The 144179-nt window shown below is 41.0% G+C and overlaps 2 protein-coding genes across 4 annotated transcripts in view; one reads left to right on the top strand and one right to left on the bottom strand.

Moving 5' to 3' along the window:
* Positions 1-46751, top strand: part of ELOVL6 (ELOVL fatty acid elongase 6) — a 76490-nt gene extending 29739 nt beyond the window's left edge. Inside the window, exons 2-4 of the mRNA XM_015625569.2 lie at positions 21027-21158; positions 41998-42149; positions 44085-46751. Coding sequence (XP_015481055.1) covers positions 21027-21158; positions 41998-42149; positions 44085-44509 — 709 coding nt within the window. The 3' untranslated portion in view covers positions 44510-46751. The remainder of the gene's footprint in view (positions 1-21026; positions 21159-41997; positions 42150-44084) is intronic.
* A 39310-nt stretch (positions 46752-86061) lies between these two features.
* On the bottom strand, positions 86062-143850 carry EGF (epidermal growth factor). Of its 3 annotated transcripts, none has more exons than XM_015625870.1 (25): positions 143227-143850; positions 133911-134042; positions 130371-130570; positions 129207-129388; positions 127647-127877; positions 125949-126151; positions 121622-121747; positions 120474-120596; positions 118155-118277; positions 116776-116901; positions 115671-115807; positions 113645-113793; positions 111925-112029; positions 110030-110253; positions 106554-106721; positions 105680-105829; positions 105070-105219; positions 104319-104435; positions 103163-103288; positions 101107-101226; positions 98995-99145; positions 96252-96497; positions 93437-93539; positions 90372-90474; positions 86062-88904 (listed from the first exon to the last, which is right to left on the bottom strand). In XM_015625870.1, the coding sequence occupies exons 1-25, from the start codon at positions 143351-143353 to the stop codon at positions 88681-88683; spliced, it is 3846 nt and encodes a 1281-aa protein (XP_015481356.1). In that variant the 5' UTR covers positions 143354-143850; the 3' UTR covers positions 86062-88680. The 3 variants fall into 3 exon arrangements, with proteins under 3 accessions (XP_015481356.1, XP_015481358.1, XP_033369724.1); XM_015625872.1 differs by having other exon boundaries at positions 96252-96419; XM_033513833.1 differs by lacking the exon at positions 90372-90474.
* Positions 143851-144179: the final 329 nt, after the last annotated feature.

The following is a 144179-nucleotide window of genomic DNA, read 5'->3' as shown; positions in this document are numbered from 1 at the left end:
AGTAGCAGTGACCTTCCTCAGCTTTACCTTTCTGCTGAGAGGAAATGATAAGGCTGTTTCTTGCTTAAGGCATGGGCTTAATGCTTAATGCTACCAACTCATCTCGTGCAGGTTATCAAATAGTCTTCAGGTAGTAATGACCTTTGGTCATGGTGGATGTGGGCCAGATCTAAACTAGCAAACTGTAAAAGGATCTATATCCCATTACCAAGCCACTATCTGGTCTTACTCATTAACATTTTAGTGGCAAAAGTTCAAATGAGTTATTTCATTAATAGTCATGAAACTAATTACATTGAAGTGAATCTGTCAGTGGTAAAGACAGCTGACTTGTATGCATCTGAATAAATTCAGTCTGTATTAGGAAATGTTATTCTGCTTCTAAATGAAAGAAATACATTGCAAATCATGAAGATGTATTAAAAAGGAGAATGTAAATGTGTCCTACATGTGATGTGCTTGTTGCTGCAGTTCCCGAATGCAGTCAGTTAATGAAGTGAATAATCAGAAGTGCACTTGAGTAGAGGCAGGGTCTTGGGCAATATTTTGTGCCTTATTTCCTCCCACAGACACCAAAAAGTCTGCAAGATAAGAAAGGTTATGGGGCAGAAGAGTTGTCACTGACTGGGGTAAAACTAAATGCACCCCAGTACCAAGATTAGTTTGGGCATATAGAGACGTGGGTATAATGGGAGTGTGTCAGGGACGAGAGAGAAAAGGGAAGAAGTCTTATATCTGTTCCTGCTAAGTTTTGTTGTTGGACAGCATTCAGCCACTGAAGAGACTCAAAAGCACAGGTAAGACTGGGGCCAAGCCTATTTTTTTAACACAGTCTTCTGTCTGTTAAATGGCACTGGCCTGTTCTGGGCTGAAGTAAAAAAGTGTGTGAGAAGGATGTGAGCAGTAACAAGGTTATGCAGGCATTTAAAGTAGATAAACCACTTTGTGTAGTAATCATGGCCTGAAGTCATCTGCATTTACCATTAGTCCACTGTTAGGAACAGCACTGTATATGAGTAGTTATTACTGTGAATCTGTCCATATTACCATGTCTTTATGTGTCCCATGATGCTGTGGCATTTTGCACAGGTATGAGAAACTAGCAGAAAAAGATCATTTTCCCTCTTGGCTTTATTATTTCTGATTTTTGTGCTGTAAGGAGGGTCTAGCAAACAGTTGTGTTCCAGGACATTGCAGGAGGTGGGAGTCTCCAAAGTTTTAAGAAGATGATGCAGAGAAAGAAAATATAATACATATTTATTTTACCTCTGGATAACCAAAGTGAGATACTTCAAGTGACCAACAGTGAAGTTCATGAGGTGGTACTTTGATATCTAACATACATGCTTGCATCTAGTGAACTATTGTAAACCAAAGATGAAACTCAGTTACTTCTGCTCCTGGTAAATTCTGGTTTTATTCCTGTTCTTTAGACATTACTCTAGAGAAACCTGCACTAGAATAAGTGTACAATGGAGTTGTTCAATGCAGATTCACAGTGCAGACAGCCTGGCACCAGTGCAAATTACAGTCTTGTAGCACTGCCACAAATGCCAGTGAAGTGAACTGTAATGGGCACAACTGGGTTTTACAGGCCAAAAATTAATAGAAAGAGAAAAACTGTTTTTTTTTCTTTAGTAGAGAGCAACTTGCTCCTACTTTGTATGTACAATGTTCTCCAGCAGCCTGGGGACTCCTGGTTTTTCTTGGGAAGAAGCTAATCTGTAGTGGGCCAAGGGATGATGCCACCTGCATGCAGTGAGTGGGAGTCTCACAAGGAAGCAGGAAGGCATTGATGTCTATCCCCTTCTGACTCCCAGCTAATGCCTGTTGTAAGGATGCAGAGGCTCTAAGTGGCTTGAATTGACTCCTGTGGTTGACCACAGCAGGAACATGGTCAGGATGCATAGTTCCGCCTCTGAGATACCTTTGTTTAACTCACTTTTGAAAGCGGGACTGAGTGAATTTTTTAGATGAGGAATAGCTTTTTGAATTGTTTCTTTTTCACTTACCAAGCAATATAGATACAGTCAACACACCCATATAGGGAGTGGTAATCTTGCCAATCCAGCCACGAAAAGGCAGAGCACTTCAGAGGTACTGCAAGGTCCCCCAGGGAAGAGGAATAGATATTCAACACACTTCTGCCTGTGAGTAAGTCACACAGAAAGAGAAATCACCAAAAGCTGATCAGTCCCTTAAGAAAGTTTGCTTAATCAAGAAAAAACATTGGGTAGGGACTTGGGGGACTAAGAAAAAAAATAAGATTGTTAAAGCTGTTGAGTTTTGCTACCTGACTTAGGAATGTCAAATGACAAAAACAGGGTCCACCAGTTAATATGCAACTTTTTCAGAGTGTTCCAAAATTTTAAGGAATTTTCCATTAATGCCCCTAAGCTTGGACCAGACCTAAGTATTTTTCTGGCAGTCAGAGAGAGGTGAAATCTTTTCTGGCTTCTGTGTAGTTTCACCACATATTTTGGCAGTGTTTGGCATCCTCTGTCTATTACTTCCCACTGGGCCTGTGCAGATAAAAAGGACAGGATACAAATATGTTTGTTCTTTGACAGGCAGCAGAGCAGCTTTGCCTGCAGCATTTCTGTTTGGCTTGGAGTTGCTGAGCTGTGTTGCTCAACTATAGAAACAGGTGCTTTCTGCCAGCTTATGCCCTAAGCAAGAATTGTTCCCTATCCGCCCTGCCCAAAAAGTTGCACTAACTTAGGAGTGTGTCCAAAGAAGGGCAATGAAGCTGGTGATGTGTCTAGAGGGTGAGTCCCATGAGGAGTGGCTGAGGGAGCTGGGGTTGTGTAGCCTGGAGAAAAGGAGTGACCTTTACCACACTCTACAACTGTGTGAAAGGAGGTTGCAGTGAGTTATGGGGTGGTCTTTTCTCGCAGAATGATTTGTGTTGGAAGGGACCCCTGGACATCATCTAGTCCAACCTCCCTGCTCAAGCAGGGTCTCTTAGCCCATGTTATTCAGGGCTGTGTCCAGATGGCTTTTGAGTATCTCCAGAGACACTACAACCTCTCTGGGCAACCTGTTCCAGTGCTAAGTCACCCTCATAGTAAAGAAATTCTTTCTCATATGGAACTTCCTGTGTTCCAGTTTCTGCCCATTGCCTCTCATTCTGCTTTCTGGCACCACCAAGAGGAGTCTGGCTCCATCCTCTTTATATCCTTCCCAAGTAACAGGCAATGGGACAAGAGGAAATGGCCTCAAGTTGCACCAGGAGAGGTCTAGATTGGATATTAGGGAAAATTTCTTCACATGAAGGGTTGACAGGCACTGGAGCAGGCTGCCCAGAGGTTAGTTGAGTCACTGTCCTTGGTGGCTTTAAAAGTCATGTAGATGTTGCACTTAGGGACATGGTTTAGAGGTGAACTTGGCAGTTCTGGGTTAATGGTTGGACTCAGTGATTTTAAAGGTCTTTTCTGACCTCAGAGGTTCTATGATTCTATATTTTCTTGATACATGCATGGTTACACCTAGATAATTATATGGAAAAGCACATTTAGCAGTGGGAGCAGTGGGAGTGCCAGCTTGGCAGGCCTTTGTCCAACCTTACAGGCTGATCAGTGCAGGTCTCTCTACATCACCTCAGCTGTGACCTGGGCTGACCTGAACTGAAGTGAGAGAGTGACTCAGTTAATTCCCTGTCAGCCCTTTTGGCGTCAGCTGCCACAATGGCTGAACTGCCAAGTGCAGTGCTGTGCTCTCCTTAAGGAGGTCTCTTGGGAAGGGGGATGAAACTACAAAAAACTTGTCAACATCAGTTGGTAAAAACTTCCAAGATTTACCAAGTCCCGAGCTCAGATAAATATTGTTATCACTAAGAGCCAGACTCCCTTTCTCTCTCCTTTGTGCACACACAGTGTAGGGACAAACCCTGAAATCTTTATCCTATTTCTATTCTGTGGTGATGCATAACAAATGCCATTGATCCAAACCAAGCCAGACAAAAATGTGCTCTTACTACAAGTGACATATTTGCTAGGAATGGGCTAGAAAATAGTTGACTTTTTAGTTCCCAGGAGCTCACTGTTGTCAGCCCAGTCAATGCACTGCTGCAGCAAAGCAAATAAAAAGGAGGAGGAGGAATCTGTGCATGGCTACTGCTCAGTAAGCTTTTTCGAGTAAGGGGGTTAAACATTTGGCTCTGAGTTGCCTTCTAAATTGGAGCCCTCTAAAGTGTTTGGGTAGCTGCAGGGATGTGGGGTGTTGAGCAAAGCTGGGCTTGGCTTGGGGAGGTGTGGGAGCCTGTTCACTGGTAAATTGTAGTTCACTGTTCTGCTGTGAGGGTGGCGAAGGGGGAAGGGAAGGACAGGCCAGTAAAAGACTACATTTCTGTTATGAGTCAGCTCCAAAGGAATCTTAATTTTAATTTATTAGTTTTGGGTTGAGGTATGAGCTATTACCAGTGCAGCCAAAACTCCTGGGTCTACAAAGCACTGCACTGGAGGCAGACTTGATACCATGACAGGGACCACTTCAGGATCCTTGCTGATTCCACTGCCACTGCAGCCCATCTCAAGGTCCAGAGTAATGAGATTTTCTCAAGCTTCATCCCAGGTACTGGTCTCTGTGTCTGAGTGGTTTAGACAGCACTTTTCTTCAAGGGCCCTGGAGATAGAGACCATCCTTTGTCACTGGGCTACAGAAGATGACATACCAGCTGGGTTGGACTGACAATCACTATATGGCTGTGCAAGGGCAGACCTTTGTGCCTCTTAATGCTTGCAAACTTACTTTTTCTTTCCTTCTTTCCTTCTCTAGATTTCCCTTCCTTGCTGATAGCTCTGCAGCTCTCCTAGGTATGTGGTTTGTAGGAAGTTTGCTTCCCAGAGGACGGCTGTATATCATCTTTATTGCTGTTGTGCTGTGCAGGAGTCTCAGTCAGAGTTTCACTGTGTACATCTTGCTCAACAAGTCCCAGCCTTGCAGCCTGGGGGATTTGCGTTGGCATTGCAAGTGCTGAAAGGCAAGGGAGAAGTTTTTGCAAATTAAAGGTGCTAGGCTTGTATGCTTCTATCTGCAGAAAGACTCTGTTGTAGGGTAGAGGTGAGACTTGTCTGCCACCTTTGTGCATCACGCAGCCGTACCCAGCACCACCAAGCTTTTCCTCTCCTGGGTCTGTGTTCCCAGTGACAGCTTTCAGCACAGTCATACAGGAGGTGATGGGGCACAGGCAGGAGTGCCCAAGCCCAGTTTAATTTTGTGCGGAACCCGAAGGGTCATGCAACCCATCACCTAGTCTTTAATTATTTTTTTCCCCAAACTTGCCAAGCACCATCTTGGAAGCAGGCGAACTTTTTTGCACTTGGAAAGCAGAGTCTCCCAGAGTTTGGATGTCCTAATGACTGGGAATCATCTTCCTGCCTACACTTAGTGGTGGCTGGCGTCTGTGGGTTTGTTCTGCTGCCAAAAAAACCGAAGCAATTATATACCTTCCTCACCTTCCCTCTTGCATGAGAGCAAGCTCAACCTGCCAGGGCTTTTTAACAGACATGAAGCAGGGAAGAGTTGTGTGAGCCTATGTAAGGCATCAAAAGATCTTTTTTTAAAAAAAAATAAATTAAAGCATGTGTGGTTAGTGCAGGCTGAAGAGCAAGATAATCCTTCAGACCTTGTGAGATCAGCCACCCGCTGTGTCTGTTGTGATAGATTTTCCCAGCCTAGCCAGCTTGTGCTAGAAACTGTTTCTCACTGTTATTTTGTTAGTGTTTATCATTTAATATGAATGCAGAAATCCTCTATCATTTAAGATGCTTGCTTGTTCCCCCTCTCTCTCCCAAGCTAAAGAACGCTGAAAAGTAAGGCTGTACTTAAGCAGAGGCAGCAAAACCTTTTCCTAGTATTAAAAATGGAAATGGATTATAAAAGGCATCTGCATTGTTTGTTTTTTCTTTTAGTGCAGAAGAAGCATGTTTCCTTTTCATTTGTTAATTATGAAAGAAAATTCACCAAGGAGAGTCTTGTTAAACAAGTCTGGCATTGAGCAGGGAAAGAAAGCAAAGAAAAGGACCTGCCTTCAGTCTGTAGCTGCTTGATCCAATTCACAGCCATGACCTGAATTTAGTTTCCTTCAGCTTTTTCTTTCCACATTTTTCCTCCAGTTTTTTTGGTCCAGTATTGACAGCTCCAGGAAGGATGATAGAGCCCTATATTTTACCCCCAGGCACTGCACAGAAGCGATGATTTAGAAATGGAATCGTCAGGTAAGGCTTATTTCATGTGACACGCTCTTGCAGCCCAGGGAGCTACGGGAGCACTGATGCGTGCCCATTGCTGGCAGGCAGCTGCAGGGACTTTAATTTCCCAACCTTCTCACTGCCTGTCTGACTTCCTCTTCCTCAGACCCATCAGAAACAAATATTTCCCCAGCCCATTTTATCTCTCCATAAAATGTTTAATTTGGGGGAAGCAGAGATTTTTTTTTTCCAGACAGACTAAGAGGCAGTGGGTGTGTGAGCATTTGGGTTGAGCTCCCTTGCAGGATGCTGACCTGAAGTCATGGAAACATCTCATGAAGAGCTTTTGACTAGTGAAGGGAAAGAACTGCAGCTCTAGGTCTAAAACTCTGCCCCTCTAGACACCATTCAGGAAGCTCACAAAGTTTGCTGGAAAACCAATTAAATAGTGAAGGAGCCTTCCTTTTGTGAAGGAGCCCTAGTCCTGGTGTGTTCATGGAGCTTTGGATGCAGAGAGGTTTCCAAGACTACTCACTCTCTCCAAAGTGCATTAGCATACAAGAATAAACCATGTGGGGACATCAAGACATTATTCTGTCACTTTCCAGTTATATTAGCTACAGGATGATTGGGTTTTGTACCAGGATTATCACATTTTCATTTTGGCTGCAGGACGTATGCCAGAAGGGTGCTTAATGTGCCACCCCTATAGTTTAAACAGCTGTATGGTTTAAAATGCTTCAGTGTAGAATGGTGAGGAGGAGAAGCAGCTGCTTGAGAATGTTTTTGCTCTGTTGCTCTTTTGGATCAGTGCAGCCACTAAATTCACATAGACATTACCAGCTTTTTCTTGGTCTCAAGGAGCTCCCAAACCATTGCTTATTAACATGTCCTGTCACCAGTAGGTTTTAGAAGGTCTAATGGAATCAACTCATGAGTCTCCTCAGAAAGGTGTCAGCCTAGCACAGCCTGTGAGCACCAAATTCAGCCAAGTCATCTGAATGGAGTTTTACTCAAAGTTTATGGTCTTTCTGTGAATGCAAACATAGCACTGGGGTTAAGGTTCAATTGCATGGTGCCACATTCTCAACTAGTTAACTCTTTTGTAAGTAAATCCATTTTCTTTAATTATTATTTAAGAGGCTCATTTAGTATATTACCAGTAGTAGTATTATCAGTAGTATTTAATTTTTTTATCCATAGTGCTGGTGTTATTTAATCAGAGTGAGTTAGGAGTAGGAGTGGGATTTATTCTTTTCACCATCCAAGCAAACAAGCACATGTGAGACATTAATAAAGTGTGTTATAGTGCAGTAGGGAATTTGGTGTGTATCAGCACAATGTTTAAATAGAAAGATAGAAGAACAAGGAAGCACAGGCTGATTTAAGTAATAACGACTGATACAGTTGTGACTGAAGTCTAGTTATGTCCATCATCTGGTTTGTAGCCACGCTACATACCTTGTTTTATTTAGAGCAAAAGCTACCAGGGGTGGAGCAGGATGGGTGTAGCAGTAACTGTAACACAGATCCAGCATTTTCCAGAAATGTGGATGAGAAGCTCAAAGCTGTATTTATGAGAATTCTGTCCCCAAAAGAACAAACTTCTTCTGCAACTGCAGGCTTGATACATCTTTGAACAAGTCACCTGGGTCCTATGAGATTACTAAATGTCTAAGGCGGGGAGTTACTGATTCTTTTTGCTGATAGAGTAGACAGGTAGAGGGACTAAAAACATAAACGGTAGGCTGGAATAAAAAAAATTGCAATGAATCACAAACTGACTATGTTTTTGCTGAGCCCAACCTGTTCTACCAACAGGACTGAAACTGCTGAAGCAAAACTTTGAGCATGAATGTTGTTCCTTCTTGGCAAAAGACAGACGACTCGAGTATTTTTCTTCAGCGGTTTCTCTCTGTCACTTGTACTTGCTGTCTCCTCGGTGATTCAGACTAGCAGGAAGGACCAGACTGTAGGGCTGCACTGGACATGTCCACATGAGCTGGTGCACCCCTGCACTGTGCTGAGCATGTGGACATAGCAGCTTGGAGCCCCAAAGAAGCAAAGCAGAGCTTGAGCCCGAGACCATTGCTGCTGGCTCTCAGTGCAGGTACAGGCTGACTGCACCACAGCAGGGCTGTGGCCAGGGTGCAAGCAGGGGCACGTGTCTGTGTTGTGGTCACTTGGTGCTGGTGCAGGTCAAGGTCTCTAAAATGTTTTTAGTGAGTTGGAGTCCCAGTGATCGGGAGAAATTGGATAAAGTAGAAAACCCCTTGCAATGGGACAGAAGGGAATCAGTGGCATAGCTCCCTAAAACATGAGTAAACTCCTTCCCCTTGGTGCTTTCAATTCCAAGACTATCTGCCTTTTGGAAAACAGGCTGGAGTGAAGTGTCAGTCCAGATACAGAGTAATTGTGGAAGTCTCTAATACGCATTTATAGCATGCTTACACTCATAAATCTCAAAGCAAGCTATAGCAACAGACGAAACAAACCCAAAAGCAGTAAGCATTAGCAAACTGCCATTTGTTCTAGGGTGCCATGGAAGTGAAAAAGCTAGTTGAATACACAGCTGTGCAACTTTTTCTCTGGGCACTTAGGTTAGCTGGGTTGTAAATGTGCAGTTGTGTTGATCATTACCAACTTCAAAGAAATAGCATTTACCTTCCCAGAAGAGGCTCATAAAAGCAGGATAATGTTAACGTTTACTTAATGCCCAGAAACTGGAGTGCCCCACCCCTGGAGAGTGTGGTAGGTGCTTGGATTGTACAGGTTTAGCAAGAAGGCATCAGATATTTCCCAGTTGCATGTATGTGTTTTGTGATGGGGCCACCAGGTTCAGGGGCAGTGAGGGTGACCGGTGCCTGGGTGTTGCTTTTGTTCAGCTGGTGGGCTCTGGTGGGAGAGTGGCAAAGCACTGGAGCACCTCAGGGCATCCTCTGAGAAAACAACATCTTTGGGAAGATCCATTTCTTCCCTCTCTCTTGCCCACCAAATCCTGCACACAGGGGCCAAGAGATTCTGTTTGCAAAGGGAGTAGAGCATACTTGAAGGAGATACTGATGCAAATCGGTTCATGTGTCATCTGATCATAACATGAGAGAAAGAGCGGACAGATACAGGAGTCAGACTCACTGCTGACTTTACAACAGCCCTGCAAAAGAAAAGCAGTAAGCATAGGTGCTGAGAGAGGAGAGTATTCTACTACAGTAGTTGTGTGATACAGAAATTAATGTAGGACTAGCCTGGCTTTTGACCGGAACAGATTTTTTTTTTTAACCTCTTTATAGGCCACCCATAAGCTAGTAAACTTGCCATGAAGAGATATTTGAGCAAAATCCACAAGTTACAGTGGTGTACAATCCAATGAAGAAGAGAATGGCAAGTGGAATATATTAGGAGATGTAAAACAAATTTTGGTTATGTGACTTTTGAGAACAAACCAAGGTCAGGTAACTTATTTAAGTTCTCTACCTTCACAGGAGGCTGCTTCCTGTTTGAAAAGAATCTGGAGCAGGAACACTGACATGCTAACAGGTTCTGTTCATTTGCAGTGATCTGGTTCTGCTTTTTGTCCCTTAGTGACCACAGCCATTAAATTCTAACTGTTGATGTCTGTGAATTGTTTAAAAATTTATTCATATTTATGTCCTTGCTTGTTCCATTTGTTTGTCCAGGAGAAGTGGATGTCAGTCACTGCTCTCTCCTCATAATGCTCCTTTTCCTTCTCTTGGGTCATGCATGCAGCCACTTCCACCATAGTCCAGATTCACCACCTCATTTGTCTGTGATTTCTTTCCTTTTGGCATCTCCTGTCTTTTAACAGGTCCCCTCTGAGCAAGATTTAGCAGAGACTAGGACAGGCAACTCTCTTTGTGTATATAACACTTTAATGTTATACTTCCTAATCCTTTAGTAACCTGGTCTTCTTACGCTGTGATGGAAAGTGAAATACGGCTAAGCAGTTTAGTATCCCATCTAATTAGGTGAGGGGGTGGCTAAGGGCAGAATGCAGTCAGTCAAACCCTCGTGGCTGGAAGCGAAAAGAGATTCAGACTCTTTAATTTGGGGGACCCAGTAGGTCCTGCCACCTGTTGAGACAGAGGGGTGTGTGCCAAGCATGACGCTGTAGGCAGAGGTGGAAAGCCAGAGCAAGCTGTCACAGCCATATTGCTGACAGGATGAAGATAAGCTACATTAATGCCATGTACTTTGTACTGCTTTGTGCCACTCCTTCTGGTTTATGCCGATTGTTTTGGACTTGTTCAGGAGTGCAAATGGGATGTCTGCAGGAAATAGCCAGAAAACAGCTGAGCTGTGATATTTAGCTGAGGAATGGGTGTTAGTGATTGTATAGTTTTTGCTACATTCCTTTGTCCCTCTAAACCCATTGCAGGTTTAGGAATGTCATCCTGCTTCATAAATTTTCTCCATCTCAGATCCTGAAAATTCTGACAGTAATTAGAAAATTACCTCCACTGGTTTATTGCTTGCAGTATTTCTTATGGTGTTTAATATACTCCTCAGAGACTTTTAGTTGGATTCAGGCCAGTTTTCCTCTACCTTTGCATTTGAAAGGGTCTGCTTTAAAGATACTGCCTTGATGGATTTCAAGTAAAACAGTTCTGGATTTAATGGAGAAGCTATAGGTCACGGTCAATCATATGGGAATTGTGACAGGTTGAAAGTACCTGGAAATTTATTAGCAGATTATTCTGGGTATTGAAGCTTCCACTGGGAATGAAAAACAAGAAACTCTTAAATAAGTAGTAGTGATGTTTAGTTCACAAAAATGCCATTTGATAATGATAACATAATCAAATAATGCTACCTTCTCTGCAGTGGACACGTTGGACAAGTGGCAGAGCACTGTGCTGGAAGGAGGTAGCAGCACGTAAACCTGCCTCCTAGCTACTCCAAACTGCTTCCTGTTGCAAGTCTTGAGCTCTGCTGAAACACCTTTCTCTTTGTTCTGACCAGATTCCCAGCTGATTAAGAAGGAAAACAGCTGTTGGGAAGAGCTGTTTGTTTTAGAGAGGTAATTGAAAAGATTGTGAAAAGATTGCCCCATTTTTAATCTGGATTTTTACAGCTTCTTATTGGTCAAGAGTTAGATCTGGGTTCACTGCGGCGTTAGCATGTCCATTAGCATCCGTTGTCACTTGCTCTTTCACCCACAGAGAGAGGTCACTTGTCCTTGAAGATTTTATTATATACATCGAGCAGTCCTTGACATCTTGCATCAAAAAGTACCAGTCAGAGCAGGCAGTTGTTCTCAAGATGACCTGACTTTTCTTCAGTGGGGAATGTTGGAAGATATTCTTTCATTTGCTTCTCCACCAAAATGTCCTTTTTTATGAGTTACATTTGCTCCCTTCCCTTCCACAGGTTGCCTGGACATTCAGAAAGTTTGAAAGCAAGATATTTTATTCCACAATTCCATTGCTGCAATACCACTGGTACCAGTATCCCCTTTTAATCAAAGCTAGGCCACCAAATTATATTGCTGGCTTGCTCTCATCCATGTATATGGTTTTAGGTCTTTAGGCAGGGAAGAAAGGGGGAGTTAGTGTATATCTGACATGGTTCAGGAATGGTATGTTCCAATTTAGAATTCCCACTAAAACCAATGCTCCTCTCACTCCCCTCCTGGCCACACCCCTGCTGTAGAGGAGAATTGGAGGCACCACTGTTTGAAATAAGAACAATTTACTGGAAGAAGCAATGAAATGAGAAAGCAAACAGTGGCAGCAACAATACCAATGACAGAGGGTATAGGAAAGGAAGGATTCACACACAAAACCCCCAGCAGCAGACAGGACTGGACAGCTCCCCCTGCCATGCTCACTTGACCAAAAGGAACCCCTTCTCCCCAGAAGACACTCCCTAACCTCCACCCTGGGCAGTGACACAGTGCCATGTGATGGTACAGAATAATCTCTGGGCCTGAGCCGTGCCTCATTCCTGGCTACTGCAAAATTAACCCTATCCTGGCCAGAACCAGGACAGTATTCTAAATTATTATGCTCTTCAGGCACCCCCTTAGTTTGGTTTCCTCCAGGATCACTTAATGCTTTCCAGCACTGAAAAAGTTGTACAGTGATGCTTTCTGTAATGTGATCAACAAGCCCTGGCTGTAAGGTCTTATCTGAGCACTACCTTTTGCTGTCCTGTTTTTGCACTCTGCTCTATGGGAAAATCATGCATGCCTATTTTGGCTGAGAACACACTCAGGGAAATCAGAGCAGTTTTATTTATTTGTGTTTTGCAATCCACTGACAGTTGTAGCAACATCATTTTCTGAGGTCGTATTGCAGAAGGCTGGAAGGGAGCAATGCCTGCTGGAATGTCTTTTAGGGCAGATAGAAAAATAACACACTACTCACAACCCCTCCATTTTCCATGTTTCATGTTGAATGACTGCTTTTATTTTCACTTGAATATTTTTGGAGATCCGACAGACACTTTTCCAGTATATTTATAAGTTGCTTTGCAATGGTAGAGGGACCTGATCTTGCCAGTGTGGTGCTGAGGCTTCCCATGGGTGCACAGGCAAAGGCTGCTTCAGTAAGGTATTCTTATTGATCTTTTACTTGAGTTGTGTTTTGTCCTCTTTAATAAACAAATATGTATCTGCTGAGCAGTTTAAAAAAAACAGCAGTTATCTATATAAATAACATTTTGAGTTTCTTGAGGGATCTTCCTGGATCTGAAAGACTTATGTTGATGTAGTCCTTTAAGTGTAAAATTACAAAATGTCATAACCATTGATTAACTTGATCAGATAAAGCAGATCAAAGGAGAAAGGCAGTTTGGAAATCTAGTTATTTTCATGCTATATCTGTGTGACATACCTCTATTAACATCTTCATTAACTGCTTTCAGGTGAAAGGCCGGAACAAACAGAATGACTTCAGCTGGGAAGGATGTAGGTTAGTAGTCCCCAAGTTCACTTGCAGTTGTGTTTACTAGCTCCAGGTTTTTACTGTAGCGGCCAGAGGTTTACATTTACACTGATGAAATTAAAAGTGAAAGTACTGTAGCTTTTCATCAGAACTGCAGTGCCTGTGACCTACATTATCTTCTCAGCTTTCTGTCATCTCTCCACCAACTGCCTGAAAGTCTCAGCAAAGCCTGGAAAAGCCTGTGGTGGGTCCAGGGGGAGTTGGTACATTCTGATTTGTCACCTGTTATAACTCCAGATCTTTGTCTTATGAACTATATATGTTGTCAGAGTAATACCAATGGATTTAGCAGTGGCTCCCAGTCAAGGAGTTTCTCTGACTACACTGAGGTTCTGTAAAGGTTCTTAATAGGGACAGGGATGGTCATCATTTTTCCAGTAGGCTCCTGTGAGGCTAGGTTCAATTCTTAGCGCTGGCACTGTAAATCTTGAAGGGGGTTGTGCAAACATGGTTGTTACATATGCTCAGTGCCAGTAACAGTGGGCTCAGATGCCATCCCTGGGATGTGGCCCATCCTTGGGATGTGTGGTGGCACTGAGGATGGGGTGACACAGGTTTTGGGTTAGGCTGAACCATGTCACTTGGGATGCCAACTAGGTAGGAGGGTATGGTGTGGCTCACCCCAGTCACCCAACCCACTGGGCTGCAACTTCCGCTGCTCTCTGTGCCAGGTGAAAACCTCAGGGTGGCTCTTGTCACTCACCTGCCATCTCCACTGGGTGAGTCTCCCTTCAGAGCATAAGTGGAGGAAGTCTGAGGCAGAGCCAGAGATGAAGCTGATTTTCCTTCAGTGCTAATTTTGGCAACTTGGTTTCAAAACCCAAAGTTTTGTAACTTATTTTTGGGTATTTTTCTGAGGTGCTTTCTATTTGAGAGGTTCTTTTCTCTGGTGCCATGGCTTATATTTGGGATTGTAACTTATGAATTTTTTTAACAGGTTTATGGTTTGTTCCATCAAGCCTATATGAGGCTTATAAAGAACAGGGTTCTTCAGGTGCTTCAGAGCTGTGTTTTCCCCTTCTGTCTGAAAAAACCCCAAAATTGTTCCTGATTTTAACTTTTTCTCACCCTTATGCTTTTCTTATATTTTCCCACTCACAGAGAAAACAAGAAAAGTTTGCTGCTTTTTTTGTTCCTAGCTGCCCACATTTTAAGTGTGTGGCTAATACTCTGCAACACGTATGTTTTACAAACATGAGTGTTACAAATTGCTGGCAAACATTTCAACAAAACAGATGCAACCCTCAGGGAGGTGCAGGACATGAGCCACCTCCCCCCATGCCCCCGCACTTCCGTGCCCTTGTTTCTCCTCTCTGTAATTTTCGGGCTGTTGGCTGCCCTGTCGATGCAGGAGTGGTTTCCTGCCCCTGGGTCTGCCCGAATGCAGCGTGGGCAGAGGCTCAGGTGGGCACAGCCTCTTGCTCCCCTGGGACAGTGCTCATGCAAATGGGCTGGTGGTGAGCTGGGGGTATCTCCACTGGACCAGAGCAGGCTATGAGCTGGTGATATATCACAAGAAGATAGTTGCTCTGCTCTCCAGAGGTTGCTGCCACTGCAGTTCTCACCTTTGGCACTCTGACCTGGGCAGTGGGGGACCTGGGCTTCAGGCTGCCCCTCAGCTCAGGCACTGATCCTCACAGAGCAAGAGTGCAAGTCTTCCTGATCTCCATCCTTTTCAGCAACCTTGTGCTTGGGACAGTTCCCACAGCTGTCTGGGCAGCCTCCCAGCCCCATGTTTCTTTCCTTTGTGTGGGTTAAGGGGTGGGGGCAGCGACACAAATACTGTCTGGCAGTAAGGGCATGAATTGGATGATGGGAACAGCACCCCAGAGAGAAGGCACATGTGGAGGAATAACAGTTCCTGGCCCGTATGTGTTCCCAGGGCCCTGAATCCTCTTTCTTTGCTCTCAAACAGTAGAGAGGTACCTGGAGAATTGCTCCAGCTTTGGGGGAAGCACAGACTTGCACAAACAGTACCATCCAAACCAGACTACTCAAACAGTACCTGTCACAAGGAGGCTGAATGGCTTTTTGAGACGCAGGCTTCAGAAATCAAGGGATCAGATGATTGGGATAAGATACGTCTATGTTCACTCTCTGATAGCTTTTTACGTCAGACCATCATCAGTGAATCACCTACATGTGTGTGTGACTGTCATCATTGCTGTGCTAAATATAAATGTCAAAGGACATTGGGCTGTAGGAATAAATCAGACTCTGTCAGACAGGTCTTCCTCTTTTGTGTGTCCTTCTCTCTCTGTTATGAAGGCTGCTACTGTCAATGGGAAGCGGCTGCAGGAACTCAAATCTAAGCCAGGGGAGTACAGGTTATATTTTTGTATAGAGATCTGTCATACCCATACATTGGATCTCTTCTTGCTGGTTCTGTCAAAATTATATCAGTGAAGAGAGAGAAAGGTTTGCTTTGACAGTATTTCTGAGATAGAAACACTGAGAGTCTGAGAAGCATTTTCACACCCTTTTTTATACAGAATGTGTGATTTTTAAATAAGCACCAGAGAGAAAATAACTTTGCCAAGGCTAGCAGCCCTCCTGGCTGATTTTTGGACATTGGTGTGGTGTTTCTTTCACATGGGTTCAGGTAAAAGCTCTTGAGCTAGACTTTCAAGTTAGCAGTTCCAGTTATAAGCACAAGTGATTGTTGTTATTTTCTGTTGAAAGCTGGGAGAAAGCAGTAGGAAAATTCCCTTATATTTAATGTAGCCAAACATTCTTTCCTTTCTTTTTTTTTATTTTCAGTGTATCTTGTTTTTTTTGGTTTTTTGGGTTTTTTTTAACATCAATAAAATGGTGATGAAGAAGGCTAAGGAAAAAATGTCAGGAACCTGAAACTGCCTGTTTACTTTCCAGCAGCACTCTGCTCTGGCAGTTGCAGTGGTTTGGGTTTTTTTTTAACCTGTTGTGCTCCTTTGGCAACAGATGAAGAAGAAGTAGCGAATTTAAAAATGAGCTTTGAATGTGCAAAGTAAATACATCTTAATTTTAAAAAAGCTTAAAAAATCCTATGGAATAGGATTTAGAAATAGAAAGAGGGGGCTAGCACCATTTTACTACTCCCCTACTGAATGCTGTTATGCAGATAATCCTGTATTACATGATAAAAGATAGTTAAACAATCTGTGATAAGGTTGTCCTTTGGGCATTTCTATAAGGACTTTCCATAATAATTAAGGAAAATCCTGTGGAAATAGTCAATTTTATAATGCGCACACACACACATATATATGTGTGTATACATATATATATATATATATATATATATCTGTTTCAGTTTACTCATTAACATCAGAGAACGCTACAATAATGACTCAGTCTGCTGTTTTCAAGGGAAAAAATGGCAACAGTGCATCTGGGCTTGAAAGCACCTCCCTCAGCAGTACTGCAATATTCAGGGCTATTTCACTTTGCATCAGAGACGGGGGGATGTCTCATGCTGCTGCACATGAGGCTCACCCTCAGGCTTTGGCCCCTAATTTTAGAACACTGTGGTAATTCTTATATTTTCAGCATTTTATAAATAAATGCTTCTGAGGAAGTCAGGATTTCTTAGTCCTTAGCCATTTGTTTACCACTGCTTTCCACTTTGGATTATCTGCTGCCCCTTCCCAGTGTTGTTGTGTTTTCCTGCCTGAGGCTTGGGTGGCTGATCTCTTCTTGTCACTGCATGGTGCCTGAGTGGGCTTTTCTGCGTGGGACTTCCTGGCTGGGAATGAGAAGAAGCTTTGTCCCTGTCTTCCTTCATCATTCTCAGTTTCTGCCTGCCTCTTCTCAGCTATACTCTTCCTCTTTCCTACCTCTGCCATCTTTCTGCTGTTCTTCTGCCATAGGTGTGCCCATGGATGCAGGAAGCATCCTCCCAGCGTTCCAGCACAGAAAGGACTCCAAGCCTCCTTGCCTTCCATGTTGTCCCAGCTTTATGTCCATTTCATGGCTGCCAGCTCCTATCATTTGCTGCCATGCTTTCTATTCATCCTTCCTCTTCTCTTTCTCCGGTCATGTCTCCCATCTTTTTCCTCTCCCTTTGCCTCATGACGCAGCTATCTCTCTACTACTGTCCTGGAAGATGTGTCTCACATCTTCAGCCTGTAGCCCCTCTTGCCTCCCTCTCTTGTAGGAAGCCCAAATATAGCTTTTAATAGGTTCTCCAGTAACCTATAAAGGGGGAAAGAGCTGGCAACTTTTGTCACAGGAACATGGAGTTGTATTCAGTAGAGATAGTACTTAGTCCCTGAAGTCTGAAAATGTAGGAAGGTGGGAGACAACTGTGAGAAACATAAATGACAGAAAAATGTGGAGGATTTGGCAGCTCTGTCTTTATGTCTACTGTGTTACCCTGCAGAACAGAATTGAAGACAAACATATGAATGTGCTAACATTTAAGTTATTGGATGCAAGTCTGTTACTGAATTTCTTTGAGGGATTTTATTTTTTTTTTAGTTTCAGGGTTAATTTGTTTTGTCATCATTCTGCTCTGTTTAGTTTCTCTTCAGGTAATAGTATTGAAAAGTTATATTGCTCCAGAACAACTCCAAACCTCTGTCTTTCAAAATGCTTGTTCAATATTACTCTCATTTGGCTAAAATCGTATCAAGCTGTCCTGGTTTAGGGCAAATTTGGGAGAATTCTAATTGAATTCTGTCAGATTGCCATTGCTTTGTGTCACTAGCCCAGGACCAGACTGTAGTATGAACCTTTGGGAAAATCCATCACAAAAACACTAGTAGAAAACTGGTTAATACCAGTCTAATGGAGTTTATCAGATTAAGAGTACATACTTGTGCAACCCCTTTGTAACTCTATCACTTGGCCTGCCCAGTTCTTTTAACCATTGTTAGGCTGAAAAAATGATGAAAATTTGAAGTCCTTTGAGTGCAAAAAGTAGCAGGCATCAAAACAGTGGATGATTTCAAGATCAGCTTAATCATTATTTAGTATTGTGCTTACCTCTGATGGGAGATAATACTACTGTGTCCCTCCTTGTCTGAAACTGCTTACAGCTGCTCTCTGCAGCTCCCATCGTGTGTGCAGTCAAAACTTGCCGTGCCTGCCACTGCTGATGCAAATCTGCCACTGCTGAAACAAAGCTGCAGACTGTGGGAGTACCATTTACCATCATTGTAAATAATGCTATACTCATTACAAAGCTCTAAAGTGACCTAAAATATATCTGTTCTAATATCTGTAACATAACTATTGACCTCAGTAAATTGATTGAACTCACAAAAGATAGTTTCAATAATAAGAGGCAAAATGAAATGTGTCTTGATGTAAATACATAGATTATCTGGTTTAGGAAGAAGTGAAGGCAGAACATAGACCTAAACTGCTAACTCCTTCAGACTGCTTTTTTTGTCTTGAACTGGAACTGAAGTCAAACCATTACTTTGAAGTCTCAGCTGTATTTGATCTAGAACAGAACTGTTTCCAGCTTGCCTTCCTGCAAAGTGTCTCTACGTACTGGTCTTGAATCCTGACATCCTTCTGTGCCAGCCTGCATAGCCTGTGCTGTGTTAGCAGCTGCATGGCAGAGCCCTGTGTTGCAGTCTTTTCTCCTGCAGTACTTGGGATATCATCCTGCACTGCTCTCGCTTGCTTTGGAGATCCATGCATGGATAAGTGCAAGACGGACCTCACCCATGCCCAGGGTGGCAGTGGGCTGCACTTCACACTGCTGCTGAAAAAGCTGCAGGAGGAAGGAGATGGGAATGCAGTCCAGACTCACTCTAAGAGCCTGCTTCTATCTTTAAACCCATAAATCTTGTGTAAACAGTTAGGTGGTTCAGTACGAACAAGCTTGAGGTGGTTCATCATTACTCAAACTGGTTAACAAATATTTGCTGATCTCCAGCCAAGTTAAAGTGCACTCATGCTTTCAGAGTGGTGATTCTGCCCCTTCCCTGACCAGTGAAGTACAAATAAATGGGATTTTTTTTTTGTATTGTATGAATAAGGGTCGAGGCTTTGTGATGTTTCTAAACCTGGTCATGATAACCATGGCCATGGCAGTTAGACCATCTCAGTGCTCAAGGTGAGGGTGCTGGCTCTGCGATCGTCCTGGTCTTCCTGGGGTTTTTGCCAGCATGGATGCTAAAGCTCACCCTGTGGATTACAGGCACTGGGCCCTCCCTTCTCAGAGCATCAGGTGTATTTTCATGCAGTTACCTGTGTTTTACAGCACAGAGCTATAAATACATCAGTAAAAACAGATTTTCTCAGTGTGAAGAAAATGGCGTGCTGCAGAATGTGTACTGATACACATCTGTCTCTCTGGAATTAGTTTTTACTTGGCTTTCAAACTTACATAAAATTCAATTCATTTGTCTTGATTGAAGGTTACATGAGCTTTCTTTGTATTTCCGGTCAGATGTGCTGCAGCTGTTCTTCGTTTTTCTGAACCTTCCAGGAGGACCCTTGGCTATTGAGGGTCTCGTGATCCATTACCAGTGGCCTTGAGGAGACACAGGCACATGCTGTGCTGTGCCACACCACTTGGCCCTCAGGACCATGCTGTGCTGGACAGATTCCTTGCCACAGGATAACCTCAGCTGGCCAATCACAATGGAAGGGCCCAGAGGTGGCATCTACTTGGTACCAGTAGTGACACCACAGCACAAGTCTTTTATCTTGAGGTGAAACAATATACTGCCATTTAAACATCCATTTGAAAATCCCATGAAAAGTCTGAAGATGTCAATATGGGTGAGCCTCTCTCCCAGTGGGAAGCCTGGGCAGTGTGCCATGCCCTAATCATAGGCCTGTCTGCTACTGGTGCCCTCGGGATTCCAGTGTCAGGAGATAAAGGTCTTTTAGCCTGCTGCTGTCTTTTTCTGTCACGTTAATGAAGTAGTTACCTTCCTTGGGAGAGTTTGTCATTCTTTCTTGGTGTACAGTAGGAACCTTCTGGTTCAAAACCATCGTCCACCCTATATTTGTGAATGTAACGATGAATTATGTAGAGAAAATTCTGTTCTTGAATAGATGCCCTCCCAGTTAGGGTGCCATTAATGGTGTACAACATTAAGCCTTAGTCAGTGTAATATTGTGCTGTGTGGGAAGGAATCCCAGGCTGAGTCTATTTTTGACCTCTAATGTTTGATTTACAATGAGTTACAGTAGCAGAGTTCAAATATTTGGTGATTATTGCTGAGCTGGACTACTATCAGGCAGTTTTAAAAATAAAATTTGCAATTTGAAGAGTATAATTAAAGTTCCTTAAGAGAGCCATGCTTGACTTTTCAGCAAATGCACTGGATTTCCTGAACCAGCACTCATGAGCAGGGTGATGCCACAGGGCAATGCCAACCGGCATGGTCCTGCTGTTTAATGGGGCTATTGACCTCTCCTGGCTGATTTTCTGCTTCTTGTGAGGCTCATCGCAGTGCTCATGATCCTTAAGTGTCTTTTTAGGGGAAACATGGGAAACTAAATTGCTACATAGGGAGGATCCTGCAGGAAACAAAAATTTGTATGAAAAAGATAAATGAGGTGCAAAATGTGATCAGCTGGTTCAAGTACCAGCAGTGTTTCGCTTGCAGAAGTGTGTCTGGCCTCCGCAATATCTATTCTGTTCCTCACTGAAGTTCAGGCTTCTGAAACTGGCAAAGAATGGGAGCCAAATTTTGTCTTTTTCCAGAACTTCCCCAGGATCAGTTTTGCCTGCACCCAGCCCTGAGTGTGTGCAGTTTCATACAGAAACAATCAGCTCAGCTGGGATGCAGGAATGTCTCCGAAAGAGTTTCCTTTCAAGGAAGCGCACAAGCCCTTAGCCCGTAGCAGTCCATATGTGACTCTGCTGTGTATCTAATACTAATTAAGCATTTGACAGGTATTTTTTGGTTTTGTTTTGCAGGAAGAAATCATTCCTGTTTTCAGCTCTGTACGCTGCCTTTATATTTGGTGGACGGCACCTAATGAACAAACGAGCAAAATTTGAACTGAGGAAGCCGCTAGTGCTCTGGTCTTTGAGCCTCGCCGTCTTCAGGTAGGCACTTCTTCACACCACCTGCCTTTGACATCAGGCCCTGAAGAGGTTCTTCACAGACAGCAGCACTGCTAGTGCAACAACAGGCTCACACAGAAGTGACATTTCTTTGCTTCATTCTGGTATTCAGGGTTGTGTCCTGATCCACTCCTTAACATTGAAACGATCCCCTTTGACTTACGAGATCATAGAACATTTGAAGAGGAGAGAAATCAATAACCCTCTTGAAGAACAAAGGTGAAAATAAAGGAGGACATGAGAAAAAGTGCTTTGCAATACATTTAGCATGCAAGCTACAATTGGAAATAAACACATTAAGATGTCAGTCTTGTTCTCACATACTAGCAGTATTATGTTTATGTGGTGTGTATACATAGAATATTTAGTCAGGACTCTGATCTCCATTACAGTGAGGTAAAACAAAAGTCACTGCTTTGACGACAGGTAAATTAGACCACTGCAACTGGTATCAGTTATTCCATCACAAATTGCTTGTGACTGTAGCAAAAAGGTGGCTCCACAGAGAAAGGCTGGTTTTTAGTGATGCACATCTCTCAGCTGTGTGTTGCCCCTGTATTTAGTATGGGGAATGTCATGTTCAGATTATTGGTAGTTGAAGTCAGAAGTAAAATTGACCAACCTGAACTCCACTTTATATGCTTAGTATGCTACTTTTTAATGAGGCTGAAGATAAATGAATGAATAAACAAACGCTTATAAAATAGCCCTTACAAACACCTGACTTCTGGTACAAATTGCTAGTAATAGTACACAGATGACCTAAAGACTATCCTTCATATCAGGGACTATTGGGACTGTAAGTTAGAGCGCACTAAACAACATATAGACCATCCACAAACCATCAGCAAACACTGCTCCTTGTGTCTTTCTAATATTAATATAATAATTACTGATTATATTACTTCACAGCTACATAAAAGACATTTGCTTACTGAGCAGGTGTGAATGGTGCATTATTTTCTGCAGAATGGGAATAGTTTTTGCCTAGAGAGTCTAGAGAGTGAAATAAAGCAGGAATGGAGAAGTTTGGCTTTGTTCGTGGCTTTTCCATTTGTTCTCCAAAACTGCATCATTTTGAAAGTTTCCAAAACTTTGGCAGGGGAAAATAAGTTGTATTTCTAATAGCTAGGACATGGTAACAAAAGAACTTTAATTTGGCCTTAATTTGCTTTGAATAGTTCATCAACACATCAAAGAATATATCAGAACAGACAAAACTTTTAGTGGTCTGAATAACTTTGAGAGCAAGTTCTAACACTGTGGAAATCTGTAATTTGCATTTGATTGCACCTGGTGCTGTATTTCTGGCTGTGTGTCTAACATCATTTTGCTTTAAGGTCCTGTAAGCAATTGTCATTGTTTGTTCCAGAAATGGCTGAATCTCAGCAGCTGTTGAATTGGTTCCTAGATGGCATTTTGGTTTTGGATCAGTTTGTAAAATTGTTTGTAGCCAGCAGGATCGCAGTTCTGATAGCACTTTCTTAATGAATGTGGACACTAGGAAATAGCCGGCTTACACAAAGCATTTGTAGTTTAATTCTCAGTCTGAGGTGGGGAAGCATGATTTTGGAATTCTCCTTTGCATAAGATGTCTAGGGCGAATTTAAAAATCAAATTATTTTGAGATGTGGCTGACATTCACAGTGTGGGGTTTCAAAGCAATTTCACTAGCTGATTTCCTCCCAAAATCACAAGAGATCGTTGATCAATGAATAGCATGAATTTAAACTACACTGCCTAGATGGACTTTGAAATCAACGAATTCATTGCTTGCTTATTGGAGTTTCCCATCATAATCATATGAAATATACATATATATATAACTCATGGCCAGCATGAGCTGCTGAGTGATGCTGGATGATAAGAAAATGTGGACTTCATGTTTTGAAGCTGCAAGCTGCCAGGATGAGTCTGTCACAGAGACCACCTCAGGGCAGGCACACTCTGCTTGTGCAGATGAGAAGCATTGGCCAGAAAGGTTTGGAGAGGGATTCTCCAGTTAGGAGAGGGATTCAAAACTCCTCCATCTGCTTGCTCCATTAACTCAAATAGCACCATTCAGGGAAAAGGGTTCCCCCAGCGCTGCAGAACTCACCCTTTCCTCTGTATGTTAGGAAAAGAGACAGCAGAGTGGAGGGGGTGTGTGAGACATTTGGCCTGCACAGAAGCACTTTGCATTTAACCTGCTGGATTTGCCATGGGCATCAGTTGATTATGAAAATGATATGACTATGCTTTGCTCTTCTGAGGTTCCCAGTAGTGTGCAGAAGAGTGAAATAGGGAAGGGGGAAAACCAACCCCAAATGTTAGCAGTGAGACAGAGCATGAAACCTTTGTAGCTTCCATAGCAACCAACATGCAATCGCATACAAAACCCCTTGACTTCTTGCCTGGAAAACAGGAGAAGTGACAAAGTATGCATTGAAACGTGAGACAAAGACTTAGAGAAGTGTTCACAGGAACATCCATTACCTGGTGATTCAGCACCAGTGTCCCTTCTGAGGCTGTCACTCGCAGTCTTACTGACTGTCTCAGCAAACAGCACTTGAAATGCTGCAAATGTTCAAAGTAACTTGGGTTTTTTCTGGCTCCTGTCATAACTAAGTGTTGCATTTATTTATGCTTGGTCTGAAAGGCATTCTGGCTTCCGGCAAAGGTCAATTCAGGTACATTTAGAGTCCTGTAGACTTACTATGGATCCAGGAAAATGCTCCTTAAATTTCAAAATACTTCCTCTGGTTTTCTGGGATGCTAAAATGTTCTGACTTTTATAATACCTTGCAGAAATTCTAAGTTGTATATTTGTCTGCCATGAGTGGTTGTACTGAGGAAGAAAAACCTGCCTGGAGAGCCCTCAGTATTCTGCCTCAAGGTCAATGTGAGGCTTTTTTTTTGGACTCCTTGTTTATCTCCCTTTTAGCACGCCTACCATTTTACCTGCTTCAAATATCCTCAGAAATAGTAACACTTAGCAGAGGCTGAAAAGATGTGTTTGGGGCTTTAAAAGAAAAGGAAATTGCCTGCCAGGCAATCACATGGTCCTTCTTCAGAATGTATCCTGCATGCCCTCGCACTTGCCAAGATCATTTAAATGTGGTAGCTGCTACAGTAGGAAACTTGCCACGCTTATAAATAAACAAAACAATTACACCACCCTGCTGAGCTTGCTGAGCATTCAGGAGCCTGGTCAAGAGCAAGTTTTGTGTCAACACTGGCAGCCAGCAGGATTTCTGAGAAAAATAGCAGCTTTATTTCCCTTTGAAAAACATTGACTAGTTTTGAACATTTTGTCACTGAAAACATCAGTAGGAGCAATGAAAGCAAATCTTGCTTTTCACTTGGAAACCACTGTGAAAACATCATCTCCTGAAATCTTTTGCTGAGATATCAGTTTAAGACACTGGAGTTGCTAGGCTGCTTTGGTTTTTTGGTCCATAGCAGGTTTGTTGACTTGTTTCAGTCACTGAAGATTTGTTCTGTTTTGTTTTGTTTTCTACACTTTAATTAGGTATGTTTACCCAGCCTGGTTTGGTACTGAGGTCGTGGGGGAGCAGCCCCATGTTGCTGTGTGGTAACAGGAACCTGCTGTTAGGAAGCTATACAAAAGATCTTTCTTCAGTCCAATAAGACCCCAAGGAAACCACTTCTGTTTCACCTACACAATCAAAGTGACAGTCAGTCCTGTATTTCTGAATGTTTCTTGGGGTTAAAAATCTGCAAAACACATCAAACCTGAACTGTCAGTTTTATATTTGTGACACTTTGACTATAAAGTTGGGACCATTCTTTGAATATTTTACTTGGACTCTATCAAAAGTGTCATGCTGGCATTTGTAGAAATCAGCAAAGCTGAGGCCTGGACTCACAGAAGGCCAAAGTCATTAATTCATGTTTTCATTGCATCTCAGATTTTTGTAATTCCTTTTACGTGTGTATGGGTAGGTTTTCTTTCAAGGAGCTTAAATGTGTTTGATTGCCTCGTCTTCACAGAGGACAGCAGCATGGCACCATTTTCTTGTGCATCCTTAAGGGACTGACAACAGAAGTTTCAGGGTCACGGCTCTAACTAATAATAGTAAAAGGTTGTCTTTCCTAGGGAGTACTGTCACATCAATGCAGGACGGAAAGCAGCTAAAACATCTAATGTGGTGCAATCATTTGTAGGCAGAGGCTAAGCTCGACCATGGCCGGTGGGTGCAGTGAGAGGAGGAATATCTCTTCATCTAGCCAAGCCATGCCACTATAACGCTCTTATCATCTCCTGAGATCGCTTCGATTCTAATCCAAACCCAGCTACCCAGCTTTGTAGCAGTGGTGGAAATGAGCATGTCAGTGCAGGGTTTCCAAATTGCTTTCTTCCTGGTAAGCACTTTCTGTAAGCAGTGGAAATAGTAGCAAATGTAGCTAAAAGGTTGCTAGCTGCTTGCCACACAGCTAGCCAGAGCCCCAAAAGCGAAGTAATTCCCACAAGAACAGGTCATATATTTAAAAGACAAACCCAAAAAGAGTCACTAAAGGAGGGTGACTCTGCCTTTACTGACCTGGTGTTGACTGATTTGCTACTGGAAGCACAGCAGCACATGTAGAGGGGTTTGCACCCACAGAGGGCTCCTGACAAGGAAACCTGAGACATGCCTTTATGTGAAGAGCTCTATTCTGAGCTGAATTAAATAGAAAAGACAAAACAGATGTTTAAAGAAAAGATTTCAGTTGCTTGGATTTGTGACTCTGAAATATGTCCTAATTATCATGCGTGTAAGTAGGAAAATTGATGAAAGATGATTGAGATTTATGTCCCATCGTAAGAACTGCTTACAGATACTTGCCATGGAGATTTAAACACAACTTAATTTTGTGCTGAGCAACCCATCAAAATCATAAAACACTCTGAAATTTTGTAAGGTCCTGACAGTACATTCAAAGAGAAAGTTAATTACCAAAAAGAGGAATGTTTGCCAAATAACATAAAAATCAATAAGCAGCATTTAAGGTGAATTAATAATCTTCTCACTTATAAATTTTAAAAGAAATTAATTCAAAAGTAAAACATTCCCTATATTTGTAAAGCATTAATGCATATTCTCAGGACATTTCTCAGAACCCAAATCAGTAAAAGACTTAATATACACCTGCTTAACAATTTGTTTCTATAGGGCCATGTTCATCTTTACATACTTATCTGATTTTCTTACAGAACAGATAAAGAAACCACTTTTAATTACCATTTTGGAGATGAAGTTGAATGTTGGGTGAACAGTAGAAATTTAGAATGATTGGAGAGAAGACAAAAATCCATTGGATGAGATTTAACAATTTAAGAAGAAAAGTTTATTTTCCATGAGTTACTGTAATTCCAGTAGGAAAATACAAACAGTGTTGTGTAGAGCAAATTCATACTATGCAAAATAAATGTAGCAGGCTTTTTAAAAATTGTGTAGAGGTGATAAAAATATACAGACTAAGAACAATAAAGTACTGTCAAGAAGACGTATCTCCAATATCTACCTTATTTATTCTAACTATCCTTATTCCCAGATTTGTAATTGATGCCATGTGACAAAATGCTGTGCCCATCTTATAAAATCTCACCCCTTTGTTCACTCTGCTCTTACTCCTGTGGACTTCTTTGTCCATCAAAGTAATTTTGAATGTAAGCTGATTTTACTGTTTTTACTTATTCAGGCCTAATTAAAAGTAAAACAAGGAGTCACTGTGAGACCTGGCTGATTCTACTTTATGGGAGATATGGATGAGACTATCTAAAATTATTATGAAAATCTCTTTTCTCAGTGCTAAATTGGGCCTTCTTTATTTAAAACATTTTCTTTTTCTCTGACTTAGCTTGCTTGTCTTTATTGCTGGAAAATGAACATCTTAGCAAAGTGAATTCAATATATCATTTGAAAAGCTGTTGTTGTGCTCATTTTGGCCCTGTTCCTTCCCCTCTCTCAGAATCAGTGGGTCTGTTGACATTCAGTGTGTCACCTGGAATTACACCTTTCTCATCAGCCAGCCTGTCCCAGCCCACAGGAACCCTCACAGGTCACCCATGTAGCATGAATAATGCCCAAAGCAAAGCCCCTGAGAGTGAAACTTTGCCTCAGTTTTATACAGGGATCAGGCTGAAGTGCGCATTTGAGTAATAAAGAACATCTGTCTGGTGGCTTAAGCAGGGAACTGTACCAGAGAGAAAGTATATAATTAATTTAAAAGCAATCAATCAAACCTCCCTTCTCTGTGAAGTGCCCATGTGGCGGCACTTCTGTATTTTACTCAGCCTCAATACTTGCTTCATGAGCATGGTAAAAGGGCCTCCTCCATGCAGAAATCCCTGGGGAGCCAGTATCTCCATGTATTTTCTTCTGAGTAAGTCCCTGACAGCTTGTGCTTGTTGGAGGCAGCAGGAGTACAGCGCTGAGAGGTGTTAACTTGCATGACCTATCAAATCCGAGCTTCGTCTGCGGACGAGCTGTTAATAAACACTGCCAGAGCCAGCAGCGCTCGCTGGCACGCAGGGCTTGCCTGCGTACGGGTGTCCGCCCGTGCTTCAGCACAGCCACTGTTTGGTCACAAGTTTAGCTGCTTCCAAACAAATGTGCCCCTACCATTCAGAATCTTCCCCCTAGGTTGTTGAATTTAGAGAAAAAAATAATTATTTTCCAACTGTAGGCGAATCCCTGAGATGTGAACTTCCCTAGGTGCTCACCCCACTGAGGACAGAATGATAAAGAAGATCAGGGGCTCCAGACCAGCAGCTGGTATTAAATTTATGGTTCTGAGCAGCTCATTACAGTTGTATTATAACTTCTAGCTTCTTTAAGCCTCCTTTATTCTGTCAAATACTACATTTCCCCTGTAACTTGGATTTTTCTTGCTTTATTATCTGCTGGTTTTACAGCTTTACTGATGGCTGGCTTCATTGGTTGGCTTGAGTCTTTGCTAAATCTTTTACTTTTTTAGTGTTTGTCTTTATTTGCATAGGATAATTTCAAATTCCTGAATAGATACATGTCAGTGCTGTACATGACAGTTACTCTGCCAACCTGATACTTTTGATCCTGTAAGTATCTTTAATTTATCCTGCAAAACTAGATAATGCCACTTTTTTGGATTATCATTTAAATCACTGTAATTCTGTACTTACTCTACGATTGCCTTGAGATGGTGTTGGATGCTGAGAATAATTTCAGTAACAACACAGGAACAAGTGCAAATGTCCCTGATGCATTCATTAAGGATTGCTTAAGAGGCACACTGTGCATATGAATCCTCATGGGCTAATTTAGAAATCCTCAGATGGATTCCTCAATTCCAATGAGATTTTGCACCAAACACAAGGCGTACATTGAAAATTGATTTTTTTTCTCCTTTTTAGTAGTTGAGCCAGAGTCCAAACCTGTTGAAATAAATATCCAAGAACTAGAAATTACTTCTTGAAAGAAAAATATCTCATTGAGTATGCAGCCTTCACAGGGTGCTAGAGAATTTCAGCTACAACAAAGTCCAGTTATTATTCAGTGATGGTATTGCTTGAGAAGTAACAGCTTTCATCAAGAAATATTGTTCCTGCAATTAAGTGTTCCTGCCCTCCATGTGCTAGCTCACCAGGAAGCAATGTCAGGTAGCAGCACACTGAAGAGGGTAGAACCGGGTGATAGGTAATTGCTATTACTTAGCTTGTAACTGACTCTGGAAATCAGAGGAGATACAGGGATGCTTGAGTACAGCTGGAAAATAATTTCTCATTCTCTGTAAGAAAACAGTTACATGATTTTTGGCAGTGTGTGGGTACAAGAGTGTCCCTCTGGTGTTCCTCGGGTGATGATTGAGTGCAGCTGCCCTTCAGCCTGACCATTGCTCCCTGCTTATCTCTACCAAAACCCAGCGGGGCTTGCAGAGCTGCTGAGTGCTCTGGGTAAAGTTCTCTGTGCAAGCATAACTCTTTTCACTTTCACCAGTTATCTTCCCCTCTGTTGCACACACTACTGGTAGGGATCTAGACCCAGCATTTTTATTCTTTTTTTTTTTTTCCCCCCTACTGTGCTTTTTAAGCAGCGCAAGTTCTTCTACCGGCTCACAAAGCCTCAGTTATTGATTATTTTTTTTGTGCTCTGCTCTCAGGATTGTCTGAATATAGCTGTTCCCAATCATAAGGAAGGCAGATCTGGAGAATCAAACTACATTTATTCAGGCTTCATGAGGAGAAGGCGGTACCTGTGGTAGATTGATTTTTATCCTCACATACAAATAAGCCTCACGAGTAGTAGTTGCAGCAATTGGCAGAATTGTTGAGTTTGCCACTTTAGCAAGGGAGAGTCAGATGGATTTTCCTCTGCTGTGGTGTTAATGTGATTAAAATCTCCAGATGACAGTGTCCATTGATCGGGGGCCCTGCAGAGATGTCACTGTTTGGGTATGCTTAATGAGGTCCCCGGGGAGGGAAAGAAATAAGTTAGGTCTGGCTTTCCTTCTAGTTTTGTCAATAAAAAGGACAAAGAAATGCTTTGGGGAGCCAGGTGAGTTGTGCCTAAGAAATCTAACAACAAGAGGGAAGGGCTGAAGGGAGTGGCATCACACTGAGGGATTTATTGCCACTAAGAAAAAAAAGAGTGATGCAATATGCACAGTATTTGCCCTCACTTGGAAACCGCAGAGCAAACCATCACTTTAACAGACCTCATTACCTCCCCCAGAATTTATCACATGGGATCCTTACACCACCCAGGCATGCGTGCATATGCTGATGGGTCTATAAAGCTGCACAAATGATATATTATTTCGTGGAGCCATATAAAATATTTGCACAATATATAAATTAGTCTGAGCTGGCCTGACTTCAGGTTTGGTCCCAACTGAAAACTCAGATGATTCGCATTGAAAAGCTTTCTAGAAAGGCATCTGGATCAATGAAGTAGGCAGGTTTGAAAAGCTAGGCTTGGTTCAATGGTAGGTGTCTTTTTTAGAAATGGAAGAGGAATTCTCTCAAATTTGCTTTGGGATTTTGATAGGACTGAGCTCAAACCTCAAAGTATGTGTGAGTTTACACAAAAGAAGTTTTCCCACAAAAAGACTGATAATAACTGCAAAGATCAGCACAAGTTGTGCTCATACACATGGTCCTGAGAGCCAGAGAACCTCATTATAAAACACTTCCAGTACTGCTAACCAGCAGGTTTTAGGATAAGCAAGCACCATACTGAAAAAAAAAAAAAGTGTTATTCCTCATCTTCCCCTATTCCTACTTTTTTTTTAAACATTACTGAGGCTTGGACTTCACCCTGAATGAGTCTCTTTCACCTTTGAAGTCTGGTAAAGGAGGACTGTGTGGGTGAACTGCAAGATTGGTTTGTTCTCCTTCCCAGTTAGGAAATGGTCAGGGAGAGAGGCTGAGGAGCAGCTAGGCAGGAAAACATCAGAGGGAAGGTTTTGCTGTTGGAGCTTGTTAAATTCTTGGTGTTCTCATGCCCTTGCATTTGTTTATTTTTGAGGGACCCATTTCTGTTATTCAGAGCAGTGGATTATAGAGTTTGTAATAAACATAACGGTACCTAATACAGCACTGGTACAGTTCCTGCTGCATTCTCAACTCTAGCCTGTGTATTACCGAGCTTTTGAGTCAGTCCTGGGATTTTCTGTCACTCTGTAAAGGAGCATATTTGAAACAAGGTCCAGCAGAGATACCAACACTATCTCAAATTCCTTTTCAGTGGCTTCCTAGAGCAGAGTAGCTGCTCAAGAGTACGGTGCCACATTTTGAACTCTCTAATGCCAAGGCTGGCTGGAGAGGCTCCTGCCTTTCCTGGCCTTTGTTTTGCCCACTATGAATGAGAGCAACGAAACCATGTCTTTGAGAAGTGGAGGAGAGACTATTTTAGCTGCATCATTCACCAGTCCAGGTAAATGGCATGGCCATGGAGCCAGCCAGAGCAGCACAGTGGGGTGGGCAGCAAGGCACTGGAGGCAGCACCTGCTTGTGGGACAGGTGGAGGGGTGGGATAGCTCCAGCAGGAGGGGGCTGGAGCCCACTGTGGGGTGCATGGATACAGGAGCTTAGAGCAGAGAAGAGCCAAAGAGAATGCCCATTGCTAGTAATCACATTCACCTCCCCGAAGACAGCAAATATTTATAAATAGTGCACTCCCTCTCCTCTCTCAGCTGGAGAGGTAAAATTGCAAGTGAGAACAAAGGCATTAGTCATTACAGCTTTCAGGCAGTTTAGGAAGTTAAAGACATCTTCTAGCTTGAAACATTTGTGAAAACTGTGCTCTTAATTACAATGGTTTAGTCATCTTAGAGATACCTTGCAGACTTTCAGACATATGGGCTGAAGAGGATGAGTTCTGTCTTCTTTTTAAAGAATGAGATTTACATAAGTGCTCTTAAATGACTGTTACGTTAATTTTTGAAAAAGTGCTTTTAAAGGTGTTCAGTTACCATAAGAAAAAAAGTGTATCAAAGAACCAAGATGCTTATTCCTTAAGATTTTCTTTTTCCTGCCTGTTGTAAGAGAATAAATAATGGTCCCGTATAATTTATCTACAGGCTAGGCCTTGGAGGACACAGGCATGAGGGAGTTGTTCCTGTGCTTTCAATTAGCTCCTGCAACTGAATTGTAGTAACTGAGCACATGATTGTTTAAACAGTTAACAAGGGGTAAAATATGGTGGCAAAAACCTCCTTCTTTTTTTTTTTACAGTTTTACACTAAAATTGCTAGATGCAGAATGAGCACGTAAATAATTAATATAGCTCATCGGCACCAGAGAAAACTTAGTAACAATTTTTCACATCTGTGCCCAAAATGACTTTTCTTAAAGGAAAATGTGAAGAAAATTTAGCCAGTGTGATTTTTTTTTTCCCAGTGAAATGCAAGCAATATAGAGCAGAAAGGAGTTCAGTTTAGGGGCTCGGTAATGTTATGATAGTCCTAAATCCCAAACATAGAAAAAGAAGCATTACAGTCCTCTGACAGATTGACTTTGAAACAATCAGATTTTTTTCATTTTACAGTGAGAGTTTAAGGGTTCTGTTTTTGTCCATAGTTGACTCACTGGTTGTGTTTTCAGGCTTCTCCTTCACAGACTTGGCTGGATAGAAGCCTTTTAAAAATGGATTTCTCACATACTCTGTTGCTGCTGAATAGGATTAAAACTCCATTTTTCTAGTTTTGAAGGCATAAGTAAGGGAGAACAGGAGTTTTTAATATTGGCATTGAATTTTCCACCTCACTTTTGTATCTGCTCATGTCGCAAGGAGTTAAGCACCCCATCATGGATTCTGATCCATACCTGATGTTATTCTGGAGTTCACCGATGCTAAACAACTGCAATAGTAAAAACAAGTGGAAAACTTGAGGGAGAAAATGCACTCCTACAGTTAATGTCAGTTGCTGCAGTCTGGTCCTGTGCAAACTCAGGAGGTGTGACAGTGGGGACAAGGTAGAAACATGGATGCTGTTGAAACTCACTTTGGAGGTTCACATTCTCTGTCATTTCTGTACAGCTTTGTCAGGCCAGATCTACCCTGGTGTTTGCCTAAGATATTTTTCTGAGAGAAAACAGAGGGAAAGCAAGAGTCTGACTGCATCTATGGAAGGTACTTCTGGTGTTCAGGCTAGGTCAGAAGGTTTTCAGCTGTTGGTGTTTCTAGGACAGCACATCTTTGTAAATTTGCACTGTATGTCTCTGCACATCACTCTGTATTTTTAGATCTTGAAAGTGTGCTGCCAAAATATCAAAGGTAGAAGCAATGAAGTGTTAAGAGGTCTACAAATAGCTTTTATGTCTATAAACTATTTATCTTGAAAGGTACAGGTGTACCATAGGTAGTTAAGATGAAGGACTTCGGACTTGAAGGTTTAGAGAGCAGCTTCAAAAAGTGAGAAGAAAATCTGCACTAGGTCAAAGGACTCCAAAGAAAATTCCTCCTGCTGGAGTGTGTTTACTGTTATTTCAGCTATACTGTTTTCACTGATACAGAGTGAGGTCAGACCTCTTTCTGCTTACATCAAACAGACCTCATGGGTAGGGCACTGAACCACAACTCACAGATTCACAGAATAACCCGAGTTGGGAGGGAGCCACAAGGATCATCAAGTCTGACTCTTAAGTAAATGGCCCATAGGTGACTGAACCCACAACCTTGGACTCAGGAAGTTGCACATCATTTCTTATCCCAAATCAGACACAGATTTTTGACACGACAATTAAATTTCACTCTGCCTCACCTCTCTGTATTTGAAATGGGTTTTATGCCTAACCACCTTGCAAGGCTATCCACATGAGTAAAGGCCATAAAGTTCTGTGAGGAATTCATACATACAACGTTAAGGGCCTTGGAGATGCCAACACAGAAGTCTGAAGGAAGTTACCTGAATAGCCCCCAGATTATGAACAGCTTTGTACCTAGCAGTTCTTCACATAGGAACATCTGACCTAAAGCACTTGCTGGCCTGAATATTATTTAGGTTGGGACAGCCCAGGCTGGAGGTGGTAGGTCTTGGCTGTTGGAAAGCAGAGAAGACCAAGATTTTGGAATGGCATAGGAAGGTCTGCTCTGTGGAGAGAATGGAGATGTTCTTTTCATCCAAAGTCGATTCAGTGAGGAGACAAAACCTTATGGGGAGGTACCTGGATCAGTTATAGGAGGTAAAACAGAGAAGTGCTTTACAAATGTCTTAAAACAACAGCCTTTCTGCAGGAACAGGTCTCCCTCTGCATCACTAACCTTGGCATTGCTTGAAAGCACTTTGGACATGTTGAAAGACAATGAAACAATAGCCTAATTACATTAATTTTCTTTGCCATTTCTTATAAAATAACATTTGGGCTGAGTTCATCATCAGCTGTGATTTGGGCAAGTGTCTCTCTAGGATTTCAAGGCAACTCACTGTTAAGAAGTCCTTTCTTTTAAATGCTTATAAAACACCTCAAAACTATTACATTTACAGTTAAGAGTGACCAAATCCATGCTCAGTACCATTCTTTTTCAAACATTTTTGGGAGTACCATATCGCTGTGTATCCTTCACTGACCAAGAGACTGATTAATTTAATTTGGAAAGTTAAACGCTCTCCCACAAACCTAGCAAAATATTTTTAATAACTAGGAGCAAACTTACAAAGCTGGTTCTTCTAGTCAGTTATTAATGCAAATGAATACACATTGCCCTTGTGGCACATTGACCATTTAGGATGTTGGGTGCCAGATCCTTTTCCAGACTGCTTTTCTGTGAGTTTCGAGGACTCATTATTTTGTAGTGACTTAACAAGAGATTTCATTAACTCCATGAGATCAAAATAAGAGCCATTAATTCCATGTAGGTCACTACATGGAACAACAGTCAAATGATAGCTTTCAGTCAGTGGTCACGTTTCATTGGTGCTTAATGACTGGGTTTTCATTGTACAGTACAAATATCATGATTTTGCAATCAAACATAAGTCCAAAGAAACCATACAGTTTCTACATCAATTTAAATACAGGAAGATCCTGGACTTCTAATAATTCATGGAATTTATGTAACTTAAATTTTATTGAATACCATCAAGACAAACTGAGACAGGAGTCACATCTGAGATAACATTTAGGTAGTCTGACAACCTTTTTGTGACACTATATATTAAGATTTTCGTAGGCATAATTGATTCCTTCTCTCCTTTATAATATTTGTTCCGTCTGGAAAATCAAACTTGCACTATCACATATTGTACATTGCCCAGTGAAGTTGGTGCTGCTTTTCTCTTCCCCTGGCAGAGCTGTCCAGATGTGGAAGAATATGACCATCAGTGGAGAAAAAACACAAGACTTAAGAGGTGATTCATTTTAAAAAAAATAGAAGCAGAGGAACAGCTGGAATGAAATCTAATCAATCCACAAACACCCAAGAGCAGCTTGGGTATCAGAAATCAGATCGAAACAATTGCAAATTCTGGTGGGTTGTGCTGCTCTTTTGCATGCTCCTGCACACATCAGCCCCCCCTGAAAGTGGGGCCCACAGAACCCACATTCTCTCTCAGTGATACCCTATAAACATGTGCCCATGGACACAAAAGTTTAAGGGAACTTAATTAGCCAGGAAACATATTTCTCACTAGTCCTTTGCTTCAGTACACTGCAAGATTGGTGTGTGACCAGCTTTTTCACCTTCCCCTCCCCATGGACGAAGGACTGCTGTCTGTTGGACAGGCTCTTAAGGAGGCTTCTCTCATGGTCCTTATTCATTTCCCAGCCTGGGAACAGTCTGGCACATCTGCCCACAAAAGCTTTTGGAACAAAAGTCTTTGAGTAAGCTCCCAGGCACCAGGAAAAGTCAGTAGGCTGTTGATCCATAATTCTGGTCAGAACAAACCAGACTGTAGTGTATCCTTTCCTTACTTGTCATTAGCCAGGTAAACACGTTAACCTGGACATTCCCTTTTGATATTGCTCAACTTTAAAAAGAAACTACCCTTTCTATAGCCACATACTGGGAGAACTGGAAAAAATGCTGTTTCTTTTTCTTTTTCTTTTTTTTTTACAGATGATGAAGGCAGACTCCCATAAGCATTCTGATTTAACTGCTAAAACTCTGTTTGACTGTCCTCTCTTTTTGCCATTAAGGTTAGCAGTTTCACAGAGTACTCTGCTCCTAGGGGACCTGAAACCACCACAAAATATAAAGACAGATTTTAGATTAGGACCAGGCCAATGGTTCATTAAATCTTCTCTCTTCCCCACTGGGCTGATAGTATAATCACCACAGCAATAGCAATGCAGCAATCACACTGTGATCTGACTGCCTCCCTGTCTACACAGATAACAGTTTAGGTTTATCTTTCTGCAATACAGCTGTAAATATATATCTAGTATGCGGTTGCCACACAAATGCACATTCCCAGAACTCCTGCCCTGTTTGCTAGGTAGGACCGGTCATCTTGTCCTTCCTCCCTGGAACAGGCCATTTCCCAACACTGGTCTGCCAACTTTATCTGTAGTCACCTAGGAAAAAATAATACAAACTTGGAAAAAACCCTTTCCTCTGCTGGTTGGCAAGTGCCCCCTTCAATGCCTGCATCCTCTGGAGTCATTCATCCCCAGTGAATACTGAGTCAGCCAAAACTACCATTCTTTCTCACATGGCCAAAGCAGGGTCTTATGGGAGACAGAAATCTCCTACAAACAGCTTCATTTCCATCAACAAAATCTGTCAGTTTCTTAAGAAATCTGTCGGCTATCTGTTGTGTTACCTTTGTGGTGCTCATTTTTGATGGGCAGATACTCTGGAATCACAGAGGAAGGGAGTGATTGGAAAGAAGCTCGCCCTTATCAGGTGGAGAAGAAAAACTATAAGTACTTCAGAGAACTGCAAAACAAACCTACCACTCATGTTGAAAAATTGCTTTGTTACAAACTTACTTTTAGGAATGAGCTAAAAAGCACAGCAAGGGAATGACTGAATGATATGAGGTGTTCTTTGACATTTGCACCCACCTTGGTATGTGGTGCTTGGTAATACCAGGAGTTCCTGAGTTTCTTTACTCTTTTGACAACTGTCCTGATGGGGAGTTCAGCAGTGTTTGCTGAAGCTGCATTTCTTTTCAAGAAAATGAGTTCTGAGAGCTGGTTCTTACACATGTTTCCTCCCTCCATTTTCCCAGTATCAGTTCATATTTTACATGTGTTCTGTTGCTTGGCTAAGAACAGGAATACTCTGCTGCCCCTTTTTACAGCTACTGCTGTCTCTAGGTGTGCTCTCAGGACTGCTGCTTGGAACTGGCAGACTGAGGGGTACTTCCCCTGGTCCTGTGCTGACTCAGCATTAGCAGAGCAACTCCTTCCTCCTTCCTGAGGACTGTGGGATTTAAATCAGAAGGGCTGCTGCTGACCAGACCAGGAAGGTGAATATGGTTTGATTTGTCATGAAGGAAGGTGTAAGAAGCTCCACATTCTTCACCTGCTGCCCTTTAGACATTTCAGAATTCTCCCTCTCTAAATATTTAACATGCTAAAATAAATTTAAAAACAAACAAAAAAAAAAAGAGTCAACAAACAACTGAAGAACCTGCTTCTCCTCTTTTCTTGCTGTTATGGTACAAGTGGGCTTCAGTCAGTGTGGTCACCTCAGCTGTTTTCCCAGGACCACTGTCTGCTCAATGTGGCTTTGACAAAGGAGGATGTTGTGCTTTTTGCCATAGTCTTGTGCTTCCAGGGCACAGACTTATCTGCCAGAACTCCTGTGAGTCGCCATGTAAGCAGGCCAGGGCAGAATTAATGTTTTTTCTCTTTTCCAGCTGGGCCTCAAGCTGGGAGCTGGAGCTGGACCTGTGAGAGCTCTGTCTGGGTGGCCAGCAGGCTCGCTGCTGGACTAGCCCAGCACACCCACAGCACACTGTAGTCCAACACCTCAGAGACTGGTTAAACCAGCTTGGTGCTGCATTTACAGACTGCATGGTTTGTTTGGTTAAGTTCTTTTAAAACCAGAGCAGAGACTTTCCTTTAGGACATGCTGCTATATTCCGTGCTGCACTTCTAGATTTGTTCTTGTTTGGAAGTCACATTCCCTGCTCAGTTCTGCAGTGCTGATCCTGGACTGGGGTGTCCAGAGGTGTCAGGAGCCAGGTGTCAGGGGATGGGTCTCCATAGAAAGCAGCCCTAGCAAGATTGGGCAGTGACCTCCACTGTGAGGAAGAGCTGAGCCTGCTACAACGCCAGACTGAAGGCTTGAGGTACCTGCTTCTCACCTGGGCTTTTGACAAACAAATACTTCACTCCCTACTGGCGGGTAGGATGGAGACAGCACAAAGTAGCAATAGCCTTCAGAAATAACACCTGCATTGTCTTCCCATGAGCCAGTTCTCCAGCCCTTCTTAATTCTGTGCCTAACCCCTGCATGGGATGTGTTTTGAGGCCCTCTGAGTACTGGATTTCTGTGGCCAGGTTTTGGTAGTAAGAAGTCTATTCTTCATCCCCCTCCTCCCCTTGCCACTGAGGAAAAAGATGTAGAAAATTCAGGAGTAAAGTTTAACCCAGGAAGAAGAGAAGATGGGGGTGTTTTTAAGATTCAGCTTTTATTTCTCGTTATTCCACCCTAATTTGATTGGTAATAAAGTCATTTCCCCAGGTTGACTCTGTTTTGCCCTTGATGGTAGCTGGTGAATGATTTTTCTGTATCTTTATCCCAGCCCAGGAGCCTTTTGATGTATTTTCTCTCCCCTGTCCAGTTGTGGAGGGGACTGATAGAGCAGCTTTACTGGGCACCTGACATGCAGCAGGGTCAACCCACCAACCCCTGCTTGAAAACAAGTTTGAGAGAGAAAAATACTAGTTTGTATTTTCATCATACTATGGACAGTAAAATATCAATTGGGCATTTTTTAACTTACCAGAGATGTCACTGCCTGAAGGGAGGAGAATGTAGGACATTTTGAGACTGAATAGATAAGAAAGCTGCATTAGATGGTGCAGTTTGTTTCTGATCAGTCTCTCTAGCTGTGAAAGTCTGTAATTGTTCAGTAACTCACTGCTACCTTATTTTGAAAATCCCTGCAGATGATTCCCACCAGACAGACTGCTTTGGTAAGCAGTTCATTTCAATACCTCACAAAAGCTACAGCAGAGAGCAGGGCGAGGACAGAATGAAGCAGAAGTGATTTACTGAGTAAGCAATGTCATCACTCTGCTGCACATCATGTCTTTGCAAGATAGAAATTTGTTGGTTGATTTTACCTTACAGAACAAACAAGATTAAGTGGCAGAGGCACAAAAAGCACTCTTAGTTCTATGGCTCCAAGACACATTTGCAGGCATGCATTGGATATTTTTCAGTCTTGGGTGGTGCATACTTGTTGGCAAGTTAGTATTTTGGCATGCAGCACTTCTCATAAGCAGCTCACTGTTCATGGTGTCTATTTAGGTAATTAAATCAGTTACTTGGAGTTTGCTATCCTTTTGCATAAAGCCTTCCATGGTGAATTATATGAAAATGTAACTCAGTTTCTGCCAATAAAAAAAACAAGAAGAGTTTAGTCTGACTCTCACAATGTAGAGCTGTAACTGAGGTCACTTCTAGAGTCATGGAACTAGGGGAAGCCACCATCCTGTGGAATTGTAGAAAAGTGTGTGAGTGTGAATTGGTGTGTGTGTGTGCTCCAAAGACAGCTCTGTAGTAGTTGCTAAATGGAAAAACAGGCAGAATTAGATCAATATGATGTCAAAGACAGCAAAGGGACACTGTAATCCCCAGCAGGCACAGACATTGTGGCTCTGTTGTCAGTCTAGGTTAGATCCCTGGGTGTCCATACCCCATCACAGTTAGATCATTGTTTTCCTGTTGCTCGAACAAGTGTCCTTCTCGTTTGCGTTTGTGTTCATGGCACAGCATTCTCTTTGGTTTTAAAACTTAAGTAGCAAACAATTGTTAGAAAAGCAATACAGCTTCTTTATAGAGAAAGACATATTGCTTGCAACTACTTGATTTCATTAGTTAAAATTTCCTTTTCTTCCCCCATTTTAATGTCAGCACTGAGAGACTTGCTAATGGGAGAACCAGTGTTCCTTAGGTATTCTGCCTGATTTTCCTCCACCCAGTTTTGCAACCACCCAAAACATAAAAGCAGGCAGCAGCATGCCCTGGCTAGCCTGAGGAGTTCATTGCCTCAGGAAGTGATCAGATCACATCTCTTTCATGATCTCCTGTCTTCTTGGGAATGACAAATGCAGCTCCTGTGAAAAAAAAAATAATAAGGGGGCATGTTTTAAACACCAAAGAGGAAACAGAATGAGTTGCACCTCATTTCAAAACTCCTCCTGCAGGTTTTGGCACTCTCTGCTGAGTTAAAATGACCGATGCCTGAAAGATGTGAGAAAAGTGTGCTGAGAGTTTCTGGGAGGAGTCAACCCTGCATGGAGAGGATGCACTATGAACTGATGCTGAGAGCACTGCACTGTCTCCTCTGCATGCAGGGGTGGGTGAACATGAAAGGCTGCAGTGGCTCTCTTCCCTAAGCCTGGGAATATGTGCACTGCTTTGGGTGATGCTAATTGGAAACACAGACTCAGCTGAATTTCTCCAGCACACCTGAAAACCACAGGAGGTGTTTTTTCACTTGCACATAGCACAAGAGGACTCATCTGGCAGGAGAGCCAATGAACAAATACCACTGTGCGAGTAGCAGATAATAATAGTAGCTTTGTAAGTGCTCACAGTCGTCTGAATTTCCTGATGGCGCAGTGAAACGTCAGGCATCAGAAGGTAATGGTGCAGGAGCCAGGATGCAGCACTTCTCCATGGGTATGACCTGGCTGTAGAGCCCCATCTGTGATGCCACTGACAGCTCAAAGAGCAGCAGGCACTGTGGAAATCCACTGGGTAGCAGATTCCATGCAGTGGACAGGGGAGAGCAAGCTGCATTGTCCCTTAGCAGCAGGCAGATTTGACTGGGTGTATCAATGCTGCAGATTTGGAAATCTAAATACTCTTTGCATATTATATGTAAGCTATGTAGCAGTTTTCCTGTGGAGTAGGCTTACTAGAACCATCTAATCTGACCAAGTACTGTAAAAACTGCCATCAAACTCAGCTTTTTGGGCTGCCTTGATGATTTTAAAATATGTTTTTTACAGAATATTGACCTCACAAGAGAAGGACAAATAACAGAGTATCTATAACTTCAGAGGAACTGTTCCTCCTTTCACACACTTTGCATAAATGGTAGCTTGCATTACCCACATTTGTTTATACACCAGTTTTTGGTGGTTTGTTTTGCCTGTTACCATGAAATAATCGTGAAAGACAATGAGGCAGAGTGGGAACCAGGCTAGGTCAAGGTCACAAGGAAGTTAGAGGGGAGATAAGATGGAGCTGGGTAGAGGGATGAGGACGTATGATGTAGACATGAAGTAAGATATACTCAACCCCAAAATAGATTGTGACTGTCTTTGCTCGATTTCTCTTTGAAAGCTGTTTCCTTCATCCAGTATTCATCACAAGTTATGCAGGGCCAGCAAACTACAGTGGCAGACAATGGGAAGGCATGTTCTTGCCATAAAACAGTGAGACAAAACTCCTTCTGCAGAGCTCCTTGCTGGTGAGACAGAAGCCATTGTTCTTGATACGAGCTGGATGTCAACCTATCCCCTCTGTAATTGCACTAATTAATACTGTTACAAATCTCTTGAAGTTTCTCATTTACAGAATACTGTTACCTTGCATCTCACTTTGATGAGGTGAAGGTAAATCTGCTGTTTACAGCTTGATTTAACTATCTGTTTCCTCTGTTACAAATGATCTGCTAAGGGATGAAGTCAAGCATGTGCATCAAAACACTGGCTCTGACTGAGATGCCTCATGAAAATCCGTGTGCCCTACCTGGGTATGGCTGTGCTCAGAGCTCCTGTGGATGTAACAAATATACTGAAAGATGAGAGAAAACTCTGAGAAAACCAGAAGAATGAATTGGTCCTGCTTATGTTGCTAATACAGCATTTTATCAACTCATTTCTTGTTCAAAAGTTTCCCACCCATCAGCATTAAAACTCTGCATGTTGTTTTGAGATGAAATGGATGTTTCCCTGCTCCTGAAAACTGAAGGATCATTCCTGTGGTAGTGAAATGAAAAACACTGATGTTACCATTACAGACTTTCACCAGGGGATGTGGCTGCAGTCCAGCTTACAGGTCTGACTTCAGAGTAGCTACCTAGAAGCCAGCAGAGTTTCTCCAGCTCAAGCTGTCTCACACTTATTATTTCAGCACAGTTTTCCTCATAATGATTTGAAGTGATGCCATGTAGATTTCAAATGTCCACTGACCTTTCCTAATTTTCTCTTTTTGTTTTAAAGTATATTCGGTGCTGTTCGAACTGGTGCTTATATGCTGTACATTTTGATGACCAAAGGCCTGAAACAGTCAGTGTGTGACCAGAGTTTTTACATTGGACCTGTCAGCAAATTCTGGGCATATGCATTTGTGCTAAGCAAAGCACCCGAACTAGGTGAGTACCCTGTCTCTCTTTCTCTCATCTGCCTTTGTGTATTTTTGGAGAAGAAATGTCCATGCAGGAAGCACAAGAAGGGTCTCATCACTGTCAAAAAAATCCCATTTAAGTCTCAGAAAAACCGAGTAAGCATGACCAACCCCAAACTACATGTTTTAGTCTCTAGAGGTCAATTCCAGCTTGGCTGAAGTTAGATCAATGTGCAGCTGAATAAGACCTTTTCCAGCCCAGGAATAAACTGCAGTGATTATACACAGCAGGGCAGACAAGAAGCAAAAGCAATCTGGTCCGTAGCTCTTCCTGAACTCCTTGTAGGCAAATAGGAGTGGCATAATCAGCAGTCACACACCCCGTGGCTACAGAAGTGGAGGGTGGGCTGTAGCAGCTGTGTCAGCAAGAAGCTTTGAGTCAAGCTCTGCCTCTATTCTGCAGCTTTCATTCTTCAATACACATCTAAGTGTACAATTATGAACAGTAAGGTGCTTCCTCCCAGACTGTGAAAGCTGTGGCTGTGTGCTTCCTCCAAGTAGAAACTAATTTCCCATAATATCCCTAGCTTTTCCAGTCCTTATTTTTATAAACTGATACCTCTCTAGCAGTTTCTTGATAAGGATACTTAACAATATAGATGTGAAAGCCAACTTGAAAGCCAGTCTTCATGTGTTCTTATCCATGGCTGATTAGTGTAAGAAAGGATTGTTTTAATGGAAAGGAGCAGCCTTCCAGCTTTCATTTTGGAGGCTGCCCTTATTAAACCCCGAAGGACTGCAGCTCTCACTGTGTCCAGGTGTACAGCAAAAACGAGACTTTACCTTTCACACAGGTAATTTGATTCAGCAAATTAGAGGACAGCAATTCATCAGCATTAAAACTAGAATGAGACAGCTGAATGACACCAGTTGCTTTGCTGTGTCAGAATCCCTTGGTTTCCTGCTGCTTAAATTGCCGCAAACCCACAGAAATTTAGTTGTTAAAAATGGGGAACATCAGCTAGAGCTGCCCAGCAACAATAAGTTGAACATATGATTACTTATTAAAATATGAGTCAACATCTTGCAGTTAATGAAGTGAACAGCAGTGTTACAGTTTATTATAGACCTTGTGAAGACAGTGCAGTGTGACTAATATTCATGAGTTAGATTTCCTGGGACACTTACACATCAAACTATGTTCCCAGGTTCAAATCTCAGGGATCCTTTTGGAAACACTGTGTGTATAACAGTGGAAAACAAGGAGCATACATATACATGCATATATCTAATTGAGATGCTCATTGCAATCATGAGAAGCAAACAGAAGAAAAAAAGCAAGAAAGAGGAATAGTATTTATTTTTCTACAGTATTAAGATGGATTTGTAGAAAAGTGACATGTATTTCAATATAACCCAAATTTCTTTCTGGAAGCATCTCTTTCAGTATGGTGGGTTGCTTATGCAACAGCTTTTTTGTGTATTACTTCAGAAGGCTCTTCTGATTTTTATTAGGTTGAGTTTGCACATAGACATTTGAATCAGAGGACACTGTGCTGCTTCCTCTCGGTTTTCTGGTCTCTGTCAAGCTGCATTTCTCTTCCAGTCACGGTACAGAATGGGCAGTCTCACAGTGAGGGACGATGCACGTACATCCACCCACCTCACCCCAGACTTTTGTGGATAATGTTTGCAACAAAGGGCTACCAAGTAAACCTATGGAGTTTTCAGATGGAGTTATCCATACAGGAGAATGTAGATGCATTGGTTTGCTAAAGATTGCATAGGGATTAGGAGCCAAATGGGCTCTCAGATCTAGAGCTGAGGTGGATTTCATGGTCTAAAGTAGTGTATACTCCAGCAGCGGCAAAGGGAAGAGAGCACTGCGTTAATTGTGAACTTGTTTGATCTGTCTCTCATTTCCTCCCCTCTTCTTTTGTTTTGTGTTTTGTTTTTATTACAGGTGATACAATATTCATTATTCTTAGGAAGCAGAAGCTCATCTTCTTACACTGGTACCACCACATTACTGTGTTACTTTACTCTTGGTACTCCTACAAGGACATGGTGGCTGGCGGGGGCTGGTTCATGACCATGAACTACGGAGTACACGCCGTCATGTACTCGTACTATGCCTTGCGGGCTGCTGGCTTCAGGGTCTCACGCAAGTTTGCCATGTTCATCACCCTGTCGCAGATCACTCAGATGTTGGTCGGTTGCGTGATCAATTACCTGGTCTTCTCCTGGATGCAGCAGGGCCAGTGCCATTCCCACGTGCAGAACATCATCTGGTCCTCTCTCATGTACCTCAGCTACTTTGTGCTCTTCTGCCATTTTTTCTTTGAGGCCTATATCGGCAAAACCAGAAAAGAAAGAAAGGTTGACTAGTGGTTAGAAACAAGAAAGCCATAGCTCAGGGTCATCAAGAAAAACAAAATTATAAGACAAGAAAAGGCACAAGGAAACACATATATGTATGGTGCAGCTAAAACTTGGCAGCTTAGGGAACGTTAGCATGGTTTAACCCAGTAAGTTTATGATCCTATCATGGTGAGGACTCACTGAATTCTACTCTATCTCAAAGGACTGCTGATGAAAGACAACTTCCTTCTTGTACCTCTCTGCTCTAGAAAAGAAGGAGAAAAGAAGAGAAAAATCAAGAAAAGAGGAAAGAAAAAAGAGAAGAAAAGAGAAATGGAATGATGTTAAGGGGGGAGAAAAAAGTACATTAAATAAGCATTGTGTTTCTCCAAGGTGGAGGAGAGACTTTTATTTTAAAAAAGAAAAATACATGTTTCTAAATCCTTTCTAATATTTTCTCTGCATTAAACAAAACAAACAAACAAAAAAAAAAAAGCAGAGATGACAAAACAATAATCTGTCTATAATAACAACAAGATTGCAGAATTAAAAACTTTTCCATAGAAGGTTGATACCTTTAGCCAAAATGAAGCCCAAAAATGTGTTTCCTGCATGGAAACTGGCTGAACTCCACACTGTGGTTATGTATGGAAAAGAGAAGAGATTGATTTCTCTGCTATGTGCTCTGCCAGGAGAGCAGATCTGGGACACAGAGTGACCTCCCTCAGAAGGTGGAAAGGAGCAGTACTTTTACAAGAGTTTAATGTGAAAAGATGCACTGTTGCAATACATATCTCAGAGAGTGCATTTTCCAAGTGCATTTTTCAGTTAAAGGCAAGGAATTTCTGCAGCAGGATAAGTCATAGAGGGTTAAATCAATCAATATTTGCTAAATTACCAGGGGCTAATAGCGGAGGGATGTTCAGGAAGGAGGGGGAGACAACTCCCCTCACAAGATTTTTAGGAATTATCCATTACTCTTAATTTAGCCCGCAGCAACACTGAATGAAATGGGGGAAATCGGGAGAAATCGCAGTTAGCGAGAAGAGAGTGATTTATCTGCCCACTGTTTTCAGAACAGAGCCCTGTGGTACAATCTGGATTCTGTGTTTTTGCAGACACAAGGATGCCTGCCTGAGTTGGGAGAGGTGGCAGGACTGTGCGACATTGGGTATCACTGTGCTTCTGCATCTGCCTCCTGGGCAGTGCAATGATGTTCAAAGTGCCCTCCTCTGGTCATGTGGAGATACTACTACAAAACATACTTGGAATAGGTTTTTCTTGAGATTTGTGTAGAAAAAAATAGTCTAAATGAAGTAATTTTGCTGCAACAGCTTGACTCTAAAGTCCAGAGAGAGAGAGTTATCTTTCATTAAATAAATATATCTCTGCAGAATCTGTACTGTAACATCAGATTGACCGCTTAAGAAGACACTCTTTCTTCTCTGAAGTCAGCTACAGATATATGGAGAAGTGTATTTCACTCTGAACCTTAGAGAGTTAGTTGAGAACAGCCATATTCTTTCAAAGACAAGTAGATTGCATTATCTGTGATATTCCAGTCCTTACAAAGCCAAATAAAATGTGTAAAAGTTCCTAGTATTTCAAAGACGCAAGTATGTAAACTTGATGTTAAATGTGTTAATGTAGTATTCTAAATTGTAACAGCTAGGTAGTTTAACTAAACAATTAGAAGAACTAGATCAACAAAATAGGGACTGCTGTTCTGCATAGAATATACACACACCTATAACTACACCCATATACACATTCTGTGAATTGTCAACAAGAAAAAAACAGCCCAGTGGCAGAGAATCACATTTCCTGGCTAATGCAAAAGATTGTCATTATCTTTCTTGCTTTAATTTGAGATTGTACAGTACAAGGGGTTTTTTTTAATTATGATTTTTAGCTTTAATTGTGCTGTCATTCATGAAACAGAGCTGCTTTAGTATCCTGTTAAGAGATGACAAGGGCTTTCGGTGTCTCATTATATACAAAAGAAAAACAAATAAAGTTACATTCCATATTATGTGAATGGTCTTACAAATCAAAGGCCTTTTCAGGCTCAAATCGTAATTATAACAAGCAGAAAATGAGTTTACATTTGTGTTATTTAAGTTATTGATGTGCTGACATTATTTTATGGTACAAAACATAGCAAAATGTGATATGCAGTAATGAAGCTATGATATTCATTAATAGGACTACTGTATACGTGGAAATATTAGACAAAACCAATTAAATGTGTAAACCATTTTGTTATACAGCTTGGGAGTAGATAATTATAATGCTGAATAAGCCTTTTTCCTCATGTTTAATTTTGCCCTGGCTAAAAAGCAGGTTAAGAAGACCGGTAAAGAGTGGAAAAGGCAAAATTAAAGTTAACTGCAATTAGCTGATAAAGCATTAATAGAAGCCCACCATTGTGCCATTTAGAGCCTCAGTCCTGTGTGTCTCGAGTCTCTCAGACAGAGCAAGAGGGGCTGGAAGTGGCCCAGGGTCTGGAGCAGAGACCTCGGACTCTCTGAAGTCAGTGGAGGCTTTGCTGTGCTTTGAACAGTGCCGGAGTGCCTGACTGCCTTTATCTGAGCAGAGGGCAACGAGCCCTGCTATCTCCTGCAAATTTGAGGCTTATGGCTCACGATTCAAAACCTTTATCAATGGCAAGTGACATCACAGCATGGCAAGGACTTGCGGCCCAACATTAACACGGGCGTGAAACAGGTAGGGTTGTAAACAATCTACCCTGTTTCACACTCTGTTTTCCTTAATTGCATAGGATTAAACCCCCACTTTTCTCGGTCCTGGATGGCAATGCTGGCAGTGCCAACACTGATTTTGGCAGGGAAAGAAATCCACCTGCTCTTTCCCCATCTCCCAGAGCCCTCATGGGTACCTGTGCAACGTTGTTCCCAGCTCCTGCTCCTCACCATGCCTGCTGCGCTCCCAGACGAGGCTGGGTGTGGGAGAGGCAGCTTCCCTGCTGCCTGGGTGCAGCTCCAGTGCAGTCACCAGCCCGAGTGCCTCCTCAGCAGGCAGTGCAGCTGCACCCCTGGTGTGCAGGGAGCATCCTGGCAGGTGACTGGGCTGCAGACAAGAGCGCTTGTAGGGATGTGGCAGCAGGATCAGACATGTAAGGTACAGTGACAAATTAGGGAACTTTCATTGTCACTCTGGGAAGTGGCTGTGATACTGCCATTTGCTTCAGGAAATTATAGCATCACACACCCATTTACACAGGTCCTGTGGCCCTGCTTTGGGCTTTTCCCATGAGGTTTTCCACTGGAGCCAAAATGGGGTAACTGGCATTAAAGAATTAGACAAAAAACAACTGACACTGTTTTTTTTACTTTTCTTCCCCTGAAACACACATGCATCGTATTTAGACATCACATTTAATCCACTTGCATATATTTAAACACTGAGCTTGTCAACCCTAAGGTAAGGACACCTCAGCAGTACTCCTGCTGTTCCAGCCTTTGAGCCACAAGATACAAACAGAGCTAATTGGGTCCTACTTATTTACCCTGTCTTGAGTCTTGGAGTCATTTTTTCAGATATTTCTGTCCAGTACCAGAACTCTTTTTTCCTGTAATTATTTTAAAGAAATCTGTAATTCTATTGCATTAACACATGCCATGGGGAACTCAAATTTATATAAATTATGATTATAGGACCTGTGACAGCCATGAGAGATGCTAGAAATGCTGTTATGGGATCCACTGTTAAAGTCAGGAAAGTTCCACTGGTGATGAGATCACTCTACCAGTCAAAGTCTGTGTTTTATGTTTTGATGCATTAATTCAATGTACTGAAATAAAACCAGGAAGGTCGGTGTGGATTTATGCTTAGGCAGCTGCCAGCAGAATTTGGCTCTTCCTTGACACTACTTCTGTGTAGTGAACACTTGAAGGAAAATATTTTAAACTAGTTAGTGAAAGAACAAAAGCTTGGATAATTCTGCAGCCTCTTTAAACTGTGCCTGTGATGAGAAGGAAACCTCTCATTCTTACAGACCTTCTGTAACTCAGAGTCACAAATTATTTCTGCCTGGGCTCACCAATAACACCCACCTAGGAGCAGCTGGCTCCAAAGAGACCTCTCACCAGCACCTCACAGTGAAATGATACAAGTTTTATTTGCAAGATAAGAGCAAAAGTGTGCAAAAGGAATCACTCAAAACAGTCAGGCAAGGTGGCAGGAACAAAATACTGGGCACAAGTTGCAGAAGAGCCACAGAGGGAGATCTATTCTGTATCCCAGGACAAAGTATTTTGAGGCTGAGCACTCCTTTCCAAGATGAGGAAAGGCTACGTGGAAGGAGGGTGGGCTGCACAGTGCCAGGTGCTCAGGATGGGATGGCTGGTGGAAAAATGCCTCCATATAAGGGTCCCTCCTGCAGAAATTATTTAGACAGTCACTCCCTGAGTGCAAAGGTGGGTCTGTGGATTTTTTTGGAGCAACATTCATGATCTGATAACTTGTTCAAGTCCTGGGTGTATTTTATATTTTTCTCCTGAAAGTAAAAACTTGAGACATTTTTGTTGAAAACAATGGTACCTCAGGGTTCAGGGAACATTCAGGTGGGTGGTTTCAGGCAACAAAGAGCACAAGAGACCAATTATTGTGACCGTGAAACAGCAGCCTTTGTAAGCAGTGCCAGATACAATGCAGTAGTGCTGTAATATCTCTTGTAGTCTAGTATCCTGTACTTCAGAAGCAAAAGTGCAACATCTTTGTATAGAAACCATAAATACATAAAGTAATGAAGATGGCTTTGATCAAGGAAGAAATCAAAACCAATTTCAGACCATACTGCATAAGTTCTTGGTAGGACTTGTTCCAATGCCTGTTGAAAGTGAGATTGTTGGTGAGATGTCCAATGCCTTCAGGTAGCTTTGCTTCAGCCCCACTGGAGCCCAGTTGCAGAGGGTGATGTAAGACCTAAATTCCCTTTTTGCTTAGTGGTGACATAAACCATCTGGGGCATTACTCAGCTCTGACATGGGTCTTCAGTCATATTTTCCAGCCTAGTATCAATGAGCCCTCTACAAGGGAAGAATTGTAATTGTCGGTGGGTTTCCACTGTTTTATTTCAATACATTTTCCATTCCATTTATTTTATTAAAAGCAAGCTAAAGGACAAGTTCCTGATCCTGCTATCATGAACGCTCCATTGCAGCCAGTGCAGCATACACAGGCTATTGCTTACAGGGGTGAAGGCAGGACCAGGGTCTTGTTACTGACTTAATTTCTAGCAGAGCAAACACCACAGGGTAGGATTTGATTTCTTAAATTAAATCAACTGTACCAACACAAATAAGATTGGGTCTGAACATTAACTTGACAGCTAAGGGGAACCAGGGCCCTCCCCAGGACATCATAATGTAAAATGCTGCATGAATAGGGGTTAGAGTGTATTTCCCAATGGGTATAGAATAATACTTCCCTGAAACAGTGACCTTCCTGACAAATCTCCCTTCTGTCCAGTCCTGGACAGCTTCAAACAGGCCTGTCTGCTGAAAAAACGCAGCTCTGATTGACTTATCTGCTTTCTCAAAAGGGCCACTACATGCTTTAGGCTTTTTGGAGCCTTAAAGCTCAAGCTAGATTTATATTCAGAAAAAGAAAAACAACCTTAATATGTGTACAATAACTAGAAGAGAATAGTATGATAAATATCTTTATTTTACCATTTTCAAATGGCTATTTCATTACATAAAAGGAAGTTTTTATTTTTATTTTTTTGGGGTATATTGATATTCCAAATAAATTTTAACTTTTGGTTCAAAATAAAATTTGTCTCTGTGTCTTATTAATTTATAACATCTATTTTTTTTGTCTCTACTGCCACCAAATCCATCTGTTGAAAAAGTGGTTCTCCAGATATGAGACTGCAGCATGACTACTGCTTCACTTCCCAGCAGGTCTCTACCGAGTTCATATTTTTGTGCACCACACAGAAGTACCATGGTTTGTTTCTTTTTCTTTTTGTGTACCTCGCATGCATCTGTGTGATGAGAGTGCATATCATACAGGTGCTTAAATGTCCTGATTGTACATGCTTACATTTTGGAAACCCTACTCCGTTTTGCTTATATTTTGGGGACCCCCTTTGTGTCTGTGGTAAGAAACTGAATCCCTGTCTGGCTGGGTACTGTCTGTGCAGGGAGACCATGAGAGCAGAGCAGCACTTGCCAGTGAGCCCTGCCTGCACTGTGCTGCTGCTGCTGCTGCCATACCGATGGCACTGACTGCTCTGCACCAGCCATTTTCTGGATAATCCTGTGTCCATCGGTCCCTGAACACCCCAGTTACCCATCCCTCTGCTGGCAGCACAACCTGTGCAGACAAGCACCCCTGCTGAGTGATGGACACAGCCATCCCTGCTCTGCACAGCAAGAGCAGTTCATGCTTTGTTTTGCTCTTACCCTTTTGGAGTTAAGCTAAAACAGGCTAGAAAGAAACAGCTTTGTTGCACTGTATACACAGATCAACAAAGTGACTTGCATGTATCACAGGACTAACCAAAATCTGAAGCAAGATCCAAAGTGAAAAATGTTTGGGTTCTGCTGAACCCTCACCACTCCCCCTCTGGCTTCCAGCCCCACAACAGCTTTCTGAGCAAATACAGCAGAAGCTGGGGGCAGAGGGAGGAGGGTAAAGCAGAGTAGGAAGCCCACAGCAGGGACACATGGGGATGTGAGAGACCCTGGTGACCTTCCTGAGGACAGGCTTGGGAATCAGCCCAAGGAGCAGTCTGAAAATGAAACAGCAAGAAGAGGGAATTGCACATATAGACTGGGAAGTGCTGCCTACCATCTTCAGTATTATCACAGGGAGAGTGAAAGAGCAAATAATGTAGCAAAGAAGATGGGTATTTCCAAGGTAGATGCAGCTCAATAACTGGTTCAATAACCAGGCAGAAAAAAAAAATGGGATGTGGGCAGTATAGGATTTCAGGTTTCAAGCTTATGGCAGAAACTACATTTTCTTTCCTCCAGCTCTCTATGCTTCTGACAGGTACCTGTGACACTGTCTGTGCCCCAAGTACAAAAATCAGCTCTTCTTTCTAGTTTCCTCTGCCAATCTGCCAATCTGCTGTGGCTTGCACTGAGCTTGTGCTTAGAAGTCCCCAGCAGAATCAGTCATCCTGGCATCCCACTAAACATGTACTGCTGCTAACCCAGAAAGATGATACTGAGATTAAAGAAATTGTGTTGTGCTTCTCCTTCAGCACTGAGTGGACAGGCAGGCGTCCATCACCACATGGCTCTGGCAGTGCTCTGTTTATTGCCATCCCAATAAGAAGAAACATTTTGCTAAGCTGAGCACATGCAGGAGCCCAGCCACAGAGGCAGGGAGCCGTGGAGCTGCAGCTGAGGCTCTCCTGCCAGCTGGTGCAGGGGCTTGGGTACAGCCCCACCTTCAGCCATGCTCTGTCCCTCATGCTCAGCAACTGCCTCAAAGTCAAAGCTGAAACACTTCACAAAGTTCACATTAAGTCCATGCAAGCAAACAAAGATTCAACAGTGATTCTGGGCTTGGCCAAGAAGTTCCTTGAGTCTTTGGCACATTGCTTAATGTCAAAATGCTGAATAAACGTTCTTCATCCATTCTCCTCCAAGTAGCTTGGTGACCTTTGTGCTCCCTCAGAGTGATGTGCCCACAAAACCCCTGCCAGAAACTCCCACATAAACGCCTTCAGCTGTGCCTGCTCTGCCACCTTCCAGCCCTGTGGAGGCCTGAGAACTTGTCAGGCAGCAAAGCCTTGCTGCTGCTCTGTCAGAAGCTCACCAAAGAAGGCTTAAAAGGAGTTATTTATAATGATTTTCACAGCGATGGAGCAGGCTGTGATACCTAAATTACTGGTCTGGGGGAGACAGATGAAGCCAGATGAATTCTGCTGTGGCACAGTGCTCTGTCTTGCCTCTCATCTACACTGCTTTTCACATTTCCTCTCTGCTTTACACAGCCCCGGGCCCTGCTACTTCAAGGCTTTTGACAGTCTGTCTGTCAGCCCAGGCTGAAATCCATTGCTTTGTGTAACAGAGGAGACTTTTCTGCCCACCTGCTCCAGTCCCCATCCCACTGCTGCCAGCTGCAGTTTTGAAATCAATGTTCAAATCCTTTCTGCTGCTGTGGTCACTTGTAATTCTTCATATTTTTCATGCATCACCAGTGCATCTCAGCTGCTGCCCCCCGGCACTGCTGGCACCTCCACAGGGCAGGTGATGAAGAAGAACTAACCACAGAAATGCAGGAGATAAAGTTACAACAAAGGAAATATCAATAGAAAATACCAGTTTTTGAACATTAGAATAATTTACTTTTGCTGAAAGGACCTTAAAGGTCACATGTAAAATATTTTTTTGGTCAGTATTTTTTCCTTTAAAATTTTACTAGAAATACCAGGGATCTGAGGTTCATCCAATGCAATGCTGGCACTTGCATACAAATGGTGCCACTAGAACTGCTAAAAGCATTTAAAACCTTTTTCCCAAGGTTTGAAACCTTTTTCCTATTTGTTAGACAGACAGCAAAATACAGTAAACAAAGACTTTGCTGTTCAGCACTTCTTCATTCTCACTACAGCTTTTCTTTCAACGTGGCTTTATCCATATAAGATAAACAGCCCACAGAGGCTGATGAGCATTAAGGGTATCTGTCTGTAAGACAGGTAAGATTTGGGGGTGTGCTGTCTGCTTGGGAACGTTTTTTCTGTTGTGTAATGGAGTCTTTGTCTAGGTAGATGAAAGCTGTTCAGGCCTGTTATCACTTGAGATAATTATGCATTTCATGATGGCAGCTCTGTACCATTTCAGTACTTAATTCACAGCTATTGCTGTCCATAAAGTTTTAGGCTGGAAGGATGTTAAATCACTTCAAGCATATCTCATGAAACTGTTGCTTCAGGTGGAGCTTTTGCAAGCCCCAAGTAGATATGAGCTCCTTTGTCCCACCTGGCAATCGGCATGATGTAGGCGTGGGGCTTGAAGGCACACGCAGGAGCTGCAGGTGCATCTGCAGGTGTGCTGGGCCTGGCATGCTGCAGCTGTGAGGAATTCCCACCTCGGGGGGTCCCTGGCCCTGTCTGTGGTGTCAGTGCTCCCAGGGAGCTTGGAGAAGGCCTAGTCACCCTTGGACCACGGGCTTGGACCACAAGACGCTGTCTGCTGTCTACTCCTGGTGGGATGTCTGCCCCTTGGCTTGCCCCAGACAAGGCTTTAGGTTTGTTTTAGGTTGGCAGAAGAGGACCTTAGCCCAGGCATGCAGAGTGGCTGGAGTTAGTAGATGCAGTTTGTGTGTGGCTGTTAATTCTCCTAGTGAGTTGAGCATAGTGCAGAAAGTCATACAAGGATGATGCTAATATCTTCACAAGGTTAATTTAAAACAGAAAAGGACAAAACATACAGGAAACTTGTCTTCTGGAAAACATCTTCTGCTTTTAGCTGATGGAACTTTCAAGAGAAAACTGGGAAAATCTCAAAGACTTCAGCTTAAGGTCTTGGTCCTATCTGAGGTCCTCTGTGAACTTCCACCCTGCTTTTGCAGCCAGCCTTGTCAGTACAAAACCATTCAGTGCAACACACCATGTGGACCAGGAGAAAACAATTTGTGAGTTAAAGAGTTTTAAGTATGAACTACACCCAGGAAACAAAATTCCAGAATATCTGCTCCTATGCAATATAGGTCTCCTTGGGAGAACACCTTTGAGCTGCTATTTTCCCTGCTTTGTCCTAGGCTGGTTTGAATTAAATCAGGACACCTATTCCTTCAAGCAAAAGAAGAACACAAGAGATGAGATGTGGCAGCTGGCCAGGACCACTGCATGCACATATAATGTTGGTGGCTTGTACAGATTTGCATCCAGAGGCTGGGAACGCCTGGCTTGCTCAGTGTGAGGAAAACATGCAGAAGTCCCAAACAAACAAACAGCTACCATGGACTTGCAGAGCCTTGGCACTGGATTGCTCCCTTCCATGCAGCTGTAAGCACTTTTACCTTTCCTTCAATGATTTGCCCATTCCTGGTGCCACAGGAGGTGGTGGGCAATGTGCAGCAGTGCTCTGGCACTCAGGAGCTGCTCACTTCTTGCACTGCCTTGACAAAATACTTCTTACTCCCTGCTCTGCCACCCCGTGGTGTGGCCTCAGTCTGTGCATCAGTAAATGAGGAAAAGGGCTTTTCCCTCAAAGGGAAAAGTAAATGATTCCTTTCTAGCAGGGGAGGAGGTAGCTGCAGTTTTAAGGCTGTGTGCAGTCCTGGAAGGCAGCAGAGACGCCACTGGCAGGTCCTGCTGCTGCCCATGGGACTGGTTTGGGCTCCAGGCCACCACACAAAATGACATGGCTCAGAGAGAGTGAGCTTGGCAAGGCAACACTGCATGGGAGCCTCAGGAACAATGGCATCTCTGTCTTCTAAAATCATACAACACCACAGGGAGGATTGAGTGAAGGAGGCAGCAAAAATTGGACAACAGAAAGCCTCCTTGCCATTCCACCTCCCTCAGTAGGGCAGGACTAATGAGCTTGAGGGTCATATGTTGGAAAAAAAAAAGCATTTAACTTCTGAAAAATGAACTTCAGATGTAAAACAGAAAGAAGAAGTTGCTGATATTTAAAAGAGGACAAACTGGTTGTCATCATTACCCAGCCAGACTCTCCCAAGCAGACACTGCACAGCTGACCAAAAGCCTCTGCCACAGCTTGGCAATACCAGGACATGCTGTGATGTCTGTGGCACACCAGCACAGCCAGAGCCACCTTCTCACCCATGAGTCCCAGAGAAGCTGAGCAGTCCCTGAGCTCTGCCTGCCCAGGGCTGGTGGATGTGCATCACTCCTTGGCAGGGAGAGCTTTCTACTCTTGTAAAGGAGTGAACTTCAATCATGTACATCTTCATTAAGTCCAAACTGTACAAGTGTCTCTAGAAAATTCAAATTGTTCTCAACTGTGTGAAATCTTTTTAACTTCCTTTCTTGGTTTTTTTTACTTTCTCAAACTCCTTTGTGTATGATAGTGGCAGTAAGAGGAACCAGGAGGTAACTTTGCTTCTCAAATTCTGTGGAAATCTAGAAAATTCAAAAGTATGAGTGCATTCATATATATATAAAATACCAATATTTTAACTGCAAAGGTCTGCATAGGTGAATATTTGATGTATAAAACTTCCTGGAGTTTTTTTTTTTTTAAAAGGCAGCAACTGAGTTTGTTCTTAAAATCAGGAGATTTTTAAAAGAACATATAACTTCCATTATGAATAACAGCTCACTGCTTGAAAGTGTCTCATAAACTTTGAACTTGCAGTGTTACAAGCAGTGCTGTGAAATGGTAACCAACTATAAAGTAAGTTTTGAGAATACAGTTTTGTTCCTGATTCTGCCCTCAGAAGGGACTTGTATAACTCCTGTATAACTCTGTATGCAGCATGCACTTGCCAGTCCTTCATGAATTTATTCTTCAGTGGGAAAGTTCTCAGCAGTCAAAACCCCACAGTGCTGGTCAGCTGCCTGCAGAGTGAAGGATGTATATCAGACACCAATTCTGCAGCTGTCACTTTTTAATTTTGAAATTAGCAGTAATGTTTGAAGCAAACTGTTCTTCAGTCATACTGATAAGCCTAATCCTTCAGTATGGCAAACACTCTGGGTTCAAGACCTGTATTATATTTTTGTAGATTTTTTTTTTTGTAAATTCTTACCTGCTGTAATTCTACACATGGCCTCCTGCTCCTGATTCATCCCCTTCTGAGCTGGAGTGAAGCACAGATTACCTCTGGCTTTGAGTCCATTGCTTTTAGCAAATCCTTCTCCTTGTGTAGTTCCTCTCTAATACACTGGCAAGCCTAAAAGAGGAGAACAGAGGGCAAGGACATGAATTATTGTTCCAGAATGATGCCTGGTGAAATAGTGAGTCACTCTAACTCACCACGTGTCTGAAGAGTGCCACAGTCACTTTGCTGCTACCAATGCCAGGACTGCCAAAAGCTTGGGCAGGCTGGGCACTTGTGTCATCTCTGCTGCAAGAGTTAGAAAATGTGAGCCTCAGGCACGTCCCCAAACAAACCACAGAAATGGAACAAGGAAAGGCTTTGCACATACAGTAGCCTACAGAAATGTGACTGGGTATTGTGATGTACTGAACCAGTTCCTTTACCAAACTCCCCATTTAGGATTATTTACATCCCTTGCTTAATGACTGACTGCTGGGTGAGATGCCTGTTGGTGCTTGTGGCTGGTCAGTTGTGAACCTGCCACAAAATATTTGCTGATAAGTTATTTTCTTTCTATTTCTCCCCCTTCTCTCACTGGGCTTAAGCGCAGCTACTGATGAGCTCTCAACATTGATGCTCCTGTTTGTGTACTGAACCCAATCTTTACCCTCACAATCAGTGGTAATTAGGCAAAACTTCTATTTTTTTACTAAGACTGCCTAGATAAGACAGACACCATCTGGGTAAGGCAGTGGTAGTCATTCTAGGTGTCTCCAGAGCTTAAGCTACTTTTTAAACTTTTCCTCAAAATTCTGCTCAGGTCAGATCTACAGGATATCTATTTGTTTCATCATTTGTTACCCTTTTTATTGGCATGCTCCAATTAGATGCAATCACTGGTTCCAAAAATTAAGGTGATATTATCCATCACCTTTCACAATTCTTTACAAGAGCTGCAAGAGTGAAATTTCCAGTTCTGCTTCTTATTTGGTTGAGCTGTTCCATAGCAATAGTCATAAATTGTGCAAGAGGAATACAAATAGTTCTTATTGAATTCACAAAGACTAACTATACTGTTAAGCAATATATACCTTACAGGGATAACAGCTCTGTAGAGGATGAAATAGAATTTTAAAAAATCAAGTTAAACTGTAGACCTTTAACTGTAGAAAGTAGCATTCAGTAACAAATGACTCATCAGTTCTTTCTTTAAGTCCACAGTTACAGCTTGAGCTGAATACTGCTATAATTAACTGGGAAAGCTTCCAAAACAAACATAAAGAAAGATCCAGACAAACATATTTTTGTATTTTAGCTAAAGCTAATCTCTCCTTTGGTCATATCAATGGTAGAATGGGAGCCAGTGTTTTTCTTAAAAATAGATATTTCACCAGCAAGAGTGTTATGAATTCTATGCTTTTGGGTAATTATTGCATCAGGACCCTTGAACCATGAAAACATTTCTGAAGACACAAAATAAAAATCTTGATGTCATAATTAGAGGGTAGTACATAATGATGGGATTTGTGTGACCTAGTCTCTAGGCCTGAACCATCTTTCAACAAAGTACTTGTCACTTATTACTTTACTCCTGTTTCACATGGATGTGAATGCCCTCACTTAGCCTGACAGCTGTCCTGGAGAAGAGAGAGGAGGGGAGTTAGAAGATGTGCACAAGAAATGCCTCAAAGAGCCTCTCCTGGTTTATGAGAGGCCGTGCTGGTGTTACCAGTCTCTGCTCCGCAGTACAAAATTACCGCAGATGCACGGTCCCTCTGCAGACCCTCCACTGACCTGCCTTTCTCTGTTTCTTCCAGTCCTCCCAAAGATGGGATTTGAGGGCTAAGGGCACCTCAAATCTGCCTGTTCACATGGTTAGCCAACAGGACAGTGAGTGCTGCAGTGTTCTGTGATCCCACGTTTGGATTGCACCTGGCTGACCAGTGACTGCTGCTCTTCACAAGTTCCTTCTCTCCAGAGATGGTATTTTAAGGGATGAGGGGTTATTTACCTTCTTCCTACCAGCTGGACCTAAAAAACATAATTTTTTTTTTTTTTTACCTTAAAAATTTCTGGAATCTGCCATTTTGGGAAAAATGTTTCCCAGCTTTCATCACAAGCTCAGAACCTAAGCCAGTAGGTTTTCAAACTTTCTCAGCTTGAACTTTATGAGAAGCTTAGTTTTGTTCTTGTGGTAACTCTTCTTCCCCCTTCCTCTGGCACCAGAATTTAAAGGAAACTTTGAAAACATTATCTTTGTACCTAAAATGGAAGGAAAAACAGTCTCTACTTCTGCTTGGAACAAACTTTATTCCCATCAAGGATGCCAGCAAGTAGCTCCTGGGATTTCCCTGTGAAAAGAGAGCACTACTGGGCGATCAGCTAACCAGAGGGGTGACAGATCTGTAGACAAAGGACTCACTTCAGACACAAAGTATGTGGAAGAAGTTGGCCTTCAAGGTTTTTCCTTTCTGAGCTGCTTTCCAACTGATAAATACTATGCCCTTCTTCCCAGCTCCAGCTTCCTTTTTGCCACACAGCATGAAGGTGAAACCTCCGTGCCAGCCTTCCATCATCTGCTGGCAGCACGTGGATTGCATTGACCTGGATGAGCAGGTCAGCACGGATACTTGGCACTTGGAAAGCTTCGCTTTTGGTCCACTGTCTGCAGGCAGGGCCTGTGTCACCGAGTCCCTGAGCAGGGAGCAGCAGCAGCAGCTGGGCACCTCACAGCCATGAGGATCACTGTGGCCTGCAGTAGCAGCCCCTGGTTTTATCAGCCAGTGCTTTTTCTCCCTGGAAATACATTTTGCTACTAAACTCCAGGCTGACAGCAGAGAGCAGCAATCCTAAGATCACAGTGTGCCTAGGCTTCTGCTACTGCAGCTCAGGAGCAGAGGAAGTGAGTGCTCCAGCCCAGCTCTGGAGATGGCTACTGTGGAGGAGTCAGGAGGCCAGGGCTTGCAGACAGAGAGGGAAATTGGGTAGCTTGAGCAGACCAGTCTGCAAGGGGAGACCAAGCAAGCCCATGCAGAAGCCTCTGGAGTAAATATCAAATGGGCTTTAGTTTGCCTGCCCTGATGTAATTTCTTACTCTGTCACAGGATGCTCAATCACAGGACAGGGGAAAGAAGACTTCCTCAGGATCTGGAAAGGGATTGTCATATGTTTGCATTTGTACAAGCTCTCAGGTAGGTAAAGGGATATATGTTCATGTGAAAAGTCAGCCCTGATGGAAGACAATATGGATACTCCCTGGGAACGCAGCAGGGAAGAAGGGGTGTTCTCTGTCATATATTCCTTTTCTTCCTGCACATGTAAGCCTATCTGAGGTTTTCTGGATAGAATCTGAAGGAAAGGAGATGAAACAAGTCTCCATCAGGGCTGTTTTGATGAAGCTGTCCTGTGAGGGTGAGATGTAACTCTGAGTGTGTGTCCACCGTGCAGCCATGGCTCTCCACGAGCAAAGCCTACTGTAAGGTATGTGCAAAAACTGAGAGAGAAAATGACTGGCAGGGTACCTGGCTGCTTAATGCTGCATGGCTTCCAGGGGAAAAATATCTGCTTGGCAACCCTCTCAGTCAGGCTAATGAGGGGGAAAACCTCCCATTCCCAAAAATTCCTGCTTTCTGAACAAGAGAGCTGAGATCAGGTGGGAACTAGGAAGTGACTGAAAATGAGTGAATAACAAATATCTCTGCCAAGACATATACTGTGGGAAGAAAGTGAATGTCTCTGGGGCTTTCTTTAATCATCCACATAGGTGACCCTCAAGAGGAGCACTGGGGACATTTTAAGAGAGAAGGAATCTTTGTTTTACTTTGCCATGAAAATTAAAAATGCAAACCAGTGGATGATGTATGCTGCAGTTCTGGACTCCTGCCTTACCTAGCCTGGTGGGCACCTGAAGGCTCTCCCCAGGAAAGGTGGGAAGCACCTATCTGAGCTGCAGTGCAGCCCCAGCCCTGCTCAGTTGTAGCAGCTCTGTCAGTCAGGCCACGTCTGACCTGTCTGAAGTGCAAAAGAAATCACAAAAGTAATTTGGATGCTCCATGGGACACCAGTCTGAGTGTAGAGATCCTGCCAAAAGTGACGTGGGTCTGAAAAGTGACAGCCACTCTGTTCTTGTTTTCCACAAGTGCAAGACTCCTGAATTTGCTAATCAGGCTGTTTCACTACCTAATAAAACTTCAGTCCCTTGAAATAAAATTTAGCCTTCAAATTAAAAAAGCAGTCATGTTGCTCCTCCTGTCTTGCAGACTTCTCTTAATGGAGTTTTCAGATGTTCTGTAAACTGATTTCCCTCTCTAAATCCTCATGTAACAGTGCAAGGTGACAAGCACTGAACATGACGAATCTGGAGAACAGAACCAGGTAAGGGCTGGCTCAGTGCTGCTTGTCACACAGCTTCCCTAAGCACTTTTGATTTCCATTCTTTTACAGACATTAACTAGCTGCTTTCCTGCTGGATAGTTTCATTTGCTTCTGGGAAAACCAGAGAGAATTTGCAATAGGGAGGCTCACTCAATAGCCTGGTGGATCTGGTTTTCCTGTGTAAAATGGCCACAGTTCACACTCCTGCTCCCATAATTTAAATATTTTGTATATAAAAGGGAATGCAGGAGCTGTGAAGAAAACCTGCTCTGTTCACTGTCTCTTCAATTAGTAGACTTCGTCTGATTGATGAACAGATGATAAGAGATGCCTTCCCTTATCAAAGCTGATATAAATCAAGCAGAGCAGGGTGTGGAAGCAGCATTTCCCACACCTTTGGGAAAGCCCTGCCCAACAGCCACGTTCTCACCCTGCTCAGTCACAACAACAGCCCTGTGTTGCCTTTCTTTGACAGATGGACCAGACAGGTGGGAGTACTAGGAATTCCCTTCTGCTGGTGCCCCTGAGGAGCTGGATCACCTGGCGGAGCTCTGGCAGTGGGAAGCATCCCTGGTGACACCACAACCAGCATCTTTGGCCCATTAAGGAAAAGGGCAGCAGGATGTGGAAAAAAGTGTGGCCTGCATGCCCATAAGGGGTATGGATAAAACCTTTCTTCAGAGACAAACATGGCTCTTTGATTTCTTTGGCAGCATTCAGGGCACCAAAGGGACAACTGCAAGCCAAGGTAACCAAGGTAACCTGTGTCAGAGTCAGGTCCCACCATATCTCCTACTAAACCTGTGCATTTTAGACACCCATCCTCATTCCCACCTGCTGTCCCTTTCCTCCCAGCTCCCTTCTCACTCCTCCTATCCATAGGCCCAGGCAAGCAGGCCAGGGGATGATTGCACATCGATGGTAGATGGGTCAACCCAGTGGTTCTCTTCTTTCATCACAAAACAACATTTCAGCCATCACTCGTGCTTTTGAGTTAATCTCCAAAACCTACAAATTGTGAACTAGCCCCAAGGTTTTCTCTACATTAAATGTGGTGTTTATGTGATTTGGTGGCATGTTTGACTGAGTAGGAGGTGTTTACATTAATATTACAGGCCAGCCAGAAACTCAGTGGAGAACATCTTACTCAATGCAAATTGGCAAAGATGGCAGCATCCCCTTGAGAAGACTCAGAAAATTGAATTGAGTCAAAAAGCTAATCTTCTTTTCATTCACTAGGACTAAGTGCTCCAGTGTCACTTTCTCTCTTAAAAAAGTGTTAAAGACTTCTTGATATTTCATTGATCAATGTTACACACTGCTGTTAATAAGGCCTGGAGAAACCTTGTCCCTGAAGGAGCCATCCAGAAAAGTCAGCAGCCTGAAGGGACAGACTAGCCCTTAGGAAATGGTGAAAACAGAAGTGGTCTAATCCTCTAGGACTGTAATTCTGCACACCCAGTGAGAAGATAAATACACTGATACTGGAATAAATGTAGGGATGGGCAGTGTGAGGAGCAAACAGAGGCTCTGACTAGAACTTGGCCTCCAAGAGAGCATGAGTTCATCTCACAGCAGGGAAGCAACTAGCACAAATTGCCATCCCGTGTTTCCATCGCTTTCCATAGCAGAGGCGAGCAGTTATGCAGTGATGTAAGGAATTTTAGCAGGATTAAGTAATTTTTTTCTGAATTGAAAGAGTGATCTTTGATCTTTCCCTCTGCAGAGAGGATCAGTACAAGCACAGTAAGCACGTGGACTAGCATGAATGGTTTGCATTGCTGTTAGGCAATACATCAGCCAGGAGACCAACCTCCTGAGAAGTTAAACACTTAATTTCTGCAGGTCTATGCTCTGCCACAAGAAGAACTGTCAGAATCAATTTTTTTTGCTTCAACTCACAAAGCCAGGTGAGCTTTCAGCATTTTCTTTCCTTCTCATTTTCCTTCTTCTCGTTTCTGAGGAGTCTTTGTTAGTCTCACACATCTTGCAAAGTTTTTAAGGCCAGAACAAAGTAGAGCAAATCAATCATTTCTCCATCTTTAATGAGGTGATCAAAGAAAGAATGAGCATACACAACCAAAGCAAAGTGGATGCTCAGAGGTTTCAACAAGACAGACTCTTGTTTGGGAATAGAAGCCACTCTTTCTTCTGATGCAGCTACTTATTTTCCAGGAATCTGACATAAAGTATATTGAAGCAAATATATCTTTCCTAACAGCCTGACTACCACAAGGATTTTCAGCAGCTACACTAAAAAAAGAAAAAAAAAGTGCTATATTATTGATCTAAAAGATTGCTTTAAATGGCAATGCTAAAAACTGACAAAAGAATCCTTATTCTATGACAATTGCCTCAATTGCAATTTAGACTGTAAAAATCTTGCCAACAGAGAAAGATCAAAGAGCATCACTAGAATAAAATTCACAGCATTAGCTACACTATCTACATGTAGAACACAGCAAATTAGATGTGGTTTATTATTCTTTCATTTTTAATCCAGAGAGAAAGAGTGAAAGAAAGAGGAGGAGATCCCCAGCCTATCCACTCTCCTGAGTTACTTCTAGCAGATGGGCATTGCAGCACACTGCTGTGGGTGTTTGGTGGGTAATCTGGGGCAGTGGTAATGGGGGCTTCAATTTACCTCCAGCCAGGTAATACACAGACAGTAACACCACCCTGCAGGGCTGCACCAGCTCAGCCAGGCTCTGGGCATGTATTTCTCAGCTCTTCGTCTGCCAGCGTCTCTGCCCTCAGTGCCAGGCTGGGGGGTTTATTCAGAAGGGAATTTCTGCCCCAGGCACACTGCCCAGAAAACCTTGAGGTGCTGAAGGTGCCTCATGCCTGCATGGAAGTAGCATTTGCAAGCCTCATCTAAGATGTAGGGCTGGTTGGGCTTTGCTACAAGGTGGTCAGGTCTTTAGCTGCCCAAATATAGACTGTCTGGTTTTATATAAAACTTTGAGGGTAGGCCATTCTCACAGTTGCATCCTTTCAATATCTTTTTTTATTTTTTTACCTCTTGTCAGCACACCAAGACACAACACAGCCTGAGCTCCTCTCTTAATTCACTGTGGTATAATTTTTCCCTTAGAGTATCAAACCACAAAAACAGCTTATAGGAAATCTTGGCAAAGTTATTCCCATTTGTCCAAACACAGTCACTACTCAGCATGATAAAGAGCAAACAAGGATGAGTGGTTTGCTGCTCTTCCTAGGTTACAGATTAACTCTGTATTTATGTATCAACTGAGATTTGATTTCTGTTTTTTCATAGTGATCTGCTTCCTTTAATTCTTTACAAACTTTTTCTGGGTGTAGGCAGAAATTTTCAGGGACAGCAATAACTTCTAATGTTCCAGTGTCTTTCAGTCAAAATGACTGGGCACAGCAGAACATGTTGTTCTGTGCTGTCAAGGAATTTCAAAACTTTGTGAAATATCATTCACAGAGCTTTCCCTGAAGCATGCAAACCACAGAGCATCTCCTGCTCTGGAGGAAACTAATCCTGTTTTCAGACATAAGCATGCACATGTATGCAAGCTACCATTTTGCTATTCATTTCATGCCCTGTATAAAGGCTTTTTGAGGGGGGGACATTTTTCTCCACTCACACTCATAAGCTACAATGAAATCATGTTTCTTGATCCTGATTCTTCATAAATCAGAAAGCCCCACAGTTTCAGTGATGCTGGTTTGCAAACCCATCACTTTGAGGAAGGTCAGTCAGAAAGTTTTGCTCTAAAACAGATGTGTGGCTTGAACTTTTGGGGCTCATCTATAATATTTCAAAGGATCCACAGACTGAGTGAAGGATTTATAGCTCACACTGTCCCAAGGTGAGACCCAGGATAGTGGAAGAGGAGACAGGTACTGCAGTGTGTGTGCTGCAGGCAAGGCTGTGGTGTGGTGTCTCCAGCACTGGAAATACTGAATAATGTATTAGGAAGATACAATATGATAATATTTTTGTAATATTTATAATAATATTTTTATAAGGGTTGTTGTTCTTATCTTGGAACAGAAAGAATCAGGCAAGCTACTGGTTTGCCTTTCAACCCTGTTCTGCTATGATTTTTATTGCAACCCTCAATGGGTTTCCTCAATTATTTTTTCCAAGCCAGAGCTGTACAAAGTATTTGCTAAGAAATGTAAAACTCACAATTACCAAGTTGCATGGTCAGTAATAAAGCTGTAAAAGTTCACTTTTTAAATAGGAACAGATGGGTTTTATTCCAGAGGATTAGACATAACCAAGAAAGTGTACTTAACTTGCATAAAAAGGCCAAAAGAAATCTTCCAGCAGCTACTAGGCAAAATGGTACTAAAAGCATAATCAATCATTCTGCTACATACAGCAAATTACAGAAAAACTGTAACTCTCTAAAAATCAACTGGTATTTTTCTAGTGGTCCCCCTTGGCCAGTGATGGTGGCAGAATTTATATGGATTTCTAACAGCAAGTGTTAAAGTTTAAGATTAGTGTAATTTTTTTTTTTTTTTTTAACATAATGGTGTATCTTGTGTCTTCCCACTGAGATTTATCATGCAGACAAAGGAATAAACCTTATTTTATCACAATTTTGATAGCATGGGACTACACCTGAAGAATTGGTTCCAATATTAAATTACCATGCATGGTCATTGTTAATCACTGAAAACTTGCTCAGTTAAAGATACAGGCTTAATGAGTAAATCTCAATTACTTATTTACTCACACAGGAAGTTTTGGAGTTTTGCTACTGATATTGGACATGCCTGAGTAGGAGGGAAAAATTTGAGTCATTAGAAAGAAGTTGAGGGAAACACTGTCAAATTTGGATTACTTGAACAAACTATGCGGTGCTAACTTGTGATTCTTTGTGGCTGGGCTAGAATTCATACAAATGCAGATTTCACTCTGTCACAGGGAGTAAAATGCCTAAAAGTGTGCCAAAAAATTGCTCAAGTGTTTTTTTTTTTTCCCAAGGAAGGGTATTCCCTCTCAGTTTAAATATCATATCCTTTCTTCACTGTGTAAGCAGCTCACAGAGTTAACCTATTTCACCTGCATTCCCTCGTATAAATTCCTCTGCCTTGCAGAATCCTGAGTCCAAAGTCTCAGGTAGTTTTCTGGATTTTTCCATCAGTATATAAACCTTGTGAATAAAATTTTTGCCAAACTGATAATAAATCAAATTCCCAGAAATGTTCAGGAAAAAATGGTCACTCTGAAAGAGAGTTGCAGGGGGAAGTTCTCATGAGATGCAGATTTCACCTCCCAATCAACACTTAGACATTGCAGGAGCCATGGCCTTCCTACAATTCTCTTGATACAGCTTTAGGGATGTCCCACACCTTTCTTCTTCTTTTCCTCCTACTTGGTTGCCAAAATGTATTTTTCTAAACACTTGTCTCTTAAATCATGCTTTCTCCTTCTTGAATGTTATTTGACAATATTTGACAATTCTATTTGAAGAATCAGTGCAGGTTGCAAAACTGTTCAAGTCAAAATCTGCATTTATTGCAAGAAAAAAAAAACAACAAAACACTCCACAAATCTAAACTATCAAGTACAAAAAAATGAAGATGCTGAGATGAATCTACCCACAATGCTTACTTCTCTTTATGCATTAATATATAGAAATATTAGAAAATCAATCATTTACAAGCAGCAGATCAAAATACACATTGCACATGGGCAGACAAAGCCAGTGGAAGTCACATACCGATTTCAATAGCCAGGGCTGTTCCATAAGGTAAAAGCCACCTTATCAGAACTTTCATTTCTCACTCTGCACCTAAAATTAGCTATATGAAACATTCAACCATGCTGGAAATATCTGGAAAGATAATTTTTTTGGTCACTACTCAGATATGCCTCTGCATTAAAGAAAATAAACATCTTTAAAAAACAAATTGTTAATGGGTGAATGTCTAATAAAGGCAAGCCATAAGCAAGGAAGAGCTCGGTCATGGCTCTGCACAGAGACTATCTGGCTACAGAGGGAGCTAGGAGTTTTTGTAAATGTTGTTGTATGATTTCAGGATGTATAAAGGAAATCTGAGGACAGCAATGCACCCATAGTGGGACTGGCTGCAAGGAGTGGGGCTTAGTGATCAAAAATGAGGTCATTAGCTTCTCTTGTTCACTGAGGCCCTGCTTGCACAAATAGTCAATTTTCATTTCATGGGGTTTTAATTTTCCATGTGTAGGAATCTGACTTAATGATCAAACAAGATGTCAGAGCCACAAATGGAGCTTTTGCCTTGTTATAAAGGGTCAATTCTAGGTGCTGCATAAATGTAATACTAAAACATTTTGAGGTTTTATATAACTGCTTCTTCCAAGATCACATCACTGATGCTGCATTTTGTCAGTGTGAGCATTTTTTATAGCAGTTTTTGAAACACCCTACAACTGGGAAGGTGGAGTGACAACAGGGGAACATTTTGTTAACAGACATAACAATACTGCACCAGATGACTGGCCCAAGCACAAATGAAAATGGGAAATGTCTCCTGCATGGCAAATTTAATGCAATAAGCCCATGCCTGTGTTTACACAGTAGATACAGTAAGTGGATTCTGGTCAGACTGCTGTTTCCTGCAGCAGGAGCACTCGCACTGCGTGTTGGGGGCTGCGCACACAAGGCTGCCTCTCTCTCCTCGGTGTGAAAGCCCCCTCTGCTGGACCAGCCCCCCATGGAAACTGCACAACACTGAACCAGCAGATCATCCTGCTTCCTCCCCAAAAATGGACAAGTCAGCAAAGCAATTCTCCATAAGCTCTCCCTTCTATAGGGAGCCCTTTTCCCTACTGACACAACGCGAGTCACTGGAGTGGTTTTCTAAAACACTTGGATGACCATATGCCTTACCTGTCCTACATGTCATGTGGACAGAAGGCCTTTTCTCCAAAGTATGGAGGATTGCCAAATTTCAGGCTGTTTCCTGATGTCCTGCCAAGGAAGTTCTTGCCTGCTGGAGGGCAATGCTACTCCCCAAGTTCTGCACTCCAAATCCTTTCTTCTTTATGGAGAAAATCCTCTTAATGCTGAGGAACGTCTGAACTGGCAAGATGTCAGGTTGAGGAGTGAAACCAAAGTGTCCCAGTGAGTTGAGCAGGCTACACTGACACCTTGAAACCATCAGCATCAGAGAAGTCCTGGAGCAAAAGTAAAGAGTGTTATTTCCCTAAGCATGATGTGAAAGAGTTATTTACTCTGTTCAGAGAGACCTACAAAGAAATTAATGTGTTGCACCCCAGCTTCCTTGCTCTAATTTAAGGGTGTTGTGTATGTCCTCTTCAGTCATGAGCCACTGAAGACAAAGCAACTCCACATTGCTTTGTGGAATTTGATACCTTTGATATATTCTCATGACTATCTGATTCTTTAGACAAGCACCATCACTACGAGCTGCCCGCTTTCAGCTGGATCTTGACTCCAACAAAAGCTTCCCGACTGCCCCTTCTTTTTACTATTGCCACACCCAATATCTAAGCTGCACCCAGGGATGACCCTGTACAGCTGCTCAATAATGCATTAGGACATCAGTCAATACGGCTTTTTTCAATGAGTTGCTGTCTACAGCAGGAGAGCCTTTTAACATGTGGGAGGGGGAAGAGCTGTGGGTGCTTGTTGGACAAAACTGGATGCTGTTATCAGCTGACTTCATAATAAAACAAAGTTATGCTGTGCCATACAGTGGGAATGTTCCTGCCAGGACTTCTGCTTAAGCAGTTAACAATGGCACAAATCTGTGGGTTCAGCATCTAGGCTGGCCATAACAAAGTCATTTATACAACCTATGCGGGGCTCTTTCTGGTGTCTGGTGACAGGGGTTTCAAGTTTCAGAACTAACAAAACGGCTTATCTTCACCATGTGGTGTTTTATAACACATGCTGAAAATGACATTTAACACAAGCTCGTAAGTGAGAGGCAGTGATGCAGCCACTCACTCTGCCTTGATGGAGACTAAACATGACAGCAACTCAAATAAACATGGGGACTATCATTAGTTTGCAATGAATCTCTCTCACACATGGCTTTCTGGAGCTGTGTGACAGCATCTCACAAAGACAAAAGGGAAAGCATCCCCAGTGAGCAGAGGGAAGAAATGGAGGGGAAAGGTCCACAAACCATTGAGAGGTGAGAGTAAAAGGCAGCTGAAACATCACTGAGGAGAAGGGAGCCCTGTGATTTTGTGAGGACTCAAGTGAAAAGCATGTGAGCCAAGATACTCAAGGAAAGGCTCACAATTAAATTTTTGCAAGTGGAGTAATTAGTAATTAGTAATTAGTAGAGCAATAAATGTAACTAACATTTTCAGTGCGGGTAAAAATGGCAGGAAGGAACTAAAAGGTGGTAGGAGAGACATAAATGTGGAAGAGCTGGCATAGTTTCATGGAAGAGTATGACAGGGTTGGAGAAGGAGCAGTCCATAAATCTGTCTGAACTACTCACTGTGACCCAGCACACCTGGAAAGCAATGAAAATAAATAATGTTCATTTCCTTTGGAAAACACATTTTAAATCAGTATATTAACCTGAGCCCCCAAATTACTTTTTGTCTGGAACATGTGTTCCACGTGGGCAAACTGTGAGATAATGACACTCCCCTTTCTGCCTCAAACATGCTTCTGTCATAGTACATTCTCTTCCTGATTCCACCACCTGTAAAATGAGAATAATAGTACTACCCTGCTCTATCACACCTTCTCAAAGATAAATACTCTGATATTGCAAGGGGTCGGGTACAGTGGTGTCCTGAAAGAGATGAACACAGAGCAATCTTAGCCTTCTGCTCCAAATATGAACATCCTACCCCTCTGAGATGAAATAAGAGGCAGTATTTGCTGCTTTGCTGCTGTAGTCACGGTCTGTCCCTGATGGCCAATCTCTGAACTCATGTGGAAATCAAAACAGATCAGTAAAACCCACTTCAAAGTTTACTTTTAAAGTTCACTGAATCTTTGACAAGAAAAAAGGAAAAAAACCACAAATCTTGGTCAGCAGTGTTAGCTAACACAACATTTTCAGTTTCCTCTTTAAATCTCTTGAAACAGGAGACAATAGAAATATCTGGCAAAAGAAGGTATGACCAAAGCTTTCACAGTGCGTCTCCTTGACATCCAGAGGTTTTGCTGAGGTCTGAAACAGTGCAGTTAAATTTACCCTTCTGTCTTCTCCTTCTCCCTATGCACTCCACAAATTTGGCTCTTTCAATCCTCCAAGCAATTCCTTGCTTGGACCAAGGTTGTGTCAAAGGGATTTCATCCCTAGTCATTATCTCAGTTCATCCATGTGGAAATGGCTCTTTTGCATTTCTGAGCTTCCACCTACTTTTAGTTTAAACCTCACAGTTGCAGCTCTGTATCAGTTTAAATTTCCTCTTTCATCCACAACTGGAGCTGGAGAAATTTATTCTCAACAAATTACACATCCCATGATGTAAGAGTCTCTTTCCATCTGCAGAATATCTGAGACCAATTGTAATTGTCTCAAATGTATTTTTTTTCTACCACTGCCAAAAGAATTATTTTCTTCTGTAAAACTCTAGTTGCAAACACCATTTTGCAAACATCTATGCAACTGTTTAATTTACCAATTATTTCAGTAAGATTTATAATTATCTACTAAGTCAGACTGCAAGGAAATACTTAATGTTCCAGACTGAGGTTTGCTCAGCTATTATTGGCCATGACTGGGACTGCTTCCAGCCCTTGGCTGAGAGAGCAAAAATAACTGTGTAGCTTATATGTATTTCTGTTCACTGAATTCTTTTGCTTTTAGAGTTTGAATGTAACTCCTCTCAGATATTCCAGATAAAGTTTTGTACCAGAGAACAAAAAAAAACAAAAACCAGACATAAAGTAGCTGCCAAAATTCACTTAAATGTTAATTCATAGCAAACGTGTTTTTGCAATGCTGACTTTCAAGCATACTCATACACACCCTCAGTGAGCAACAAGGTGTCCCATAGATAGTGCTAAGGTCAAAAGCTCTATGATTAAATTACAGTGTTTATGGCCCCCTCCTTCAGAGAGAATAGGAAGGCTTGTTAACAGGTTCATAAATCCAGGTGTAAAGTTTAACCTAGTCATACAGGACTATATGTCATTATTTTTTGGAAGATGGTAAAAAAAAAAGTGTTTACTGTTATGTGCTGAATGCAAACTGGAGTCATCTTTTCCCTTTATATATAATATAATATACTATATAATTAATCCTGAAAAGCTATCAGCATTCTTATTCAGCATGCTTCCAAAGAGTTTTTATTCTTCTGAGTCAGGCTGAACAGTTCCTGGCTTCCTGATTATACTGAGTGGTGGGCAAAACTAACACATGAAGAAGCCAGCTCTCTGTGTTAGCTTGCTACAGAACTTGCCTTCATGCTTATCTGGAGTGACAGCCCCTCTGGGTATGCACTCCTTACTGCCCTTCCTTGAAATGCTACAGCTCCTTTTCTTTAAATGTGCTTATTTTGAACAGAAGACTAAACAACTGTTATATCCTAATTTAATCCATGTAAAACCTCACATCTGAAAGGGTTGGACAATAAAATGAAAGGAGATATTAACACTGAGTACAAACGCCCAAAACCAGGCTCCAGCACACAATTATCTTACAAATAAAAACTACATGACAGGCCTCCGACGGCATTTAGAGCCTCGTTCCTGATCTTCCTGCAAGATACTCTGAAAACCCGGGACACTGAACCCCTAGGCAATCTAAAGCTTGTTTTATCAGAGTTACAGTTAACTTCTGCCCATGGACAGATTATCCAGGTTGCAGCTGAGTGGCCTCCTGCTTTCCCGAAAAATTCTTTGGCTACCACACAGAGCCCAGCACAAATCTTCAACTATTCCTGCAGGAAAAAGAACTTCTTTCTTAACCAAACTCTCCAAATATACCCTTTATTTCCCCTCCAGTTACACATTTCTGTACAGAAATTAAATCAGGTCTTTATCTGTTTGCCTTCATCCCTGCCATATTAAAACAATAGTTCTTGTTTCTATTCCTTAAATGTGAAACTTCTTCCCAATTGATAGTTTGGGGAGAATATAAAGCAATGTACTGAAGATACTTCCTTTCCTAAAAAGGAAAATAACATGGTACAAATCCCTTAACATATTCAGTGCTGTTGCTATGCATTTTCTCTAATATATAGTCATTATTGTCAAATTCTCCCAACATGTTCCCAAAAAGTTTGACATGAGCTTTAGGAGAAACACCGAACAGGTTGTTAAGTGCATACAACTTAGTTCTTTGTTTAGTGGCACTGTCAGGCAGCAATACAGGTTGGGCTTTTGATAATATCTTATTTTACAGCTCCAAAGGAAGAGTCAGCTCCCTGTGTCAGCAACTTGTGCATTTTGACATGATTGTTGTCAATACCAGGAACTGAGAAAAGTGAAAGTAAGAGACAAAACAGTGTGTAGTGTAAAGTGGGGAACTCACCTGAGATGTCCCAACTTTTATGATGATCCATCCATCTGCTGCCTAGGCACAATATTTCTCATGCTCGAGCTGTCTACCAGGAGCTGGAAAGCAAAGAAACATCATCTCAATAATAGTGGTTTACAAATTATTTTCATTCTGATTCCCCACAGTCATAGAAAACCATCTGCTGGAAGAGAGCCTGTACCATTCCCTTGCCAAACAGTTCCCCACAGGCTGTGATCCTGTCATTACACCCCAGTCAGCTCCTCCGTACGCTTTGAGAAGTTGAAAAGAGTCAGAGACCAGCAGGACTCTGCTCAGATTCAGCCAGCTGCTGCTGAACCCTCTGACTTTGCTCCTGATCTCTGGCACACGTGCCCCTGGCACGGTCCAGGATCATGTTGTCCTGGTGATTCCTGCAGGGACCTGGTGGAGGCTGTCACAGCCCCTTTCTCTCCTGTGCACTGAGGTTTCCATCACTTGGAAACGAGGTGCCAGTAGCAATACATGCAGGTGTCATTGAGTGATGGTGACACATTTGGCCAAGGCAAGCAGGTGACCTGAGACCTTGGAATTGATGCCAGTTTAGACACAAATCCTGGAATCATGAGTTACATTCTTCTACTCTGTCAGTTTGTGAATTGCTCCTGCACAATACTGAAAGCAATGAAAAACTGCACCAGGAAATCTGCAGAAGCATCCAGACCTTTGAAAGTGTTTGGCATTTTAGGTGAAGGACACTGAGGACAAGGAGAAGACAGACAAGGGCTAGCACTGGCACCATCCACAAGGGTGCAACCCAGCCCCAAGTGTCAGAATACACCCAGCTTCAGTAAATGCAGCCACAGAGAGGAGCATGTTGCACAGGTGGGTGTGTCCTTCTGCACTCACACAAATTACTCTCCAAATGCCTCAGGTGCCCTGCTCAAAAATACAAATAATGTTTCTCTCCAGCCAGGATTCATTAAGATCATTAAAACATTTCAGGGTTTGAGTGGAAGTGTTTTCTCTATAAATATGGCCAATAATATTACACACTAAGCTATCATTCCTTTAAGAAACACAACTAAAATATATTTAGAGATGTAGAAAAGTTTCTGGATCATCTGTGTACTTCAAGGAACTTCAGAATGGCTCAGAGAGCAAAGGTTATGAGATGGCTCTGCTCCATTAATGTAAGTCCTGATCCATTAATTTTGGTCTCACTTTTGTTGAGTAAATTGTATAATTTCTTCCAAGACTGGAAAATCCAAAATTTTACTTCCTGAATTTTAACAATTTTAACAATAACAGTCCCTTTTGCCAGGAGCCCCATTATAAATGCATAGTATAGAAAACAGCAACCAGTAAATTAAAAAGGGGTCTTAGACCCCTTTTCAATTAGCATTTTACATCTCTTCATATGTCCAAAGCAACTTTTACAGGTTACCCAATTAAGCCCAGCTCCTTGGGATTCTCTTGCCCCACTGCAGCAGCCAGCTCTGTGCCTGCCTGGCTCAGCAGCTCCTGCCAGGAGGAGGATGGATGGTACCACCCTGAGTATGCTGCCCAGGACCTCGCTGTGGGATGAAGCTGCAGCAAGGCATGATCCAAAATTCAAACCCTCTGAGACCACCCACAGTCTCCCCAAAGCTTTTGCCACTCTCACCTACCACTAAACACAAAGTTTCTTTTCCTAATGCAAAAGAGCATGATAAAGAGGTTAAGCCATACAAAGCTCAAGTGTCCCCCCTGTCCTCTGTGGAGAGGGCACAAGTTTCCCCCTTCTATCATCAAGCAGACACCTTTGGACAGCTAAGTGGGTTAATGCACATGGCTGAGCCACAGGGACCATCCACGTGGGAAAAGTGAAAGCAAAAGCTTTTAGTGTAAACCTTGGCAAAGGAGTTTTTTCCTGCCAGTGAAAACTTTAAATATGTCTTGGTGTCTTTCCTCAATCCCTCATTTTACTGCCAAGTTGGCATCAGTTTGAAGCACTATATAAAATATTGGTGCAAGTCACTGATTTTTAGCTGTAACTCTGCATTAAATGCACACAAAGAGCTACAGATTTTCTTTTAATAGAAATTATTTCAACAACTGAATTGATAGCCCATCAAGGGCCAAATTACCTTTGATATTAACAGGATTGTGGCTTCATTATATGATATGTGTTAATCCGTGATAAAAGTGCATGTTTTAATGAAAGAGATCAGCTAAAGCAGTAAGAGCTTATCTCTGCTCTCTAAAGATTCCTTAAACACGGGTCCCCAGATCCCTATTTGGTGTGTTCTCACATTCGAGCACTGTGCTATTTCATTTCCCTCTGCTTTATTCTTCTGACAGTCAGTGTAGTACTGATGTACCATGTAGTACATCAGTAGTACTGTGAGGTTTTGGGCTTTTTAATTAAATCTAAATAAACTTTAAGTGTATTGTAATCTAGGACTGTCTAAAAAAGTAATTTAAATATCCTTGCTCATAAACAACTCAAGCTGCACTAAATTCAGACCCTCAGATTAAACCCTGAAAGATTCCAGGGGGAGTTTCAGATCTGACTGGCTCTGTGACCTGTTCTGCAGAGCAGATCCCCAAATCAGAGGTTCTGCACACCCCAATACACCAGCTGACAGCAGCACCCCAAATACCCTGCACACACTATTTCAGAAATCCTGGTGTAGGTTTGATGACATGGTGCCCCAATCACAGAAAGATTAAACTGTGTGCCTTGATCCATCTCCAGAAGAAATAACCTTAGGTGTGTTACATCAACTGCTCTTCAACAGATAGGCTGAAGACAAGTGTGCACACTATTTAAATATTTTAACTGGTTTTTACTCTTTTACTTACTAAAAATTTCTTTCTAAATCAGTGCTTATGCAAACAGTTTTACATTCCCTGCATTTTTTTTACCCCCAAACCAACAGGAAAGAACTTGATTTAAAATACAAGAAAGAAGTTTCATAGTCTCTTGATTATGATAGATTTACATTGTTTTATTCTTCTTCCAACTCACTCTTTATATTTTTATTTATTGAGAGTGACTTTTTCTGAAGGTACAAATGTGTCTGTTTAGAGAAACAAAATCATAGAATCATGGGGGAATCAGTCTTTGCCTTTCTCTTTTTTCCCCATTCTTTCCTCTCAATAGGCCAACCAAAACCCCTCAGCCTAAGAGCCTGCCTGCAGCACCACTGAAGAAGCTGCTGGCAGCACACAGAGCTGAACACCCACCTCTGCAAGGCTGGGGGCTGAGCCCTCTGCAGCTCCTGCTCTTCCTCAGTCCAGCCTGGCACTGGCCGTAGGAGGGACGGCGAGTGATGGATGGAGGCTGACGGGAGCATGGCCCCGTCACTCTGCTGGGGGCTGAGCTCTGGGTTCAGCAGGATGCTCAGCCACTGCTGGCCACGAGGCCCTTGGAGAGCTGTTTCTGCCAGCCAGGAGTCTCCCAGCTGAACCATGCTCTGTTCTTAACAGGGCCTCACATGTAACCCTAGAAAGTGCTTGTCAGCCCCCTCCTTGCTCGCAGCATTTCGTGCCTCACACTTTCCTTCAGGATGTTTCTTGCTCCTTGTCACTGGTGGGAGGCGCAGCCGCATCACTTCAAGGGACAGTTTACCAGACACCGTGGGGCAGTCTAGAGGAAAATCATGAAAAATTGATTTTTGTAGCTCGAGAGCAGGTCTGTGCAACCAAAGCCTGATGGTAGATTTGCCCTGCTAGAGAGGGCAAGGGCCCTTCATTGCAAATGTATATGCAATGTGATGGGGGGGGTTCACCTATGGTTTTCCTCCAATACTCCTTTTAGTTGCCACAGATCTTTGCAAAGCAGAAAGGAGATGGATCAGACCTGTCAGTACCATGCTGGTATAACAGGTCCAAATCTGGTTAACAGGAATTACCCACTTACAGCAGGTCTACACCAGCACAAGGGTATTCAGCCTGCCTCTGGCTGTATTTCATATGATCTACACATACACATTATACACAGTTAATCGTGCTTACAAGAGCTTCATATCCATTACTCAGTGATATACAAAATATATTTCTTTATCTATTAAATCTTCGCCATCTGTAATTATTCCCCTGGGTACAATAGATAGTGAGTCAGCAGGCACAGGTTTAATTATCAGTTTTTACTGTAAGATGATGATGTTTATTGATATCACTATCAGACAGACACTGAAATGAAGCAGATGTTAATCTGAGGTTAAGCTCCAGGAGGCGCCTAGCAGTCTGACCAAAGGGACTGATGTTCATCAGATAATAAAAGAGGAGACCTCCCTCCCTCTCCCTCCAAAGGCCTGCACAGAGCTCACAGATGAACAGTCCTGTTCTGCAAATTCCTCCTTGCACCATTTCCAGCCCCCTCTAACAAGCAGCTTGCCTTGTTAGCTTTCAGTCAGCTCTAGCAGGCAGTTTAACCCAGCATCTCATTTTGCTTACACAAGAACTTTATGGTTGGATTTGGTTTGTTTTCCCCCAGTATATCCTGAAGGGTGATGCCAGAGAAGTTGAAATAAGAAGTGAAGTGGTGACAAAGTTGCTGTGACATCACACTTGTGAGCAGAGTCTGTCACTAATCCCCATCACACCGATGTCTGCCTTAAGTAAATCCATAGCAAGGTAAAACGCAGCCCCCAAGTTCAAATGGTACAATGTAATGGAAAAGGACCTTCCATGGGGAAGGGCAGGATGACAAAGTAGCAGCAGCTTTCCATGTGTCTCAGAATGCCATCACTTTCTAGTGTTGAGTACAATAATGTGACAGCCTATAAACTAATGAAAAATACACTAGCAGCTGACACTCACCAAAATATATTAATGTTTAACATTAGAACTTACAAAATGACTAGTGAACTGGTGCAAATGATCATTTTATAGGTATTTCAGTGGTATACTACTTTCCTAGCAAGAACATATCTGTCAGTTTCAGTGAGAGATAAGGGGATAACAAACCCCACGTTATTGCTTTTCTGCATAGACACTTGTGCTGCATCTACAGCAACCCCACAGTTTTTATTATTACCATTTGTGGATCAGCAAGGGAATTGTTAGGCCACATCCTGTTGCATTCAGATCCTTCTGTTCTCCTTTCAGCCCAGAAAAGGCATGGTCCAGCCTCATGTCCTGCCTGCCACAGCAGCTGGGTGATCTCCCTCTGGCCCTGGCTTGGGTTGGCATGGACAAGTCTCTGGGCACAGGGCATGGCATAGGCAGGCTTTTCACCAGAGCTGATTATCCTGGGAGGTACAAACAAGAGACACAGAGGTAAAACGCCTCATTGACCAATATCAAAGAGCAGTTAAGTGGTGAACCTGGAAGCAGAACAGAGAGTTGCCAGATCTCACTGATTCATGCTGACCCTCAGGTCATTCTTGCTCTGTTCAGGTCAAAGTCAGAAAGAGTTTGACAGAACATGAGGATCCTCTCCTTGAGGTCCTTCTCTTAACACCACCCCAGCTTGATACCTGGATGCAGGACCCTCAAAAAGTTGACAGTGATATATATTTAAGTTAATGTTAAAAGGTTGCTTTAAATTACTAGGAAGAGAGACTTAATACCCTTAGAGACTAGCAGAGTTAATGAGATGGGAGAGCAATGATAATTTTTTTTGATTAAAAAGAGAAAAAGAAGGAGAGAGACCAACCTCTGGAATCTGAACACATGAGAAAAGATCATTTGCAAAAGAGTCATTTCTCAATCTCTGTGCCCAGCTGAAAGGAATTTTTGGTTTCATTTCAAGCCCTTTTGGACTGTTTTTCATGTCAAAATTACATGTTTGCTATACTTTGTCGCTCTTCCAAGATTTACTGAAACAAAGAAAACATTTGAATGAGATTTGAGACAACTTCTTTCTCACCTGTCAGGAAGGTAATCCCCAACCTTCAGATAAATGTGGACATGTGGTTTCCCATATTCTCACTCCATATGTCTTCACAAACACCAAATAGATTTAAAGTAAAAGGACAGGTTTTTCCCTCCACAGATCAAAAGGTTAAAGCGATGGACCTCGCCCAGGATGATCTAGACTTTCTTCCAAATAATGCCTTCATTTTCACTCCCTATAGAAATACAGACTCCCTGGCACAGAAATTAGAGAAAGATTGAAGACACCAACCCATGCCAGCACTACTGATCTCAGCCATGTCAGCAAAAACTGAAAAAAAAGCATTATGCCACATTTAGGAATTGATCCTTGTAGGTGAACCACTGCACCATTTTGACCACTGTAACTGAAAGGAGGTTAACACTTAATTGTTGTTTTGTCTTGACTCTCATTCCTAAACAGAAAATGGTGCTCAGTGTTTCGTGTCAGCTCTCTTCCTCCAATATCTGGAGTAAGCACTACAGAGTAAAGACTATAGCTCTAACATCTCCTGCTCACATGAAGCCTTGTGGGTTTGGAATCTGCCTTCATGTGTTCACACTGGGCTTGGGGAAATATCCATGAAAGAGGAGGGAGTGGATCCTGAAAAACAGCAAAAAGAAAAGGTGGGCATAGAAAGCCATGCTGGCACCACAGCACACCTCCATCCCCAATTAATGGAAAGTTCAGTCTGTGTATATACATTCACATGAGGAATTCTTGCAGGTAGAGCTGTTTCAGTCACAAATCACACCTCTTGGCACTCTGGCCACTGTTTATACAGTAGGTACAGCCCTTGCCTTTACCCCGGAGGCAACAGTTTCCTGTGCTATAAAATAAAACAGGGTGAAAACTTGAAGCACTAAGCTCAGGCAGCCCAGATGCAACCAAAAGCTCCTTGTTTCCAGTATGACCTGTCTGGCACTGGCATGAATAGGTCATGGAGGGAAAACAGCAGCTGGATTGACAGCTGCCCAGTTGGCTCCAGCAGGCACTGGCTGGGAGTGCATCTCTCAGTACCTTTGCTTTAATTGCTACATGGGTGGACAGGTTTCCAGAACAAGGAAATAGCGGGGGAGGGGAAAAAAAGCTTTACATATTTTTTTTTCCATTGGAGAAGGATGGGAATGGGCAATTAATTCTTTCCAAGAGGGGAAAGTCTGAGCTAGACAAGACTTTGTTCGAAACCCCATTAAAACACCAATACAACATTCAGCATGCAACATAGGAAAGTTTGTATGACACATTGTGGTGTTTCTTTCTGACATGAATGGACAGAAGTTATACATAATGCAAATCCCTAAATGCTGACAGACATTTGCAAGGATGTTTACATTTATTTTTCATAGCCTCAAGAAAGTGATCTCTAAAGGACATCCCATGAGAGACCGCATTTGGCCCTGAAATATTGTCCTGGGACAGTGTGTTTCTGTCTTCCATCTGACACATTTTACAGAGGGTATCAGCCTAGGGATTTGCACCTCAGCTGTGTCATGAGCAAAGAACTGCAATTGTTTCAATATGCTACGCGGGGACGTTTAAACATTGATATTGTGAGGTACTACTTTACAATTCCCATTAGGTTTGTTGTAAAGCACACATTTATGAAACAAAATATTTCTGTACTCACCCATAAAACTCTATGTTATAACAGTATTGAGCATCTGGTTTTAATCAGAAGTCAGGAAATTCACTGTTCTAGCTGGAACTCCAACCTTTCTTAAACTCACTGTGTTTAACTTCTGCAACTCAGATGTGAACAGGTTCTTTGAAAGTCTCGCTGCCCCTACTGAAAGATAAGCACAACAGGCATAAGGGTTTGGAATTAAATGACATTATCAGGGACATTTCTGCTTTCTAGGTTTTTCTGATAGAGCAGCTTGAACAGTGGTAGTAAAGCAGGACAAAAAAGACCACACAGAGTATCACTGCTAATAGTCTACACAATGTGTTAATGTTGCGAGGCAAGCACATTTGAAGCCAACTTTCAAATCTAAGTTCTATCTGAAAATGGTTTATTACTTTTTAAGATTCTGTTTAAATTAATTTAATGCTTCCTTCCTCTAAAACCTCATTAGGGATTTTGCCAATAAAATACTATCAGGATTGAGAACCAAAATAATCTTTTTGAAATGCAAATATATTCTAAATAATTTTGTTCATGAGTGAATCAAAAATCCATAAACAGAAAGAAAATAAAGGCAGTGGTGGAACTAATGTTGGACAAAGTGTTTTGACTGCACCATTTAATAATTTTCAATTGACCAGCTTTTCTAGTGAATAAATTAATTTTCATTTATGGGGGTTTTGTAAGTGTTCCACAATATATCTGGTATACTCTCATTCATTTCAGTCCTTGTTCTTGAGGTTTTCTATGCTCTAGAGCTAAGCTGTGCTGTCAGCTACAAGTTTGATTAAAAATTGGGCCCCAAAACCCTTCCCAATAAAATAGAGTATCTAAGTATAGCTGAACCTTCAAAGGTTCCTTTCAGCTGTGATGCTACACATTCGCATAACTCTTCTCTGAAGCTCAGCCAAACTCTTGTGATCTGTAAAGTTCTGTGAGAAAAAACTTTTCAGAAAAGCCTGAAGGGGCCAAAAAAACCCCTGCAACATCTCATAGGCTGCAGGACTGGAGCTGTGACTGGAAATCTCGCAGAGAATTAACCAGCCTCTCCGTTTTTACATCATTGATTATAGGTGTTTATCAAGGGGGAGATGCTACCTCAAGCTCGCTATCACTTCTCAATCCAGCAGCCAAGAAGGTAAATCGTGCCCTCACAATTATATTTACCTCTTAGAGTTTTAAACAAATATGCATCATACTGCTCAGGGCAGCAGAATTTGGATGCTGTTTTCATCTAACATCTGAGACACTGAAGCAATTCACTGCTGTACCCCTTTCATCTGTTAGGACAGAACATATTAAGTTACATATATAAACTAACTCACAGTGTGGTAATGTAAAGATAGAAACACACAAACATGCAAAAGAGCCTTAAAGCATTGTACTAGAAATGGTTGTTTCACAAATGGAGATAACAGGAGAGACCTGTGAAGAAGAGTTTACATTAATTTGTATCACATGAGGTACGATCTAGCTCTGTCTCAGGAAAGGCTGTTCTGATTAACCACTGCCTTTAACTACTGTTTCTTCATCCCCTCTGTCTCTTCAGAAGCATTTACAGAATAAAGAAATTCCTATTTAATTTTTTTGATGAGGAGATTCAAAACCTGTCAGCCATTGCCAGTTGTTTCCAGGCCTTGTGGGCATTTGTTTGGCTTTAATGTTTCTGAGGAAGCAGACTACAAACGCCTGTTACCTATGCACAGCATGCAGGAGAAATGCAAATACTTCGTGGTGTACCAAGTATGACCCTTTGATTTTGCAGATGGGAAGCAGAGGAATACTACCCGAGTTACTAAGCCATGTAAATGTAAGTCTGAATGACCTGTAACAGAACAATAGGCAGTGAAAAAAAGGTAACAAAAACCAAACCAGAAGAAAAAATACACATTAAACTGGAAAAAGGTGAAATGTGAAATCTATCCTTTTTCTATAAACACATGTGGAAAGAATAACACCTAGCCTTTTTAATTCTTGGCTTCCCCCCACCACCTCCTTTACATTCCAAGAGAAGATCTGCCAACTTTTGGCCATATCCGTTTCTCTCCTGTTGTTTGCCAGTATTAGTGCACTCTAGCACACATTCTTTCCTAAGACTTCAAAACGAGTCAGTTGTCATTTGTCCAACTCTTTAAAGGACCAGCCGCCCTTCCCTCCTTTGCTTGGAGCAAGCTGGGTGGTTCACAGGCCTGCTCACACCCCAGCTGACACACTTGGCTTTGGCTGGGACCTCTGACTGAAAATTCTCCTGAACCAGACTTCACAGCACGTGCCTTGTGTCACTGGTGCGAGGTCTTCTGATCTCCAGCACATCCAAATGCTTCTGATGCTCCCCTTGTCCTAAAGCACACGCTGAGGCAAACATACCTGTGCTTTGCTGTTCGTGCAGGGCTTCAGGACTTCTGCTCTGTAAAGCATTTCTGAAATCTTAGATCTGGATCTGCTTATCATTACATACACGAGCAGAGGGTGAGTTCACCTCTACACTGCAGTTTAGCACAGTTTTAAGATTTCAGTTGGACTCTGAGGTTCTAAACAAAGGGCTGAGTTTTTAAAAAGAGAGATTAATTAAGATAATTTAAAAATAAAATATTGAGTAGGTTAGGGTGTACAGTACTCGCTCTTTGCACAAAATAGTGTGAGAATGGGTAAGACTCAAACCTGATGTAAAATGTGTCAACACAACATTGCCAAAGCTGCATCCCTTTTAAACAGGTCTTAGTCTGTCCCTGGAGAAGAAAGAAATATATATCTCAATCAGCTTGATTCCAAGTCCACTGATTTGAATGTTAGCTTTGTTTATAAGATTAGCTCTTCTGTTGGAATTTCTTCTGAAGATTAAAAAAACCCGTATCATACCAAAAGCGATTACAATATAGGCAACAATTCTTTCCTGCTTTCTCTCCCTCCCTCCCTCCCTCCTCCTATCTCTCCCCTCTCTTTCTCTCTCTCTCCTCCCATGAATTTTTTCCTTCTCATGGAGAGGAAGCTTGCAAGGACCTGCTGAGTTGCTTGCCTGATGTCATCCTGTGAGCAGTGGAGCGAGGAACAGAACCAAGAGCTCCTGAGTGCTCACAACCACTCTCTAAGGTAGCAGTGTCCTCAGCCACACAGCCCTGGATTTGCATTTTGAGGGAACATTATATGGGATGCAGAAGAAGAGCAGTGAATCACTGTCTGGACAAAGACTTTAGGTTTGGTTTATTTTTAATGTTCAGCCCCAAGGTAAGATCCAGATCCAGCTGCCTCAGCGTTTGGTAGTGTTCAGCTCTGGGGTCAAGGTTGCCTCTCTATTACAAAAGTGGGATCAGAGTGTGTTTTGATGTACTTCCTGCAATTCATACAGATTATTTGGTATGAGAAAAAAGAAAAGAACTATTAGGATTACAACATACAACAAGCAATAGGGGGTGCTTTGTTATATATCTCTGTCTGCTGAAGGTAGTGTTCAGCACATTTCTGTGTTCAGGCCAAAAAAACTCTCTAAGAGGTAAAAAACCATTGTATAGTGATTAAAGATACTGACAACTCCCAAAAAAAGGACAGTTAATTCCACGTTTAGGTGTCCATTTAAGAGATTTTGCAGAGAAGAGTGTTACTTAAAACTAACTGCTGTTGACCATTGGAGAAATGAGGAAAGATACTATAATCTTATGCAATCCCAGTTTTGGTCTGTTCCCTTGACCTGGATTAACCTTTTTCCTTTTATCTGTATTTTAATTCCAAACACCTCACTTAAATGCAACTGTATCCAGGTCTCTGCTAAAAGCCTTAATGAGCAACACTAAGGTCAGCGGAAATGTTTGAACTTTATTATTATTATTTCATACAAATGCTGTAGGGATCCTTGAATCTCCCATAGTTATTAGCTATTTTAGTCTCCAGTGAGATGTTCAGCATCTGGCTGTATTAGTTTATTGATTTTTTTTTTAAATGGTTGTCTTTCAAGAGCCATTTAAAATACATGTTTCTTCATCTAAAATTACTTACAGGTACACACACTGAACAAAGGCTGCACAGAACTGGGTCCAACTTTCTTTTGTGAAGAAGAAGTAAACAGTAGAATGGTCTTTATAATCTTGGTGTAAATATTTCTATTTCTTTCTTCAGTGAAGAAATTATGAATTTATACATAGCACACTTCCACTTCTTTTACTGCGTTATGATTAACTACTGTTAGTAGACCCATGAAATATCAGCTGTGCATTCTTTCAATTAATTACATCACAATCAAATGTATTATTTTGTGCAATCAGCATTAACAAAGATCCTGTCCATTTAGGTGTGCATACTATTTTGTAGACTGAATGTAGCTCATAAAACTTGTTGTCTCTAATCAATAAAGTTCCCAGAGCAGCAAATTAGTTTTAAAATTATTAAGTATTCTTTTCTTTTTTTTTGCATCCTACTAATACCTAGGGAACTTATTACTGGACCAGGGTTCCAGCTGTTCTGTTTCCAGTATCTGCTCACATAAAAGTAATTCCCTTACGTGTCATCTTTTAACTTTCTTTTATAGCCAGTCCAAATGGGTTGGGATAAAGACCACATGGGTGAAGTCAATATTGCAACATGGACTGCAAACTGGCTGTCAGACAGGGTCCCAAAACCACAGTGAGTATACAGTGAGGGTCAGGCTGATGGGGACAGATTAGGGGTAACACAGACAAGACTATTTGTGAAATGAAGCTCCAGCAATGTATGTGGTATAAAACTGGATACTTGGAAAGCTAACAGTGTCACACAGCAGTGAGCGCTAGCAAAAACAGTTCTAGGACTCAGATGTTCTTAAAATTCTTCTTGGAGATGATACCCTAACTTCTTACCTGGAAAACAGACAGCTGCCAGACTACAGGGTCTTGATCTATGGAGCATAGATATTCCTTCTAGGCCTTGGGCTAGCTCCAGCTTACACCTAATAGAATGGAAGAGCCACAACCATCCTCTCCAAAGAGAAAGTAGGAGAAGATGTTTTGGTTGTAACACCTTAAAGTGTCAACCTTGAGGAGGAAGAGGTGACAGTGGTCACAGAGCCTCTACAAAGGGACTTCAGCATCTTTATACATGATTATTGCAGCAGTTGCCTCAAAAGCCAAGTTCCAAAATCTTGGAGTTGCAGGATATTAAGGATCTGGTTAGAAGGGACTAAGGTTTTTCACGGGTCTGAACCTAGTCCACCTCGGTACTGAGGAGTGAGTGCCTGAAAGTTAATCCCATGATGAATGGTCTTCACAAAGTCAGCTGGTTCTGGTCCACATCAAAACTGGCACTAAACAGAAGTCTCAATAAAAGATCAGAGAAACATAAGCCAAATTAGGCTATCACCCTCACAGATTGTGTTTGGGGTGCATTCCTGGGCTCTGGGGGAGGCTTCTAATGCCACTAACATCTTTCCTTTTCACATGCACAGAGATAAAGATGACCAGTTATCAGGGAGTGAAGCAATAACACCAAGTGTGTCCTGAAGACTAACGGGACTCTGTAGGCATCACCCTGAAATAACATGAGATAAAATTACTCTCAATATGACAAAAACATGATATATATTGAGAAGGCATAGGCTTCCCCTAATTATTCCCATTCTGAATAACTTTTCACTTTTTCCATAGAATTTTTTTATATTTTTTTTGGTAGGGGGAAGGATTTCATTCTGAAAGACATCAGCAAGATGAAATTTTTTTTTGCCTGAACAGACAAATCTCCTTAAAGCTGAAAGTGACGGAAAAGGGATGTAAAAGTAGATGTGTCATGCAGTTCTATGACTAGGAGCCATTGCATCTTCTGTGTCCCTTATGAATGAGCATGAATCATTCCTCACTTACTTACAATGAAAATATAGCTTTAGAGGATTGAAATGGTAATTTCAATAAAGATTTCCTGAACTAAACAAAGTCTCTTTGTTCTTTAAAATGGCTCGAGGTTTTTTCACTTTGAACTTGTCAAGCTTTTCTCCCAATATGTTTCTAAATTTCACTTTTACAGCTTAATATAGCACAGGGTAATTTCATTTTTAAAAGTCAGAGTATACCAGTAGGATTTAAGATCAATACTAAGTTCGTTACATACACAGAAATTCTAATAATTTAAAGAAGCACTTTTGATGAAGAAAGTTTAGCAAAAGAAGCTGAGCAACCTCCAGGATTCAACTATTTTACTTTAACTGACCTGCATGTAAAGCCTGAAAAGAACATATTGGCAACCAATTTGAAAACATATTCTCAAGCCATGGATAATATTTCCTGATTAATAAGTATCAGCATTCCTAAGAGTCCCTTAAAATGTGAGAAAAAAAAATATTATATGGATTTTATTGGTTTATGGGATGATATAAATAAAATAAAAATGAAAACTTACTGTATTCAAGGTGGGATCAACGTGAGAGCTGCAGCAGATAATCCTCATTAGTATAGATTCTCTGGGCAGAGAATGAGAAACCTGTGATACCTGCACATGCTGCACCAACACATTATAGACTGTAGGGCCATATGAAACCAGTGGAGTTTTCAACTTACCTGACATGGGGCAACTGAAACCAGAATTGTGCACTCTCTTCTCTTAAAACAAGAGAGACACCAAGGATTTTTTGTCTTTTTTTAAATTTTATTTTATAAATCAATAACTTTATAAACATACAAATAAAGCAAATATATTATATTTGTATTGAAATATCATTTCAAGTTTTTACACTAAAGATTATTTTGAGTTTAGAGCTAAGTTTAGGAAATATTTAAAACTCCAAACACTTTAATTACAAAAACATGTCAGCTTGGTTTCCCTATCTTATTCTGTAAAGAACACTATCAAATTTAAAATTAGATCCTTGGAAGGAAAGCAAGGAAAACAAAAAAAACCCAGGACAGAATAGCAAACTAATTTTTAAGGAGTCTGAAACATCTTTATTCAGTCAAGATTCAAGGTTACAAATCTTTATTTCTTTTGACTGGGGAAACTTCCAATGAAATGTTGACTGTCATTTGACACAACACTTGCATTTTAAGCACACAAACCTACTTCACCAGAGAAACTCAAAGTGCAGGGATCAAAGTCTTTTTACTGTGTAGCTCTCATGGGAACAAAATACTTTTTTGATCCGGGGCCTTTTGACCTGGACCCTCTTCACATTAAAATACAGAAGATCAGTAACTGAAGGACCAGGCAGTCCCAACTAGATGCTTTGAACAATGTCAGTGAAATTAAACAATATCAAACTTAAAATCAAATCTACCAAATCCTAATGATTCAACACAGTTGTTGCCTGCTCTTGAACAGTTTAGGATGCCAACACATCTCAGCCGTTTCTCTTTCTGCGGAAGCACCCTTGTTACCATTCACACAAGAGAATGTGTCTTCACTGATAATAGCTCCAACTAAGCTCTGGAAATGTGTAGTTTACAAGTTTGTTCTGAATCCAGAATTGATGTGGTAAGAAAACAGACTCAACAATTCAAAACCACCAGCAAAAATCACTTTAGAAGTTAAATAAGTCACAACCCTCTACAAAACCAGCATTACGTTTTTTGTAACTCCTACAACTTGGACTCAGTGCTCTTACAGTTTCACTGACATAAAACAAAACTGATTTCCCAAAGTTACTCCAGTGTGGAACTATTTTGGATAAGAGGTAAGAGCCTTTCAATACGCTTTCCCATATTGGCCTGCAGAGCTGGTAAAAAAGAAAAAAAAAAAAAAAAAAAAAAAAAAAAAGTGAAAAAAAAAAAAAAAGTGACAACATTCTATACCTTTCTGGCAGGATTCAAAAAGAACTCAGAAAAGCAGACTAGTAAACACAGAAATTAGTAACATTTGCCACTATTATCCATCTTATGAATTGCAAGGAACATTAGTGGTGGGCACTGTAGCAGAGTTTAAAGGTTACAACAGCAGGCTTCAAAATCAGAGGACTGAGAGATCCCCTACAAATAATAAAATCATTATTAGTAATTTAGTTGCTGTCCAGGTATCTTCCAAAACGTTCTGAAAATGGCCTTAGGAAGTCAAGACGAGTTGGTGAAAATCACTTGATATCACAGAATGTTCTGAGTTGGAAGGGACCTACGAGGAGCATCAAGTTCAACTCTGAAGTGGAAGGCCCATACAGGGATTGAACCCATACCCTTGGTGTTATCAGCACCATGCTCTCACCACCAGAGTTAATCTCATGATAAACAGCTGACCTCATCTCTGCATACAACAGAGCTTTACAAGAGAGTAAACAATCTGAGAGGTGTTAGAAATCCAGTTACAAGAAAAATTGGTTCAGTTTTCCAGTTGTTCCCTCAGATTTAACAGGCAGCACAAATCAGTTGAGTGGAAATCAGTCCAAACCGAGGTGGCTTTTTTTGTGGTTTTGTACCACTCATCCTGTTCTTTTGGAACAGCAATTGGGTGGACTTCTGTCATCACACTCAGTCCTATATAATGGACCAGGTTTGGTACAGGCACACCTCTGTAAGACAAGGACAGCTCCAGCACATGCCTCTCCACAGGGCTGAAAGCAGACACTTCCTCAGCCCACAAGTAGTCCTGTTATGCTCTGGAGGACCAGTGCAGGACTGGGGGAAAAAATGAATTAATCACTTTCGCCCTCAAATGCTGCCCATCATTAATAACACGTGCCTGCAAACTATCCTCCAGTACATAAAAACCTGAGAAATGCCAAGATTTGGTGCTTGCTAGACACAAGAATATCTCAGGTGAAATCCAAGTTACACTGCAGTCAGCAGCACTGGGAAGAGGCATATAGGGTCCATTAAAAAAATTTTAATAGTAAGATCCATTTTGAACTAATTTTTCTCCTCGATTCCTGTTTCTCTGCAGCTGTCCTTGTGTCCCACTTTCTAGGCAGTTTCTAGACTCTGTGTGTGGAAAGATCACTACTTGCAACAAGCTTCCCTTAGCAAATTCTTATCACTAATAAATGACCCACTTGGCTATCTTCTTCCCAGTGACCTTTTAGGAGGCAGTTAATGAAGTTAATGAAGCAGTGATACTCATAGAGCACTCATTGCCAACACGTTCCTCACAGTAATTCTTCCAAGCAGAGATGACAGGAAAGGAGTGCCAAGGATTTCTCTGTTTTGTTCTGAATAATGGCAGGTTTTTTCTAAAGCAGATTTTAATGAAAAAAATGAGTGTCGCTTCAGTGTTTGTGAGCTCCCATCCTTTGCTGACTTCCTCCTTTTCCCATTCAAACACAGACTGCTTCTAGTCTGGCTGCATCAGCAGGCTGGCTGGGGCAAGATTGCAAGGCTCCCTTTCAGGCAGAGGATTGGGATGGATGCTCCAGGGAGCCTGGGAAGAGCCCTTCGCTGCTCCCGTGGATTGATGCAATTTCTCACCAACAGGACCCTCCTTTCGGTGGCCTTGTTCTTTCTCCTCTTCTGCACAAGTCTCTGCTGCTTTGTCATATGTTACAGGCTGTTCTTCCTCTGGAGAAAATGGATATGTATTACTGAAAGCCATGTGAAAAGATTCACAGCAGCTAAGGTAAAAGAAATGTAGTGGCAGCTTTGAGAGAAGAAAGCTATGAAAGAATGCACAGAATCAGGTTCAATACCAAAGCACAACAAAAGATAAAAAAAACAGGCAAAGTCAAGAACTTGCTTCAGATTTTAAGAAATTACTTGTCCTAGTCTAGATTCATGGTTTTCTCTTTTAATACATAACAGAGAAAGGCATGCCAAAACTACCTGCCTGTCAAAATTAAAGTCTCTGCTTCAAAGTCAAAAGATATTAGAATTATTCACTGGAATGGCATAAGAACTCTCTTTAACATGTTAAAAAAATTAACAGATTATTTACTGATCTTGTCTAAGAGAGTGGAATATCTTCTGCTAAAATTTTCAGGAAAAAATCAGACACCTGTCATGGGAAATTTCTGTTCCAATACTTGCACCCGATAAAGCTGTAAATAAAAACAGAGTCTCCTAATGGGAAACATCAGTCTTCCTTTGCTGGATAGCAAGGCTCTACACATGTTCCAAATATCATTGCATCTTAGTAAATGTGAGGCACATTTTCTACTGATGAATAAAGTGACTGCTCAATATATGTCTAAGGACAGGACTGGCAATTCTGAGAATCTTGCAAGCTGCCTGGATGTTTGTATCCTCAAACATTTGTATTTGCATATTTCTAAGTGGCTGAGGCAAACTGGTTTCTCTAATAACTTCTGCAATTAGGAAGCATACATGGTAAATAAAACAAATGTCTAAGGGTGCTAGTCTTTCTCCATCAGTTCTCACCATCTGAGCAATTGAGATCCAGTTGCCACCTAGAAGGCAACTATTTCCTAACTATTCCAACTGTTTCCTAAAATTCAGAGTGGTTCAGCTGGTAATTTGAGGGCCATGGAAGCCTGTTCTATGCCTCTGTGCCACCTGCTGCCTTTGGACCAGTGACAAGAGGCACATCTCCTCTATTCATCTCATCTTTGTTTGAGCACCAAACACTCCCAAAGCAGTCAAACACTTTGTTTAACACAGAAAGCAGAACTGCAGTTGCTGGCATGGGGTGAAACCTGGACTCCTCACACCTTTCCAGTTCTCTTGCCTGAACGAATAAGGACTATCAAAGTGTTCTGTTCCATGGATATCCATTCCCCAACAATATGATGGGCATAACTTCACTTGCAAAGCTCTGAAGGTCTATTTTAATGCAAACATCTGATATTATTCTATCACAATGAACCTTGGCTTTTTCTGTGTGAAAGCACTGTTGTAGTGTGGTTTCTCATAACCAGTCTGCAAAATGAAGGGCTGAATGGTCTCTTCATATCAATACAAACATGGGTTCTGCCAGAAATAAAATCTGGATTTCTCTGTCTCCTCTAGCAGCCACTGCTCCTGCTGGTACAAGGTGAAGGTAGATCTAATAAGGAAGGACATCCTACTCACCAGATTCTGAAGGACAGGCAGGATGAGGGTCTGCTGTCTCACACTCAATTAGATCAACTGCTTTACTCTCCAGAGAACTGTTACCCTCCTTAAAAACAGCAAACTGCAAATACATACAATATGCACAAAATATGGAGAGCCCAAATTAATAAAAAATGAATCGGTTTTCTGAAACCCAAGAGGCAAACTAAAAGGGCCACACACACCAACCACAGAACAGGGAAAAAGGTCATCCTGGCTTCTGGGATGACCCTTTCCCTGCAGGTAATTAAACATTTGAGTTGATGATTGTCCCAGTCCTTCTTTGGAAAGCGCACAGTCTCAGTCTAGCTAAGAACTACCAACTCTCGCGTCTTGCAAATCAACATTTCCAATGGCAAGGACAAAAGTTCATGAAAATCATCCCTCTCCATTTTACTGAGGGCCATTTTTAAAGCACTAAAGATATCTGCAGGAATCCAGATAGCAGAAACCTGTGTCAAACACAGGGAAGGAAGAAAGCCTCCCTTCCTGGCTCTCAGCATCTCCTGCAGGATGCAATTCCATCACACCACAGTGACAGTGCAAGTCAGAAGATGACCCTCTGGGGGAACATGCTGAAAGGACCAGGGGGAAAACAGAAAAAACAGGGGCAGAAGAATGCAATGTGAAGCACTATGATGAAATTGTACAGAGGGAAAGATGAAAAAACAGTAAAGGGGGGAGGTTTACAGAGCAGAGATGCTGAAGAAGAGAAAACATCTGTAAATAAGATGTTCCAGCAAAAGGACTGACAGATTCAGGGGTCCAGCTGGATAACTGGTGGATTTATGTGGATAGAATACACATGTAGCAGGTGCACTTATTTAGGCATCAGTTAATTTATGTAAAATCTATGCTCTTACAGCTGCTAACCCACATGTGACAGACTCCTGGTGGAGATTCAGCTACACACAGTTCTGCAAAATATATTTGACTGTGCAAAGCGAAACACTTGGTGGGTGAAAAGTCTCAGAATAGCATCAAAATCCAGGCACATGCAGGAGTTTACCAAGCCATACATATCAGTAGGACTAACTGGGGCCTGGCTTATGGAACTCTAATATGAATGTCAAAAAATAATGCAGCCATACCCTCAGCTAATTGCACCCTCAGCTAATTGCACCGTCGCCTGGCAGAAAAGAAGTAAAGGGAAAAGTGAGTGATGCTTGGATAATTTGTAGGTGTAGTTTCAGTATCATGATACCTAACTTCTGATGTGTGTGATAGCACAAAGCCTTGTTATCCTCTACATCAACCTAGACAGGCAAGAACAAGCAAGCCTTTGCACTCTCTCTCATCAGCCTCACAAATGAGCAGTGGCAGTGAGGACTACCAAATGAGTGCAATTCATGAGCTCCTTACCGTTACTGTAAAGTAACTGTATCTTGTGTATACACAAGATACAGCCCCAATATAAAGTCCTTTTTTAAGATCATTAATGTTGTGTAGATCAATAATAGTACCCAAAAGTCTTAGAAGTTGAGCAGCTATAGTTTTCTCTCCCTGATGTAGTATAACTTTTTTTTTTTTTTTTTTTTTTTACATAAAGCTCTCCAATAACATACTTGAAGTGAATAGTACAAATGGACAACTTCCCACAGCTTTTTGGCAACTCCAGATATTCTAACCTGAGTGCATGCATGCATGAAGCCCTGGTGAACTTAACGATCAATGGCTACATCAGCACAGAGAAAATCACATGCATGAAACCACAGCAATCCATTACTGAGTAAGCACCAGTAATTAGCAAAGGGTCAGTGAATTCCTCTTCCAGTGTGCAACAAGCCATTGCAATAAATTACTTTATTAATGTATTCAATGCCTCCTGGTGCATAGTGAAATGTAACAGAAATGTATAATAGATGTAAAAGCTTGATTTGTTTTTGTTGATTCAGTCCATTGCTGTTTAGTTACCTTACATTCAGCAAAAATGTCACTGGTGACCAGCATTAACTGCAGGGTCTACAGAAGGTGGGGGCAGAGCTGATGGGCTGCAGGCCTCCTAGAGCACTGCTCCCAGGCAGGGAACTGTTCTCAGTCCCAACAAATGTTTCTGCTTTTCTCTACCTCAGGTATTTTGCATACTGTGGATTTTACTTCTGCTGTGAACAAATCATGGCATTGCCATGATTCAGCTCATTTGCTGCCCAATACCTGAAGGAAAGGTGCTGATAATAAAACATGCATAAAGTTATGCAGTTGACCAGCTGAGGAACAATGTGCCCTAGCAGGGTCAAGTCCTTTCAGTACTACCAACGTATGTCAGTGGCTACCCACCACAGATCCTGCCAGACACTCTCACTAAATCATTTGGAGGCTGTTCTAAGAATCTCAGACTCAGCACAGAGGTCGCCACAGATGCCAATTATGTCACTTGACAACTTCAAGTTCCAACTTGGTCACCCAGCAGTGTAATGTTTGTCTAATGCCAGTCAGAATCAGGTCCTTAAACCAGATTTTATAGGGCTAAATACATCTTCAAAAATGACAACAGCCACAGGCCTGTACAACCAGACCACGTCAACATTCTTACCTACACCAGTGTAAATCTGGAACTTTATACATCCTACCAAGCTGCCTGATAAAATCCTGGTTGTTTTTCTTTACAAGGCAGCAGCTTCTAATACAAGACATTTAATTTCATCAAGCCTCAAAATAGAGTTCAACATCTCATGTAGCACACACAATACTTGGCTCCCAAGAAGGCTTTTTTTACAGAGGGCATACTTTCCTGTGAAAATAACTGTGTGATGTGCCATGTCATCACATTGCCATTTCCTCAATTTAGAACACAGTTCCCCAACTGTTGTGTTCAAAGCTAACAATAACACTGGCTAATGATTGCAATACATCCAGGCAGCTGTGAACTTTGAGGGATAACAATGAGGTAAGATGAACTAGGGTTCATAGCAAAGCACTTGATGACTCTAGCAGTTATTTAATGTATTTAAGATGTGAATTATTTGATGGATAATCTCAAGTGGATCCCTAACACTCCTTTGATCCTTCCTGGTTCCCTCTCCACTCCACAGTAACGTAGTTACCAGAGACTTGTTGCCAGTAGGTGTTACGCTCTCATTGTCAGCGCGGCTGCTGGCGGCTCTTACCGCTTCTGCACAGAGATTCTTCTTATACAAATTCTGACTTCTGCAACAGAACAAAAGCTGAAGCAAGTTATTTTGCTTTGAGAGGAACAGATGCTGCTTTTTTCACATGTTATTCTGTGAATATTCACAGAAGTACGTATATTTTGTTTTCTCTCACTGTGTATTGCTATCCATTGCTATATTTGTGCATTGCTACCCATTACCACACAGTGGTTAAAACAAATAGCTTGTCAGAAAAAGAAGTCGGTGAGAAGCACACAAATGCTTGTTCCAATGTGCCATCTGTAAAGGGTCATTCAATAGAATGAACAATAGGCCACATAATTTTAATTAGACCCTTCCATTTTCTTACATTATTCTATTTATAATATCCTTATCTTATAAATTTTGTTTCAGCCAACGCAATGAAGAGTGTTTTTGGGTGAAGCTCAGAAATAAAAATCTGACTGTATTTTTGTACAATATTTGTAGCTACAATTATGAAAGTAATTTTTGTATTCATCTGCATCATTTATGCAAAACATCAGTTTCAGAAGTTCCTATGAAATAAACAAACTGAAAGTCTGAAAAAGCTTAGAAATAAGATCTTCATGACCCACAGAATTGGCTTTAGGGGAAAACAAAGTTAGAGTACAGTCTGGAGCTGGAAAAGGTATGAATAATCAGCTATAAAAGGCTAGTTCCATAAATTCAGAGACTGTTATTTTTGCAGTTAAACAGAAATCATTTGTAAGGCAGTATAGGCCCAAACAAAACATTTTATTTTACTTCTCTTGAGGTCCAAATCAGTACATCTTTATTCACTTTACATTTTTGCCCTTCTAAGCATCAGCTAACAAAATTTATGTTATTGCCTTCAAATTGTGGAAGTCTGAGGTTATAGCATTTTTTTGCTTGATCTATTTTAAATAAAATTTAGTAGATATTTATCAAAGAAAATAGGAATTTTCCTTTTATTTAGGAACTTGCCTTTTAGTTCTGTATAGCTTTTATATACTGACTGGGAAAGGTCACACAGCATAATTACCATATATTGCTTCCTTCATCAAAATACAATGTAAATTAATTTTGCTTTGTGTGTGTGGCCTTGGCCAACCGAGGTAGAGGAATTGTTGGTGTTGAATCTACGATTCAGGTTTGGGGTTTTTTTGTGGAAAAGAGTTGTTTCCTTCCCAAGGAAGGTAAGAAACTGGGCATGCTATACTGTCAGACTGCATAAATCCAACATTAGGAATAACAAAGTGCTCTACAGCAGACAGCAGTCATTGAACAAATCAACACAATACTTCAGCACGCTTGGCCTTCAGTTCCCACATTTTCAAATAGGCAGGTGCAGACCTCCAGCTTCATTTCCTTCAATTAAAAGGAGATAGGCATCTCCATTTTGCAGGGGAAGGAACAGGACTATTAGAGACTTAATCTGTACATTTTGAAATACAGTAGATTATCTGAAAAAGTGGTGTAGCAATTTCAACCCCAACACTGCTTCCCAGACTCCAGTTAAATAGGGATTTTAGATCAGTGGTTTAATTTTTATCTAGTTATACTAGTAATTGCTGCAGTTCAAATTCAGTCAAGTGTGTAATTGAAAACCTGTTGTTGTGGTAAATGGTTATATTGATCAAAAGCATTTGGCAAGAAATAAACATAAATCTTGGAGAAAAAGAGGAAGGGAAGAAATTTAATGCTATCATACTTTTTAAAAAATCATATTCTATTTTTCATAATAGAACATACGAAATATATGAGAAATAAAATAATCTCACAATTTTTCTGTTCTTTATATATCCACTGATCAGAATCTGAACCCGAGGTTATTAGAAAAAAACAGGCTGCACTTAGCTTTAATTCTGGACCCTTATCACTAATTAATAGAAAATAAGAAATGCTGCAGCTTCCCTACTTTTATGGACTAAATATACAAAGAACCACAAAATAAGAATGAAAAATATTAGCATGCATATTTAACTTCTTATGTCTAGAACAGTCTAGTTTTAAAATTGACCTAAACCACAAACAAAAATCCAGCATTTAAATCAGCCTCTGAGAACAGCTGTCTGCTAAGGTCATGGCCAGAAGACTCTAGCTTAAATGCTTAATACTTTCCAGTCTAAGGGACACTGATGACATTTAATTTCACATCAGACTGGGTTCTTAAATAGTGACCGTTGGAATTCTTTTTGCCACAAGAAGAATCCCAAATCTGCGCAATTCATTACAGCCATGGAAAATGCCAGGGAGTACTTTTACAGCAGATGTGCTTAGACTCACTTCCCTGGTTTCACTCTCTCTACTGCCAGGAAAACTGTCCCCACGTTCACTGCTGGAAGAATCACTCCCTAAGTTTGCCTTGGGAAGGTCAACGGCAAAGAAATTTTCAGGTGGAATTCTACACTGAATGGGAAACAAAAGCCAACTCATTGAATAGCTGGCAGAGAAGAGCCAACCCCTACTACCCTGACGGCTTCAGACACCTAGAGCCGTGAAAAGGAACCCAGGAAGAAGTAAATGGCACTCTCCTGAGCTCTGATAAGGCCTGATCTTTCTTCCCTCCGCGTGTTTTGGCTCACTAACAGCGGCGGGAGCTCTGCGGGCAAGGGACACGTCAGACATTCACACACCCAGGGAGACTGGAAAGCCAAAGAACAGGAGAGGAGCAGCCGGCGCTCGCAAGCACAGTGTGAAAGCAGCAGCAGCAGGAGGAGGAGGAGGAGGCAGGAGGAGCAGCCCAGCCCGTGTGTGGCAGCAGTACCTGCGGCAGTAGGCGGCCAGGACAGCCAGCAGCAGCAGCAGGGCCAGCACGGCGGCGCAGGCGGAGATGGCGATGCTCCGCGCCTTGGCCCGCCCGGCGCTCAGCCGCTGCTCCCACCACTCCAGGTCGCTGAACTGGCAGCGCTCCCCCACGAATCCCGTCACGCAGCTGCCAAGGAAAGGGCACACGCTGCAGCGGAGGGCAGGGCACGGCCCCGCACCGCCGCTTATCCACCGCTGGGCACCGCTGCAAAAACATCTGGTTGAGTTTAGCAGCGGGGAAGACGAAATTATTTCAAATTATATTTCTATTTTTATATATATATTTATAGTCTATTTAAATTTTGGTGTCAAAACCTGTAGAATCCAGTATTAAAAGTATTTTTCTTTTCTTTTTTTTTAAAAAAAAAACAAAATAAAATTTATTTTTTACTGGTATCAGATCTCCTATAGAACTATATAGAGAGGTTGTCATTACCAGATTCCTATGGGCAAAAAGTAGGAAAAAAAAATCTTAAATCCTGTAAATCCTGCTGTGTGATTAGTGTTTCCCTAGGATTTTCCAGCCAACTTCTTTCAGCAGCAAAGAAGTTCTTCTTTTTTCCCCTTCCTTAAATTAGGCAGTACAGGACTGACTCATATTTTCAGAGTGACTTGATTATAATAATGCAATTTTAATCCAAAACTTTACTTTAAAATTAAAGATGAATGAAAGTGTTTTTAAAAACCCATGCATACGGTTTAGAAATATCTTCAAAACCTATTTTTAATGTAAGTTTCTTCTGTAGGCAGATTTTGTTTATTTGTTTGGTTTTACCATTGTAAAACCCAACACAGAAACTTCCTATCATTGCATGAAACCTTCAAATCAAAATTACTAGAAAGTGAGAAATACATCAAAAAAATAATCCCAGCCTAGTTTTACTATGCAAAGCAAGACACATAAATAATAAATGGAAAAAAATTAAAGTCTATTCCATTCATAACAATCCCTCAGCAATGTAGGCTCAACTCATCACAATTCTAATTGGTCTAATTTTACTCAAGTCCAAGAGCTTTTCTCCAAATGAGAAAAATAAGCAGGGTTTGACCTGCAGCAGCTTTTACCTAATGTCATGAAGACATTATATCAATTACTAAGTCAGGCACAAGCACTCTCACTCTGTTACAATTTAGAATGCATGTGTGCTGGAAGGTAGAAAAAATTATAATTTTTAAATGTTAAATTACAATGAATTTCAAACATGCAGGCAGAACTACTTTCTAGTGTAAGATCTTTTATTAATTAAAATACAAATCACACTAGGTATTTGATTTTTGCTGCATAACATTTTTCTGTTCTTTCCCTCTGGTAGTTAATAAATCAGAGCCTGCATGAATGAATGCTGCCATCTAGTGAGGATTCATCGTGGACAGAATCCAGCAACCCCCACACACAAACTCCAGCAGCATGGCTAAAGCAGGACTCCTTTTAAATTTTTTAACTGCTTCCACTTCCAAAACTGAAAAATATGTACAATTGAATTCTCATTATGCACTGACACCTAATAAACAAGAGGAAAAAAAAATGTGATCCAATTTGAAAGTTTTGCAGGTTTAGACTCTTCAATTTCAAGACAAGAAACTTCTGAGGTGAGCATAGTTTACTATGCCTCTAAAAGCTACATGAAATTCAAAACAAGTACCAGAGATGACTACGAGTGTCTCCAGAGTCTGTCAGTCTTTGCCCAAGGACTTTGATGAGCTCAAGAAATCCACAGCACAAAGCATCTACTTCATTCCCATATACCTACATGAGACACATTCCTTTGATATTCTTACAGGTATAGAGGTCTGTAGGCAGGGGAGACCACTCATATTTCAAAACAGGAAAGTCTGAGACACAGGGAGAGATTTTCCTACCCTGGAACGGCATCCACCCCTTGTACAGGTCTGTGACCCCAGGGAAGGAGGCAGGCATTGGATTTGTCCCATTGTAAAGATTTTATGCTTGATTTTGAAGAAAGATTCTGTGTACAGCTTCAAATATAATCAGGTTATACACTTAAATGCCAGAACTAAATGTTTCGAAGAAGTGACTACCCCATAGGGCCAGGCTGTCACATTGACCAAATCAAGGCTGACTTCGGGAGAGATGAGATTCTCCTTGCTTTCATCAGTACCTGCATTTGGGGAACCCAGAATCAGGCTTCAAAAAAATATAGACAGAATTAAAAATACTGACAGGGGAAGTAGGTCTCAATTTTGAGGTCTCATTGCAACTCTCCCTGTCTTTAAGAAGGCAATTATACCCTATCCTTTTCTGCCCTTCTGTAATGGAAGATGCTGACACCAGAAGATTGCTCCCTGGCCCCAGGCAGAGAAGACAAGACTGAGGTGTCCTCTTCCAAACCAGTAAAGGCTACACATGAACAGCAACAAGGACAGCAGGACATGTACAGGAGAGAGAGCAAGCACCTCTTTCAAGTCATTTAACAGCTTACCTCCCATTTCCAAAGTAAAAAATCAAGTGCTTAGGGAACAAATCCAATCCTACTATTAATTGCAACGGGTGTGAATGGAGTGGCCCTGCACCGAAAATTACACTGATCACTTACAGGAAGGAGAAGATTTGAATGTTAATGAGTGACGTGGGTGATGAGCAGATCATTCATGGACAAACTCTTCACTGCCTGCAGTTAACTGGGGGTAGCATTCCAAGGGTGCTGTTCTTCAGCAGAGAAAATATAAATTTCCGTACTTACTTGCAGGCATAGTCTTGTAGATCAGAAACATAATTGCACACTCCACCATGGAGGCAGTATGACTCATAGGAAGGAGGGCATCCTACAGTGTCACCTTGCACAGCGTTTGTGGTGTATTCCTTGCTGGCAGCAGTTGGGGGAACAGTAGATTCTGAAACAGAGCATTTCACAAGGACATCTCAAACTTCTGGCCTCATTGGTAACATAATCTTACAAAAGAGTTCCAGAATTTCAAGGTATTAAACTAGGTAAAAATATCCAATTTCTATTAATTGCTTGTATTTTAGCTATTTTCTTATGTTGTTATCAAATTTAGGCAAGCGGTAATTTTGAACAAATTACTAAATATGCTTAATTTTAGATTTACAGTGGAAGACCTACAGTGATTGACTGGGTTCTGTGTGTTTAGATGAGTGATCCCAGCTCTGAAGAAAAACTGCACCAACTGTCTAGGTGCTTACTCTGAAATGATTTTTGCATCTTATGCAGCTTTGGCATATGGTAAATGTCTACCATGTATAAGTTACCAGAGTGAGAGGTAGAGGTGAAGGGAGACTATGTTTCATGAACTTGGATCTCAGACTCAGAAGCCTTCACAAGCAACCATTCTTAAGTAGATTGTTTCTACTCTGCTGCCATCCAGTTAATTGCATCTCTGTGTGATGGCAGATCACATTTTCTGTTGTTTCAGGCTAGCTCAGGTACAGGTCACAGCATCACTGAGGGAGCAGGGAGCCCTATGGTTCTGCCAAAGGCTTCTGCAGCCTGCTCTGAATCACACATACTGCCACCTACACACCTATCCAAACTAACTACTTTTAAAGGTAGCACTAATGTTCTCTGCACAGCATGACCACAGACGTGCCCTTACAGAAAAGGGGCTTTTTCATGCCTACTTTGATGCTACAACAAATCTACAGGTCAGAAAAAAACAGCTCCATGGCAAAGAATTTCCGGCAGTATTAGCAGAGACACACCTAATCATTCTCATACAATTATGGGGTCAGTTCTGTGACTCACACCAGTTTTATTGCATCATGACCTTCAATGACATTTGGGTTTTAAAATTTCATTTGCAGGAGAACTGCCATGGCAAAGAGTCTGAATGGAAAGGGATGAGTGATTATAGTGAACCCCAGGTGTGCGTGCATTCAGCAAAGAAAATTTCATCTTGCTAAAAGAGCAGGTAAAGGTAAAGAACTAAAACAGTGTGTTAACATCTATAAAGACATGGGATCAGACTGACAGATGAGGGACCTAGGAAACATTACTTCCAAGTCATGCATCATTTAAAATCATCATTTCCTGAGTGACACCTGAAACTACTGAAAGATTAAGTGACTGAAATGGGAGTGGAAATCCTGATAGGTGTTCTATTTAAGAAAGCCATAATTTCCTTGTTTTTCTGAAGAACCAGCTCTGTGACAATCACACAATGTTCTTCCATCATCAGAAATTCACTCAATCTGGAGCAAAATTCACCCTGACCAAGAGGGCTGACACAGAGTAAAAGAACGAGTCACCCATTTTCAGAGAATGTAGCTATCACATTGAGGCACTAAAATGAGGGTCAGATAGTTGTTAGTGCTGCACCTTGAGCAGCTCCCTTCAGTAAATTGGTAATCAGATTTTCTAAGTAGTTTCAGAGCCCTTTTGAACAATCAGTGACTGGAACTGAAAGACAAGCTTATACTGAAGAATCAAATGGCACTTAAATCATGTGCATTTCCTGTGCTAGCCTTTGGCAGAGTAACAGAACGCACAGGGAGTTTGAAAAATGGCACAGACTGAAATTACCCTCAAAAAATGTTACTTCCAAGGAGCATTTACTTCTGCTGCTGAGTGTAAAAAACATTTGATAGATTTGTTGTTACATTTAGATAGTAAGAATTCACATTGAACCTTAATGTAGATATTTCCTGACTAAACTCGGATCTGTTCTCCTTAGTCCACCACACAACAGCCTCCTAAAGGCAACACTAAATGGATCCACAAGCTGGTCAGGGTATTACTATACAGAGATCCTTTCATTTCCAGGTGTAACAATTTATCCAAGGACACAGCTATAAACTTAAGGCCATTTAGTTTTCTTTGCTCACTCAGTTTACTCACTGCAACCAATGCCAGTCCCAGAAGCATGATCAGCACACGTGCAAGTGAAGTTTCCTTCTGTATTTGTGCAGGTCATGTTCTCTCCACAGGTGTGAGACCCCGTCTTGCACTCATCAATATCTGTCACCCAAAGAGTCTGCTGTTAGAAGAATGAAATGCCTCAGAGCATCAGCTAAAGGGGCAGTAGTTGCAGCACTGCATTCCCCAGGCAGTGGGGAAAAACACCGGAGACTTCTCCCTCTGCAAATACGCCTTCATGGAAAACCTTTGGAAAGGCAGCCAGCATACTTTCTCTAGCAAGAGCATGCTGCAGAAAATCTCTACTGGGAGGAGGAGGAAAGGGTTTCCCTGTGAAATGTAGCAAGTACAGCAGAGTTAGAGACTTATTTGTACTAGATGTATTCTCCTGGCATTCCTGGTCATAGTTTGCAGCCTGTTGGCATTCTGCATTAACACAGCAGAAGGGTTTGAGTGGGGAGCTGCCCACTCCTGTACCACCCACCTAGTTCAGCCTAACAAAGCGTTTAAGCAGAAGAGAAGTGTCTAGAAACCCACAGGTTTAATTCAGTTTGTGTGAACACTTCAATGAGTGAGGCTTTGAGTGACTGTGAAGAGGCTCCCTGATGACAAGAGTGTCCAGGCTCAGATCCCATGTTAGGTTTGTATACATCTCTCACCCTCATTTTGCTGTACTCCCTCCTCCTGCCTCCACCCCTTCTCTGCAAAGCCCATGGCAGCAGCCTCTGCCAGCCTGCACCTGCACATTGCTGAGTGCCAAAGCACTCCCCTCAGAGGTGAAACCTTTGGTTCACATAGCTCAGTGGAGTGGGGGGGGGAAACAAAACTGCTGCAGCATATTTCAAGAAATGTCATTTCACCAACACAGCATGAACTCATTGTGTGTTATCACTGGACATACCATCACATTCCTGGACACTGTGCATGCATGCAGGCACTCACAACTGAAGCACAAAATCACTTAACCAGTTTCTGGTTTTCATAGTACATGTTAAGTCATTGAACACAAAATTAGTTTCAGTTATGTTTACACCTTAGTAATACTGCATCTTTTATAAAATGCTGAGAATCTATTTTCTGGACTTAAAGACTACAGGAAGATAATGGACTGGTTTTCAATCACAGTGGAAGGTACTACATCCTGAACAACTATACCACAGTTTAGTGGTAGGTAAGACTGTAAGGGCTGCTTGAGGACTTGCCTTCTAGGTTTTTCTGGGTCAGCAAGAGGACCCTGTCACTTCTGTGTGCACTTCCAAACACCCTCAAAGACATGAGTTCTGTCTCTGACCTGTACACGGAAAAAGCCTTCTCGATTCTTCTGCCTCTGATACTTTCCACACTCTACCCATAACAATGATATTGTTCTTAATTTTACAGTCACCCTAATCAGCATTGAAGAACCAAGTCCAGTAAAGATTATGTAAGAATTGGTTCAAACTTAATGGGCTTTGAATTAAGCTATAAAGGAAAAAAGGAAAAGAAAAGGACAAAAGAGAAGGCGAGACTCTCATAAAGCTCTGAACAAACTGTGTGCTAGTCAAATACTGGAAAGAAAAAGCTTCCTGTTCATATTTACCACTAAAATGGATTAAGAATTTAAGAGACGTAGGGAATGAACTAAAGACCTGGCATTAGAGCTAGATGGGAAAATCAGTGGGTCTGATTATTAACAAGACTCTAAATGTACTCAAGTTGTCAGTGTCACACCTTGAACCTCATGCCTATTAAACAGACCTGGCATTATTTGATGAGTATTATGACACACTCAATACCTGCTTTCGTTTATATTCATGGCAACGATTTCCAATAAAGCTCTACTGCTTCACCTCCACTTCCCTCCTCCCTTTCACTCTTCCTCTCTCTCCTTCTACAGCCACTAAAAAGAGTGCAAACACTGAAAGGAGATATTCACTGACAACTACAGGCTTTGCATATTGATCAGTTGCTGAGGTTACCACACTTCAAACAGGGAGGAAGGAATAACAAAGGCAGAAATGCCTTCCAGACAGAGCAGAGCCCTGACACATGCCCATACCGTAGCAATGGACTCCATCTCCAGTGTAGCCTTCCAGGCATTTACAGACGTATCCCCCTTCGGTATTGATACAGTCCGACACGCTTCGATTGCAGCGGTCCATGCGCACAGCGCACTCGTCAACGTCTGTGGGGCAAAACAAGGGACACAACACTCACGTCAGGAAACCACCACATCAGCCAATAAACTGAATAATCCACCATGGAGCTCCCTCAAACCGTGCTGACACCCAGTTTTTAAAGCACATGTTAAGCAAATGGGAAGAGAAGGACTTTGTGGTCTTTTTTGGTGTGAAGTTTGATGGAGGTGTTCTAAAATCCAAGGGAGTCAACCAGGTACAACCAACTGGAGATCACAGATATCATTTGCTTAAAAAACCTGTTCAGAGGAAATGATCTGATTCAAAAATTGCTTTATGTTATAGAATCACAGAATCCATTAAGTTGGAAAAGACCTCTAAGAGCATTTAGAAACTAATATTTTATGAAAGAACACATAGGCTTAAAAAAAGAAAAAGTACTACGGTGAAAAAAATGTATGCCCATTTCAGCTTACAATTTTTTTCCCCTTTCCATAGTAACAAAAATTCTTCTGAGTCTTCATGCTTAGCCACCAAATGGTATTTTTTTCCCTGTTCCTATCACCTTCCTCTCTTGATCTTTGTGAGAGCAAAACAGTTCTTCCATGTATGTTGCAAACAAGTCCAGAAGCTTAAAGACCACCCTGAGTAATGTTTTGCATGGCTGTTAGAGTCTTTTTCTAGTGCTAGAAAGAAACTAAAGCAGCACTTTCATATAAACATTACATCAGGAATACTAATTTTGAAGAGATCCCTTATGTCTAAATTATACATTAACTATCATGTCTATGGACTGAGCTTTTATAATTAGTCAATTTTTACAAATAAATACATTATACTTCTATTATCCCTGGTTTTGCTTGTTAATATTAATAAGATTAATGGCTAGAGGGGGAAAAAAAGGCATGTGATAATTAGCCCTTTCATCTCACATGCTCTCTGCTCATCATCCCTTTCATATTACTGACCTTTCTCTGATGTCTCACACAACAGAGCTGCCAATGTGAAAGGAGATAGATTTTCTTCCTCCCCCTTCATCTAAAATTTTTCAGAAGTTATAATAATGTTTTTTATTACCATAGCATGATTTCCCCTTCCTGGTAAATCCTTTCAAACACTGGCACATAGCACCGTCTTCCAGCAAAACACACTCTGCATTGACATAACATTCTAGTGCAGTGCAGTCGTCTTCATCTATAACACAAGCAGAACAAACAAACAAAAAAACACTAGATGATTTGGAAATATCAGAGGAGGTAGTGTATATCTATATTACAGGAAAAACAAACAGCTAAGAAAACCAAAACATACAGTCAAAGTTTGAAACAGCTCTCCAGGATTAATAATGACCAGCCAACGCAATCACTGCAGCTGTTCTCTTTGTCTACATGGAGTTGACATGCTATTTAGTATCAGGATTTCTGAATATTTTATTCAAAACTTATTGCAAAACTTAATGATCTAGCGTCACCAAAGATATGTAGAATTCAGTGGGTTTGTTTTAACTTTTTTTAGAGGAATGCAATATACTTAAAAACCTAAGGGAGAGACTTTTTAAGTGTTACAAATTAGAAATGTTTGTTTTCTAGACCAGAATAATATTATAAAACTTTGTTGATATAGCCAAGGAATATAGACACAAACAAAAAAAAACCATTCCTACCTGGAATAACTTCACAGACCCAAATTCTTGTTAGAAGGTTAAGAGCCTGAATACCACTAGTCTCAACAATGAACCTTTCTTTCTTTAAGGTATACCACTTCTTTCTCCACTATAAACCTGTTCAGAGCCTGAGTAAGCATAAGGAAGATAACCATCAGACTCTACCTGATACCATGATTTCAGCCATAAAAAAAATAATTTTCTTCTTTTCCCCACTGTCTGCATCCTTAAAAATCTGAGTGCTCCACCTGCTCTGGAGCACAGTCTGTGGTGGTGCTGGCATTGGCATTAACTCCTTGTTCACAGAGATGCTTCCTGAAAAAGACAACAAAAAAGTGACATGGACTATTTAAATCTAGTGAAACAGCCTTCTGATTTTCAAATACTTGTCTACTTTCCAATAACCATGGCAGTTTCCTTTTAAAATAAACATCACTATCCTCCCAGACTAAGCTGTTTCTGACATCAAATTATTCCTAAAAGCACTCATGGGTGAGTTTTCTCAAATACAAAAGAGAAGAAATGTGACTTGTTGCTCACAATACTTGTCAGCATTGCACACACCTTTTTCACTGCTAAAATGTCAAGGGAAAAATGACAGTGGTCAGACGACATGTCTGTTGTCTTGTTGTCCCAAGAACAAACATTCCAGCATTTTCATTCTTCAGAGAAGCATAACATTCCTTATGTTAGAGCAAGGTGAGTTTTTCCAGTGCTACCTGTCAGGATCCTCAAAGGTTTGATGGGGGTCTTTTTGGGAACTGGAGGACTGTACCTTCTGTTGAGTTGGAAGAATCCAGAGCATGACAGGATTTTCCATCTTGAGCTTTTCCAAATCCTGGATAGCACTTGCAGTGGACAATTCCAAAACTGTTTTCACAGATCTGATCACAGCCTCCATTCTCATAAAGGCAAGGATTTGCCCCTAATGAAGAAAAACAGGAAAATTAGCAAGTTGTTTCTTTAGTCAACATCTCTGTTTAGACATGCAGAGTTGAAACAGTTGGAAAAAGAGTAAGGACTGACAAAAACTAGGATTTTATTTTATTTTTTTTGTATAACAACAAATGCACATAGTAAAGCATGGATATTATCAGCTAGCCCCTGTCAGTAAAAGAGATTAATGTACTCTGTATCTAATGCATGTACCACATTTTTTTATTTTATTTCCTTTATTGTTTCTCCTTTAATAATTAGAGTCCTAATATTTCAAGGACATGAGGAACCTGTGATAACCTCTCAATCCTGGTCTATTGAATTACTCTTCTTCTTACAGGGAGATTGTTCCCAACAGAAATTCAATTTATTTGATCAAAAACTAGTAAATCTCGCAAAATCTTTCCCCATGTCATTTGTTGCTATTGGTGTGTGTGGGGTGCTAATAGACTAGGATAAATAGGAATTAGAAGACTGTGGTAGCCTCATGGCAATTGATCAGCATCTATCCTTGGGCATGAACATAAATCTGTCAGCATTCCTGGGACACGTGCCCAGGTGATGCTTTCAATAAATGCCAGTCTGGCTATGCAAGGCTTTCTAAAGAGCCTGTTTCTGAGAAGATAATCCTGTACCCAAGGACATCTATTCTGCTGGAATCAGTGAACAAGAGGAGGCTGGAAGGGAATGGCTGCTTAATTTTTGCAGTATACCTGGTTTCGCCAAAGGATGAACTACAACCATTGATGAGGGTCTCAGCATGCTGCCTCGAAGACGTACCCTGTTTTGGCCGGTCTTCTTGTCCACCCTCACTAGTGATGGCCTAGCCCAGTCAGAAAACCACAGGTGGTCCTCAAACACCGCTACAGCAAAAGGGTGGCCTACAAAGACATCAGGTTTATCATTTCCACATCTGCAGAACATACACAAGAATCCCTGTAAAGGAAAGCATTATCTGCATGTAGATCGGCATCTAACACAGGGGCCTAGCCATAGCCAGTGCTCCACTTTCATTTCCCATGGAGAGGGATAAGTGTCCATGAACAGTGGACCATGGGCACTGGTTACTTGTGCTCTTAGCAAAGGAGGCTGTGACACCTGCCTGGCTCAGTACATGCTCTATACTTCAGGTGACTTCCAACCAGATCTAGTTCACAAGATGCTCCTACCTCACACATCATCATTTCTTGAGGCAGCGTTGGGACCGGCCTTTCAGAACTCGAGTACCTCCCTCCTCTGCCACCAAGTGTCCTGGCAGAGAGCAGCTGAGGTATACAGCCCCTTTTGCAGTCTTCACATTACAAGGAGAAAAGGAGCTCATGGCATGTGTCATCCTGCACAAGCATCCTGGCACGGGGCAGCCTGGGAGCTACAGACACTGCAGCCACTGGCTCCTGGTAGGGCCCCAAAGCCAGGTGTGGCCTCTGCAAGTGCCAAAAGTACACACAAATGCAGTGCAGAGGGGCATATAGCCAGCTAACATAAACCACAGCAGGCAAGAGGTCATCCCAGTAACTTCCTCTCTTTTCACTGATGACAGCAGGATCCTAGACATCAGCTTCAACCAGGAATATAACAATTACAGGACTAAACGTAGCTGCAAGAAATTCCACCCAAGTTTAGAGCATGGAAACTTTTCCTCAGTAGCACTAGGAAAATTCAAATCCCTAGTTTGGCTTCCAGAAATAAGCTCAGCAATTCAGAATCCAAAGGACAATTTCATATAAGTAATGACAGACATAAAGTTCTTTCCAATTTTTTTTTCTAATTTCTTGCGATAGAAAATTGTCATTAGTCTATAGGGGACTATGCATTTTTTCTATACACTCAAAAATTTCCTGCTTTCAAGGTGGTCTTTGGGCAGGCTTTTTGCAGTGGAAGGCAAGAACACATGCTATTCTCCCATGGATGTACACCTGGCTACAGGAAGAGTGGATGCTTCCTGGCTGAAGCAGGTTTGCTTTGCTGTGGTCGGTGGCACTGCACTCTACCACTGCAGTCTGAGCCCCTCTGAAAGGTAAGTTTTTTAAGCACATGATTTTTATTATTTGTGCTTTTTCCTCTTGATGTAGACCTCAACTAGGTGATGTTTAATTTCAGTAATGAAATTCGGATCCCAACATGTATTAGCTTAAAAAAAAAAATTAAAAATCAGAGGCAAGCAAACAAGCAAATAAAACAACAGATAACCAATACAGGTAACAAGAAGAGCCTTGGGGAAGGACTATGTGTTGGTATATCTTAAATTCACCTCACAAATAAACTGAATAAACCAGACATTTACAAAAAAATTCTAAGACACTGCTTAAGTGTTTTTTAGTGTTATGTTGAAGAGTGTATTGTTGGCACCTCACTACCTCCACTGACACATGCTTAATCACTGATCTTGGTTCTTACCTTTCCTTCCCACTAAATTTGAGCAACTAGACCAAGATTAGATACTGTCCCCATGCAAATATTTGCTCACGATTTTAGGATCTGTAACTTGCACTATTCACAAACAGCACCCTGCTTTGAACAGCAATTTGGTAACCTCTTATTTTGCGAATACATTAAAGATTAAGTCAGAAGCATAGTGTCAGTCAAAGGAGATAGCAGGAACAGCGCAAATGTGACCCACTGCATAAACAAAAGGGATGGTTGTGCTTTTCATTGCTTTGGGTAGGTTATTATGGGCTGCTATACTTACAGCTGAAAACAGGAGTAGGTGGAAGAGCAGAAATATTGTACCTATTTAGCATGCAGCACTACTGAATGAGCTCTCAGTACAGGGCCACGAGAGGGAGCTGCTGTAATAAAAATTCATGTTACAGCAGAATCCTATGAAGAGGTGCCACCTTCCTGTCCTCCAGTGTACAGCTGTTCAAGAACAAAAACTGAATTCCAGCCTTCACTAACAGCATTAGGAAAATATCAGGACATGCTTCTCTAAATTCATACCCCTACAGGTCATCTTTTTCACTTCCTTGCATACAGATGTTGATGTCCTTCTGTCTCACCCCCAAACAGCCGTATCACTGCTCCCTTCTCATAGTTTCTGGAGTGCTCCTAGCTCTCCTTCTCTGCTTTCTCCCTGTAACACACTGTCTTAATTGTTATGGAGAAACAAAATGAAACTCTGATCAGACTTCAAGGCTCTCCTTTTCAGATCAGCTGCAAGGCAGAGCATATGGCAGAACACGAGCAGCATGGGGAGAGAGAAGAAGGCTGGAAAATCTCTCTTCTCAGGCTTTTTGATGTAAATATAAACTGGATGTAAATTATAAACTGGAGAACACCGATTCCTCCAGGCCCTCACTCCGCTCACCTCCAGAGGACTGGGAGGGTACCTGGCTTAGGTGATGAACACAATCCTTCCCAGGGCACAGACTGGAACAGAGGCTGCTGGACAGAGTAACCATAAAATTACCCATGGCAGTCATGGCATTGGGCTACGAGTCCTCACTCTGCCCATGTTCTGTATGGACACCTACAAAATGGTCCCCAGAGGGATCCCATGATCAAAAGGAATTGTCCTCTCCAGAAACTGATTTGCCATGTACAAGATTCTTAAATGCATGGTTTACTTTAGACGTGGTACAACATCAGTTCCTTGTTCTAACACCTCTGTTCTCTTGCTCCAGAACAATATGTTAAATTACATGTCCAGTTACATGTCAAGCAGTAGAAGTCTTAGCCATAAAAACTACCAGAATATTGTAAAATCATTTTTCATTTGGTATTTATTGTGTGTTTAGAATCCTTCCAGTGTTCAGCATTGCAGATGCAGGTTTGCTGCTCAAGGACTTTAACGACCCAGATTAATTCCCTTTCTTCTTACATCAGTATAACTTACTGATGCAATAAACACAGCAAAACCTGCATTAAAATAAGCAGCCATGCATGGGAAAAGAAAAACACATTTTTAATTTTTTGAATCTTTTCATTTTTCTGTGAAGACAGAGAAGTTCTCTGTGCAATGCCAAGTGACCCATGAATAAAAACAGAGAGTGGTAGAAAGACATGCTTTTGCTAAAATGAGTAAAAGTCAGCTGGGTAACAGAATGAAGAGCTTAAGTGCTGTCATTAACCTCAGCATAGCATAGGCTATACAGCACAGCAGCTGACCAGTAGTTTTCATGCACATATGCAGACACACACACACACATAGATCAGCAGCAGTAGGTAATCATCAACCCCAAAGCCTCACCTACATCATTCTGTGCAAGAATTCGACGACCAGAACCATCCAGGTTTGCGCTCTCAACCACAGCCTGTTTAGCATCACACCAGTACAACTTGTCAGACAGGTAGTCAAGAGCTATCCCACTGGGCCACACCAGGCCAGTGCTGGCTACAACACGGCGATCGAAGCCTTCTAATGAAGAGCTGTCGATCCGCGGATTGACCCCCATGTCAGTCCAGAATAATCTCCTTCAGAAAACAAAATGAATACAGGAAGTCAGTAAGTAAATGTTTGTCCTCCTCTCCATGGAGTTCTTTCAAAGCAGAAAGGTCAGATCAAAGCAATATAGCCTGGACTCACAGGAGAAAAAGTTCACGCTTCAAGCAAACATATTGGCTGCTGATCTTTTCACTCTTGCCATAAGACCCCAGGTGATTGCACTGGGACTTATGCAGAATCCTCACTCTGTTCACTGGCATGAAACCTTTGGAAAACAACTCCTATCTATGTTAACTGCCACAGCTATTCATATCTGTTTTTTGATTTTCCATGTGACAGCTGATAGCAGTTTAGCAAACCCAGACAACAGAAAACCATGCATTATCCAGACTTTGTCTAAACAGGGGTGCAACAATAAACAAATGAAAGCAAAATTACCCCTTTCCCATGGAAAACAGGCAAGAGTAGGCAGGAAGTTTTTTAAAAATACACCAGTATCAGGTCCTGATTCTCAGGATCTTCCTCTAGAGTCCTGTGTGTTACTCACTGAGTGTTTAGCAGTGTTTCAATGAACAGACAGTGCTAGACAGCAACTAAAAATGGAGATAGTTATAATTGCAAATAATGTCTGAAGTTTGGGCTCAACTTTCCAGGTACCTCTGTCAGATTTACTGAAATAACCCAGGGATTCACTTAACTTTAGTTACACAAGCAGTTTTGTTCAGATGCAGGGATCAGTATTTCAAGAGCTCTAACTCTTGAGAGTTTCACATCCTTCTTTAATATTTACAGCTATGGACAATTGCTATAATGTCTGTTCATCCTTTCACATTAGATTTCTAAAAAAGAAGGTTCTAATGATGTTTCCTCCTCTCTTTCCCCTTGTATGCTTTGCCTCTACCAATAATTCTAATAAACAATCTGGCAGAAGCTACCTTTCTTCAAAGTTTTCCTGCAAAATGTCTCTATAACATTCAGCCTCTACTGAAAGATTCTTTCAGGTCTTTTATGGGCAGAGGCAAGCTAGGAAAACACCCTCCCCAAACCTGCTTCTTGCTGATTCATCAGTACTTAATTATGGCGGGATATGAGCATCAAAGCAAAATTTAAAGGACCAGATTTAAAATGTTCCTACTACAAGCATATTGACTAAAATCCAAGGCACTTTGCCATTGATTGAAATAGTCAGAATTTCATCAAGAGTTTAAACACCTGGGACCATTTCAACACTAGTTAAGAAGATACAAGGTGCACTTAAAACAATAAATTTCCAGAATAGCAAATTAGGTTTAGTTTCCTCTGAAACTGAAACATTGACCAACAAAAAAAAGGTAGTTTCATAAGCACTACTGGTTAAAAGTGATTACTTTCTTCACACTACTAGATATGGAACCATCAAAGTTTGTAGTGTGACAGCTGACAGAGACCTCAGTTGTTCATGCTTTTCTTTAGCTTAAATTGTATACAGAATTATTAATACTCCAATTACTTTCTCCTAAAATCTATATGAAAAATGAACATGGCCCAACGCATGAAAGAAACCCTGCAATAAAACATTACTGTTCACACAGCTCTGCAAGGCAATGGCTAACCCAACATGAGACTAATCTTATTTTGGCTGCCAAAAGGGCAAGGCTTGCATGCTCATTTTTAAAAGTCATCCACAAGAATAACATGGTTTATTGTCTGTCACTCCTTACTTAGCAAATGGGTGAATGGCAATCCCTCGAGGCTGGGAGAGATCCTCCCAGATGATCATTTTTCTTTGCATTCCATTCAGATTGCTCCTTTCAACACACACCTTCCTGCAACACACAGAGCACTGTTAGGTCCTCCCTGCTATCTTTTTAATTACCTTCTTGGGCTGAACATACTACGATTTTGCATTACTTTGGTTTAGCTGTAATAAATAATTTCACAGTGACAAGAAGTATATCCAGAAGTAATCCTGCTGATATGGGATGCCTAGTTGTTTTATCAACAAGTAATTCATGTTACAGCTTCATTATCTGCTCCAGGGCATGATGATAAAATACCTGCTGCTCTGCAGAAGACATGAAGTTCTCCTTCTTTGGGTGAATAATGAATTACAAGTATGATCACTAACAGATAAATGCTAGCTTTAAAAGGAGCCAGGAGGAAAACCAGCTCCTAGCTGAATACCATTACCAAATGTATAAAGAATTTTTTTTAAATAGTACTTTTACATATCATTTTTCACCCAGAAATCAGTGGTTATTTTACATATTGCATCTATTTTTGCAGGAAAGAATGAGGCTAAGGTTCTTAAGGTTACTCATAAAATCTGTGGCCAAGTCAAGTATAGAATCTACACTGCCAATCTTTCAATTCACCTTCTTTCCAGAAAACTGATTTTATTGCTGCAAAATTCACCTCGCCAAATAAATATCAGCCTCTACCTGCAAGCAAGCCTACAGCCTTCCACGCTACCTTGAACCCTCAAAGAAAGGCCCCACAGAGATGCAAGGAGAAATATATTCTTGCAAATATGAAATACAAACAGGTAAATGCAGTGGGTGAGAAGGAAGTTGCAGGTTCAAATTCTCATATTCTCCCTGAGCTCCTGTCTTATGGAGAGAAGCACCATCATCTCCCATTTCACAAGAAACACTGGCATACAACAGCAGCTCAATCATGTGACAACACAGTACCTAAAAGCAAGGAAGTGGACTAGCAGAATATTTAAAATGGAGAAGGAGGGTGGTGTAAACACCCAGAATTACTCTTTATTGACTAATGAGTTATGGATCATATTGAAAGATCATGACCACTCTTCAAGTAGTTTTCATTATCTGTTGTGATCTGAAACTGCCTTTTCATCAAAGGTTAGTTTTGTTTCCCTCTGCATATAAGGCTAGGTATCAGCTGAAAGGTGGTCACATTGTTTGGCAGTAATCATTCCTCTTTTATCAGAGGTAATCGAGAAAGACTCTCCAATATCATGATTCTAGCTGCCAACAACACTGACTTCTGCCCAAGATGTACTCAGTACAGTAATATTCTCTTTTATATGTATATACAAATATAAACCTACACACACACACACACACACACTCACATGCAGCATATGTATATAAAAAAGAGTGTAAGGATATATATTCACATGCACATGTGCACATACGTATATGCAGTGCATGCTTTAGATTCCTTGCAACCGAGTCCAAACCCTTGCTTCTTGGAAAGAGAAAGATAAAAATACAATAGCAGACCGCAAGTGAGCTTCCAGCATTTTAGTTTTAAAGAACCTGCCAACTGCATATACTTGAGACTAAAACTACCCAATCAGAATGTGAAGCACTACTGAATTAGAGTGATATCCCAGCTATTTCTGTATCACCAGTCATTTATTCCAAATATTTTATGGCATGCTTCAACATAAATGAACTGTGGAGCATGTACCCTCTGTCTGTCCAATACAATTTACGGTTAATCCAGTCCACAGCAAGGCCTTCGGGTGTATCTATAGCTCCATGAATAACCTTTTCACGATCTGAACCATCCAGATTAGCTCGTTCTATCCATTTCAAGGCGGTGTGGGCAAAGTAAATCTGTGAATAAATAACAGACAAGGTGTCATTAGTTCTCATTGCACTTTCTACTCTACCTCCCCTGTCTAGTAACTTCATTTCTAAAGTACCTTTTTCATCTGGAAAGTTCCCTAAACTGCTTATTCACTAAAGGCTGCACAGGTAACCCATGATCCCTGATCAAATAAAAAGGCACTTATCCTTCAACCAGGATGACTTCTACAGGCAGCTTGTGCTTAGCTGTAAATCCTGGCTGCCCTATATACAGCCCTCTGAATATCCTGTGGTTTTGTTTCAGCCAGCAGCTACTTCACATGAAGCACAGCTGAGGAAGCAAAAGTAGGAACAGGCAGAAAGAAGAACGTTGCCATTTCACTGGCTGCTCATGTTGAAAAGTGAGAAGTGTGGAGAAGATAGTAGCACTCTATGTTTATCAAGGTCCTGGGAATGGGAAAAAGAGTTATTAAATTTACTTCTATTGTTTTCCACTCTTTCATCCTGCAGCTATCTTAATTTTTTACTCAGTGTTTATTCTGTAAGGCTCCAACATTTCCAGAAGAGGTTTCTTAGTCTGGGGTCAAAAGGAAAGTTCTTTGCTGGTAAGGAAGCTAGGTTTGCATTTTCCAAGGATGTAAATTTTGTCTTGTATGCCAATACCAGAGGGAGCCAAATGCTGTACAGCACAACCATATGAAAAGCAGTGCTGAGGCTTTCTTTGAGAATGGTAACAGCAAAATAACTTTTCTTTGATGTTAACCATGAATCAAACAAAGAAGGAGGGAGCCTCTAGTCCTAGGCCAGCTAACTCAGTGCCCTGGGTGCACAAAGAGGTGCTGCCCTGCCACTCAGCTCTGTGGGCTCCTGCAGCCTGGCTGGCCCCTGCCTGTCCCCTCACCTCTGTACTGCCCACCCAACACCATGGGAGGGGATCCCAGTGCACACCAGAGCCACTGGCACCGCTGAACCACACTTGGCACAGCCCAGGGCAGCTGCTGCCCCTCCAGCAGGGCCCTATTTCAGGAACAGCAAGTGGCAGTGCTCCAGAAGGGCCTCAAGTGCTCCTCCTGTAAAGGCAGATCTGGTAACATTCACATTTGTTTAGCTGTGTCCATCTGGGCCTTGAGATGTTTCCAACAACTTAACTGAGCTCCTCATCAGCTTTCACCGTACCATCCAGTACTCCTTTGCAACACTTTCACAGTGTAAATAAGTCTCTCCATGGGAAAATATAACTATCTGCCACAGAAGGTTTAGCAAGGCACAGCTGAACTCCTTCCCAACTCTGCAGGCAAGGAGTAGGACCTTGAGATGTGGCCACACAGACTAACAGGTCTTTATACAGAGAAGATTCCTGTTTCCAACAGCACTGTCTAGCGTGTGAGGAACACATTTCAGAAGAGAAACAGACTCTTGAGCATTCAGCAGTTTTGCTTAATAATATCAGGTCATGGGAAATAATTCTTGCTAAGATTACACCAACATTTTGTAGGAATCATACAGATTTAGCTGTATAGAACAAAAGATACCTTTGCTTGTACCACTACACTGTGAAAAAAACCCACAATATATATCCAGAAAACAACACTGCAGTCTTAATGGAGAAAACTTATTAACCACACAAAAGTTCTTTAAAATTGAAATCATGCCTGAAGTGAATTTAGAAATCCAAATTCTCTGTGAATTATCATTTTCAATGTACAAAAATAAGTAATTAAAGGATGAAACTCTTCAACTAATGTTTGGCAGCCCATACCAGTTGTGCTCCTAGACAGGCAACAGAGCAACGGGCAGCATAATGCGTAATCCAGATCACTGACAGAGGAAAGGTTAAGGCACATGAAAGCTCAATCCTTTTGTCCTTGCAACACTCCAGAATCCTCTCATTTTTAATGCCTTACCTTATTTTCCACCGGGTCAGAGTCCAGTGCTAAGACTACTCCCATCTGCCAGTCAAGTAAACTTGTATAATCTGTTCCATCAAAACTGATCTGGCGGATATCTTGGCCATTTGCAAATAACAAAAATGGCTTAGGACCTGTCGATTAAAATTTTCCAGTACGTTAATTGCACTATGTTCAAAGTGATCTCTAACTTGCATTGCCACCTAAGTAGCATTGTAAATAAATAACAGTAAAAGACAAAATGAGGAACAGAAGCAATTTCCCTACACTCCACTTGCCTACGAAATTAAAGATAAATGTGAATGTAAGTTTACAGCATTGGCCTCAATATTTCTGACAAAAGGAGTCACTGGTCCTGCTGCTTTTCACACTGAGTGCCTTAGCCTCAAGGCAATCATCCCTTTGCATTTCACAGCATCACCATAAATGCCAGAATAACTTTAATTCTGCATTTGGAGAAGGCTTTTATAGTAAAAGCAAGAAAGATACTGTCCCCCCCAAAAATATACGTCTAGTTTTCCCCTTATTTCTGGCACAAACCAAAAACTTATTTTTCCTCCTCTCTCTTTGGCAATTGCTTATACCTTGCAGATCACCAGAGTCTGCCCTTTTCTCAGAAGAAACAGAAGGCTCTGGAATCCAAAAGTGCACATCAAACACCTCAGCTTCCTGGGGCTACTGGGGGAGAAATATCCTTATATGCAAAGTCCTTTAACAAATTACTCCCTGCCCCGTTCCCCAAATACAGAGACTTCATTCCCAATTCTGTAGCACTGGGCAGGAACTACATCCATATTTACGTGAAGGCACAAAACCCTGTGTACTGCAGGACAGAGCTCCACACTATGGGAGCCCAGAGTGAAATGTTGAAGTTGGATCACAGGTTGAACTTTCTGTGAAGGAGACAGAACCATATACTGCTGCTTGTCCTGGTTTGTTTCCAAAATACGTTGTCTTTCCTAACAACTAATACTTCCCAAGTTTAACAAAGTAACCTAAAATCAGTGCAAAAAGGGATCCCAGTTGTGTCATCCACCTTAAAGAACTCAGAAAATGTTTTGCTTTTATTGGCAGAAATATGCAGGCACACCAAAACACCAACCTATGGCTGTGCAGTGCTTTCTGTCTCGCTGAAGCTTATATCCAGGAAAACAAGCACACTCCCAGGAGGATGGGCTTAAAGAAGAGCATATCTGACTGCAGCCACCATTATCTGGAGATGTACAACCTTAAACAGAGCATTTGTAAAATTTTACTGTGCCGTTCTAAAAAAAAATAAAATACAACAAAATCAGAAGTATAAGAGAATGTTTCACTCTGCTCAGGATTTCTACAGTGCAAATCATCTCAGTGATTGGTCCATTTACCTAAAGGCCTCTGAAAGTAGGCTTTTTCTGCTGAAAGCAGAAGCCTAGTGAAGTGAAAACAAATTAGGAGTAACTTGATCCAGAGTTTTACTGAAAACTTAAAACACAAGGTGTTGTGTTGTAACACAGGGGTACATAAAGAGAGAGGGTCTTTCACGTGTTTCAGAGAACTCTTCTCCCATGCAAATCTCATCCCATTTACCACAGATTAATAAATTTTATCAGAGTTTGTACTCCATGCAAAGAAATAGCAAATTAATGCAATTGTCTCCCCAGAAGTTAATTAGGCTAGGATGACAAATTGATACTTTTTAATAAAACAAACCAAGGTTTCATGTAAAAAGAAACCATTCTGCTGCTATTTTTTTCTCTTATATTCTCAGTACCAACATGAGCTAGCAAAATGGAAATAATGACTGAATCTATGTATAAAGTACAGTCCACAATAGGAAAGGGATTAAAAGGGAAAGAAAATTTTTCATATCATAAGGCATGTAATTGAGCTATTATCTATTAGCTATTACTTATGGATATAGCTCTTATATATAGCTATATCCATAAGTAATGGATCTATCTTGACCCCTCAGACTGAAAAGGTCATTTCATACATGTTTTACACTTGCTTCATGCAGATGAGAAGCTGCAATCTCCTGAATTTGGAAAATTGCTGAAATGGGGAATGACAGCTTGAGAGTAGCAGCTTCAAGTATTCTGACTGCAAAAAATTCCACTTGTGGAATATAGAGTGACTCTGAACCTGGGCTGCATGATGTCAATAAAATTATCTTCAGGTTTAACCCAAGTCTTCATTTTGTACATTTATGTCCTCTCAAGTTAAATGTTAGATGTCTCCCACAATAAAAATCTGCGACATGCCTTGACCTGTGCTGACAGCAAAATAATTGGCCAGCAAATATTGGCGGTTGCTGCTATTAAAAATCTATTAAAAATGAAGATGAATGCTGCTCATGTTAGCACTCAAAGCACCTTACACTCTGTTATCTTGTGCAATCATTTCAAAATGAGTGTAAAATGCCTTAATTCACTTCTGGCTCTTGGTGCCAAGAATAAACACAGCTTGGCAGTCACTGCAGCTAGAAAAAATGTTACTTACCTGTGCATGTTTTGCCATCCACTTTGAGTACAGATCCTTCTGGACAAAAGCAAACAGGGCCTTTAGATGTTCGAAGGCAGCCGTGACTACAGCCAGTGTCATTACTTGTACAGGTAATTAGCTCTACAGTAATTAAAGGAGGAAAAGAAAAATCCTAAATGATGATAAAAGATTTTATTAATCCCCCAATAAGAGGTGTTAACACCTTCTTAAATAGCAAAAGAAGAAGAATAAGTAAGGAAAATAAATACATAAATAAATAAAATTGTGATGTTGGGAGTACAACATTTCTGCAGTCTTCCTGTGGTTTGTTAGGCAGTGTTTCAGTTTTTCTCTTCCAAATTTTTTCCACACCTTCTCCTAATTACAGCCCAGGAGAAAAACAAAATTGCTGAGTCCTGAAGCCATTATACTTGTCAGCCTTAAATTTTCCAAAATTCTCTGATATTAACGTTATCAAAATAGAAGTAATTTTGAAAACTTTCTCACATTTCATCAAAAATCAGGTTTTAAAAACTACAAGGAATCTATATGAAAGAATAAATATAAAAGCCAAAGAGAATGTGGAAGAACTACTTTCCTAATACTCCAAGTATAAAAGAGCTAAGATGAATCAAAACAGGAGATGAACCTTCCAAAAACAAAACTATGTTTCTTAGTGTCAGTTTTAGAAGTTATAAGGCAAAAATCATCCGAGGACTTGGGAATAGTTTTCCTTTACTTCTTATTAGAAATGCTGCAGTGCCAACATTTTTTTATTTTAGTATTTCTTTGATATAATTTTACAAGATGTGCTCCTTCCACCTTCTGCCCTGCAGTGCTCCATCTCTTTGTCCCAATTCTAGTGCCATGTGACTGGAACTAATACAAGATTTCCACAACTGCTTCTATGAATCAACTGCACACATTGGTTTAAATGTTTCATGGCTCTTGCAAATATTGCTTCTCCAGGGTAACTGCATTCTGGACTGGACTGTGCTAATCACTTATGCACAGAGAATAAGGTCCAGAAAATTCAAGTTTCTTTCTGACCAGAGCTTGTGGCTTTTTGATGAAGAGCTTTGTAAAGGACTTGGAGGACAAAGTATCAAAATATCTGGCCAGCATTTGGACTTCTCATCTTGTCTCTCTCTCAAGTTGCATAGTTGGTGAACATCTGCCTTGTTCTGCAGTAGTTAAAGAGTCACACTGTCCATTCTGCATCCCTAGACTGTGCTAGAAAAACATTATTTTCTAATTTGAGCCACCCAAAATGCAGGCATACAGTTCAAGTTGGTCATCCAAAGTAGGACTCAGCTGTGTCTAAATGTTGTTTTGGACACAAAATGATATTCCACCTCCCAGTAACCTCCCATAGCTCTTCTGCTGCAGTTGGCTGCCTTCTGCAGCTGTCACACACCCCCTGGACTCCACGTTTGGGTCACTGAATCCTGCTCCTGGCTCCCTCTTGAAAAAAGGGGAAGAAGTGGATCTTAGAAAATCACAGAATATCCTGAGTTGGAAAGAACCCACAGAGATCATCGAGTCCAACTCCAGGCCCTGCCCAGGACTCTTGGAGTCTAAAATAGACTGACTACTAGAGTCTGTTAGATTCTATGGCTATATTTACTCTCCAGTACTGATATTTAATACATCCTAGAGCCTTATCCTGCCATGGTCCACACTGAACCCATTGGTGTGTGCTGGTACTCCTGCTTGGGCCTTGCAGCAGTGTTTTATTTTCATGGAAATAAAGTAGAAGGACCTTTGTCTATGCATAAGCTTCACTTCAAAAGTGACTGACAATATCCCAAGACCTCAAAACTTGAAAGCTTTTCATACATGTTTTACACTTGCTTCAGAAAGGGTTAATTCATTTCTAGGCTAAGCATACGCATTTAATTCCACTAATGTCATACACATTAGCAACACTATCAGCCCCGATCTGAAAAGAAAATACATGATGCTGTGAGCTGCTCCATCAGAGACTGGGAAAATCCTTCCAGAGTGAGCCAAATTCAGAGGCCACATTTAAAAATAAATAACTGCTTATCCACCTGGAATGTGACACTGGGCCTAATCTGAGAAAAGGTCTCTCTGGAGACATGACTTGTTATTTTTTCCCTCCTCTGAAGAAGTGCATACAATTTCTCACGTGTAACTCACGCTTCCTTGAACACGACACCTGCAATCAGTTCACTCCGTTTAAGCCGATCCTGCTTAGGTAATACGGGATTGGAAGCAAGCAACGCAATGCACAAAACTTTCAGCAGTTCCAGCATTAAATGAGGACTCTCTCCAGTAGGATACTCCAAGTGTTTGTCTATTACAGCTCCTTACCATGACACGTTTTCCTATCAGGCAGCAGAACAAAGCCTCTCGGGCAGGTGCAGTAATAGGAACCAGGGATATTCACACAGCCTAAAGTGCAGCCGTGATTCCAGAAGCCACATTCATTAATGTCTGGGAAAAAAAAATAAATTTGAATTTGTTGTGTCAGAATAACACCATCAGCCAATGTTAGGGAATAGATTAATGAAACAAGGTAACAGTCTGAAAAAGTACATAACTTTTTCACATTCATTTCACTAAAATATGTTTTTCCTAATGAACTGTAAGAAAACAAGTGTTCAGACCTCATTTAAACCAGTGTTAAAAACCTCCTAGCAAAACATACTCATGCTCTGTGTGTCCAGCATAGGTGCCTAGGGGATTTCCAAAAGGATGGCTTTCCATATGGATTTCACCACCATTTAAATCCTGCACACATTCAAAAAATGTACATTAGACACTTTCTTAAAACAAAAATTACTTTTAAGAATTTGGGTTCAACATGACTGAAGTAAAAGCCTCAAAACACAAGTATTTCAGATATTCACAATCTAAAGCTGAAATTCAGAAATCAAATTTGAGAATTTCCTGAAAACTGGAATGCTGATGCTCAGGCAAGTTTGTAAATCCTTTAAGCTAGGAATTCTGATGTCATAATGTCTTATAAAATCTTGTCATGTAGGGAAAGAGATGATTTTAAAAAGTATTGTGTTAGCTATTATTAATAGAAATTTAAGATTTTTAATAAAACAGTCAGATTAAAATATTTAGAAACGTGGTGAGAATTTCTGTCTTTTTTGAAATGGTACTTCAGACAGACATCTTGTTGCTGGATTATTCAATGTGTCACCTTTGATGATACATCCTGTTTCATCCTTTTTAAAAAATTAAATTAGCACACATAAGAATTTATAATTATCTGAAGCTCCTTTACCAATCAGACTAAGACCAAAATTTCTCACAAGAATAGCACCTGTGACATTTTCATAGGTCTCTTTTTTAACTGTTTCAGAACTTGGAAGGACACAAAACGTAAATTGCACACTGAATTTTTTAAAAGCTCATAGTAATTTTTCAAAGTCATGATAATAAGAAACAAAAAACAGAGGTATTTTTTCATGTGATGGAATAAAGCTGATGATAAATTAATGTATTACCTTCACAAAACTGTTTATTTCGACTTAAAATAAAGCCACTAGAACATTTACACCGATGAGTCCTTGAGTCTGGCCTGCAGATTCTTCTTCTGCACTTTTCTCTGTTCAAATCACAGATTCCTTTTTCTGAAAGAACAATATAACAGTGTAAGTAGAATGGAGTTCTTATCATATTAACCTCTACCTCCAGTAGAAAGATGATAAGAGGTGTATTTTCTTCTCAACACCTGCTTGCTCAACCAAGTGGAGTAATTTCTTATGAATACAAAATAACTTCTTTTTTTTCCATTGGTAAAAGCAAGCAAAGAACCAATCACTCAAAAAATGAAAGTACTTGGAATACTAGGAGTATGTGTGTGCAAATGATCATTTTGAGCTCTATGTCAGCACAAACAGATCTAGAGGGAGCCTGAAGTAGGGGATATTTTGTTTTGGGTCCATATTTGCAGTGACTATGAAAGGGAAAATTCAAATTTCCTACACCCCCAGTCCTGCACAGTACTACATATATTACTTCGTAAAACACTCAGAAATAAGAACAGAGAGGGAGTACACATGCATAAAAGAGAAAGAAGAGACATTTTTAAGAAACAGCAGACAATGACTTGTTATTTATTATTATAATTATTATTGTTATTATTTATATTGGAGTATTATTACTCATATTATTCAACAGAAAAGATAACTGGGGAAATTATAATGACCATGTGTTTTATTTGGGCAAAAGGTATTAGGGCATTCTCGAGAACCATTGTATTGGTGTGGACTTATGAGAAATACAAGCATTATAAATGCTGAGCTCAAATTTCAAACTCAGAACCTTTCTTCACAGGAAAAAGAAAAAATGTGCCTAACAGGTCCCCAGGAGGCTTTCTATTTCTCCTGCTTCACAAAAAAAGCTACTCCAGTATCCTTTTTCATGGGGAGGATTTGCAGAGCCTCATTTCTGCATTCAGCTATCTGTCAGTGCTGGTGCTTTCACAGATATGCAGCACTCATGATTTTTTTTTTGTCTCCACAATTATTATTTTTGCTTGAACTGATGCTACTGTGGGTAGCACAGCCACACAAAACGTTGTCTTTGCCCTGGGATGTGTAAGACACAATGGGCTCGTACAGGCAAAGAAATGGATATGTGACCAATCCTCTTGTGCCATTTCCAATTCACAATCTAAATTCCAAGAGGTGGAAAACTGCATAATATTTAAGCTCCAAGTTTATTCTTCTGCTAGCCACAACAGAGAAAGAGAAATTGAGAAAGAGAAATTGGCCCCTTGGTGAAATGGCAGATGACATCTATAAAAGTAAAATACATGTTTTGCCAGGCAGTTACTGCAGCTTAGCTACAGGCACAGACACCTTGCACACATTTGGTTAACAGGTTAAGTCTTCTCTAGCAAAGGTCATATATTAAATGCAAAATTATGAATGGATGACTAGGTAGATATTATCTATGTTATTTAGCATGTTCTCCTTTAAAAGACTTAAATTTCATGTGGTTTTAGGTCAGCCTTTCGTTTTGTAGAATTAATTTTGGAGACAATCCTTTTCTACTGCAACTGAATCAGGAACATACAGTAGTGGAGAGTCTAATCTTCAAATAAGGAACTCATTAGAGTGACAAAAGTGCAAGTGCAAGCAACCACAAAACAACAGAATCCACAAACAAGACCACATTCAAGGCTGCATTGTATGCTTATCATTGTTTCTGGTTTTTCTACCCCTGATTGCACCATTGTCGATCTAAGTGGTCTAAAAACACCTAAGACACCTGGGAGTCATAGAACAAATAGCAGAAGCTATAGTTTCGCCATCTGGACAATCTCATGATAAAAATTATTAACTGAGTAAGTACTAGAACTCAAAGTAGCCATATCAACACATAAAAACTCAATCACCTTTCAAAGCTTAAAGAGAATGGTGATTAAGTTTTCACAAAGTTTATAATGTAATATTTTCTGTAAGAACACCATTACAAACCACACCTACTAACTTATTTGTGCTTTGTGGGATTTATTCCCTCCCATCACTTTTCTTACATGGAAATACACAACTCAGATATTAGCCTGATGTTAGTATATTACACTGGAAAGAAACACAACATAATTTCTCAAAAAAATATATAAAAAATCTCCAAGTATACCAGATATTATTAATATGTTAGGAAAGATTCTTTCAAAGAATTCCAGAGGAAGTATTTGAGATTTTAAGGTATTTCTGATATTTTGGATTTTAAACTATTAAAAGTGCCACACCAAAGTTGTTCTCTGGGGCTACAACAAACCCATAGATGAATTGATGCTCTTCTCTCTATTTATTGGCCATGACCAGTCCAAGGAAGTCATTTGAAAGAGAAAGAGAAGAGGGGACATGAGGAATTTAAGTAACAAAGTAAATAATTCAAATTCCAGTAAAAAAAATCAAGTCATATCAGTTGCACACTTCTCCTAAGTTCCCTTTCATCTGAAGGAACTCACTAGTTATCTGCTTTAAAGAAGGCTTGATAATTCACAGCTGACACTACATTGCAATGTACATTTTCTTAGCTTGTACAGAGCATCCAATTAGTCTAGGTATGCTTTTATCTTCAGGTTTCTCTGCTGTAAGATCAGCTATAAATCTCATTTGAACTCCAGGCTCATTAGTCCTCCTTTCATCCCTGTTCTTGCATTGGATAAGCCAAGCAATGCACATACAAAGTCCAAAAGGTTCATCTGGATTCAGCCTGTTAAGCTTCTTTCTACTCTATCACTTCCCAGATATTTTTACAAGAAGTTATTTGGAATTTTTTGTAAAAAGCCTACTGCTGACAGCAGTTACTAGGGTACAAAAATTTGCTAAACATGTTATATATATATATATATATATATATATATATATATAAAACATGAAATATACATACATTTGAAAACATTGGTGGGTTCTGTATTAATAAAAGCAGTGAAAACCCTTTCCCATGGAAAGAGAAATGCCAGAAGGCAGAATGCTTTGGTGGAAGAAGTGGAGTAAAGAATAAAGTGCCCACAGTCAGTGAAATTAATCTGCATATTCTTGCCCTGGTTCCTCTATGTGAGAGCACCAAATGTGTCAGTAGGAAAAAGTGCTTCCATTTGCCAGGAAAACCATTTTCCCCAAAGTAAGGACAGATCAAGTATTGTCTCTGAAGAGACTCCCTGTGCTTACAAGGGTAAGCTTGATTTCCAGGAACACTTCTGCATCTCAACACATCTTGGCACTGCAAACAAAGCATTTGAAGGGGCGAAGGTTTTGATTTTCCCACTCAAATAAGTCTTCAGAGGGCACGGACTGCATGGTACTGCATAAAGCTGCTGGTTGGCATGAAGAAAAACAAACCCTATTTTGTAGTTGTTATTTAGGAATAGTTAAAAAATATATTTACATTTTCATTTTTGTTCATATTAACTAAAACAAACACTACATTCTCCCCATGTCTTTATATCTCTGGGATCCATGGCTCTTCCCCTGGGAATTGTGCAACCATTGCTTGACACACCAATGCCTCCACACTCTTTGCTCCCTGTTCTTACCCAAGCAAAACTGGTGACAAAAGCTATTCCATTAAAGCAAGAATTCTCTGTTCCCCAGAGACTAGAGGACAAGACATTATTCCTCTGGACATCTCCCACTTCCTACTACCTCAGCAGGAATCCTCATGGAAGGTGAACTACTGATAGTCAATTACCTTCATTTTTGAATCCACAGAGAAAGGCAGCAAGATGACCAACTCACACTGTGGGCTGCAACTGGTATCAATTAAAGAGACAGAAATCTCTTATCCAACAGTTACTATAGAAGTTTCAAGCCTCTCTAGGACCTGCTGGCCTTTTAATTGAATAATTTCACAGTAAAGCTGAGACATCCACTTGTGGAACATACTCTGTGCTAAAAATCCTTTGCTGCCATAATAATCAGAGTTGTTTGGATGTGCCTTAGACTAAAACTTCCAGAATGAAGCAGACATTTGGTGAGGATAATGTAATCAGAGGGTTAAAAAGCTGTATGCTTTGTGCATTTAGCAGAAAAGCATAAACGTATCTTTGTGTAAAGAAAGGCAAAAGAATGAGAAAGTCCCATTTATCTGCATGTGTATATAGATTAACAAAACGAACAGTTCATGCTCGGCTTGCTTCTGCCCTGACACTCAGCTGGAGCTGCACACACCAAGTGGAACTATGGGCCACTGAAGTAAAAAAAAAAATCCTTTATTTCACTGAGGTCTAGAATTTTGCCAGAGAAAATTCTTACTGCAGAGAGTCAAAGTGTATGACATTATTATTATAGAAATAGTAGCATTACATTTACTTACCCAAATCCTGAGAATCAATCCTTGCACCTGGCTGCTTAAATGGATGCACTATTTTTATCTCCACTGGTGGGAAAAATGATGGCTTCAAACTAATTGTGACTACAACTTTTCCAGTATATTTGTTGGCTCTCCATATCATGCCAGACTTCAAGTCTGAGTAGTACAGGTGCTCAGCAAAGAGAGACAGACCAAGCAATTGATGTCTACAAGAGAAGAGAGCAAAGTGGCACATTACCTGATCCCTAAATACTCACTCAAACATTTTCTGAATGTCTAGTTCAGCCAGGTTCATTGAAATTACCTTTATTTATATTATGTATATCTATACATATATATACACAGTATAGTATCTTCTATATATGAGAATCAGAAGAGGTGCAGAGACAATCCCAAAATAATTCAGCACTCATAATCCAGAAAATTTGCAAGAAATAGACACAAAATGGATAATCTGCATTTCTCACAGGTTTAATGATCTATTGGTCAGGACTGACTTAACTGGGAGAGAAAGCCTAGGTGTGACCCTGCTTCTGATGCACCCAGAAGCCAAAATGGAAATTTGGTTTGTTGAAGGATGTAGGTCAGGTAAGATCCAACATTACCCAACAAGCTCTGACAACTCTGACTGTCTGAGGGTGGAGACAGAGTGGTAAGAGTAGGACACTTCTAAAATCCATCTTCTGCTGCTTCTCCTATCTCAGGAACGTAGTTTCCATTCTCTGGCCAGTTATAGCAGCTAGCAAGAATCACAAAAGGGCCAAGTTTTAAATAAGAGTGAAAACAGAAAAAATACTGAAAGCAGTATCTTGTCTTCCACTTTCCAGTACATAATCCTGGTGGAAAACTGAGATTGCAGATCATCCAGGCTAAAGGATTAATGCTCCAGTGAACAACAACCAACCCAAAGGAGAAAGGGAAAAAAAGTAAGGAAAAATCCAGTGACTCTGGCAATGTAGGAAAAGCCAACTTTGTGTTCATCACACACAAATGGTGAACTGCATATTTAAATCAGCAGGCCATCATTTTTGTCAGTTTGCTGTTGGAAATCCCTTTTCCACACATGGTGACCTACCATAATGAAAGACACGGCGGTGTCAGCCTTTTCCTGATCCCCTCACTGACCCCATGGCCACCACTGTGCACCTGCACCCCTGCATTGCACAAAGACCAAAAGGACATGGGTCTAAGAGCCCCCTCAGCCACTGCCACTGGGGTGGGACAGTTCTCTTGCACAACACAGTTCTCACCACATCTGCTGATGCTTCTGGAGAGCCTTGAGCACAGGGCCAAGCCTCCCCACCCAGCAGCTAAGGAGGACAACAGGCTTAGATGAGGATGGAATTCAGTCTCCTGAGCACAGCTCAGACACCTGAGCTCACCCCCTGTGACCTTGGATAAATCATTTAATCTCTCCTTTTGGCTCCTCTATCTGCAGAAAAAGGCCACTAATAAACACTCAGAGAGGATTTCTGAGGATTAGATATCATTTGCTAAAAGCTTGGAAGATGGAGAGCGCTGAGTGGCAGTATTATCCTTATAACAGCGACATTTTTCCATTTTCTCATCATTAATGTTACAGGCCATTTGCTCTACGCTTCATACTCCTCATGTTGTGAACTGACCCAGTAAAAGGGAGAATAAGGGAGAGAGCTTAACTGCATCTCTGAAATGAATGTTTCATTTCTGACAAAAACTCACCGGACAGAATTTCTGAGGAAGCGAACGGCTCCACCGTCATAGTCACATGATCCAATATGGGAAATCTCTTTTCCGAGGTCGTGTTGGATCCAGTAGAGCCTTGTGTCAATCAAATCTAGGGAGATGGCCTTTATTTTTTCTGTGGTTTTTAAAATATTTATCATATCATTTCCACTGAGGGGCACTCGGTGAATGCTGGAAACTGTACCATCTGAAGACACAAATAACAGCCTGCAGGCAAGACAGGCATGCTTAAAAAAAAAAAACAAAACCAAACAAAAGTCCCACAACAAACAAATGCTACATTTGCAAAATCACATCACAGCTACACACTCTTTATTTAATTATTTGGTTGCTCTGGTATGCAAAATTTCTCAGTATGGTACTAGAACTACTGGTACTGGTGGAGACACTAGAAACAAGTATTACTAGAGGTAGTAGCAATTTCCCTCAAGTAGGTGAAGCAGGAATCAGCCCAGCTTATCCACCAAGCACTACTGTCTGTCTCTCTGCTTTGTTCAGCCATGAAGTCAGTCTAGGAAACTGGAATAACCTCCAATCTATGAGGAGCTCCTGCAAATTTGAGGAAAGGCAGGTCTGATGTCCAGGCCCTAAATCCTGCTGATACGGCAAGATTCCAAAGAATACTAGCAGTGCTGCTAATCAGAAGGTTGGTTTATGTACAAATGTGTCAGGAAAGGACACATGAACCTTAATATTAAAATAACTGTACACACTGCTGAGCAGCTTTAATGCAAATCAAAAGTGGCAACAAAGGCATGCTCTTGCTAAACAAAACAGAAGCATTTCAAATTCTGCTCAAGCGTATTTTTCTCTTTTTCTTTCTTTTTTTTTTTTTTTTTTTAATGCAAGAGGCTTTTTTTTGTGTAATTGTGAAATTAGCATGGAGAGACCACTGTGATGATTCATACTTGTAACCCTTGAGAAGCCAGGCCTCACATGTGAGGATGGTTCTCAATGTAAGTTACTTGAAGTTGAAAGGAACATCTCTATGAAGGCCAGACTACTGGTGATGCTAAGCAGCAACAGTGGATTCAGAGCCATTATTCAGAGACACTGATAAAGGAACAAGTGAAACAGCAGCAAACTGTTTCAGAACAAAAAAGTTTAGACTATTTTTCCAGAAAACATGCCAATTTATGTTCTAAGTGTGCTGGGTCTGGAGCACAAGTGACTCCCAGCATTTGCAGGCATCATTCCCTTTGCTTCTCCAATACTACACAGAAACTTTGCTGAATGAGGGTAGGTTTAGAATGGATATTAGGAAGAAATTATTAACTGTGAGGGTGCTGAGGTGCTAGAATAGATTTCCCAGAGATGATGTAGATGCCCCATCTCTGGAATTGCTCAAGACAGGTCAGATAAGACTTTTGCAGCCTAGTCTAGTGGAAGGTGTCCCTGCCTATGGTGGGTGGGTTGGAACTAGATGACCTTTACAGTCTTTTCCAACCCATTTCTGTGATTCCCTGAGACCATAATCATAGCACTTTACATCTTTGGAGTCCATTTCAAGGATATTACTAACCCCTTTAAAATTACCTTTGTTCAGCATCAATGGTAATCTTTGTGGGACGACCAACAGCTCTTAGAAGAACTCGGCGTTTCTTCCCATTCATGTCTGTTGCTTCTATGGTGCCTTTCTCTCTGTTGGCCCAGAGAATGTCTTGATTTATCCAGTCAATAGCAAATCCTGAAATGCCTTTGTCTATGTAACATAGTCTCTGTAGACAAGAAAAAAAAAGAGTTGACAAGAGGAATCCTAATGACAACTCTAAATTTGGTTTTTGTTCCAGGAAATAGAATATCCAACTGAAACCTTCCAGTTAATTCCTTTGTCTGCTTCATTTTTTTCAGACCTGTAGCTATTTCTTCTTCTTTCATCACTTGCATTTGGTCTTTGCACTTAACACATACACCCTCTGAACAGAGTGACTCCCTGCAAAAGGAGAAACCTGCACAAGAAATACACTTGATTGTATTTTAAATACAAAACATTTAGCTACAGCTTTTCACATTTGGCACACTCTGAAACAGCCAGGCCTGTACTGTTACAGATGGAAGTCTCCTAACACACTGCTGCTGGACCAACCCTGATCCTTTAAAGTCAGTTAAAATACATGAGTGAAAACTCCACATAGGTAAATGATACTGGCAAACTCTCTCAAACAAAAGAACTCTCACATCAATAAAGTTCAGCCACAACAGCCTGTCTGCCTTTCTTAATCAGCCAGATGCAATGAACTGCACAGTTTTTTTTCCTGAACAAGGAATAAAGTGCTAAAAGCTTTTATGCAACCATAGAAACCAATAAAAGGTTTGAGAAAAAATGAGTAGGAATTCAAGCACATTCTTCTCATAGCATTTGTGTGAGCTTGCATTACAATAATCTTGAAGACAAAGTTGTAATGCTAAAGAATAATCTATAACTGATAGAAACATTAATGTCTACAAAGCCTTAGTTTGTCTGAATTTCCTCTCCTTCATTTTTAACTCAACTTCACCTGATTCACAGGAAATACTGTATGTACTGAATGTGAATGCCAGTAAAACAACCTGGGCTCAGGATCAGAACTATTGCAACAGCAAAAGTAAAGTGGTAATCAATGAACAGTGAAGGCAGAACTGCACCCAAGGAGCAGATGGTTTCCATAGAGGGGTTTACACACATTAACTAGGAGAATTCCAAAGAACTGATTAGTTTACCTCTCGTTTTGTGCCATTTAGGTGAATTCTTTGAAGCAGTCGCCTTTCAGAGTCTACCCAATACACTTTCTCTTCTATATAATGAAAATCCATAAGTGTTGATGGACCAGTATCAGCAACCAGTCTTTCATGATTTGTCCCTTCAGTGTCAATTCTAAAGATGGCATTTCCATGGGTAAAAAGCAGAAATGGTGCTGGGTCTGGAGAAAACAAAATGAGACCAATGAATTGATAATAATTCGATTTTTGCTGCATTAAATTCTCATCAGTAGCATATTAGTCAAAGAGAAAGTTCAAGACTTATCTGTCTCATTTCTTATTAACAACTTTCTAGGTGTATCACAAAGAAACAGTAATGTATAAATGTAATTGTCCTTACACATTTAATGCTGAAATTATGGCAAAAATCTAAGTTGGGAAACAGAAACTACAGTGGTTGTTACCACTTATCCCAAATTCTACAGACCAGTCAGAGGTCAGAACAACTGCTGAATGCTTGCCAACTGAGGTTGAAAGAAGTTTGCTGTGGATGTCCCATGTACTTGGAACCGTTGTGCTATGGCAAGAATTTATCACAGAGAGGTAGCCTGGAGTCTCCCTTTAATTATCCAAAAAGGGAAATTGAAGATCCTAAGACATAGCAAAGGAAGAAACCGGAGACAGGAGATTTATTGTGCTGCAGAAGGCTGAAGGAAAATATCTGTGTTTAAAACTCTGACAAGCTCAAAAGCAACAACTTTGTGCAGACAAAAACTCTATCTGTAGTGAGCAAATGGTTAGGATGCAACATTAACTTAACATAAAATATGTTAAAATGTAAGGAGCTCCAATTATGCCCCACAGTCAGGAAAACCAATTAAGGATGAAAGTGATGAGCAGCTAGGATGGTCCCAATAGCCTTGACACAACCTTAAAACAAGGTGAAAAGTATCGAAGTACAATAAGTATGGCATCATGATTGGGGCTGATCCAGTTTTATTAAATCCTCTATGTTATTTTTAGGGTATTACTGGAGAGCACAATTAAGATTGCTCAAGAAACCTTAACTACATTTCCAGACCACAAGGGTTTTCATTTAGGCTGTCTGTCAAGGGCATATAGGAAAGCAGTTCTTATGTAACCAACACATTTTAACTTCCATTTTGAAAATAAACATGGGTTTGTTGTTTTCTTTTTGGTTTGTTTATATAAATAAATAAATAAATAAATAAATATACACATATTTGTGGACATCGAGACAATTCTTTAATTTACTACTAAAAAAACCATACAAAACATAAATTCCATTGCGTTAGCAATATTGCAATTTTATAACATGGTTGCCTAAAACAGATCCTGGCATACAAGTAGTTCTCAAACCACCTGACTTTGAAATACAATTATTGGTAGATCAACAGAAGGACAGCCTTCAAGCCTGTGTAATCAATTGCTGAATTATTCCACAAGGAAGATGTAACTCTCATTTATTGGGAATGGATGCATTCCAGTTTTCTTACACATATACATTTGAAAATTAAACTGGTTTTATTGACAAGGTTCCCATCTTTTTTTAACTAAATATCTTTACTCTCCATATGAAACCTGAGGCTTTAAACTCAACAAAAAGCACTTCCACAAAATTTAGGCAGATGCTTCACCTTCATAGTTGCAAGGTTCTTTTCTCCTTGTAAAGCAGAGGAAGGAGACAAATTTTGGTTTCTTCAAGTGAAGAAAGTTCTGATGAGCACCCAAGATGTAATTTTATCTTGTTCACAGGGAAGATGGCCAGGACACTGTTTCTCTATTAGCAGAATGTTTTGTATCTCAAATTTTGAAGCTATCACCTAATTATAGCAGCTCTTACAGGATTTTAATTACTCCCTTTTCTGCTGCTACTTGATCTGAGCAGCCACATGTTTGAACAATGAAGACTTGCTTCATTTAAAAGGTAAATGAAAGCTGAAGAATAGCCAGGCTGGTTTATCTAAGGGATTTGACAGCTATTGTCTGCATTTTTGCCAATTAGTCGACCAAGAATATTTATACACTTTGGTTTTGTTCTTTCCACTCCCCATGTTCCCTGCCAGGTGCCTGTGAATGAGGTCTCTAAATGGAACAAGAACTGAACAAATCTAACTTTTACTTCAGAGGCACCAGTCAGATTTAGGACTCAGTTTTATCAGGGGTTTAATTATCAGGTAAACCATATCTGCACCAAAGATCTTTCTGTCTTTAAAACATGAGGGTATTTCAGCTGGTGTATTCCCCACATAAGGGTTTATACCTGACTGAAGGGTTCCTTATCCATCACAGTAGCTTCATAGTCACTCTCTTCTGTTACTATAAATGTTAGTAAAAACATGTTAAAAAGTTGAAGTACTCCAATTTGAAGGAAAGATTGTTCTTTGAAAGATAGGCATGCACAAATATCACTGGGAAGCAACACATTTGTTTTCACTTCACTTCAGAAGTGGTGAGCTTGCAAAGGAGCTAGGGAAGTTTAGGCAGGACCACAGAAAATTCAGTGTGGGTCTTTGTGAGTTACACATTGCTGATAATTCTGATGATTCTACAGCCTGGACTAAAATAATTGTGTTGGTGAGAGTTTGGGTGCTCTACAGAACACTTCTGGTTGTGTTCATGGTCCCAAAATCTACACACACGGGGACTCAAGTACAGCTCCCACTTCTTGGGTCAGACACGTGCCTTGCCACATCCCATCTCTGCATTAGCAAGATAGTCACAGGTAAATACTAGACAAAAAGTAGAAAACTTGAGGTCCTGGATCAGAAGGGAGCTATGGTGTATCCCAGATAGGAGCCAAAGCCAGGAATTCAGGAAATCAAAGTGCAGAGGTAAGAGATGAACTTCAGAGCTTTCCCACCTCATACTCTAGAAGCAGTACAGGGTTAAGTCAATCAGTAAAATCCAACTCATTTTTTTTTCCCCTGGGTAGCATCAGTTGAGGACAAAACGAGGGTTAATCAAAGACTGTAACTGCAAATATTTTCCTCTTAGAAGAGCTAAAAATTTCTAAATTTAAATGCATCTCCCACATTTAAAAATCCATTTATACACTCAGGTCAGAGGAACAGAGAGAAATAACCCACAGTAGCATGGATGAAGTCAAGAATAAGGGCTTCCTGCTTCTAATTTTACAGCACTGCCCCTAGAACCTAAACATACTGGAAAGACACCAAGGCAAACAGACTGGAAGCAGAATTGTGTGTACTGCCATGTCCTCTTGGAAGTAAGGATGGGATAAGAGAGTTTACAGTTTTAAACTGGCAGAGAAGGCAAACATGAAGTAATTGTTTAGTTGTTGGTTCTCATATGTTCATTCATCTTTCAACCACCATAGTTTACATTCTTCACCATCATTCTTCTATGGCATCCACTTTTGGCCTTGCCACTTACCCACACAGTAGCAGAGGCAGTTTGTCTGTCAGCAAACCAGAGAACCCCAGTCACGGGCCAGCAGGGACAGTTCATTTTGAAAAGGAGTGCTAACTGAATCTCTAAAGCCCTTTTTCAGTTATCAAAAAAAGGAAATGTCCTTACCGTTCACATAGCAAGAATGCTTGTCAATACCCAAGGAGTAGCCAGGCAAACAGGAGCAGATGTATGACCCTGGAATATTGATACAGGTTTGGCCACAGGTCCCCAAACCACCTTCAAGGCACTCATCAATATCTGAAATAGGTATTTGAAAAAGATCAGGAAAATTCAGCTAGCAAAGTCAGCAAAGAACAAGGAGAAAGAGTATCTTTGACAAACTTTCCTAATAATAAATTGTCACAAAATTCAATATCCCATCATTAAAGAATGAAATTATGATGGCTGTATTGCTTCATACATTGGTTTCAGAATTATGGGGGGTGTGGTTAATTTATCATTGTCACACAAATTCACAGTGATTTTAGAGGGTGTTGGGTTTTTTGACATTCAAGTGAAATTACCCTTCCCCCAGTGTCTGGGCACCGGTCTCTAATTGCTCAAACACAGGGAACAGGCTTGTCTTGATTTGTGCTATAATTTGCTATGCAAATGCTGCTTGCAGCTGCTTCCTTCTATCTTTATCCCTTTTTCAACAGTAATTATTTTGCCAGCAAATTAACAGAATTTGCAAAACAGCAAGGCAGAAAACAGACTGTCACCACATTGAGTTCAACATTGAGCTCACTTTTGTTTGAGTCAAATCTCAAACAGATATACAAAACACTAAAATACCCTCTGTATTCTGACAGAAACAAGCCCAAACCAAGGCACTGAGCAAATTAATTATAAACTAGTCTTTTAACTGGTAGGTTAGGCTAGAACTTTTAGGAATTGAAAGACATTTGATGTATTTATGGAGTTTTATCATGGCTTGAGGAAATGATTATTAAGTCCTAAACAAAGGAATCTATTAAAAAAAAAAAAAAAGTTTACCACTGAGGAGAATAGTTTATACCAAGGGGAAAAGAAATTCGCAGTACCATGGATAGTTGTCCCACAGAATTGAGATAAATTTTAGTTCCTGCTGAAAACAAACACTGATAGTTACTTCCCAAGATACTTAATGTCTGACAGTACCATATGCTGGTATATTCCTTGTATACTTTCCTTTTTCAGCTACTGTGTGATGGTTGCTCTAAGGAGCAGCTTTTTTCTTGCCCAAGTTCTAGCTGATTTCAGTGGCTTTTGTTCTGTATTTTGTCATGTGACTCAACACATGCCGGAATAAAGTACTCAACACATTTTGTTTTAAAGAGATATATTTGACTAAGTCACTAAAGGACGTGGGTTCACAAACAAAACTAGGTCTGTGTGTGTTATGTGAGAATTCCCTCAGTTTAAAGAAGGGCACCTTGACTACAAGGAACAGCAATTTAACCAACTCACAAAAGACTTTGAAAGAAACTTTCTCAGCAACTTAGGGAGACCTACACAACCAGATCTCTGACACCCTGTGGTTCTGCAAGCCAGGCTCCTTTAAGAGCTCTAAGAAACTGTGTGTAGCAAAAAGTGTTCAGAGGGGTTTCCACTGTGCCCAAGTATCAAAGGTGTTCAAAAAGAATGTCAGTGCTCTTCAGACACCTGTCTGTACCGACTAGAGAAAGCTTCCGTATTGTTTACAGCGTTTTCCCACAAGTTTGTGTTCCAAACAGCAGATTAAACAATTTGACAACCTATGAAATGCAATCAGAATGCAATTGATTTCTGTTTAACAGTTTACAAGGGTAAGGCAGAAGCATTTTCAGCAATGTAATTCCATAAAGTTCTCTAATTCTAACCCACAATTTTCTTCAAACAAACAGCTTTCAGGAGCATATTTTCCCACATGTACTAGGATTGTACATTCCATTCTCCACAGCATTAAAAGAGAAACTCTTCCAAATCCCCTCTAGGAAAGTTTGATGGGCTTAGAAGTGTGTTAATGGGCTACAGACACCATGGGCTCCAGCTCACCACTTAAACTAGATACTCCTGGCAAAGACTGCCTGGATGTCACTGAAGCTAAAGAGCTCTTTGATAGCCCAAAAGGGAGGGCTGTGGTGACCTCAGCTCCTTGTCCAGCAGCTGCCAGTGTTAGACATGAACACTGTTTACCTCTCTCCCTGATGCACTGGTTTTAAATCAGGTAACTTACTGACTCAGCTGGACACTTGACCTGATCCAGCCACCAGCACCACAGCAGGTGTGAGAATGGGTTGATAATGCAGTTTATGTTTGTCAATATACTTTTATATAAGTAAATAGTTTATAATAGGTTGTATTAATAGCTTGCTAAATGAACCTGAAGTTATTTCTCTGTAGAAATCACAAGTATGGGTGAAAAAGGAAACTGCATAGATATAGGATTGCTGAAGAGGGAGGTTGCTTGATTAAGCAGTGTGAAGAACCGCTGAGCTGTTATTCAATCACAACAAAGAACACATTAACTAAGAGTTAAAAAACTAGGCCTGGCCTGTAGATTGGATCTGAAAGACTGCTTTCTTTGAGAAGGATTTGTGTTCATACTGGACAGAAAGCTGACCTCTTAGCATGCTACTGGGCAAGAAAATTCAAGTAACAACACAAATAAACACAGGCGAAATTAATGACTGTGGGGGGAAAAAAATTACTCCTCTATATGGCAGTGGTCAGACTATATTTGCATGCTGTTTGTCTTTCTCAGATAAAGGTTGTCAAAGGATCATGAAAAATTATAAAGTGTATACAGCAATGATAGAAAGCCTGATCTGAAGGTAAAGAAAAATGCCTTTCTATGAGAAAATTCGAGAGCTCAGAACACTTAGATTATCAGAAAGAAGCTTGGAAGAAGGATTAAGCACCACAAATTAATACCTTCACAAAGAAAAAGTAGCAGATTTTCTAAAAAACACTATAATCTTTTTTCAGGAACAATTTAACAAGCACTGATAGCTGAGAACTAAAGCCAGGAAATTCAAATGCAGACATTAAATTCCCCTTTTAGAAGGGAGGGTGAATCACTAAGGGAACTAGCTACCAAGGAAAACCCTGAAGGCAGAGAATATTCTAAAGTCAAAGTCAGGCTGGGAAGACATTCTTTACCAAACACAGGTTACTGAGCAACAGACCAAGGTAAAAGGACAATGACCTTTTATTTCCAGGGGGGATTTTCTAGCTTTGTATAAGTGTACAAAACTGACTCTCCAAGAACAAGAGCATTGATTGATCAGGCTACAGGAATTTACACTCCTTCCCCAGTAACTGGACTAGAAGAGATTTCAGGGTTATCAGCATGTCCATTTCCATCACCACCAAAATTCACTTAGTAAAGCAAATCACACACATACTGAAAAGCAAGCCATGGCTCCAGCTAAAGAATGGCTCTGGTGGAAGGAGAACAGCCCAATAAAGGAGCAGGGCCACAGTGGCCACAGGCAGCTCAGACACTGGACTGTGCCCTTCCAGCAGTAAGCAGCAAGAGCCAAGAGACACAGTGTTATTGTGAAACAGGCCACAGCATTGTGAATGTTTGGATTTTATGGCTTTAACAATGGAAGAGGATCCTATGCTCAACACCCTCCCTTCCTTGTTTAAAGTAAAAAATTAAAAAAAAAATAAAAAATCCAATCAATATACCCAAACCAACCAATCAAACCACCAACCCTGAAACAAAACAAACAAGAAAAGACTGGTTTTAAAAGTTTAGGAGAACTCAATCACAAAACCATCCATCAGGTGTAACTAGCAGTGCCTTCATCTGCACTTTTAGTGCCAAAGGAAAGCATGGAGTTGCATCCTGTTGAAGCTGTTTTACGTGTCCTGGCAACCACATCCCCCAGTGGGAACTTTACCCTGTGAAAGAAATCGGCTTAGCGAGCACAAAAGCTGTCTGCAGTGCCCTGACAGCCAGCCCTGAAAGGAAGAATGAGGTTCTGCTTAGTTCTCAAAGACTTCTTTATGCAAAAAATGCCTTGAGAATCAGCAAAAAACGATGAATCATGTCATCACGATGTTGGCAGCTCTCAAAGACTTTGCATACAAATATACTACTTTATTGAGAGTCCTGAGAAAGGCTCTGGTTGCAGAAGGTTGAAGCATTAGTATGCCTGGCAGGGACACAGAGAAACCACAGTGAGCCAGAACTTGAATTTCATTATGGCCCCCAATGCATACATTATATACATAAAGTATACGTGCAGATACATACACTCAAATAACCCCATGCAAATCTAGTTCCTGTTGAGTTGGACTCATGATTAACTCAAACCACTGTATCCAGCCATCACCATAACCTTTTCAACAAGGCTGAATGTGGAATTTCATCTGGGTGACAAAGAGAGCAGCCCATTGCTTTTATCTATTTTGTTTAAAGCATCCAGCTCAGAGGACAGAAGATAGCTAGAAATGGAAAAAGACACTCCAACTATCAGCAGGTCACCATGAAGCAGATGATGCACAGTTCAGTACCCTTTATCTCCAATTTTAAATGAGGCTTAAAATTCAACCTGATCACTCACAATTTTTGAGAGGATAGAAGTTGTGAAATGCTCGTGTACGATGGTAAGAAATACAATATGAATACAATGAGGGGGTTACAACTCCTGGTGTCTTCCAGCCCAGAGATGATCATGTCACAGATATGACAGAAAGTGAGAACATATGATTTATCAAGTATAAAATAGAATCAAACTTAGAATTTAATTACAATTTAGAAAATATCTAAATTGTATCATCATTTTGTAGACATCTTGTGGAGAAAGGATAAAAAAGATCCCCAGGAACTACAATATCTTTTTCTTTTATCTTTCTGAACTGCAATCCCAAGTGTTTGCTCACTAGAATGGAAAAAAAAAATCTGCCTATGAAATAAATTCTATGTGAAATAAATTCTATGTGTAAATTAGTAGATACAAAATAGACCTCTACTTCCTGGATCATGCAGCTTCCAACTTATTATTACTGGCTTGCCTTTCAAAGACAGAGGCCATGAGGCATCATCATCAAGTACTGTCATCCAGCTCCCTTTAAAATCAGATTTCAAATTAGGTACTAAAAAGTAGTCAGTTTTATTTTAAAACAGAATTCAAAATTAGTAACTGCTGTTTTACACTGGGTAAAACAATGAGTTTTTCAATAGTAGTCACTGGCTCAGGAGTCTGCCCCTTAGCCTCCTTCAGTATTAGGCATCATGTGATGGGTGATGCCATTTCTGTCTTTCCTTGTAACATATTTGCCTCTTTCCTATTTTGATCCAAGTTTTTACAGCTGAAGATAATATTTCTCCGCATTCAGCAGAATCCAGTTGAATGTGAATGTTCTTGTGAAGTGGTCTGTGGTTCAGACCTATGTTCAAGAACTCCTGACTACTATTTCAGTAAAAATACTTTCAGGCTCCTTTCCCCAAATCAGTAGAATAAGAATTGAGCTAGCTGTAAGACAGCTACTGAAAATAAGGAAAAAACACACCTCAACTGCAGCTCTTCTGAAATACAGAGGGAAGCAGAGACATCTTATCAGGTTTATCCCTGTCATGACAGGGGTAGTGAACAGTTGCCCATTTCATTGACTCTTACTGTTCCTTATAAGATGCTTGCTAAGAAAGGAAGGAGAGTTAAAAAGGTTTTGGCATTTCATATTTCTCAGAATACAGACAAGAAGTTTTAATAGCATGTCTTCAGAAGGCTGTATGGAATAAAGTGAAGACAGGATTTAGATAATTAAGGGGAATTTAAAGGTGTAAAACAAAGAGTAATAACTTAATGTCCTTCATCTCTGTGGTAGGAGAGAGGTGAACAGGAGGAAAGTATAAAGCTTGACACACAGAAGGAAGCATCTGACCAAAGGAGCTGACCTAGATAGCTGCAGTTGTCACCTTCAGTTGCAGTCTGTAGCTCTGTAGGAATGCGCAGCATGTTAGCCCTGCAGAATTAACAAGGGCTGAGCAGTTAATGTCAGAATTCGGTAGAGATGTGCTGAGTTTAAGAACCTATGATTAGGCAAAACTTCAATAATATGGGTTTTACTTTGCCTTCTTGCAAGGCTTTTTTACAGTACTGCTGGGTATCTTAAAAATTATTATCTTTCTTCATTTTTCAGACTTACACAGTATTTAAAGTCAGCCCTGAAACCAAAGTACACCTCCAGTCTTGCAGTATCCAGAAGATAATACATTTATCTAGGGTAGCCCAAGACTAAGAAGAATAAATAGCCATTCTAAAATTGATAATGTAAGAGGCTGGTCTAGGGCCTTTTTTAGACAAACATGAGGAAAAATTTTTCAGTTTTGAGTAGGGAAAGCTATGCACCATGAAAGAATAAATAATACTGATGTTAACGCGGTGCATCAGTGCAACTGATTCCATCAGGCACAGGCCCATCCTCTGGTGTACCACATTTGCCTACATTGTCAAATATGTTACAAATCAAAGCTCTCCTGGGACCAGCTATGCACGTATGCTACAAATAATAGCTTCTTTGTAGGCTAGACTATTTTTCTTCAGAGGTAGAAGCTTCTATGTTTCCATTGGGGTCCATGAAAGATGAGTTATTAAATGTGACTGATCCACAATCTTCATAGCATCTTAAAATAAGCTATTAATGCAAGATAGCATGTCAAAAATTGCAGAAGTGCTTCCAATTCTACCATAACTTGTCAATATATTGACACATTCATTCATCAGTATAGTTTTGCTCTGTCCTTGTGATCTCTTGTCCCATACTTTCTTTCCTATAAGCCTAGCTGTTTTGGGACTAACAGCCCCCCAGAAAGGCCCCTTCTGTCTTGTCATACCAAGTCAGGATTCAAACAATCTCTCTTAAAATAACTGTATAAAATTATGTGAGACATTTAGGGTTAGATTTCATTATACTTCCAGAGGATGAGGAGGTCTTTGATCTTTGAATATCCATAGAAGTAAAAGGAGCTAATTAAGGAGTGTGCTATTTAGCCATGTAGGAAGAAGACAACCTAGACCTTAGTCTGAAGCCACAGTGTGGAAAACAGATCTAGAAAAGCCTACACACATTCTGGCAAGTATCACTTGTAACAGTTCACTGACAAAGAGCAGACACCTTCTCAATTCAGGGGAGTCCTTATGGCTGGCAGGTTGCCACCACAGCCTCAGATTGCAATTGCTATTGCTGTATCTATTACAGCTCGCCAAGAATGGTCGCCAAGCCACGATTCAGCTTGCTGTCATTGTTCACAGTTCAGTGGTATGAATCACATCTCCCACTCACCACTTTCATCTCCAGTACTACCTTCAAAGCCTGCCTCCAGCTTCCTGCCACTTGTTTCCACTGGACCCTCTGTCTCACATAATTACTGAACTAGAATATCACACATCCGGTCTTCTGGTCAGAACATCGGTTGTGTATCCAGTACATGGAGGAAAGAGAAAGGGAAATCCCTTACACTGAAACATCCTTCAGGCTTACATTTCATGTCAAAATTTCACCTCTGCTTAATCCCCTGCAATCCAGGGGTCTGCAGTTGAAAAATAACCGTAATGCATCTCATTTTTCATTTATTCTATGTCATGTGGAATTGCTCAGAGTATGTCACAGTAACGTCAGCCCTTATGCAGATTTCTTCTGCTGCTGTTTCATGGAGAGTTTGCTGAGCTACTGGCCAATCTGTTTCAGTGCTTTATCTAGAGTCCTCCATTCATACAGCAGCTAATTTTCAACAGGAAAGACTTAATGTAGGGCAGGTTATATCTTCATTAATGGAAGAGAAATAAGCATCATTATGCAAGATATCTCCACTGGAAATAAAAGAAAAAAGCCTTTGCAGTCTTTTGCATGTTAACATTTAGAGTGGGTTATTTGACTCATTAAACAACAGCCAAGCAATTCCCTTCATCTCAGTAAGATTCTCCCATTATACATAAGCTCTTAATTGGGAAACCCAGTAATGCAGAAGCCATAACTAATGGTCATCCTAATCAGCTCTTGGAAGCTAAGTACATGCTAGCAAATGGAATGGATCTATAGGAAAGGCTGTGTAAAGAGCAACGGTTGCTAAGGATACGGCACATCCACTGCGTGTATTTCAGCCTCAGCTTACAGAGAACCAGGTCTAGGCTGGTCCCATGGACCAAATGGGCACCAACAGCAGAGAGGAAAGATGATCCCTACAGGAACACCCTCTGGTTTAAGTTTGCCTAAAGGGAGTCCAGTCTGTGCACTTTGAGAGTGCTTTTCAACGTGAAGCAAGCATAGTAAGAGGTGGTAATATGGAGATAATTTTAAGAAGTGTGCTTCTCATTTGAACTCATTTGAAGCATCAGGGAAGGAGTATCCTAGGTATGTTTGGCTCTCAGTAAACCTTCAGTCAGGTTTACAATTTATGCACAAAAAATGCCCAGTTCCTCCCCCCTCAATATGACAGCACTTAACATGCAGGCTTCCATTTTCTGCTTTCGAGATGGTATTTCTTGGCAGCAAGCACAGAGCAAGCACCTGTTATTACATCACTAGAATCGTGACAAGAACTGAGTCAGAGCCTCTGAAGCTCAAGGAATCCAAGGCAAAAGCATTAACTCCAAGTATGAGGAGCTGCTTGAATACTTTCAGAGCATTTTCTCATCTCCTAACTACAAAGCTCACAACTTCATTGGCTCTGGATTTCTTGAAAAAATTGGACCTCATGGTAGCAGGGGAGGGAGAAGTGTTCTGTCATCCTTTGTCTTGCACTTTGTGAAGAATTGGAACCTGCAATTTTACATGCTCCAAATCAGTGGAGATGATTGCAGTAATGTCAGTGTTGCACATCTCTCCCAGGCCTCCCTACCACAGTACAAAGCACACCTGCTGTCCCTGTATTGTATGAGATGCATTATTGCTATGAGCACACACATCTATGGGTAATAATAGGCACAGAAAAAACAGCTTTTAAAATTACCTAGCAGATCTAGGTAATATCAGATCATATCAGATCAATATAAGATCTACCTTACACATCTAAATGGATACAAAATCATTAAAACACACTTTATATACGTATACAGAAATAAAAAATGCACCTATACTCAAACTTCACATATATTGAAGCATGAATATGCATGCTCATGTACTATGAAACTATGGAGACACTAAAGCTATGTCAAGGAGTTTTGGTAACTGGAGAACAGTTCATATCACTTAATGAACATAAGAAAACTTATTCTGCTTTTTGATAGTTAAACCAACAGACAAGTGCTGATTTCTTGGAAAAAACCGAAAAATTAAAAAAAATTAAAAAAGGAGTTTGATCATTTTGAAGTGTAAATTGAGAAGTGCAGATATTGAGAAGTTGATTTATCAGTTCTGCCAGCACAACACACAAACAATCCATAAAAAAAACTCTTCAAAAATAATAAAGCTAAATTAAGATAATACATATTCAGTTTTCTTAGTCTGGGAATGTTCAGCAACTTACCTATACAAGCAGAGTTTTCAGGCTTTAATCTGTATCCATTAGGACAGTTCCAGTGCTGCAGAGCTGAGAGGCTGACAAAACCAATTTTAAAAGCCACTGGCAAAAAAGCAACAAGGAAGAGAAACATAATCTTGAGGGGGTTTTTGAGCTGTCACCAGAGAAAAACTAGCTTGTATTCAGTCATATCCAGGACAAGATGAGCATGTGTAATCCCAAAAGTTTTCTGCAATCTGCCACTTTAGACTCAGACATCTTATCACAATTTCAAGTTTTATCTTTGCCTTGCTTTTCTTGTCACTTTAGACCTTACTGTGTCTGACTACAACCTTGAAGAAATTCCTGGGAGATTTCTTCCCTACACACATCAGGGCTTTTTTTCTCTCTCTCGTTTCTTTTTTTTTTTCTCTCTTGGAAGCCAAGTATGAAATGCCTGACACTCTTGCCACAAATTTAACACAGCTTTAAAGCCATGCTTGCAAGGATCACTTCAAATTTCCTCGTGACAAAGCTGCCGTTTAAATCTTAAAAGCAGAGAATTCGGAAAAATCTTCAGCACAGCTCTCAGTGGAGTGCAGGGAGCAAAATCTCCAGGTACCGTCCTTCTCCGACACACAGTTGTTTTTTACATTCAGACTTGGATGGACTCCTCTTTTCTTTTTAAAGCTCTGCTTGCCCCACCTCTTCTCTTTTTAGTACCACTTGAGTGAACCCTGTGTTTGCAAATAGTAATGTGGTCAGTTCCTTACTACAGGGAACTGAGCCAGCATGCAGATATCCAGCCACCCATAATAAATACAGTCTCTTTAGAAAAGCAACGCCTCCTGAGTGAGAAGTACCTGCAGATTGCCAGCTAAGTTTTTTTCCACAGAGATGGTAGGCAAATTTATTCAATTCCTGTTCAATCATGATTAGTTGCATTCCTCTTAATATCACAGTGTGTTTTACCACCAGAA

This window comes from Parus major, chromosome 4 (genome assembly GCF_001522545.3).
Source record: "Parus major isolate Abel chromosome 4, Parus_major1.1, whole genome shotgun sequence".
Taxonomy (NCBI): Eukaryota; Metazoa; Chordata; class Aves; order Passeriformes; family Paridae; genus Parus; species Parus major.
The sequence above is the reverse complement of the archived record's forward strand: the minus strand, read 5'-3'. Positions and strand labels throughout refer to the sequence as shown.

What these genes read in the sequence shown, in the direction of transcription:
- EGF (XM_015625870.1), bottom strand. Translation starts at nt 143,353, where the DNA reads ATGTTTCTCTTCCTTGTTGCTTTTTTGCCAGTGGCTTTTAAAATTGGT. An exon ending in GCATTCTTGCTATGTGAACG is followed by an intron (nt 130,571 to 133,910) that starts GTAAGGACATTT and finishes TGTTTTCTCCAG; the next exon opens with ACCCAGCACCATTTCTGCTT. An exon ending in TGCCTGTCCTTCAGAATCTG is followed by an intron (nt 88,905 to 90,371) that starts GTGAGTAGGATG and finishes CATTTTCTCCAG; the next exon opens with AGGAAGAACAGCCTGTAACA.